The sequence below is a fragment of the Pelophylax lessonae genome, assembly GCF_965119305.1.
Source record: "Pelophylax lessonae genome assembly, chromosome: 4".
In the NCBI taxonomy this organism is placed as follows: Eukaryota; Metazoa; Chordata; class Amphibia; order Anura; family Ranidae; genus Pelophylax; species Pelophylax lessonae.
The window spans coordinates 591,117,026-591,261,204 of record NC_138771.1 but is presented as its reverse complement, the minus strand read 5'-3'; the positions used below and the strand labels follow the sequence as shown (position 1 = coordinate 591,261,204).

Here is a 144,179-nt window from a genome sequence, read left to right as displayed (position 1 = left end):
TTGTAAAAGCTAAGACACTGGAAAAGCAGGGAATAGTCTATAACAAGATGGTCCCTTCAGTTTGACTGCCTGGCTTGCTTCCTTATCATAGTGTGGAGATGTCATCAGTGGCCAGCTGTTTTCACTGTTAGTAAGGTAGGTGGGTCAGGCTTTGTAATTGACAGCCTAGGGAGCTGTCAATTACAGCCAATGCATTTGTGTCCCAGCAGAGGAGGCATCTCGTCCCCACCCTGGCATGCATGCCAGGAGCTGCTGTTCCCTGTTATAAATCTTCCCTACTCTATTCAAAACTAAAGAAAAAAAAGAAAAGAGGTTTGGCTATACATACATACACTGTAGGATGTCCCCTAATTTCTTTAAAAAGAAGTGATCATTTTGCAGTAACCAGCTTTTTATTTTACAGGTATTGTATTCAATGACATCTACGCTGCCTCAAAGTTTGCAATTGAAGGTTTCTGTGAAAGTCTCGCTGTTCAGCTTTTGAAGTTTAATATCTTGTAAGTAAAAATGCCTATATATTTTTTGTTTTGCTTGCGTCTATCTAGTAAGGTTACTTTGCGGTATAAGCAAGGAAGCTCAGACCTCTGCAGTGTATAAATGTGTTTTTACTATTAAAAAAAATGCTGTACATACAAAATGATTACAATATTAGGAAAACAATACAAGACTGACAGCCATAAAAAGCAAAATGCCTAGCAAATAAGCAGAAACAACAGTCTGTACACAGTGGAAATACGCTTAGCAGTAGCCAACGAAGACTCAATCTTCTAAGCAGTTGCTGGAGATCAGGCAAAAGCATCTTCAGGTATCTAATGGTTGGTACAGACCATCCCTGGTTGGTTCTAAGGCAAGATGGAGTCCTTGTTGGCTAGGGAGATCACGAACACACAGTAACCTGAGTTAAAGCGGAGTTCCAGCCTTTTCACTCACCTGTCCCACGGTCCAGCGATGCGGCCGCCCAAAGCCTCGATCCTCTTCCCTCTGGTCTCGGCGGCGCCGGCATCACTGGTGTGGGCACCCGGCTGTGACAGTTTGCGGCTTCACAGCCGGGTACGCACTGCGCATGGCCGGCAATCTTCTGGGACCTCTTACAAGTCCCAGAAGATTGCAGGGAGGGAGGGGGAGAGGAGAACTTCCGTTCAGGGCGCCGCGGCGCTCCGAGCGGAAGTGGGAGCAGGTACCTGTCAAAACTAGGTACCCGCTCCCCCCCCCAAAAAAATGACATGCCAAATGTGGCATGTCAGGGGGTTATTAGTACCTAAAACGGAAGTTCCACTTTTGGGTGGAACTCTGCTTTAAGTAACTTTTAAGCGTATTTCTATTGTTTACAGACCATAGTTTCTGCTTATTTGCTAGGCATTTTGCTTTTTATGGCTGTTAGTCTTGTATTGTAATCCTAATATTGTAATAGTTTTGTATGTACAGCATTTAGAGTAAAATCACATTTATTCACTGCAGAGGTCGGAGCTTCCTTGCTTATACCACAAAGTAACCTTCCTAGACAGTGGCGTACCAACAGGGGGTGCGGGGGGGTGCCCCGGGTGCCACGCACTGGGGGGGTGTCAGACCGGTACTGGCACCGCTCATCTCCTCATGTGAAGCTCATGTAAAAGCAGCTGCTCCCTCGGTCTGTGCTGCTTACCCACGCTGCTCGCGGGGGTGGGAAGAAGGTGAGCGCCCGAGGCCCGAGCAGCCTCCTTGTGTGTCTGGATATGAGGAGCTGTGAGGCAGCTGCCGAATGCCTGTTTCTCCTCCTCTTCCTTTTGCAGGCATTCAGCGGTTGCAAGAGGAATATGGAAAGATCAATTCCTCTATATGCAGCTTCCCCCATCGCTCCTCCTATTCAACTTCTTTTTTCTTTTGCTGGCCCCCCAGTGCTGTCCAGCCACCCCCAGTGCTCTTCAGCCCCCCCCATGCTCTCTGGCTCCCCCAGCGCTCTCCACCCCCCTGTGCTCTCTGGCTCCCACCCTCAGTAATCTCCAGCCCCCCCCAGTGCTCTCTGGCTCCCCAGCGATCCTTGGCTCCCTCAGTGCTCTCCGCCCCTCCCCCCAGTGCTCTCTGCCCCCCCTACTACGTTCTCTCCATCCCCCTAGTTTTCCCTGCCCCCCCCGTGCTCTCCAACCAACTACAATGCTTTACAGACCCCCCCCCAGTCCCCCCCTAATGCTCCCCAGGCCCCCCCGCCCTTCAGATCCTCCAGTGCTCCGTGCTTCCCATGTGCTCTCCGGCCCCCCTAGTGCTCTTCTATCATGTCTGCAGTCTCTGACCATCTTTTGTATCATGTCCGCAGTCTCTGACCATCTCTTGTATCATGTCCAATGTCTCTGACCATCTCTTGTATCACGTCCAACATCTCTGACCATCTCTTGTATCATGTCTGCAGGCTCTGACCATCTCTTGTATCATGTCTGCAGGCTCTGACCATCTCTTTTATCATGTCCTCAGTCTCTGACCATCTCTTGTATTATGTCCGCAGTCTCTGACCATCTCTTGTATCATGTCTGCAGTCTCTGAACCATCTCTTGTATCATGTCTGCAGTCTCTGACCATCTCTTGTATCATGTCCAATGTCTTTGACCATTTCTTGTATCATGTTTGCAGACTCTGTCCATCTTCTGTATCATGTCCGCAGTCTCTGACCATCTCCTGTAGCATGTCTCAAATCTCCTACTCAAACTTAAACACATTGCTAATAGTATTAGCTTTCTGTTTATGCTGAAGGTAGGACTGTGCAGGGGAGGCAGAGAGTGTAAAAGGAGGCACTGTGATTAGAGAGGGGGGGGGGGCAGACTGCAAGGGGCACTATGATGGGGGGCTTTGAAATTTGCACAATAAATATTCTTGAAAACATGTTGTTGTTTTTACATTTTAAAGTTTGGGAGGGGGTGCCAGATATAGGATCTGCCCGGGTGCCAAATGCTCTAGGTAAGCCACTTTTCCTAGATAGATGCAAGCAAAACATTTTTATGCATGAAAGATGGGGACAGCTGTATTTTCTTAGAAATCCCCTTAAGAGCTTTTTTTTTTTAATAGCCCATCTAATACATGTTGTATGTGTACAGCATTTCTATGATAGAGCCAGGCCCAGTCAACACAGATTTTGAGATAAAGCTGATGGAAGAAGTGTCCAAGTCTGACTTTCCTGGAACTGATGCTGAAACCATAAGATACTTTAAGGAGGTCTACCTACCTGCTGCTCATGAGATCTTTGCCACCTTGGGGCAGACGCCAGATGCTGTAGCAAAGGTTAGTAATTGCGTATGGATTTTGCTCATATGGTAAACTGACCATTAGACTGTTAAAGGCACCTTCAGTTTTTTTTCCAGATTTTAAACACCCAGAGGGCTATTATCCAAATTCAGAGTTTGGAGCACCCCTCCTTCTACCCCCACCACCTCCATGTTGATCACTAAATCTCATAGTGCCTAAGCTCTGGTTGGAACCTGTGCAATAGTGAATCTAGGTTTTGGGGCTCTCTGTCATCTAACAGTGATCAAGTGACAAAGCAGAGTTCCTCCTAAAAATGAATCCGCAATGTCCGCCGGGCACCTGCGATCGCTCCCCTTGGAGACAGAACGGCGGTCTGCTGATGTAAACACGGCAGACCGCTGTTCTGTCAGTAATGAACACAGGGATCCTATGTTCCTCTTATTTAGAAACACAGGTCTCTGTGTTCATCCAGCAAGCCCATCTCCCACATAGTTAGAAACCACCCCCTAGCAACACATTTAACCCTTTGATCACCCCTGGTGTTAACCCCTTCCCTGCCAGTGTCATTAGTACAGTAACAGTGCATATTTTTAGCACTTAGTAATAAACAAGCTGCGCTAAATGATATAAATGACTAATCATATAAATGACTAATCATAAACCACAAGGGTATGTTCTAGGGTACACTAGGACAACGTCAGCTGTGACGAAACGCGTCAGATCGCGGCGTGCTGACGTCACCCCACGTATCCAGAAAGGAAGGGCGGAATCGCCGACTGGCCGGCGGCTTGTTTATCTTTTATAGCGCGCATACTGTGCATTTCATGTAAGTGTATGTCTTTTAACAATAAACTGAATGTGATGTTTTACACTATGGAGCCTCTGTTTTATATTGCATGACGGTGGTTTATCAGTGTGGACCGTGTTAGTGGAGCAGACCTGGTATTTGGGTGACATCCACAGCTGTTATATCTGAATCTTGGCCATCCCCCTCTATCCTGCTGTGGGAATTTGATAGCCTCCTGTCGTGATTTTCGGGTGCATTTTTACCAAGTTCTGGTAAGCAGCATTGATGTTAGTGGAGGATTGAGCACCTGTGGTGGATCGCACATTTAATTGAATTTTCACTTTATGTCACATCCCTAAATGGGCTTTATGGACTCATATTAGAGACTTTATGCTTATTCACCACTTTTTGCACTTATATTCATTTAGTGCACTTTTGTTATTTTAGTTCACTCATTTATGGTTTTATTTGAGTATTGTAATATTTGATTGTCTTATTCATAATGCATTGCTCATTATTCAGATTTTTGATTGTATATAATTATTGCACAATTTATTTTGTGGTTTATGATTAGTCATTTATATGATTAGTCATTTATATAATTTAGCACAGCTTGTTTATTACTAATATTTTTTTGGTGTTGTCACACTGGAAGCTGCAGCTGTTAATTTTACACTAGCGCGGTTATCATTTTTTGATATTTTTAGCACTGATTACTGTAGTAATGTCACTGGTCCCCCCAAAAGTGTCAAAAATGTCAGTTAGGTGTCCGATCTGTCCGACTCTGCCCCCAGTGGCCACTCTGGCTCTTTCAAATGCCATGCATGTGGCAGTGCCATCTAATGTCTGGCTCATTCTGCTGTTAAAGCAGGCTTCACGCAGTCTACATTTATGGAGAGAGACAGTGGTACGTAATATGTTGGGGATGCTAGAAACCAATGTCATGGGGGATTTTTTGAAACATGCCCGCTAAAGGTAAGTTATCTCATTTAAATTAAACTAAAATGGCCTTGGGTCACCTCTGTGAGGGAAGTCTGTAAATAGCAGGCTTCCTTCAGCACAGCTGAAAGCTTAACTTGCTTAATATATTAAAAGGAGACTGGAGTTCCATCTGCTGGCTGGATAGAAATCTGCATAATATTAAAATATATTTATGTTTCAAACTGCACTGCAGTGCAGTTCAGGTGTCTTAACAGGCACCTTTGAAAACAATGTTTTTTTGCTAATTAGTGCTCTTCTGTGGTGTAAGTGCAATAAAACACATTATATTACATAGGTAGGAACAAAACCATAGCAATATAAACAAGGGTTTCCAAATGAAAGCGAACACAACTGTATGCTTGTCAGAGTATGGAGGAGAGAGCAATGTTGGATCAGGGACTAAAGAGAGTATATTCGGTTACTGTAGATTATGGGGTTGATTTACTAAAACTGGAGAGTGAAAAATCTGGTGCAGCTCTGTATGGTAACCAATCAGCTTCCAGTTTTTTTGTCAAAGCTTAATTTAACAAGCTGAAGTTAGAAGCTTATTGGCTACCATGCACAGCTGCACCAGATTTTGCATTCTCCAGTCTTTGTAAATCAAACCCTATATGTTGTATGTTTATTTGAATATGAGAGCTTTAAGGCTGTGCTTAAAGGTTCCAAGAGTTGGAGGATACTGAATTGCATGAAGGAAGAAATTCCAGAGAAGGGGAGAGGCTCATAAGAATTATATACTTTTTTTTATCACAGACTGTCATGTGCATGTCTACATTCCCACCAGACACTCCTAGTGTTGGCTTGGGCTATGTTAGTTATCAGAAGCAAAAATTAATTCCAATCAATATCTTGGTCCACTGAATTATGAAATCTACAGATAAAAATCATTGTCTGATCCTTCAAGTTTTTATATTTATGGGTACTTTTGCTTCCATGTATATTTATATACAGTGCCTTGAAAAAGTATTCATACCCCTGAAACTTTCCACATCTTATCATGTTACAACCAAAAACGTAAATGTATTTTATTGGGATTTTAAGTGACAGACCAACACAAAGTGGCACACAATTGTGAAGTGGAAGGAAAATGATAAATGGTTTTCAAAAAGTTTTACAAATAAATAACTGAAAAGTGCGGCGTGCATTTGTACTCAGCCGCCCTGAGTCAATACTTTGTGTAACCACCTTTCACTGCAATTACAGCTGCAAGTTTTTTTGGAGATGTCTCTACCAGCTTTTCACATCTAGAGAATGAAAATTTAGCCCATTCTTCTTTGCAAAATAGCTCAGGCTCTGTCAGATTGAATGGAGAGCGTCTGTGAACAGCAATTTGTAAGTCTTGCCACAGGTTCTCAATTAGATTTAGGTCTGGACTTTGACTGGGCCATTCTAACGCATAAATATGCTTTGATCTAAACTATTTCATTGTAGCTCTGGCTGTATGTTTAGGGTTGTTGACCTGCTGGAAGGTGAACCTCCACCCCAGTATCAAGTCTTTTTCAGACTCCAACAGGTTTTCTTCAAAGATTGCCCTGTATTTGGTTCCGTCCATCTTCCCATCAACTCTGACCAGCTTCCCTGTCCCTGCTGAAGAAAAGCATCCCTACAACATGATGCTGCCACCACCATGTTTCATGCTGGGTAGGGTGTGTTTAGGGTGATGTGCTGTGTTAGTTTTCCGCCACACATAGCGTTTTGCTTTTAGGCCAAAAAGTTCAAATTTTGTCTACTCTGACCAGAGCACCTTCTTCCACATGTTTGCTGTGTCCCCCACATGGCTTCTCGCAAACTGCAATCAGGACTTCTTATGGCTTTCTTTCAACAAGGGCTTTCTTCTTGCCACTCTTCCATAAAGGCCAGATTTGTGGAGTGCACAACTAATAGTTGTCCTGTGGACAGATTCTCTCACCTGAGCTGTGGATCTCTGCAGCTCCTCCAGAGTTACCATGGCTGCTTCTCTGATGAATGCTCTCCTTGCACGGCCTGTCAGTTTAGGTGGACGGCCATATCTTGGTAGGTTTGCAGTTGTGCCATACTCTTTCCACTTTCAGATGATAAATTGAACAGTGCTGATGACCAGTGATGACAGGTCCTTCTCGGCTTACTTTACAGAGACAGAGCTGTCAGATCCCTGCTCTCCTCCATGGGAAATCGGATGAAAACAGACCGCCTGTCCATTTTCATCCAATCCGATCCTCCAGATGGATGGAAAATAGGCTTTCAATCCGTCTGGATTTCACGGACCAGAACGGATCGGAGAGCAGCGAGTGTCATCGGGTGTCAGCGGAGATGTCACCGCTGACATCTGCCACTCCATAGAGGTACATAGACGGACCTGATCAGAAAGCCCGTGTGAAAGGGACCTAAGGGCTTCACAGAACAGCTGTATTTACACTGAGATTAAATTACACCAAGGTGGACTCTATTTACTAATTAGGTGACTTCTGAAGGCAATTGGATCCACTATATTATAGTTAGGGGTATGAAAGTAGAGGGGGGAAAATACAAATGCACACTTTTCAGATATTTATTTGTAAAAAATTTGGAAAACCATTTATCATTTTCCTTCCACTTCACAATTATGTGCTAGTTTAAATCCCCAAAAAATAAATTTGCAATTTTGGTTGTAACATGACAAAATGTTGATTAATGGAAAAAAGGTATGTCCTGTGATAATCTTGTGATATTCTTATTTATTTAGGTAGACACATTATATGTGTTCTATGGGTAGGTACGAGGGCGTGCAAATGTGGGTGGGTTTTGTATCCACATTTGCCTGTCCACTTGTTTTTTTTTTTTTTTACACCTTCCTCTGAGAGAAATACTAAGTTGTGTGATTAATGTCTTAAATGATGGTTTAACCGGTTGCCGACCGCCGCACGACTATATACTGCGGCGGTCAGCCCCGGCCAGGCAGAGTGACGTATCGGTACGTCACTCGCCTGTCACTGACTTGCGAGCCTATCGCGGGCGGGCGCGCGCCCGCCGAGGCGCGCGCCCGCCGCGGCTCGTTCACAGGCAAGTCAGTGCGTGTGACCGGCGGACTCGATGTCCGCCAGTCACACTGCGATCGCTCCTGTGAAGGGAGAAAGACAGAGCAGCTTGTGTAAACAAGCTGCCTGTCAGTTCTCCCTGTGTAAAAGTAAAGATCTGACCGTTCTACTATGTAGAACGGTTGATCTTTGCTTTTACACCAATAGGAATGTCCCTACACAGTAGAAAGCACGCCCCTAGGACACACTTAACCCCTCCCTGTCCAATAAAGTTAACCCCTTCCCTGCCAGTGTCATTTTTGCAGTAACAGTGCATATGTATAGCACTGATTACTGCAGTAATGTCACTGGTAACCCCAAAAGTGTCAAAAATGTCAGTCAAGGGTCCGATCTGTCCGCCGCAATGTCGCAGTACCGAAAAAAAATCGCAGATCGCCGCCATTACGCGTTAAAAAAAAAAACACCAAAAATGACAAAAATCTTTCTCTTTGTTAGTAAACTTTGATTTTTACTTTTTTTTTTGGGGAATTTCATATAAAAAAATGTGAAAAATATTGTTATTTTTGCAAAATTTACGCTCTTTTTTTGTTTATAGCGCGTGATCAAAAAATCGCACAGGTGATCAAATACCACCAAAAGAAAGCTCTGTTTGTGGGAAAAAAAGGACGTCAAATTTGTTTAGGTACAGCGTCGCACGACCGCGCAATTGTCCGTTAAAGTCACGCAGTAAAAAATCGCAAAAAAACCCCTGGTCCTTTAGCAGCCAAATCCTCTGGGGCTTAAGTGGTTAATAGCTTTTATTTGTTTATGGTCTGTTGAATATAAAAAGCCCTTCAGTGCAGGCAACCCCTACCTCTATGATTCAGCCCAGTCTGGGTGAAATGCGTCACTGAGGCATGGCCTTGGATGGGGACTGTGTTGAAGCCAGTGCTGCAGAATAAACGACATGGTTGATATAATCAGAGTGTGGCCTCAGTTTCCATGTATCTGTGATCAATTGAGCAGAGCGTGCTCTCTCTTGCGGTCGGCCCCTGGTGCTGACATTTGACCAGAGGCGTATGTATCAAGGGCTTGGAGCACCACTGCTTGTTTTTTTTCTACAAACTGTGACAGTCTAACTCATTTTGTATTTTATTCAGGCCACGGTGAAAGTGATAGGAATGACACGGCCAGTGTTCCGCCATCAGACTAATACTCTGTATACTCCGCTCACTGCCATGAAGTATGCTGACAACACCGGGAATTTGTCCGTCAGGTCCTACTACAACCTACTATTCAACTATGGCTCCTTCTTCCATTTCAGCCTGAACCTCCTGAAATGTATCACCTGCAACTGCTTCCGCAGGAGGGTTATGCCAGTCTGAAGCACAGGAGCACCAATGGTGAAGCTAGCTTGGACTTAAGGGGCAGTGTGTTATTTTTTGTCTTTTTAACATTTGCACACTTGTTTTGAGTGTGGGAGTTTCAGCACCAACATTTTTGGCTCAAGAGTTATTGGCACCAAAGCATGAATGTTTTTGTTGCCAATCTGTGGTTGGCACTAATTCTTACCCTGAATATAACATTTGTCATGACAGTTATCACACCCAAAATTCTAAAATGAAGTAGCCTACCCTGACTGTAAGCATTACTTTCAAAGCAAAACTATTACGTTCATGATGTTTTGGGCTAATCCTTCTATATTTAACATAGCCTAACTGCCAAGGTAACCATGACTTTTCTGGCCAAAATGTTACCTTTAAAGTGTAGACATTTGTCTTAGTGCCAGTCTTCAACCCAACCTCTAACCCTTACAATCAGTTATACTTTCATGATGACATTCTCATTGAGGAAGAAAATGTCTTACATAAAAGCAACCTATGCCATGATATATCACTGGTAAAAACATTTCCAGGATGATCAAAAGATCAGCATTAAAATGTCAGTGGTAGCATTTATTACATCGGTGTGATCTAATCTGAATGTGGCATTCCTACTATTCCACCTCCAAACCACCATGGTAGAGAGATGATGACTGAACACCATCCTTGTGCATGGGGAGGCTTTTAACAACTGACAATCTTAGCCGGTATCATAGGAAGCAGTAAATATTCCTGTTTGGGAATACAGTTTAAAGTAATAAAACTAGTGGGTTCTCAAACTGAAGAGAACCAATGCCACAGGACAAGTGAAATGCTAATTTGTTGTAAAAAATATGTAGAATTTTTGCATCAAATAACACAGCAGACTAGTGCAAACACAACAGGGAAATAATGAGCACTATACATGAGATACAAAAAGCAAGACCAATGATTACAAGGCTAGCTTTATATGAGATAAGGCTTCACAACTGATCTAAGAAAGGTATCAATGCTGAGAAAGGAGACAATATAAAAGGTAGGACAAGATGTGGAGAGAACAGAGCACTAAAATAAACTTTCTAAACAAAGGGCCACTTTACTGTCCTTCAAACGGTAGAGGGGAGGTTGACCAAACTATGGACAGTGGGAGAAGAAAGTGTTCTGGTGTCAGTGGAAGTAAACAATACCCCATCATTGGTATTAGGCATAGTAATAGTGCCCCATCATTTGTGTCAGTGGGAGGAATAGTGCCCCATCATTGGTGTCAGTGGGAGGAATAGTGCCCCATCATTGGCATTAGTGGGAGGAATAGTGCCCCATCATTGGCATTAGTGGGAGGAATAGTGCCCCATCATTGGCATTACTGGGAGGAATAGTAATCTATTGTTGGTGTCAGTAGGAGAAATAGTGCCCCATCATTAGTATCAGTGGGATAAATAGTGTCCCATCATTGGTGTCAGTGAGAGGACTAGTGCCCCATTGTCGTGGTTGGTAACAGGAACTATGCCCCACTGTTACAACAACACTGAAGAGCCGCTGCTCCAGGTCAGTCCACTGTGTCGACACCACACACACCTGCCAAAAGGGTGCTCACCAAGCTTGCAAGCTGTACAGTAGATAAACCAAAAAAATTCCGGGTGCCCGTACTCCGACAGAGCCACTTTATTTGTGTTTTAAAATTCCAACAGGCAGAATTACATAACAGTTGGGGAACATTCCCCCACTGCATGTGATTCTGCCTGTTGGAATTTTATAGCACGAATAAGGCAGATCTGTTGGAGTGCGGCCACCTGAGATTTTTCTTGTTTGTCTACTATGCCCCACTGTTGCTGACAGAGGGAGGAATAATGCCCCAAGGGCCGTATATAAGCAAGCAAAGGGCCACATCTGGCCCCTGGGCCACAGTTTGGAGGCCACTGCTTTAGAACATCTCACTGACTACTGGGAAATGTTCTGCTTGATGGATCAGTAAGAGAGAGGCAGGCAGATAAATAGAAAAGTGAGAGAGCAGGCAGGAGAGCCCTATCTGTAGTTGGCTGTAAACAAAGATGAATAAAATCAATGAGAAAATGGGAGAGAGAACATCTGGTGAGGTTGTGGGTGACCAAACGTGTGGTGTGCACAACCTAGGGTGACTACCTTTTGGAGATAACATCTGTCTTCGCACAGGCAGTCCCATTTGATGTTCTTGGGAGGCCCAAAGCCGGTAGTTCTCGTGAAACTTTGAATAGCCAAAATGGTGAGATGAGGATGTCAAAGAAGCCTGTGGAGGTGCAGAGGATCCTGAATGGTAGATAATCATTTTAAGGAGGACATGGATTTCTTGATAAAAGTTTATTATTATCTACCATGCAGCCTTCTCTAGTCCACCACAAGCTTTCTTTGATATTCCTCATCTCATCTTGCTGATAAACAGCAGACCAAGATGTTCAGGTGACTTCTAACTTTCAGGCATAAATATCTTGTGTCTAAGCCAGCCTTTCTCAACCTTTTCAACATGGAAGAACCTTTGAAATAACTTTCTGGTTTTAGGGAACACCTGCTAATAATTGCTATATCTACAACTTATGGTACTGCAGTGTGAGGGTCAGTGGAAAAAAATGCTTCTTACACTTGTGGTCAGGAGGATGATTTGTCCCCTTACATATACCATAGTTAAAAAGAGTACCGGTGTCAGAGGAAACTTATCTGAGCAGAAATTGGTCATTGCTCCAGGAACCCCTAGCAACCTCTGGAGGCGCCTTAGGGTTCCATGGAACCCTGGTTGAGAAACCCTGGTCTAAGCAGTTGGGCAGAGGGGAGATTAATAAATTGGAGATCTGCTGGGTGGAAGGGAAAATCTGTTGGTGGATGCTGAGTGCACTATAGGAAACTTATGGAGATAAATGCTACCAATAGATAAGTTGCAAAGCTGACGGGTAGGTTACACAAGCCTGCCCAAGGACAAGAACATGCGTGACACTTCTTGTTGCACTCAGGAGAACAGTATATTGCAGGGACAAGTGTAGTCATGCTATGACCATGTCGAGGCTACCCCATCCAATAGGACAAGGGTATACTCCTGGACCTGAGGAGCACTATACCCAATCAACTCACATATTTTGTATGTTATACACAGGCTTATTTGTTAAAGAAGTGGAGAGTAAGTTAACCATATCATCTGGATTTCAGTTAAAGCAGAACTAAACCTGATTAGAAAAACTGCGGGCAGGCAGCTGTTTATCGCAGAAGATATGCTATGTCTCTTCTGCAATAACGAACACTTTCTTGCCTGCTCGCTGTCTTCTCTTGAATTGACCCTGAGCTGAAAATGCATTAGCCTCGACTGAGCCTAAAACGAAGGAATCCCAAAATCCACTGGCAAAATCCTATTATTTTTTTCACTTTTAAAATAATAACTTTCATAGCATGCCTCATTAACTGGAATTATGGAGGGAACATTAACCTTGGAATGGAATGGAATGTATGTAAACTCTTGTAATCCCTTCTAAGCAGTCCCATCTATTTTGTAATTAGCAGTTCTGACATTGACAAGGGTTGTGGGCATGATGCCGACATTAAACTATGTTGCACATGCAGCCTATTTACCAATTTATACAAAGAGTAAGAGTGACACCTGGAGTATGTGAAGTAGTATAACATCCAACAACTGAAGGTATGTGCATGTGTTTATTAAAAGGTATCCCAAGCAGCTTGAGCATCCCTTTTAATATTGGTAAAGGATCATAAAATATTAATCACAGTTACATTTATATAAAAATTAAAAATTTAAACTTTTAGGCAGCCTACAAAAATGTCCAGTTAACCCCAATGAAAAATATAGCAGGGAAGCAGATGGTAAACCAGTTGTGTGCAGGAGGATCATTTCCCAATAATAATGTCTTGAGTAGAATGAGCTACACAATTAATTGTTTTTGGGGCAATTTACCCACAATCTATCTCAGTACAATGAATGACTAAATCAGCATTCCTAACCAGGGTTCCTCCAGAGGTTGCTAATGGTTCCTTGAGCTGTGGCTGATTTACCTACCCTCTGATGGTGATCTTGCAAAGCTAGTGACATGACACCTATGGTCTTTTTTCTGTCTTTAACGGTGCCATTGTGACCACAAATATAAGGGGGATCTTCTCCCACTGACCAGCAATATAAGGAGGCATAATTCCCACTGACCACCAATGTAAGGAGCATTCTTACCATTGACCACAGATGCAAAGAGCATTCCTCCTATAGACCATCCGTTTAAGGAGCATTCCTCCTATTGGTCATCAGTGTAAGGGGCATTCTCCCTACTGACCATCAGTGTAAGGGCCATTCTTCCTATTGACCATCAGTGTAAGGCAGTGGTGGGATTCAAAAATTTTAGTAACCAGTTCCGACTTTCCCAGCAGAATGACCAGCATGCCACCTTTTAATGCAGAATGACCAGCGTGCCCCCTTTCAATGCACAGTGACAAGTGTGCCCCCCCTTTCAATGCACAGTGACCAGCATGCCCCCCTTTCAATGCACAGTGACCAGCGTGCCCCCCTTTCAATGCAGAGAGACCAGTGTGCCCCCTTTCAATGCACAGTGACCACAGCATTGCCCCCAATGATTGCAGAGTGCCACAGCATTGCCCTCAATCATTGCAGAATGCTACAGCATTGCCACCAATCATTGCAGAGTGCCACAGCATTGCCCCCAATCATTGCAGAGTGCCCACAGCATTGCCCCCAATCATTGCAGAGTGCCTACAGCATTGCCCCCAATGATCATTGCAGAGTGCCACAGCATTGCCCCCAATGATCATTGCAGAGTGCCACAGCATTGCCCCCAATGATAATTGCAGAGTGCCCACAGCATTGCCCCCAATGATTGCAGAGTGCCCACAGCATTGCCCCCAATGATTACAGAGTGCCCACAGCATGCCCCCAATGATTGTAGAGTGCCCACAGCATTGCCCCAATAATTGCAGAGTGCCCACAGCATTGCCCCCAATAATTGCAGAGTGCTCACAGCATTGCCCCCAATAATTGCAGAGTGCCCACAGCATTGCCTCCGATAATTGCAGAGCGCCACAGCATTGCCCCAAATGATTGCAGTGCGCCACAGCATTGCCCCCAATGATTGCAACGCGCCACAACATTGCCCCCAATGATTGCAGATCGCCACAGCATTGTCCCCAATGATTGCAGAGCGCCACAGCATTGCCCCCAATGATTGCAGAGTGTCAGCGATCCCCCCGCGAGACCCATGCACTTACCTCACGGACGGTCACGCAGCTTCTCTTCAGTCCCCGGCTCCCCGCGTCTCCGAGTCCTCAGTCCTCCCACCTCCTCGTCCAATGGCACGGGGTTTGCCTTTCAGCCAATCAGAAAGCGGGAGGACCAGCTCCCTGATTGGCCAGGAGGAGGATCCGTGTGACAATAGCGAATTTTCATTCGCTATTGTCACAGAATGGGCGGGTCGGGGCGCACTGCTCTGCTCCCCGGCCGCCACGTCTGCGGCTGCGTGGTCCGAGCGCGGGACATTCAATTGTACTGCGCATCCTTAGACGCACAGGGGGAACAGCCGGTTCTGCGAACTTGCAGAAAGTTAGTAACCGGTTCTTTGGAACCGGTGCGAACCGGCTGAATCCCACCACTGGTGTAAGGGACATTTCTCCTATTGACCATCAGTGTAAGGGAAATTCTTCCTATTGACCATAAGTGTAAGGGGCATTCTTCCTTCTGACCATCAATGTAAGGGGCATTCTTCCTACTGACCATCAGTGTAAGGTGCATTCCTCCTAGTGACCATCAGTGTAAGGGTCATTCTTCCTGTTGACCATCAGTGTAGAGGCATTCTTCCTCATGACCATCAGTGTAAGGAGCAATCTTCCTATTGACCATCAGTGTAAGGGTCATTCTTCCTGTTGACCATCAGTGTAAGGGGCATTCTTCCTACTAACCAACAGTGTAAGGGGCATTCTTCCTACTGACCATCAGTGTAAGGGGCATTCCTCCTAGTGACTATCAGTGTAAGGGGCATTCTTTCTATTGACCATCAGTGTAAGGGGCTCTCTTCCTCTTGACCATCAGTGTAAGGAGCATTCTTCCTATTGACCATCAGTGTAAGGAGCATTATTCCTATTGACCATCAGTGTAAGGGGCATTCCTCCAATTGATCATCAGTGAAAGGGGCATTCTTCCTATTGAGCATCAGTGTAAAGGGCATTCTTCCTATTGACCATCAGTGTAAGGGGCATTTCTCCTAGTGACCATCAGTGTAAGGGGCATTCTTCCTATTGACCATCAGTGTAAGGGACATTCTTCCTCTTGACCATCAGTGTAAGGAGCATTCTTCCTATTGACCATCAGTTTAAGGAGCATTACTCCTATTGACCATCAGTGTTAGGGGCATTCCTCCAATTGACCATCAGTGAAAGGGGCATTCTTGCTATTGACCATCAGTGTAAGGGGCATTCTTCCTATTGACCATCAGTGTAAGGGTCATTCTTCCTGTTGATCATCAGTGTAGAGGCATTCTTCCTCTTGACCATCAGTGTAAGGAGCATTCTTCCTATTGACCATCGGTGTAGAGGTATTCTTCCATTTGACCATCAGTGTAAGGAGCATTCTTCCTTTTGACCATCGGTGTAAGGGGCATTCTTCCTATTGACCATAAGTGTAAGGGGCATTCTTCCTTCTGGCCATCAGTGTAAGGGACATTCTTCCTATTGACCATCACAGTGTAAAGGACATTCTTCCTATTGACCATCAGTGTAAGAGTCATTCTTCCTCTTGATCATCAGTGTAAGAAACATTCTTCCTATTGACCATCAGTGTAAGGGGCATTCCTCCTATTCACCATTAGTGTAAGGGGCATTCTTCCTATTGCCCATCAGTGTAAAGGACATTCTTCCTATTGGCCATCAGTGTAAGGGGCATTCCTCCTATTCACCATTAGTGTAAGGGGCATTCTTCCTATTGCCCATCAGTGTAAAGGACATTCTTCCTATTGGCCATCTGTGTAAGGGGCATTCCTCCTATTGACCATCAGTGTAAGGGTCATTCTTCCTGTTGACCATCAGTGTAGAGGCATTCTTCCTCTTGACCATCAGTGTACGAAGCATTCTTCCTATTGACCATTAATAAGGGGCATTCCTCCTATTCACCATCAGTGTAAGGGGCATTCTTCCTATTGCCCATCAATGTAAAGAACATTCTTCCTATTGACCATCAGTGTTAGGGGCATTCTTTCTATTGCCCATCAATGTAAAGAACATTCTTCCTATTGACCATCAGTGTTAGGTGCATTCCTACTGACCCCCTATGTAAGAGGCATAGTTCCCAATGAGCACCTGTGTAAGTGAATATTGCAACAAAACAGTGGGTTTATTTTTTTCATTTTGGACTAAGAGAGGGTTGTAGCCCCTTTCTGTTTTTCCATCTGTTGCCTACTGGGACGATTTTTCCTTCAATTTGTGTCCCTTTGTCAAAACAGGAAGTAAGAAAATCTCTGGTTGTCACACGAACTAGAGTCCCCATTGGAAGATTTCCCCTCTACTCCTGTTCTGGTGACTACCCAGAACTTGGGATTTTCTTTTACTTTTCGTGATAACAGTAAACAGGACAGAAAGGGTGAATCTTCCTAATGCCCCTTTCACATGCGCTGGATCTGTTTCTCTCAGCAGGGGATCTGTTTGCTGATCCCCTGCTAAGCTAAACTGAGCAGAGCAGATCGGGCAGATGACAGGTCTGTGTCTGCAATGCTTATGCAGAATGGACACAGACACAGCCCGCTCTGGTCTATGGGTAGCCGGATGTAAGGCCAGGTTTACACCTATGCAGTTTGCTATTGATCTGTTTCTGCAGTGCTTTTTGCGGTACAATTTGCGTATTTGCACATGCGTTTATGATGTTTTTTTTATGCATTTTGTGTTTTTTTATGCTTTTATTTTTAAAGGGGAGATGTTTTTGTTGTTAGGCAGATTAAAAAAACACAAAATGTGGAAAAAAATGCATCAAAAAATGCACTAAATGCATTTCCGCAGAGTGTTTATTGAAGTCTATTGAACCAAAAACACACCGTGCTGTGTTTAAAAAAGTCCCTGACCCTTTCCAAAAATGCAGCGGCTGACGTATAGGTGTGAACGTATCCCATAGGAAACCATAATAAATGGAATGTAGTGCATATATGCAAAACAATAAATGCACTAAAAAACACATAGGTGTGAACCAGGCCTAAACAGGCCGGCTGTTCATTTACACCCCACTGCCCTCCGATCTGATCTGGCCAGACAGAGGGGAACGGATCCCCTTCTCTTTGTTTTTTCCGGATCGGATATAGGCGGGTGTAAATGGACACAAGTCTGTTTACATCCGCTGCTCTATAGAGGAGAATGGAGGGTCCGCCTGAACAACAGACAGGTGGACCCGATCGGACCACTCATGTGAAAGGGGGCTAATGGGCAGAGACAGAGATAAAAACCTGTATGCGAATGCATGGCACACCTGTGCATCCTGTGCGGACAAACATGCTCCTTCACACAGATGTACATCAGTATGCCCAGATGAATGAGGGGTAAAGCAGAGCTGCACACAAAAAAAAAGAAGGTATCTGTGCCCTCAAGGAGTGCAGCTTACAATCTAAGGTTCCTATTGACCATCAGTGTAAGGGTCATTCTTCCTGTTGACCATCAGTGTAAGGGGCATTCTTCCTACTAACCAACAGTGTAAGGGGCATTCTTCCTACTGACCATCAGTGTAAGGGGCATTCCTCCTAGTGACTATCAGTGTAAGGGGCATTCTTTCTATTGACCATCAGTGTAAGGGAGAAAGGAGATTCCCCTGGGATTGGGACTTTTTAGGCACCAATAGATGAATGTTTGAACAAATAGTAAATATTAATAAATGTTTTTAATGAAAAAAATATATACTAAAAAATAGGAAACATTTGAACATGCAAATATATACATAAAAACAATTGCAAGCACAGGTGTATGTGCAATGTAACCAGAGAAACTCAACCAAAGGACCAGAAGATCCGACGCGTTTCGGGGTTCTTGAGACCCCTTCGTCAGGGATAACGCTAATGTCCTATCTGTAAGTGTTCAAAAAGACAAAATGTATAATGTTCTGACAGACCATATCTGTTTATACAGTACATGCACAACATATTTTGGCAGATAGTTTTTACTTACATGGTTGGTTTACACATGAGTTTTTGGCTTGCAGATTAAAAACAGGAAGAGAGCTGTGTTTTTAATCTGCAAGCCAAAAACTCATGTGTAAACCAACCATGTAAGTAAAAACTATCTGCCAAAATATGTTGTGCATGTACTGTATAAACAGATATGGTCTGTCAGAACATTATACATTTTGTCTTTTTGAACACTTACAGATAGGACATTAGCGTTATCCCTGACGAAGGGGTCTCAAGAACCCCGAAACGCGTTGGATCTTCTGGTCCTTTGGTTGAGTTTCTCTGGTTACATTGCACATACACCTGTGCTTGCAATTGTTTTTATGTATATATTTGCATGTTCAAATGTTTCCTCTTTTTTTGTATATATTTTTTTCATTAAAAACATTTATTAATATTTACTATTTGTTCAAACATTCATCTATTGGTGCCTAAAAAGTCCCAATCCCAGGGGAATCTCCTTTCTTTCCTACACTTATCGGGATGTTGCACACCCATTGAGGTTCTCAGCAGGAACACACCTTGTATCAGTGTAAGGGGCTCTCTTCCTCTTGACCATCAGTGTAAGGAGCATTCTTCCTATTGACCATCAGTGTAAGGAGCATTATTCCTATTGACCATCAGTGTAAGGGGCATTCCTCCAATTGATCATCAGTGAAAGGGGCATTCTTCCTATTGAGCATCAGTGTAAAGGGCATTCTTCCTACTGACCATCAGTGTAAGGGGGAATTTCTCCTAGTGACCATCAGTGAAAGGGGCATTCTTCCTCTTGACCATCAGTGTAAGGAGCATTCTTCCTATTGACCATCAGTGTAAGGAACATTCTTCCTCTTGACCATCAGTGTAAGGAGCATTCTTCCTATTGACCATCAGTGTAAGGAGCATTACTCCTATTGACCATCAGTGTAAGGGGCATTCCTCCAATTGACCATCAGTGAAAGTGGCATTCTTCCTATTAACCATCAGTGTAAGGGGAATTCCTCCTAGTGACCCTGATGGTTCCTCCAATTGACCTTCAGTGAAAGGGGCATTCTTCCTATTGACCATCAGTTTAAAGGGCATTCTTACTATTGACCATCAGTGTAAGGGGCATTCTTCCTATTGACCATCAGTTTAAAGGGCATTCTTACTATTGACCATCAGTGTAAAGGACATTCTTCCTATTGACCATCAGTGTAAGGGTCATTCTTCCTCTTGATCATCAGTGTAAGAAGCATTCTTCCTATTGACCATCAGTGTAAGGGGCATTCCTCCTATTCACTATTAGTGTAAGGGGCATTGTTCCTATTGGCCATCAGTGTAAGGGGCATTCCTCCTATTCACCATTAGTGTAAGAAGCATTCTTCCTATTGCCCATCAGTGTAAAGGACATTCTTCCTATTGGCCATCAGTGTAAGGGGCATTCATCCTATTCACCATTAGTGAAAAGGGCATTCTTCCTATTGCCCATAAGTGTAAAGGACATTCTTCCTATTGGCCATCTGTGTAAGGGGCATTCTTCCTATTGACCATCGGTGTAAGGAGCATTACTCCTATTGACCATCAGTGAAAGGGGCATTCTTCCTCTTGACCATCAGTGTAAGGAGCATTCTTCCTATTGACCATCAGTGTAAGGAGCATTACTCCTATTGACCATCAGTGTAAGGGGCATTCCTCCAATTGACCATCAGTGAAAGTGGCATTCTTCCTATTAACCATCAGTGTAAGGGGAGTTCCTCCTAGTGACCCTGATGGTTCCTCCAATTGACCTTCAGTGAAAGGGGCATTCTTCCTATTGACCATCAGTTTAAAGGGCATTCTTACTATTGACCATCAGTGTAAGGGGCATTCCTCCAATTGACCATCAGTGAAAGTGGCATTCTTCCTATTAACCATCAGTGTAAGGGGAATTCCTCCTAGTGACCCTGATGGTTCCTCCAATTGACCTTCAGTGAAAGGGGCATTCTTCCTATTGACCATCAGTTTAAAGGGCATTCTTACTATTGACCATCAATGTAAGGGGCATTCTTCCTATTGACCATCAGTTTAAAGGGCATTCTTACTATTGACCATCAGTGTAAAGGACATTCTTCCTATTGACCATCAGTGTAAGGGTCATTCTTCCTCTTGATCATCAGTGTAAGAAACATTCTTCCTATTGACCATCAGTGTAAGGGGCATTCCTCCTATTCACTATTAGTGTAAGGGGCATTCTTCCTATTGGCCATCAGTGTAAGGGGCATTCCTCCTATTCACCATTAGTGTAAGGGGCATTCTTCCTATTGCCCATCAGTGTAAAGGACATTCTTCCTATTGGCCATCAGTGTAATTCCTCCTATTCACCATTAGTGTAAGGGGCATTCTTCCTATTGCCCATCAGTGTAAAGGACATTCTTCCTATTGGCCATCTGTGTAAGGGGCATTCCTCCTATTGACCATCAGTGTAAGGGTCATTCTTCCTGTTGACCATCAGTGTAGAGGCATTCTTCCTCTTGACCATCAGTGTACGAAGCATTCTTCCTATTGACCATTAATAAGGGGCATTCCTCCTATTCACCATCAGTGTAAGGGGCATTCTTCCTATTGCCCATCAATGTAAAGAACATTCTTCCTATTGACCATCAGTGTTAGGGGCATTCTTTCTATTGTCCATCAATGTAAAGAACATTCTTCCTATTAACCATCAGTGTTAGGTGCATTCCCACTGACCCCCTATGTAAGAGGCATAGTTCCCAATGAGCACCTGTGTAAGTGAATATTGCAACAAAACAGTGAGTTTATTTTTTTCATTTTGGACTAAGAGAGGGTTGTAGCCCCTTTCTGTTTTTCCATCTGTTGCCTACTGGGACGATTTTTCCTTCAATTTGTGTCCCTTTGTCAAAACAGGAAGTAAGAAAATCTCTGGTTGTCACAAGAACTAGAGTCCCCATTGGAAGATTTCCCCTCTACTCCTGTTCTGGTGACTACCCAGAACTTGGGATTTTCTTTTACTTTTCGTGATAACAGTAAACAGGACAGAGAGGGTGAATCTTCCTAATGCCCCTTTCACATGCGCTGGATCTGTTTCTCTCAGCAGGGGATCTGTTTGCTGATCCCCTGCTGAGCTAAACTGAGCAGAGCAGATCGGGCAGATGACAGGTCTGTGTCTGCAATGCTTATGCAGAATGGACACAGACACAGCCCGCTCTGGTCTATGGGTAGCCGGATGTAAGGCCAGGTTTACACCTATGCAGTTTGCTATTGATCTGTTTCTGCAGTGCTTTTTGCGGTACATTTTGCGTATTTGCACATGCGTTTATGATGTTTTTTTTATGCATTTTGTGTTTTTTTTATGCTTTTATTTTTAAAGGGGAGATGTTTTTGTTGTTAGGCAGATTAAAAAAACACAAAATGTGGAAAAAAATGCATCAAAAAATGCACTAAATGCATTTCCGCAGAGTGTTTATTGAAGTCTATTGAACCAAAAACACACCGTGCTGTGTTTAAAAAAGTCCCTGACCCTTTCCAAAAATGCAGCGGCTGACGTATAGGTGTGAACGTATCCCATAGGAAACCATAATAAATGGAATGTAGTGCATATATGCAAAACAATAAATGCACTAAAAAACACATAGGTGTGAACCAGGCCTAAACAGGCCGGCTGTTCATTTACACCCCACTGCCCTCCGATCTGATCTGGCCAGACAGAGGGGAACGGATCCCCTTCTCTTTGTTTTTTTCCGGATCGGATATAGGCGGGTGTAAATGGACACAAGTCTGTTTACATCCGCTGCTCTATAGAGGAGAATGGAGGGTCCGCCTGAACAACAGACAGGTGGACCAGATCGGACCACTCATGTGAAAGGGGGCTAACGGGCAGAGACAGAGATAAAAACCTGTATGCGAATGCATGGCACACCTGTGCATCCTGTGCGGACAAACATGCTCCTTCACACAGATGTACATCAGTATGCCCAGATGAATGAGGGGTAAAGCAGAGCTGCACACAAAAAAAAAGAAGATATCTGTGCCCTCAAGGAGTGCAGCTTACAATCTAAGGTCCCTATCACACATACTAGAGCCAAACATTTTGTTTACCCAAGAACTCCAGTGTTGTAAGGCAGAAGTGCTAACCACTAAGCCGCTGTGCTGCCCCCTAGATGTTGTGTTGTGTACTGTAAAAATCCTGATTTCATTGATGCAGGAACGTATAGCCAGAGCTACACTTTCAGCACTGCAGTAGGAGAGCCGGGATGCTCATACACATAATGGGGTTAATTTACTAAAGGCAAATAGACTGTGCACTTTGCAAAGTGCAATTGCTTCAGAGCTTAGTAAATGAGCAGAAGCTCTGCTGACTTCTATCATCCAATCATGTACAAGCAAAAATGCTGTTTTGTTTATTTTCCTTGCCAGTGATTAGGTATTCTTTGCAAAGTGAAGCTTTACACCTTTTACTAAGCTCTGCAGAAACTGCAAAGTGCACAGTCGATTTGTCTTTAGTAAATCAACCCCCATGATTCACAGAAAACAGGCTTTCTGCGGATGAGCAAGGGACAGACTGTGTGTATGAGCAGCGCTGGAAGCATACTGCTGGCTGTACTTTCCGGCATCAATGAAACTAGGAATTTTACAGTACAAAGCAATAATGCAAAATCTAATTAGAGGTAAACTCAGCAGAAAAGAAAACCTTTTCTGGAGATCCCCTTTAAGATTTCTCTACCTGTCACTGTGAAAAAAACAAATTCAACCTATATAGTATTAAAGTTTAAAATTATTTTTGATTTTATTGTGCTGCTAGATTCTTATTTTTGCTTATTGATATGTATTTATTAAATATTAATAAACATTTGATGCCTGAATGTTCTCACTCTAACTGGTCTAATTTGTCTGGCTGGTGATTTGTGGTGGGTTTGCTGTCTGAGAGCAACCTGAATTTGAAGGATTGGACTGTGGTTCCAAGCTGAGCCTCTGTAGTGCAAGTTAGATACATTGTGTCGCTCCACCCATACGCGTTACGTCAGCAATTACTTCATTAAGGGTTTTCACACACAGGGCAAAAAATCATCCACTGACACTGCTTGCACAGACTATTTGTCACGACCTGAGCCATTCATTCCCCCCCCCCCCCAAGGTGTTTTACCTCTGGCAAGAATGTCAGGGCTCACCTGAATGATCCTTTCATGATATGCTAAATTCACCAGAATACATTTAACCACTCTACTACCGCTCACGGTAATACTACTGCGGCAGAGTGGCTCGTTCCCGTCCAGTCACGTAGTATTAACGTGACTGGACTCCTCCCCTTCTGGGCGGCGCTTGCGCGCCGCCGGAGGCTCGCTCCCGCTGTTTTCATTCACAGCGGGAGTCGGGCCAGGGGAGGAGCAGCGGCGATCGCCGCTGCTCTTACCCGATCGTCGGGGATCGAGTCTGGAGATCCGCCCGCTGTGTGTAAACACAGCGGGCGGATCTCCATAGTGACAGGGAGTGACAGATCGGACTGTTCAGCATAGCTGGACATCCGATCTGTCCATGAATCACATAGTCACCTCCCCCCCTACACGTCAGTAAGCACCAGGCATACATTAACCCCTCCCTCTCCAATAAAATTAACCCCTTCCCTGCCAGTGTCATTTTTACAGTAACAGTGCATATATATAGCACTGATTACTGCAGTAATGTCACTGGTACCCCCAAAAGTGTCAAAAATGTCAGTCAGGGGTCCGGTCTGTCCGCCGCAATGTCGCAGTCCCGCAAAAAAAATCGCAGATCGCCGCCATTACGCGTTAAAAAAAAAACACCAAAAATGACAGAAATCTTTCCCTTTGTTAGTAAACGCAATAACTTTTGCGCAAACCAATCAAAATACGCTTATTGCGATTTTTTTTTACCAAACATATGTAGCATAAAACAAATTGGCCAAAAACTTTTAAAAAAATTGGTTTTTACATCTTTTTTGGGGGGAATTTCATATAAAAAAATGTGAAAAATATTGTTATTTTTTCAAAATAAACGCTCTTTTTTTGTTTATAGCGCAAAAAGTAAAAATCGCACAGGTGATCAAATACCACCAAAAGAAAGCTCTGTTTGTGGGAGAAAAAGGACGTAAATTTCGTTTGGGTACGGCGTCGCACGACCGCGCAATTGTCAGTTGAAGTCGCACAGCGCCGAATCGCAAAAAGTGGCCTGGACGGAAGACAGCAAAATCCTCCGGTTGTAAAGTGGTTAAAGTGATTTATAAATGGACACATTATAAAACAATTCATTCACATTAAAATTGAAAAGAAAGGCAAAGTGTTTGTGTATAGATATAGAAAAACATTATAAATACCTTTTATGTTCCCTCTGTTCTCAGCTGCATAAGAGCTGGGGGAGGAGAAGCAGGAGCACACTGAGCTTCCCAGTGAATGGCTGTGGGGGCATGTCAGGACAAGTCTGATCATTGGAGGAGAGCAGACTGAGTTCCCAGCACAGCTTCTCTTCTGCTTAGTGTGGTCAGCTTTTGGGCTCCATGCACACTATAGATTTTTTAGCTGGATACAAAATTCTGATAATAGCTTTTTGTAGTAGCGTTTTAGGAGCATTAGCGTTTTTGCAGTTCCTTTAAAAAAAAAGCACAAAAAATGCTTTTAGTAGCGTTTAGGATTGGTTAGCAGCGTTTAGGAGCATTTCTGCTGGAAAAATGTTCTAAGAAACACTACAAAAAAAAAAAAAAATTCTCTTTCGTTCATTGACAGACACAGCTCCTGATTCTTCTTAACCATTGGGTTATACTGCCCCCTACAGGAGTAGGACACTAGGCAGGAAAATGCTTCACTACGCCTATGGGCAGTCCCAGGGGGTATACACCCACTCTCAGCTATAGGCACTTTTTTCTGCCTAGTCAGGAGTAAGGACCTAGTTCCTTGCTGGGATCTCTGGTCCTGGCGATTTTTTCTTTATAAATGGAATTTTTTCCTATTTTTGTTTTTTTGGTTCTGTAAGAATCTACAATCAATTGCTGGACTGGGCGATGGACTGGATAATCTAGATCCAGAGGGTCCCCCTGGTCTGACTCAGCTCCACGCTAGGTCAGCTGCGACATAGCCCCACTGGACGGGGGCTGGCCTGCGAGTTAAACGTCTCACGGGGGCACATACAACCTGGCCTTGGCCTGAGTCGCAGCGTTCCTCCTGGCCGACAGCCACCCACATTCCGATGGAGCGGTGGTCTGTCAGGAGCAGGGCCCACTCTGTTTCTAGTATGGTAAGTAGCTGTCCCCTCTCTACTCCTGGAGGGTTTTGAGGTGGACATGGGCCCCTCCCTGGGACTGTGGGACCCCCAGGTTCCCCTCCTTCCCCCCCCCAGCCCCTCTAAACTTTCGGTGGTCACTGTAGGTCTTTTGTTGGAGTTGCTGCTGACCGGGTTTTTCCTGGTGCGCAATAGGGGGAGGGAGGTTGAGCAGGGTTCCCTGCCACCCTGGGGGTTGGTGACTAGGGCAGGGATGTCCTCTGGGCTCCCTGTAGTGGCTGTTGGGCTGGGGGAGCGGATAGTTTAGCATCTGCGGGTTTGCGCCTCACGTGGCTGGATCCGGCCAAAAATTTAGACCGCGGCTTTGCGACCTACTGGTCAGAAACTATGTGAGGGTGGCTGAAGCCAATGCCTCCCGTTTGGGCATCTGCCTTCCCCTCCACTGCCCCTGGGTGGTCAGCTTTGCTGGGACTTGCCTCCAGGCAGCTGTGTGCCCACAAAAATTTAGACCGCACCCGACTCGGCCATCTCTGTTGGGGGGTGGTCCCAGTGAGTTTGTTTGAAGCCCCCACTCTTCCTTTGGGCATCTGCCAGACTGGGATCTGTGCACTTGTGGCTGGGCCTCCACGAAAATGTAGGCCATGGCTTGCGGCCTGCTGGGCCATACGGTCAGCTTGGCACGTCCCTTGGAAGGGGAGGTTAATTTTTTGATGACAGTCTTGCCACCATTATTGTAAGGGGCACCTGCCCCTTTTTAGCTCTGTGGGACCATCAGGGTACCCTGCCTGCGCGTCCGCATCACGGCGCGCGACCCCCTTTAAAGGGGGTTATTTCCTATTATGCGTGCCTATATGCAGGGGCTCTGAGGGCAACCCCTTGCCCCTTTTTGCGGGGTCCAGTAGGTGGTCCATTGGTGAGCCCTCGGTCAGCGTCCCTTTGCGGGATCGCAGTTGGCGGCCTCCCTCTGATTAATAAATATAAAGTGCAGCGCCTAATGAGAAATTCTATGTGCATACAGACATACTATGCAAGAACCATAGTAACATGGATTATAGAATCCAATAATGGACACAACCCAGGTGGATAAATAAATCAAAAAAATGATAAATGATACAGTTATGAATCATATGGTAGTCTCTGAGGAAAAAAGGGGGAAAGAAGTGATGACAGGAAGCCGCTCCCACTGAAGACTGATATCCACCACCGCAATGTGAGTGCCAGGGTACTCTTACCAGGTCGAAGGCAAAATAGACATGTATAACAGAGGTCAGCTTATGGTCATCAAACAGGCATCGGTGGCAGGGATCAGTAGCTCGGTCATCAGCCTCTAGAACCTCTCCAGAACCAGGGACCAGAATGCAGGTAAATGCGCTAATACCATATAAGCTCCCCTCACCAGTCACAGGGCAGCATGAACCTCGTGAGGAAAACAGAAGGCATCCGATCGTGTAATACGTTCAAATAATCAAATTTTATTAAAAGGTACTCACAAAGTGACTTGCATGAATACAGCATTGGAAATCCAATCACTTCCGGGAGTTAGTATTTACGGGAGTCGGATGATTGGCTGTTACATCAGATCCAGAAATAGTTTTGGCCGCCACAGACGTGAGTCACTCTGCTGAGTCTGCATCCACGCACCCTGAGTGCTCAGATAGTGAGGATAATTCCTCTGCTCCTCTAGTCGCGCATAAAAAGGCGATGGTGGATGCACTGTTTGTGGCAGTGTGTGAAATTTTAAAAATGAAGGTTGCGGCCGATGCTGCTTCGGAGGTGCTGGTCCCTTTCGGCACCCACAGACCGTCCAAAGCGGAAGAGTGTTCCCCTTTCCACTTACTTTGACAACATTGTTACAAAACTGTGGGGTTGTCCAAAACGCAGTGGCTCCTAAGCGTTTTTCCCTTGCGGTATTCTTAAAAGGATTAACTGCTCAAATGGTGGATAATCCCACCTGTAGCGGACTCGTCGGTTTCCAGGTTAATAAAGCTACCCTCATTCCGGCTGAGGAGCCCCCGGCCTTTACAGATCCAGCTGATAGGAGGGCAGAGGCTCTGGCCTGCCATATGCCCGTTGTGGCTGGTTCAGCACTTAGTATTTACTATTGCCCTGGTGTCGCAAACTCTGACCGAGTGGGCTAAACTTTTACGCCGGTACCTGGAGGGGAAACAGCTTCCCCCTGTCTTGCTGAGCTGGCGGATCAGTTGATCCAGGGGCTACAGTTTATCTGTGATACTTCTTTGGATGCGGCTCTTTTGATTTCTAGGCTGTCAGTATCAGCAGTGGTCCTTCGGCCTATTATCTGGCTGAAATGCTGGTATGTGGATCAGACTTCTAAGAAGGCCTTATCTGATCTCCCCCCTGTAGAGAATTGCCTTTTTGGAGCTTCCTTAGATGACATCGTTAGGGGGCTCACGGGGCGGAAGAGTAATCTTCTTCTGTCGGCTACAAAGGGCAAGGAGCCCCGTTGTAGACGTTGACCATTCTTCTCAGTTCATGAGAGGTTTTTTCATCCCTCAGGGTCTCAAGACAAGGGATCTTAGGAGACAGATGAGGCAGGGGAAGGCAGGGGGCGCTTTTTGCTAGCCTGTCGCCCAAAAACCACCTCCACCTGGGACACAAAGGACTCCAGGACTGCCGTCAGTGCATCAATGGATGGTTGGGACCCTGAGGGCCCCGCAGCCTCTGGGAGAGGTTTAGGTGGGGAAATGTGCTCCAAACACTCCATGAGTCAATACAGGGCACCCCACAAAAAAAGGTGTAAAAAACACTGATAAGGTTACCTCCACCGCTCCGGCAGCAACATGCGGTCACCAGTAACAGAGTACCTAATCGATCCTCAGCAGAGAGGGAGAGGACCCCACCAGATACACCACCCAGCAGAAACAGGCACCTGCAGCCACCAGGATAATCTTGCACTCCATGTGCGGTGATCAGGAAGTGAAAAGATCCAGGAGTAAGCACCAGGGGATAAGGAGGGGCTCCCATCACCAAAATCGTCGCCCACAGGGCTCCACTGTCATGGCCGCCGCTAGTTTCAATGGCCGCCGGACTACACATACATGGCTCCCAGTGACCCAGGAGGGATCCTTAGGCCTCAGAAAATGGGACAGTTAGGTAAGGGGGCCCCCTACAGGAGACACCACCAGGTACAGCCCCCCCCCCACAGCTGATCGCTCGGTTCCCGGCGGCGCACCCCCAATCGCCAGCACAGCGCCCTGCCCCCACCCCAAGCGGAGAACCAGGCCACCCCAGCATCAGTTAAAGAGGGGGGGTGGATGGGGGGTGATATGGCCCACAGGGACCGACCGATGAGGGGGGTGCCTAATGGGAAGGAGGGAAACCTAGGGGTCGAACAGTCCCATGGAGGGGCCCACGTGGACCCCAAAACCCTCCATGGGGAGAGGGGGGAAAGTCACTTACCATACCAGGAACCAGGCAGGCACCACACCAGAAAGAACCCCTCTCCATCAAAATGGGGGGGCTGTCGGCCAGGAGGAAAGCTGCGACTCTGGCCGAGACTCAGTCGTATGCGACTTGACAAGGCATTCAACTCCCAGGCCAGCTCCTGTCCAGTGTGGCTATGTCGCAGCTGACCTAGCCTGGAGCTGAGGTCTGTGAGTGCTTGCTGGCCAGACTGGGGGAGACCAATGGATCTAGACTATCCAGCCCATCGCCCAGTATAGCAGTTGACTGTAGATCTCACAGGAAAAAAATCAGGCGAAAAAATTCTATCTAAAAAGAAAAAATTGCCAGGACCAGAGATCCCAGCAAGGAAATAGGTCCTTATTCCTGACTAGGCAGAAAAAATCTGAGTACCGTATTTTCTGGCGTATAACACGACTGGGCGTATAAGATGACCCCCCTAATTTTCATCTACCGGTAATACTTATACTTAAGTTACCTTGGAGATATTATACTCGGCGTATAAGACGACCCCCCATTTTTGGGCGATTTTTTTGAGGTTCAAAAGTAGTCTTATACGCCAGAAAATACAGTACCTATAAACCAGAGAGGGGGTATACCTCCTGGGACTGGCCATAGGCGTAGCCAGACTTTTTTTCCACCTAGTGTCCTACTCCTGTAGGGGGCAGTATAACCCAATGGTTAAGAAGATCAGAAGCTGTGTCCATCAATGAACGAAAGAGAATTTTTTTTTTTTGTAGTGTTTCTTAGAACATTTTTCCAGCAGAAATGTTCCTAAACGCTGCTAAACAATCCTAGAGAGAAAAAACGTTTACGTTTCGGCAGCAGTAAGGATAACCTGTTGCTATAAGGATTGCACTGCCAACCAACTATATTCCGATATAGGCGAGGGATTAATAATATAACTTTCCCCTGCTTTTTTAGTCTTTTTAAGTACATGTCTCCCATTCTTTAGTAGTAGTTTTATTTATAGAGATTTGCTTAATGATAAGGCCGTGCATAGGCGCCTCTCTAATTAGGCAAATTAGGCGGTCGCCTAAGGCCTCGCACCTACAGGGGCCTCGCGGCCAGTGGCGGAGCAACAGCATTTAGAAGGGCGCAGTCAGGGAAATCTCCCAAGTAAAAGATTGCTTTAAATCCTCGGATATAAAAGTTTCAGCAGTGTGCTGCAGTCCCTTCACTGCGGCTGCCAGGTGTCTGTTGTGCGCTGACACTTACCCCGCCTTCTCTGCCTGGGGAATTGGGCGTTTAATCATGTAATCCTAAGATGTGGAGAAATTGGTGGGGGTGTACCTGCATCAGTAGGAAGTGACTGCCCAGTCAGCTCACTCTGCTATCATCGGTTGTTGCTCTGGGAGGAGAGCCCTGCCCTGGCCCGGGAACATAAAGGTAACCAGGCCCCGACTTTTTACTCTGCAGGCTGGTCATAGATTTGCGGTGTCTACTACGCAAAGGGGGTGAGGAGCCCCAGGGAAGTTGGAAGAGTCTTAGAATGGTTGGTGGAGGAGGAGGAGAAGAAGCAGGCCCTGGGTGGCTGGGGGAGGAGAGGGTGGCTGGAAGAGAAGGAGAGGGTCACTGGGTGGCTAGGGGAAAAGGAGATGGTCCCTGGGTGGCTGGGAGAAAAGGAGATGGCCCCTGGGTGGCTGTGGGAGAAGGAGATGGCCCCTGGGTGGCTGGGGGAGAAGGAGATGGCCCTTGGGTGGCTGAAGGAGAAGGAGAGGGCCCCTGGGTGGCTGAGGGAGAAAAGGAGGGCCCCTGGGTGGCTGGAGGAGAAGGATAGAGCCCCTGGGTGGCTGGGGGAGAGGGCCCCTGGGTGGCTGGGGGAGAGGGAGAGGGCCCCTGGGTGGTTGGGGGAGAAGATGAGGGCCCCTGGGTGGCTGGGGAAGGAGGAGAGGGCACCAGGGTGGCAGGGGGAGAAGGAGAGGGCCCCTGGGTGGCTGAGGAAGAAGGAAAGGGCCCCTGTGTGGCTGATGGAGAAGTTAAGAGCCCCTGGGTGGCTGAGGGAGAAGGAAAGGGCCCCTGGGTGGCTAAGGGAGAAGGAGAGGGTCCCTGGGTGGCTAGGGGAAAAGGAGAGGGTCCCTGAATGGCTAGGGTTGAAGGAGATGGCCCCTGGGTGGCTGAGGGTGAAGGAGAGGGCCCCTGGGTGGCTGAGGGAGAAGGAGAGGGCCCCTGGGTGGCTGGAGGAGAAGGATATAGCCCCTGGGGGGCTGGGGGATAGGGAGAGGGCCCCTGGGTGGCTGGGGAGAAGGTGAGCACCCCTGGGTGGCTGGGGGAGAAGGAGAGGGACCCTGGGTGGCTGGAGGAGGAGAAGGAGAGGGACCCTGGGTGACTGGAGGAGGAGAAGGAGAGGGACCCTGGGTGTCTGGAGAAGAAGAAGAGGGCCTGGGGTGGCTGGAGGAGAAGGAGAGGGCCCCTGGGTGGCTGGAGGAGAAGGAGAGGGCCCCGGGGTGGCTGGAGGAGAAGGAGAGGGCCTCTGGGTGGCTGGAGGAAAAGGAGAGGATCCCTGGGTGGCTGGGGAAGAAGGAGAGGGCCCCTGGGTGGCTGGAGGAGAAAGAGAGGGTCCCTGGGTGACTGGGGGAGGAGGAGAGGGCCCCCATGATGCCAGAGTCAGTTGCCAGGGAAGAAAGTGGAGCTGAGCCAGTCCTGCATATCTGACATCAAAGCCAAACATGGTGGAGCTGGAGCCTTTTGCCCTACACAATGACAGCACCCGAGGTGGAAGGTGAGGGGTACCGGGGCTGTGACATTATATAGCATATGGACTCTGTAAATTATTGGTAGATTTGGTTGGAGTTGTCCTTTAGATGTTTAACTCTGTGTTGTTTTCCCCCCCAGCTGTGAGGGACTGAGGAATGACGCCCACTATGCTGGGACTTATAGTGCCCTAGAATGTGGAGGACTGAGGAATCCTCAGTTCCTCACAGAGGACACTACAAGTTCCAGAATAGCAGGCTGCCATGCCTCTGTCCCCACAGAGGGCACTACAAGTCTTAGCATAGCAGGCGGTAGTTCCTCAGTCCCCTACAGAGAGCAGTACAAGTCCAAGCATAGCAGGCTTCCATTCCTCAGGGAGGAATGGCAGTGCACTATACTGGAATTTACAGTGCCCTCTGTGGGGACTCAGGTATGGCAGCCTTCTGCAGTGGGACTTGTCGTGCCCTAGACTGTTGCGGACTGAGGAAGGGAAGTGTAAGGGGGACTCTGGAAACTATGATGCAAGGGGGAGCTTTGGTGACCACAGAGTTCCCTTTTACACCAGAGTCCCCAGCTTTCCCCCTCAAATCAGGGTTCCCAGAACTCTCCTTACATCAGAGTCTCCAGCATTCCCCCTCAATCAGGGTTCCCAGAACTCCCCTTACTTCAGAGTCCCCAAAATTCCCCCTAAATCAGGGTTCCCAGAACTCCTCTTACATCAGAGTCTTCAGAGTTCCCTCTTACAGTGTAAGGGGGAAATTCTGGAGACTCTGATGTAAAGGGGGCTCTGTGAAATTTGATTTAAGAGGGGGACTCTAATGTAAATAGGAATTCTGTGGACTCTGATGTAAGGAGGAGATGCTGGGGGGGAATCTGATTTAAAGGAGAACTCTTATGTAAGGGGGGACACTGAACTCTGATGTAAGGAGGGACTCAGGAAATCATGACCTATAGGAAAATGCTGGGGACTGTGATGTAAGAGCAGATATATATATATATATATATATATACAGTATATACATACATACCCGATGTTTAATGATCTTTGATTAAAGAAGAATTGGTTAGAGAAAATTCTAGAAACTGTGAATTCATAGTACAAAGGTTAAGGCCCTTAATATATGCAATTTATACAGTTAATTTTTATCACTTGAATTATTTTTCCCATTATGGGTGTGAGTGGGGCCTCATGTCCAAGTTTTGCCTTAGGCCTCACAAAGCCTAGAGCCGCCTCTGAGGTGGCGTAAATGTGCTTTAAAGCGGGGTTCCACTCCTTTTTGTGTTCATTAAAAGTCATCAGCTACAAAAAGTGTAGCTGCTGACTTTTAATAAACACACACTCGCCTGTCCCACAATCCAGCGATATGGCCACCCGAAGCCTCGATCCTTTCATCTCTACTGTAGGCACCCGGCTGTGACAGCTTGTGGCTTCACAGCCGGGTGCGCACTGCGTATGCGCGAGTCGTGCAGTGCGTTGTGAATGGCTGGACAAACTTCTGGGACCTGTGATGTGTCCCAGAAGATTGCAGGGAGGGAGGGGGAGAGGAGAACTTCCGCTCAAGCCGCCTAGGCGGCCCGAGCTGAAGTGGGAGCAGGTACCTGTCAAAACTAGGTACCCGCTCCCTCCCCAAAAAATGATATGCCAAATGTGGCATGTCAGGGGGCTAGCAGTATTTAAAGTGGAAGTTCCACTTTTGGATGGAACTCCGCTTTAAGGGTATCCCAAATCACCCCTGGTATAGCTGAATCCTTATTATGTTGCATGAAGATTGAAATTGCTTTAGGTATGGCGTCATTAGTTGGGAGAAGATTAAACCAAAAGGGATTAACCTTCCATAATCTGTTCCCAGTTACACCCTGGATAGGAACTTGTACTCTAGGGAGTGAATGATCTGAGGGATTACGTATTCAACCAGAATTACTTGAGGCAAAGCTATTGGATTGTATAAACACAGATCTATACGCTAGAGACCCCTATATTAAAGTGACCAGATTTTAAAAATGAAATCCGGGGACATTTTTTTTTTTGGCAAATGGTAAACTATTTTATAAGCATATTTTCATCCATGAGATAAAAAAAAAAAAAAAAAAAAAGATACTTCTTAGAATTTTTTGGGATATGACTACAAATGTAAAGAAGATAAGATAGAGAAAAAACTTTATGAAGTATTAGAGGGGTATGGAGGTGGGTAGTATGTACAGGAGAAGGGTGTGGAGTGTATGCTGGCCAGTAGTATGTGCAGGAGAGTGGCGTGGCCTGTATGGAGGTAGGTAGTATGTGCAGGGAGAGGGGTGCAAAGTGTATGGTGGTGGGTGGTATGTGTAGGAGAGGAGTGCAGAGTGTATAGCTGTGGGTGGTACGTGTAGGAGTGGGGTGCAAAGTGTATGGCAGTGGGTGGTACATGTAGGAGAGAAGTGCGAAGTGAATGGCGGTGAGTGGTATGTGTTAGAGAGGGGTACGGAGTGTATGGCGGTGGGTGGCACGTGTAGCAGAGGGGTGCATAGTATATGGCAGTGGGTGGTACGTGTAGGAGAGAAGTGTGGAGTGAATGGCGGTTGGTGGTACCTGTAGGAAAGGTGTGCGGAGCGTATGGCGGAGTGTGGTACATGTAGGAGAGGAGTGCATAATGTATGGCGGTGGGTGGTACTCGTAGGAGAGGGGTGCAGAGTGTATGGCGGTGGGTGGTACGTGTAGGAGAGGAGTGCAGAGTGTATAGTGGTGGGTAGTACATGTAGGAGCGGGGTTCAGAGTGTATGGCAGTGGGTGGTACGTGTGGGAGAGAAGTGTGGAGTGAATGGCAGTGGGTGATACCTGTAAGACAGGTGTGCGAAATGTGTGGCGAGGTGTGGTACATATATGGAGAGGAGTGCATAGTTTATGGCTGTGGATGGTACGTGTAGGTGAGGGGTGCGGAGTGTATAGCAGTGAGTGGTACGTGTAAGAGAGGAGTGCGTAGTGTATGGCGGTGGGTGGTACGTGTAGGAGAGAAGTGTGGAGTAAATAGCCATGGGTGGTACATGTAGGAGAGGGGTATGGAGTGTATGGCGATGTGTGGTACGTGTAGGAGAGGGGTGCGGAGTGTATTGCGGTGGGTGATACATGTAAGAGAGGAGTGCATAGTGTATGGCGGTGAGTGGTACGTGTAGGAGAGGGTTGCAAAGTGTATTGCCATGAGTGGTAAGTGTAGGAGAGAAGTGCGGAGTGCATGGCAGTGGGTGATACATGTAGGAGAGCGGTGCGTAGTGTACTGCGGTGGGTGGTACATGTAGGAGAGGGGTGCGTAGTGTATGGCGGTGGGTGGTACATGTAGGAGAGGGGTGCGTAGTGTATGGCGGTGGGTGATAGGTGTAGGAGAGGGGTGTGGAGTGTATGGCGGTGGGTGGTACATATAGGAGAGGGGTGTGGAGTGTATGGCAGTGGGTAGTATGTGCAGAAGAAGGGTGCAGATGATATAAAAGTATATGATGTGAATGAGTCCTAATTCATTGCTCCAGCACTGCAGAGGCCACTTGGCAGTAGCATGCATGGAGCAATTGAGGTTAGCTGTACAGCACTGGGCTCCCACCCTGCTGCAGACACTGCTGTCACTGCCCCACCCCCATCACAAGCCCCTTCCTCAAGCCCCTGCACACAAGTCTCAACATCTTGCAAAACCCGCCAACTCACTCCACACACCCCACAGAACGAACTCCTGCAGGCATCCTTTCAGCTGGATCATTAGCAACTGGAAGCTCTGCCTCCACCTCCGTAGTCTTTCTGCAAGCAGCACTGGAGGACACTGAGTGGGAGGGCTGGTGAGTGCCGAGAGAGGCTGAGGGAGGAGACTTCAGGTCAGCGCCGTAGTCACATAGCAGCGCTGTATTCATATAGTGATGCCGTACATTTACTTAACAGCATTGGCGCAGCTGCAAAGGGAAATGGTCAGGGCTGGACTGGGGATAAAAACCAGCTCTGGAAATAATTTCATACTAGCCCTATAGCATTATTATACCAGTCCAAGAGCATACCGTCAATATTTTCTTGTTCATAAAAGGAAAAACCATACATTTTGAAGCACATTTGCAGAGTTTATTATACTCACCAGTGCCCATCAGCGCAGCCTCATCAGTGCAGCCTCATCAGTGCCCATGAATGCAGCCTCATCAGTGCGAAACAGCTCAGCCTCATCAGTGCCCATGAATGCAGCCTCCCCAGTGTCCATCAGTGCAGCTTCACCAGTTCCCACCAATGCAGCTTCACCAGTGCACATCAGTGCAGCCTCACCAGTGTCCCATCATCGCAGCCTCACCAGTGCCCGATCAATGCAGCCTGACCAGTGCCACATCAGGTCAGCCTCACCAGTGCAACATCAATGCAGTTTCACCAGTGCCAGATCAATGCAGCCTAACCAGTGCCAGATCAATACAGCCTCACCAGTGCCAGATCAATACAGCCTCACCAGTGCCAGATCAATACAGCCTCACTAGTGCCAGATCAATGCAGCCTCACCAGTGCCAGATCAATGCAGCCTCACCAGTGCCCCAACAATGCAGGTAGGTACTAGGTAAATGTATAGTGGGCCTTGTCTGCCTAACAGCAGGGCCATGATTTCTGTTGGTAGGGTGTCATGGTTTCCAGGTGTGTCTGCTGAAGGGGGAGTCTCCCCACTGGCTCTGTGAGAGGCTTCTCATACAGCAGTGGAGGAAACCCAATCAGGGATACATTCAGTCTTGTAACTACCCCAGAAGGCAGATTCTGCCGCAAGGGTATAAGTTTGAGGGAGAGCATGACTCATGGTCTTTGGCGGGAAGCAGAGTCCCAGGAGGGAGAGGACGGCTGTCTCTCCTCCTGTCAGAGGAGGCGGATGTCTCGGGTGCGGCCTGAGAATCCAGAGAGCGCTGAGTTGAGCTGAGGGGGATCCAGTGTGCCGAGAACCAGCGGAGAGCGAGAGGGGTCCAGTGCCAGGAAAGCCTACACAGGTCGTGAGTACTGAGGGTTGCCCCTGGGGGTCTGCCTAGAGTCTCCGGAGAAGGTTCTAGGATCCAAGTGTCAGCTAGCTGTAAAGGGGGTACCTAGTCAGAGTACCCTGAAGTAAAAGAGGGGGTACCTAGGTTGAGGACCCTGAAGTGGTAAAGGGGGTGCCTGCAGTTGGGCCCTGAAGAGTTAATACACTGTGTGAGTGCATCAGTTGAGAGTTGCAGCCATACAGGAATACACAGCAAGCTACCTCAAGCCAGGGCAAGGCTGGAGAGAGTAGTCAGTGACTTTGCAGTGCAAGCAATGTCAGATGTTCAAGGTTCTACAGTCCTGGATCTGCTAGACTTAAGTCGGGGTTCCAGCACAGCTTTCAGAGATACAGTGTGTTCAAAGCGTTAGTAAGCCTTGGCTAGCATTGGCTAGCGTCGGTTGGCATCAAGACAGTGCTAACGGGCATTTTTGCTACAAAAGTCCCAGAATTGTACATAGTTGAGCCAAAGGAGTATCCCACACATTCCCTTCTCCCATCCCATAAAACTACAATAAAACAACCAAACAAAGATGCCGGAGTTGTCATTGTGTCAGTTCTCACACCCAGGGCCGCAGCTCACATGGGCTGGAGAGGTAACCGGTAACAATGGCAGACCAACCTCAGGCCACAGGCCTGGAAACCTTGCTACACACACCACCGCATTTCAATACTGTTTCAGGGTACAAAATAGTGCCACTCGTTTCACTCCATTACCTAACCCCCTCACATTTCAGGATAGCAATTTATTTTCACCTGTCATAGCCATGGGCAGACCATATCAACTGTGCAAAAAGCATATGTCTCGAGTAAGAGGCAAAAATGGTAAGAGTTATCCATAGCAAAATGAAAAACCATAAAAGAGCATAAATAGCATGAGCAGTCGTGTGACCATCAAATTCAAATAGCTCAGTGGGAGGCCATATTCAGTAGATGTCCATAAGTAGGACATATAGGTAAGCCTAGTGTCACACAGATAGGCAGTCTGAGTAAGGGAACGGGTTGCATACACTGTGAAATGCCCCATATAGTACCAATGGAGATTCACGTGGCACATCTTGTAGGGGGTAAGATTCAACAAAACAATAAACTGAAAACATAATCCCCCAAAAAAAAGGGGAAGAACATAAACTTATCATCCTCGCAGGACAGATGTGAACAGGGGGCACCCCAACGTCTCAGGAGAACCCTGGGATTCGATGGAGCTTGCTGAGTTCACACAGAACAGTGGTAATAAACTGAGCACTGAAACATACTGTAAATCATTCACCGCCTTGAAGGAGAAACGACCATTAGTGCAGTCAATGAGTATGCTGCATACAACCCACGTCAAGTAGCTGCCGACTTCCTCAGAGTATGTTCTATTTGATCCTGACAATTCAAAGCCTCAGACGGATTATTGAAGAAGTTGGTTTCGTTGTGTGTTGCCACTCGGAGCCGGGCTGGATATAGCATAGGTAACATCAAATCTTCGTAAACGATTCTTAACCTCTGTAAACTTCGCCCGCCGGCGTTGTTATTCAGCAGAAAAATCAGGATAAGATGAAGCCTGGACATAGTCCATGACCATAGCTTCCCGTATGGTTCTGGCTTGATATAAGATAGCATCCCTATCCTTAAAGTTCAGCAGTTTAAACAGGAATGGTCTCTGTGGTTTGCCAGGGCGTGGGGGCCTAGCAGGTACTCTGTGGGCCCTCTCCACCACAAACATAGGAGAAAAGGAATCTCAAACCAAAAGTTTAGGTAAGTCAGCGTTCACTAAATGCAACCAAGTTTTTCCCCTCTGCTCTTTCAGGGACACCCACCGCTCTCACGTTATTCCTCCTGAGCCAGTTTTCCCTATCTTCCATGCATTGCTGGGCACTGGTCAGGCTGCATAGATGGGAACTGGTCAGGCTGCATAGATGGGCACTGGTGAGGCTGCATTGCTGGGCACTGGTGAGACTACATTGCTGGGCACTGGTCAGGTTGCATTGCTAGGCACTGGTGAGACTGCATTGCTGGGCACTGGTCAGGCTGCACTGCAGAGCACTGATGAACCTGAATTGCTGGGCACTGGTCAGGCTGTATTGTTGGGCCCTGGCGAGGCTGCATTTCCTGGGCACTGGTAAGGCTGCATTCCTGGGCACTGGTCAGACTGCATTCTTGGGCACTGGTCAGACTGCATTGCTAGGTACTGGAGAAGCTGTATTACTGTGCACTGGTCAGGCTGCATTGATAGGTACTGGAGAAGCTGTATTACTGTGCACTGGTCAGGCTGCATTGCTAGGCACTCTTAAGACTGCATTGCTGGACACTGGTGAGATTGCATTGCTGGGTACTGGAGAAGCTGTATTGCTGGGCACTGGTCAGGCTGCATTACTGGGCACTGGTCAGACTGCATTGGTGGGTACTGGTGAGACTGCATTGATAGGTACTGGAGTAGCTGTATTGCTGGGTACTTGTCAGGCTGCTTTGCTAGGTACTGGTCAGACTGCATTGCTGGGCAGTGGTGAGATTGCATTGCTGGGCACTGGTCAGGCAGCATTGCTGTGCACTGGTGAGGCTGCATTGCTGGGCACTTGTCAGAATGTAATGCTGGGCACTGGTAAGACTGCATAGATGGTCACTGGTCAGGTTACATAGATGGGCACTGGTCAGGCTGCATTGAATAGGCACTGGTGAGGCTGCATTGCTGGGCATTGGTGAGGCTGCATTGGATGGGCACTGGTCAGGCTGCATTCTAGGGTACTGGTATGGCTGCAAACATGGACACTTGTCAGGCTGCATTGGATGGGCACTGGTCAGGCTGCATTGCTGGGCACTGGCCAGCCTGCATTGCTGAGCACTGGTGAGGCTGCGTAGATGGGCACTGGTGAGGCTGCATAGATGGACACTGTCAGGCTGCATTGCTGAGCACTGATCAGGCTGCATTCAATGGGCACTGGTCAGGCTGCATAGAAGAGCACTGGTAAGGCTGCATTGGATAGGCACTGGTCAGGCTGCATTTGATGGGCACTGGTCAAGCTGCTTTGCTAGGCACTGGTTCGGCTACATTGCTGGGCACTGCTCAGGCTGAATTAGATGGGCACTGCTCTGGCTGCATTGCTAGGCACTGGTGAGGCTGCATTGCTGGGCACTGGTCAGGCTGCATTGCTGGGCACTGGTAATGCTGCAATGGATGGGCGCTGGTGAGGCTGTAGTGTTGGCCACTGCTGAGGCTGCATTGCTGGGCACTGGTAAGGCTGCATTGCTGGGCACTGTCAGGCTGCATTGCTGAGCACTGGTCAGGCTGCATAGATAAGCACTGGTCAGGCTGCATAGATGGGCACTGGTTAGGCTGCATTGGATGGGCACTGGTCAGGCTACATTCCTAGGCACTGGCCTGGCTGCATACACAGGCACTGGTCAGGTTGCATTGCTCGGCACTGGTGAGGCTGCATTGCTGGGCACTGGTCCAGCTGCATAGATGGGAACAGCTGAGCCTTGCATTCTTTATGTGTATTCTTTAACGCACTCCTGAACGCCGCACTCTGATTTTTTCTCTTCTTATCCTCATAACAATTGTTAGTCATATCTCAAAAAATTCTAAGTATCTTTTTTTTTTTTTTTTTCATCTCATGGAAGAAATGTGAGATATAATGTATATATCATACAATCATTCAATAAACACATACCACATACACTGCATATTTAAATTTGAGGAAAATATGCTTATAAAATAATTTACCATTTGCCAATAAAAAAAATTTAAGAAATATGTCCCCGGATTTCATTTTAAAAATCTTGTCACCTTAAGGTAGGTATAACAGGTTTGTTATTTTTATAGAAAAAAAAAAAAAACAAGACTTTACAATAATTTTAACTCATCTTTTAGGGCGTTTCATCACTCGTACACTAGATGTCACTGTGAGCATTGATAATGACAGTCTGTCTGGCTGTTGAGCTTTTACCAAAACGGCCTCTTTCGCATGGGCCTAGCTGCAGACTGCCAATTCAGGCTGCATTCACATGTTAGCGTAGCGGACTGCAGGAAGAATCACCGCGATTCTGCCCGTGATCCGGAAATCATTGCAAATCGCGGGACGCCTGTGCGTTGCCGTTGATTTGCAATGGCACCCCAAACGCTGTGCGATGTTGCCGCGATTTCCGCCTGCCGAATAGCGATAACATCACGCAAACAAAATCGCGGGTCGCATGACGCCCAAAAAAGGTACAAGAGCTTCTTTGGGGCGTCATGCGACCCCTCAATTTTGTTTGCGCGATGTTACCATGATTCGGCAGGCGGAAATCGCTGCAACATCGCACAGCGTTTGGGGTGCCATTGCAAATCAACGGCAACGCACAGGCGTTCCGCGATTTGCAATGATTTCCAGATCGCGGGCAGAACTGCGGTATTTTTGCCCGCGGTCCGCTACGCTAACATGTGAACGTAGCCTCACTGTGGATCACATTGTAAGCAGTAGCCAGCCAGCGACCAGCAGGCATTTGGGAGAGGATATCCGCCACAAGCACGCCTGTCCGAAGAGGCATTCCCTGACACTGCTCTGTAACCGCATCCAATTGGACATGGTGCCGTCTTGTTCGCAGTGCAGCCCCATTCATCTATATGAGGCACAGTGGCAGTTGGTATCTATCAGACTTCTGCAGATGATGTCACTTTACTTGGTTTACCCATCTTTTAGACCATTCTATCTATTACACATACCGACAGCATCACCTTCCACTTGCAAAATGCTATACATTTTTGTTGCCCCTATATTTGTGGGGGGCGTCTACTGGCCAGTGCCTGACAGTGCCCATGTAAAGGGGGCTAAGGGGGTAGAGAGTATTCGCTCACAAAATTGGTGAATTTTCACTTCATTTAATCAGTAACGTGAAAAATTCCTGATCACTTTTGTAGCGCTTACCCCTAAAGGACCCGCAGCTGTAGGGGTCCTCTGATTTCTGGATGACGACAACCGCACCCTCTGACACACCAAGACTAAATAAGGAAGATGGATTTCAGGAATACTCCTAACGAGATAACTCAACAGTAGTAGAAATAAACAATGACACTAAGGCCCCTTTCACACTAGTGCGACTTGTCCCGCGATTTTGGACCACAAAATCGCATGACAATTCGTTTTCCATTATTTTCAATGAGCCTTATTCATATCAGTGCGTTTTGAAGTTGCACCGACTTCAAAGTAGTGCCTGCACTACTTTGGCACAATTTTAATGCGTTTTGAGGTATATAGCCCTGAGCCATTGCTCAAAATCGCGTCAAAATTGCTGCAAAGTCACGTCAAAATCGTGCCGCAAAATTGCGGTAAAATCGCGTCGCATTAGTGTGAAAGGAGCCTTAGGGGTTGATTTACTAAAGGAAAATTGGTTGCGCACTCTGCAAGTGCAATTGCTCCAGAGCTTAGTAAATAAGGGAGTGTTTTTTCTGCTGACTTCCATCATCCAATCATGTGCAAGCAAAAATGCTGTTTATTTTAATTTTCCTGGCATGTTATTGGCTATTCTTCGCAAAGTGAAGCTTTTATCTAATTTACTGAGATCTGGATCAAATCCATCCTCCTTATTTAGTCTTGTTGTGTCAGAGGATGCGGCATTGTCGGAAAGGTTGCTGTCATCCAGAAATCAGAGGACCCCTACATCTGCGGGTCCTTTAGGGGTAAGCGCTACAGAAGTGTTCAGGAATTTTTCACGTGACTGTTTAAATGAAGCGAATATTCACCAATTTTATGAGTGAAAATTCTCTACACCCTTAGCTCCTTTTACATAGGCACTGTCAGGCACCGGCCACTGGACAGCCCCCACAAAAAAAAAACACCTGAACCCTGAATCTAGGGAAATCCTAGCTAAAGGGACAATACTGGAATCAACAGGCCATTAAAGCGGTGTTCCGGCCTCCCCCTCCAAAATGTAAAAGTCAGCAGCTACACATACTGTACACATACTGTAGCTGCTGACTTTTAATATTAGGACACTTACCTGTCCTGGAGTCCAGTGATGTCAGTCGGCTGTCGGGTGCTGCCGTCGCCATTGCTGGTCAGGGAACCCGGCAGTGAAGCCTTGCGGCTTCAAGGGCGGGTCCCTACTGCACATGCGCGAAGCGTGCAGCGCATTTGGATTGGCTCGGCGGCGGGGGAAGGAGGAGGGGGCCAAACTTCCAAGGGTCAGCGCCGTGGCGCCGTCTCCCGGAAATTGGGAAGGGTACCTGTCAAAAACAGGTACCCGTTCCCCCCTCCCCCCTGAAAGGTGCCAAATGTGGCACCAGAGGGGGGGGGCGGAGTAAATGAGCGGAAGTTCCACTTTTTAAAGTCTCACCAAAACCCTCCCACTGGCCAGTGTAGTTTATTTGTTGGGGCCCAAAGTTCCTGTGTTGGAGTGCTCAGGTTTAAAAGGGATCCCACACTACAGGGTGTAAGTACTGATACTGTTCATCTTTACCAAAAACTACCTATGCAGTTAAAAACAAACTGTGCAGCAGATGGCGGCGAGAGGGGGGGGGACGCCCCCTCCCGCTCCTTGTAATGACAGCCGAGCGGCTTCTCAGCCACATCGGTTGTCATTACAAGACAGCCGACTGTCGGCTATGGATGCCGGTACCGGGGTGATACCCCTAGCTGCAGGCATCACTCTGGTACAAGTACTTTCCCGAAATATCGGCAATATTGGTCACCTTGGTGGCCGATTCCGGCCCATATCGGCCGATACCAATATGCATTGACCAAAATATCGGTATCGGCAACGAAAAACTGATATCGGTCGATCACTAGTCTACATCTTTGGTCAAAGCTGCACAGTTTGTTTTTATCTACAGACCACACTTACTGTATCTGCATTGGTTGTTTTTTGGTAAAGGTGAACTATGCCTTAAGGCAGTGGTCCTCAACTCCGGTCCTCGGGGCCCACTAACAGGCCAGATTTTAAGTATTACCTTGGGGAGATTCAGACTAGAATACTGCAATCACTGAGCAGCAAATGAGATCACCTGTGATGTAATTTAGTTATCTTGGAAACCTGGCCTGTTAGTGGGCCCCGAGGACAGGAGTTGAGGACCACTGCCTTAAGGCATTGGTGCTCAACCTGTGGCCCCCCAGCTGTTGCGGAACTACAAGTTCCATAAGGCATTGCAAGGCTGACAGTTGCAGGCATGATTTGCAAAGGCATGATGGGATGTGTTGTAGTTCCACAATAGCTGGAGGGACACAGGTTGAGCATATATGCCTTTTTGTTTTCATTTTGGATAGTTAGATTCCATTTACACCATTGCATTTTCTCATGCTTTTCGCAGAATTGAAGGACATTTTTTTTTAACAGGGGTTCCTATGGAACACGTTCACATCAATGCATTTTTATGTCTCTGTGTTTTTTGAAAGGGTCATGGACTTTTTCAATAGACTTTTCAAAGTGAACATTGTATTAGCCTTTAGTAAATCAGACCCATAATGCTCATGCATCTTGGTGGGGGCGCAGTCTGGCATGCTTGCCTGGGCTCTAAATGTTGTGTTGAACTGCAGTGGTGTGCATGCCATACTTTCTTCAGTGCAGTGTGATACAGTCCACCTCCGCACTCCATGGTGCTAGAATTCCAGGCTTTACCTACATAGCCTCCAAATTGCTCCCTCCCTCTTCCTAACACCTATGCCGACTAACCTGTGTAAGAAAGATGTACACTCACCGGCCACTGTATTAGGTACACCTTGCTAGTACCATTCCACCACATCCCAAAGGTGCTGTATCGGAATGAGATCTGGTGAGTGTGGAGGCCATTGGAGTACAGTGATATCATTGTCATGTTCAAGAAATCAGTGGTGAGATGATTTGAGCTTTGTGACATGGTGCATTATCCTGCTGGAAGGAGCCACCAGAAGATGGGTACACTGTAGTCATAAAGGGGTGGACATGGTCAGCAACAATACTCAGGTAGGCCACGGCGTTTAAAGCGTTAGTATCCCGCTTTTTACACTTTTACCTACAGGTAAGCCTATAATAAGGCTTACCTGTGGGTACAATTAATATCTCCTAAACCGGCACGGTTTAGGAGATATTTGCAGTGCATGCAGCCGCTCACGTGAGCAGCGCATGCGCTCTGAAGGTCCGGGGGGACCTTCAGTTTTGCTTGCCGGGAGCTTGCCGGAAAATCACTCCCGCGAACCCGGAAGAGACGCCGAGGGATCATGGCAGCGCCCACAGCGATGTCCGGGGGTCCGTGTCGGGGCTTCGTTCTAAGGTAAGTAATACATAATGAGCTAGTATGCAATGCATACTAGCTCATTATGCCTTTGTCTTGCAGGTTTTTTTTTTTTTTTTGTGTTTTTGGGTTTACAACCGCTTTAACCGGTTGCCGACCGCCGCACGACTATATACTGCGGCGGTCAGCCCCGGCCAGGCAGAGTGACGTATCGGTACGTCACTCGCCTGTCACTGACTTGCGAGCCTATCGCGGGCGGGCGCGCGCCCGCCGAGGCGCGCGCCCGCCGCGGCTCGTTCACAGGCAAGTCAGTGCGTGTGACCGGCGGACTCGATGTCCGCCAGTCACACTGCGATCGCTCCTGTGAAGGGAGAAAGACAGAGCAGCTTGTGTAAACAAGCTGCCTGTCAGTTCTCCCTGTGTAAAAGTAAAGATCTGACCGTTCTACTATGTAGAACGGTTGATCTTTGCTTTTACACCAATAGGAATGTCCCTACACAGTAGAAAGCACGCCCCTAGGACACACTTAGCCCCTCCCTTCCCAATAAAGTTAACCCCTTCCCTGCCAGTGTCATTTTTGCAGTAACAGTGCATATGTATAGCACTGATTACTGCAGTAATGTCACTGGTAACCCCAAAAGTGTCAAAAATGTCAGTCAAGGGTCCAATCTGTCCGCCGCAATGTCGCAGTACCGAAAAAAAAATCGCAGATCGCCGCCATTACGCGTTAAAAAAAAAAACACCAAAAATGACAAAAATCTTTCTCTTTGTTAGTAAACGCGATAACTTTTGCGCAAACCAATCAAAATACGCTTTTTGCGATTTTTTTTACCAAACATAGGTAGCATAAAACAAATTGGCCGAAAAATGTTAAAAAATTTTGATTTTTACTTTTTTTTTTGGGGAATTTCATATAAAAAAATGTGAAAAATATTGTTATTTTTGCAAAATTTACGCTCTTTTTTTTGTTTATAGCGCGTGATCAAAAAATCGCACAGGTGATCAAATACCACCAAAAGAAAGCTCTGTTTGTGGGAAAAAAAGGACGTCAAATTCGTTTAGGTACAGTGTCGCACGACCGCGCAATTGTCCGTTAAAGTCACGCAGTAAAAAATCGCAAAAAAAACCCTGGTCCTTTAGCAGCCAAATCCTCCGGGGCTTAAGTGGTTAAACCATGCTCAATTGGTGCTTGAACTTGACCTTCAGCAAGTCGTTCTATTAACCACTTAAGCCCCGTAAGATTTTACCCCCTTCCTGACCAGGGCCTATTTTGCGATTCGGCACTGCGTGACTTTAACGGGCAATTGCCCGGTCGTGCGACGCTGTACCTAAATGAATTTGACGTCCTTTTTTCCCCACAAACAGAGCTTTCTTTTGGTGGTATTTGATCACCTGTGCGATTTTTACTTTTTGCGCTGTAAACAAAAAAACAGCGTCAATTTTGCAAAATATATGTTTGGTAAAAAAACCGCAAAAAGCGTATTTTGATTGGTTTGCGCAAAAGTTATTGCGTTTACTAACAAAGGGAAAGATTTTTGTCATTTTTGTTGTTTTTTTGTAACGCATAATGGTGGCAATCTGCAATTTTTTTTGCAGGACTGCGACATTGCGGCAGACAGATCAGACCCTTGACTGACATTTTTAAAACTTTTGGGGTTACCAGTGACATTTCTACAGTAATCAGTGCTATACATATGCACTGTTACTGTAAAATTACACTGGCAGTGAAGGGGTTAACTTTTTTTGAGAGGGAGGGGTTATGTGTGTCCCTAGGGGCGTGATTCTAACTGTTATTGGCTGTGGCTTGAGGTGTAGGAACAGTGATCAACGGTCCTACATAGTAGAACCATATGATCACCATCCCTACACAGGGGTGAATGACAGGCGGCTTGTTTACATCAGCCGCCTGCCTTTCTCCAGCTCTAACGGACGATCGCGAGTGCCCGGCGGACATCGGGTCCGCCGGGCACACGCGCGGGGGGGGGGGGGGTCCGTGACCGTGCGGGAGCGTGCCTAGACCCTCACAGGCTAGCGACGTAGCCCTACGTCGCTTTGCCTGTGAGGGGCTGAACGCCGACGTAAATAGTCGTGCGGCGGTCGGCAAGTGGTTAACGCCTAGATGCCTAAATGCATTGAGTTGCTGCCATGTGATTGGATGATTAGCGATTTGTGTTACCAAGTAATTAAATAGGTGTACCTAGCAAAGTGGCCAGTGAGTGTATATGCTTACCTATTTTCTGGCAGCTCCAGTCTGGTCAGCCCAACAGCATTTGCAGGGGAGAGGAGAGAGTTTTCGACAAACACAAGAATGCCTGGGTGCGTGACATCACCCATAGGCTTCAATGGCCCATCCATTGTTGGAACCCCTCTTCTCCGCTGCAGGTGTCGCTCACTGACACAGGGGAGACAGACCACATGATTGGCCCAGAGAAGCCTGAAAATAGGTAAGTATTTCCATCCTAGCCCTTTCACACTGATCAGTTTTTCAGTTAAAGGAAACAGATGAAAAATGCATCCCTTTAAATCCTATGGCACTCTTCACACCGGTCAGTTGCCTTCCAGTTGCGTTTTTAGGCTGCTTTCCCACTGCTCTGTTGCAAAAAGTGGTAACAACACATATGCCGCTTTTGGTTGCCTGACATTAATGATGGGCTCTATGTTGGAGTCGAATGTAAGTTTGACTCAAACATCAGCTGTTCATGTGTTCACTGAACACACAAACAAATGGGGCACTCTGCGGAAAGTTCGCCCACCGATGAGCACCCCATAATGCAATGCACTGTTGCAGTGCATTGATTGCTGATGATTGGCTAAAGCATGCACCTGACCTGTATGCTTTGGCCAATCACAGCACAATGTTCTGTCAGAGCCATGATTGGCAGGGTGCCTTTAGCCAATCATGGCTCAGGGACTAAGTCCACACCCCACACTATATAAGGCTGCTTACACGGCAGTCATGTATAGTGTGTGACAATAGAGATTAGGCCGGTAGTTAGTGGATAGTGTGTTGGGTGAGTTTAGTGCAGTCAGTGTAGTGAACAGGCATACCCCACTTTTAAAATGTATGGATATGTTGTAGTCCTGGGTCCCTTCTTGGTGCTCCCCAAGTTTTGTGTCCGTCACTTATAATTCGTGAGCAGTGCCATGCCAAGCTGTCCAATATTTTCCATAGATGCCAATGTTAAAGACGGGGAGCATTGCCATGCCAAGCTGTCTGATATTTCCCATAGATGCCAATGAGCACTGAAAGCTGAAAATTGGTCTAGGCAGGAAGAGGGTGAAAGTGCCTTGCCTTAGTGGTTAAGGGTAACCCTATGACAGAATTAAAAAAAAAAATGGCATGGGGTCCCCCCCAAAATCTATACTAAGCCCTTTGGGTCTTGTATAGATTTTAAGGAGAACTCCACGCCAAAATGTAAAAAAAAAAAGGCGTGGATTTCCCCCCCCCCCAAAATCCATACCAGATCTTTAGCCAAGCATGCAGCCTGGCAGGCCAGGATGGAGGAGGGGTAATGAGGGAGCGCCCCCCCCTCATAATCCATACCAGGGAAGGGTGCTTTTAGGTGCCCCCCATGTTGATGGGCACAAGGGCCTCTTCCCGACAACCCTGGGCTTTGGTTGTCGGGTCTGCGGGTGGGGGGCTTATCAGAATCTGGAAGCCCCCTTTAACAAAGGGGGCCCCCAGATCCCGCCCCCCCATGTGAATGGGTGTCGGATACATCGTAACCCTACCCATTCACCAAAAAAGTGTAAAAAGTAAAAACCACACAATAAAGTTTTTGACAAGTCCTTTATTAAAAAAAAAAAAAATAGTGTCCCTTGATGTGAATGCCCGCCGACCCGAAAAATAGAAAAAATTTCAAAAACTCTTCTCTTCTTCGGAGGCGTCCTGCTGAATGCCGTTCTTCAGCTTTGACGGCTCTTATATAGGCAAGGGGCGGGGCCACCCGATTACATCACCCGGTGGCACTACCCCCTTCTGACATCACATGACATGGGCGAAGAGTCTGGTATGGACTGGATGGAGGGGGGTTTGCATTCATGCATGTCCCCCAGGGCAGTACTGGGTTCCCCATACACTATTTATGGCAATTACTTGCATAGAAGCCTTTAAAATGAGGACTTTTGATTTTTCATATTCGTGTCCCATAGACTTTAATAGAGTTTGCATGTTTGCTAGAACTTTTTCCCTGTCCCAGATGTTCTGGTGCAAACCGAACAGCAGGGCCGGACTGGCCTAGCGGGATACCGGGATATTTCCCGGTGGGCCGCCGGCCCTGGGGCCACTTTAATAGGGCCGCCCACAGCGCCGCTTTAAGTATTGCTGGTACACCGGCCGCTGCATTGATTGGGGCTGCTCGCCGCTGATGATGGCCGCTGTGCAGTCTGCACTGCCCCACCCCCGGCCCCCGCTGTGCTCCAGAATGATGGTCCGTGACCGTCCATCTCTTTCTACGTCAGCCGCTGTGAGCGGCATGACGTCACGGGGCGGCTGCGCCTGTGCCCTGCGCGGCGGACGGCGGTGCTGGTGCATCAAGTTACTGAGGCGAGCTGACTGGCTGTCACGGCGCCGACGATCCCTCCCCCTCCCAGTCTCCCACACAGACGACGAGACTTCACGGCCATCAGCATCAGCATGTGATCGCAGGTGAGGGGTGAGCCTGAGGTCACAGAGTCATGAGAGTGAGTGTCTGAGTGAGCAGTGCGGTTTCATCCATGCTATGGCTGAGTGTCCCATTTTCGAGGGCTTTTTTTTTCTTGGTAAAGGTAAGGAGCCTGAACTCTGCCTCCATTGTGGGTGTGTGTGTGATCTCTGCTCTGGATATCCACTGTGGTGCGCCAGACATCTGTACCATGCCCGCGCAGCACCAGACATCTGCACCATGCCCGCACAGCGCCAGACATCTGTACCATGCCCGCACAGCGCCAGACATCTGTATCATGCCCGCACAGAGCCAGACATCTGTACCATGCCCGCACAGAGCCAGACATCTGTACCATGCCCGCACAGAGCCAGACATCTGTACCATGCCCGCACAGAGCCAGACATCTGTACCATGCCCGCACAGAGCCAGACATCTGTACCATGCCCGCACAGAGCCAGACATCTCCTGTACCATGCCTGCACAGAGCCAGACATCTCCTGTACCATGCCCGCACAGCGCCTGACGTCTGTACCATGCCCGCACAGTGCCTGACGTCTGTACCATGCCCGCACAGCGCCTGACGTCTGTACCATGCCCGCACAGCGCCTGACGTCTGTACCATGCCCGCCAAGAGCCTGACGTCTGTACCATGCCCGCACAGCGCCTGACGTCTGTACCATGCCCGCACAGCCCCTGACGTCTGTACCATGCCCGCACAGCGCCTGACGTCTGTACCATGCCCGCACAGCGCCTGACGTCTGTACCATGCCCGCACAGCGCCTGACGTCTGTACCATGCCCGCACAGCCCCTGACGTCTGTACCATGCCCGCACAGCCCCTGACGTCTGTACCATGCCCGCACAGCCCCTGACGTCTGTACCATGCCCGCACAGCCGCTGACGTCTACCATGCCCGCTCAGCGCCTGACGTCTGTACCATGCCCGCACAGCGCCTGGCGTCTGTACCATGCCCGCACAGCTCCTGACGTCTGTACCATGCCCGCACAGCGCCAGACATCTGTACCATGCCCGCACAGCGCCAGACATCTGTATCATGCCCGCACAGAGCCAGACATCTGTACCATGCCCGCACAGAGCCAGACATCTGTACCATGCCCGCACAGAGCCAGACATCTGTACCATGCCCGCACAGAGCCAGACATCTGTACCATGCCCGCACAGAGCCAGACATCTCCTGTACCATGCCTGCACAGAGCCAGACATCTCCTGTACCATGCCTGCACAGCGCCTGATGTCTGTACCATGCCCGCACAGTGCCTGACGTCTGTACCATGCCCGCACAGCGCCTGACGTCTGTACCATGCCCGCACAGCGCCTGACGTCTGTACCATGCCCGCCAAGAGCCTGACGTCTGTACCATGCCCGCACAGCGCCTGACGTCTGTACCATGCCCGCACAGCCCCTGACGTCTGTACCATGCCCGCACAGCGCCTGACGTCTGTACCATGCCCGCACAGCGCCTGACGTCTGTACCATGCCCGCACAGCGCCTGACGTCTGTACCATGCCCGCACAGCCCCTGACGTCTGTACCATGCCCGCACAGCCCCTGACGTCTGTACCATGCCCGCACAGCCCCTGACGTCTGTACCATGCCCGCACAGCCGCTGACGTCTACCATGCCCGCTCAGCGCCTGACGTCTGTACCATGCCCGCACAGCGCCTGGCGTCTGTACCATGCCCGCACAGCTCCTGACGTCTGTACCATGCCCGCACAGCTCCTGATGTCTGTACCATGCCCGCACAGCGCCTGACATCTGTACCATGCCCACACAGGGCCTGATGTCTGTACCATACCCGCACAGCGCCTGACGTCTGTACCATGCCCGCACAGCCCCTGACGTCTGTACCATGCCCGCACAGCCAATGACATCTCCTGTACCATGCCCGCAGCCCCCGACATCTCCTGTACCATGCCCGCAGCACCTGTACCTCCTTTATCGTGTCCGCACTTTTACCGCTTTTAATCGGAATTTGCTCATATATATATGAAGCACTACATGCTTTCATATCTTTCTAATCTATATATAATACACTCTTCAAATGTGCTTTAAAATGCATGATTTTCCCTTTTATGAACAAGAAAATAAGGGCGTTATGCTGTTGGGTCGGTATAATAATGCTATGGGGCTGGTATGACATTTTTTCCAGGGCTGAATTTTATTTCCAGTCCGGCCCTGCCGAACAGGAGGGTGTTTGGCCCATCCCTACCTGACATCAGCCTGCATCTGTAAAAAGAAAGGACGTCACTCAAACAATGCCCCAAAAATGCAACCGGAGGTGCATGTTTGCCATGTTTTTGATGCGTTTTCTATTCCATTCAATGGGGAGGTGTGTTTTTGGTGCAGTTTTTTTACTTCACCAAAAATGCAGCATGCAGGACTTTAAAAAATGCAACTGACCTGCAACTGATTGGTGTGAAGCGTTTCACAGGATGTAAAGGTCATGCAGTTTTCTTCCACATTTTGTAAGACAAAAAGGAAAGGAAAGCTGATCAATGTGAAAGAGCCCAAAGTCCCGCATGCTACATTTTTGGGTGCACTTTTAATAACCTCACCAAAAACACAACTCCCCATCAAAATGAATAGAAAACTTTGTAGGCCATGGTTGCATTTTTGGGGCTTTTCTTGAGTTACTTGGCCATGTTTCACAGGTACATGCTGGGAGCCAGGCAACCAGACAATGCCTTGGAAACGCATCGAAAACGCATATACAGAGCAGTGTGTAAGCAGCCTAACTTACAGTCAGCATAGGTGGTAGGAGCGAGGAGGGAACATTTATAAGACTAGTTAGTTAAAGCCTGAAATTCTACTTAAAGCGGAGTTCCACCCAAATGTGGAACTTCCGCTCATTTGCTTCTTCCCCCCCCCTCCGGTGCCACATTTGGCACCTTTCAGGGGGGAGGGGGGGAAGGGTACCTGTTTTTGACAGGTACCCTTCCCCACTTCCAGGAAACGGCGCCGCGGTGAAGTTAGGTCACCTCCTCCTACCACCCGCCGCCGAGCCAATCCGAATGCGCAGAGCGTTTTGTGTATGCGCAGTAGGGACCCGCCCGCGAAGCCGCAAGGCTTTACTGCTGGGTTCCCTTACTGGCAATGGCGGCGGCAGCAGCACCCGAAGGAAACATCAGCTGGGGTGCCGATATCGCTGGACTCCAGGACAGGTAAGTGTCCTAATATTAAAAGTCAGCAGCTATGTGTAGCTGCTGACTTTTAATTTTTGGAGAGGGAGGCGGAACTTCGCTTTAAGCCTTGGTTCCAACTATGAATCTCATATGAATCACACAGGAACTGCAATGCATCTCTATCCAATTCATGCGCGATTCAGTGTGGTGCAATTTGAGCCCATTCGAATAAAACTGCACCACATCTGCACCAAAGTAATGCTGATTGCATGCGGCAATTTTGGGAATGCACTGCAACCGGATCGCATGGTCATTTTGTACCATACAATTCGGTGCAGTCCAATGCACTGTGTTTGCGACTTGCATTTGGGATGTCATTAAGATTGCACTGACACTCGCTGCAGAGTGCCAGGGTGGTGCGATTGAATGTGGAACAGGAAATGTGCACAGATCGCAGGTTTCCCACTCTGCATTGTAGTGTGAATCAAGGCTTACCCTAGGTCAGTGATGGTGAACCTTGGCACCCCAGATGTTTTGGAACCACATTTCCCATGATTCTCATCTACACTGCAGAGTGCATGAGCATCATGGGAAATATAGTTCCAAAACATCTGGGGTGACAAGGTTTGCAATCACTGCGCCTAGGTTTACATCTAATTATTTGAACATGCGTTTTTTGTTTCTCTGTAACAAACTGTGTATAGCTGGTTATTAAGGAGCAGGAGGGAAAGCTGAAGAGTCATCAGCTGTCAGTGGGCTTCCCCGCTGACAGCTGAATGTAAAGACAAGAATTGCTGGCAATAAAAAAAAAAAAAAACGAGAAAAAAAAAAAAAACAGGTGGGGGTCCCCCCCCAATCCCTACCACACCAATTCTTTATAAAAAAATGGCATGGGATCTCCCCCAAAATCCATACCAGACTCTTATCTAAGCATGCAACCCGGCAGGTCAGGAAAACGGAGGGGATGATCGAGCGCCCCTGCCCTGAACCATACCATGCCCTTAAAACAGGAAGGGGGGGGGGTGCTTTGGTGCCCCACAGCACCTTGTCCCCATGTTGATAGGGACAAGGGCCTCTTCCCCACAACCCTGGCCGCTGGTTGGGGGGGGGGGGGTGCGGGCGGAGGGCTTATTTGAATCTGGAAGCCCCTTTAACAAGTGGGTGCCCAGATCTCAGCCCCCCCATGTGAATAGTACATACTACCCGGTCCACTCCCACCGAAGGCTCCCGCCGTCTGCCAGTTCTTAAATAATGAAGGAGCGGGGCCACCCGCTAATGTCCCCAGGTGGCCCCACCCCTTTGACATCATCGGCCGGGTGCATGCATCGGCAGAAAATGCATAGATGTGAACGTGTTCTATAGGAAACCATGATAAATGGACAGTAGTGCGTTTCTGAAAACTGCAAAATGCTTAAAAAAAAAAAAAAAAACGCATAGATGTGAACCCAGTGTCAACTGTGTGCCATGCGTTATAAGGATGCATGGGAGGACGCGGTCATGTGGTGTGTGCTATGCAATATAACAATGCATGGGAGGATGCGTTCTCAAGGCGAGTGCCATGCGTTGTAACAATGCATGGGAGGATGTGGTCAGGCGACGTGTGCAATGCGATATAAGGATGCATGGGAGGATGCGGTCATGTGGCATGTGCAGTATAATGATGCATGGGAGGACGCAGTCATGCTGCGTGTGCCAAGCAATATAAGGATGCCCGGGAGGACGCATCATGAGGCGTGTGCCATGCGATATAACAATGCATGGGAGGCTGTGGTCATGCGACATGTGCAATACGACATAACGATGCATGAGAGGACGCGATCTCGTGGCAAGTGCAATTCGATGTAACGATGCATGGGAGGATGTGGTCACGCGATGTGTGCAATGCGATATTACGATGCATTAGAGGAGGTAGTCTTGTGGCGAGTGCCATGCGTTGTAATGATTCATGGGAGGATGTGGTCACGCGGCATGTGTCATGCGATATAATGATGCATGGGAGGGCGCGGTCTCGTGGCGAGTGCCATGCGTTGTTAGGATGCATGGGAGGACGTGGTCACGCGGCGTGTCATGCGATATAACGATGCATGGGAGGGCACGGTCTCGTGGCGAGTGCCATGCGTTGTTAGGATGCATGGGAGGACGTGGTCACGCGGCGTGTGTCATGCGATATAACGATGCATGGGAGGGCGCGGTCTCGTGGCGAGTGCCATGCGTTGTTAGGATGCATGGGAGGACGTGGTCACGCGGCGTGTCATGCGATATAACGATGCATGGGAGGGCGCGGTCTCGTGGCGAGTGCCATGCGTTGTTAGGATGCATGGGAGGACGTGGTCACGTGGCGTGTGTCATGCAATATAACGATGCATGGGTGGATGCGGCATGTGTAATGCGTTGTAACGATGCATGGAAGGATGCTGTCACGCGACGTGTGCAATGCGATATAACGATGCATGGGAGGACTCAGTCTCGTGTTGAGTGCCATGCATTGTAACGATGCATGGAAGGACGTGGTCACGCGGCGTGTGCCATGCGATATATATCGATGCATGGGAGGGCGCGGTCACGCACCGTGTGCAATGCATTGTAACGATGCAATGGAGGACCTGGCGTGTGTCATGCGATATAACGATGCATTAGAGGACCTGGTGTGTGCCATGTGATATAACGATGCATGGGAAGACGCGGTCAGGTGACGTGTGCCATGCAATATAACGATACATTGGAGGACGCGGCATGTGCTATGCGATATAACGATGCATGGGAGGACGCGGCATGTGCCATGCCATATAACGGTGCATTGGAGGACGCAGTGTGTGCCATGTGATATGATACATTGGAGGACGCGGTGTGTGCCATGTGATATATTGGTGCATGAGAGCGGCGCGGTGACGCAGAGTGTGCCATGCGTTGGTGCAGCTTATAGGACAGGCATAGAGATGGGGGCTGTAATTGGAGAGTGAAGCCGGGGATGAGGATGACAGGCATAGAGATGGGGGCTGTAAGGTGCAGCCTGTGCCGGGGATGAGGATGACAGCCATAGAGATGGGGGCTGTAAGGTGCAGCCTGTGATTGGAGAGTGGAGCCGGGGATGAGGATGACAGGCATAGAGATGGGGGATGTAGGATGCAGCCTGTGATTGGAGAGTGAAGCCAGGGATGAGGATGACAGGCACAGAGATGGGGGCTGTAATTGGAGAGTGAAGCCGGGGATGAGGATGACAGGCATAGAGATGGGAGCTGTAAGGTGCAGCCTGTGATTGGAGAGTGAAGCCGGGGATGAGGATGAGAGCCATAGAGATGGGGGCTGTAAGGTGCAGCCTGTGATTGGAGTGAAGCCGGGGATGAGGATGACAGGCATAGAGATGGGGGCTGTGATTGGAGAGTGAAGCCGGGGATAAGGATGACAGCCATAGAGATGCAGCCTGTGATTGGAGTGAAGCCGGGGATGAGGATGACAGGCATAGAGATGGGGCTGTGATTGGAGAGTGAAGCCGGGGATAAGGATGACAGCCATAGAGATGCAGCCTGTGATTGGAGTGAAGCCGGGGATGAGGATGACAGCCATAGAGATGGGGGCTGTGATTGGAGAGTGAAGCTGGGGATGAGGATGACAGGCATAGAGATGGGGGCTGTGATTGGAGAGTGAAGCCGGGGATGAGGATGACAGGCATAGAGATGGGGGCTGTAAGGTGCAGCCTGTGCCGGGGATGAGGATGACAGGCATAGAGATGGGGGCTGTGATTGGAGAGTGAAGCCGGGGATGAGGATGACAGGCATAGAGATGGGGGCTGTAGAGTGAAGCCGGGGATGAGGATGACAGGCATGGAGATGGGGGCTGAAATTGGAGAATGAAGCCGGGGATGAGGATGACAGGCATAGAGATGGGGGCTGTAGGGTGAAGCCGGGGATGAGGATGACAGGCATAGAGATGGGGGCAGTAGAGTGAAGCTGGGGATGAGGATGACAGGCATAGAGATGGGGGCTGTGATTGGAGAGTGAAGCCGGGGATGAGGATGACAGCCATAGAGATGGGGGCTGTAGGGTGAAGCCGGGGATGAGGATGACAGGCATAGAGATGGGGGCTGTAGGGTGAAGCCGGGGATGAGGATGACAGGCATAGAGATGGGGGCTGTAGGGTGAAGCCGGGGATGAGGATGACAGGCATAGAGATGGGGGCAGTAGAGTGAAGCTGGGGATGAGGATGACAGCCATAGAGATGGGGGCTGTGATTGTAGAGTGAAGCCGGGGATGAGGATGACAGGCATAGAGATGGGGGCTGTAGGGTGAAGCCGGGGATGAGGATGACAGCCATAGAGATGGGGGCTGTAGAGTGAAGCCGGGGATGAGGATGACAGGCATAGAGATGGGGGCTGTAGAGTGAAGCCGGGGATGAGGATGACAGCCATAGAGATGGGGGCTGTAGGGTGAAGCCGGGGATGAGGATGACAGGCATAGAGATGGGGGCTGTAAGGTGCAGTCTGTGCAGGGGATGAGGATGACAGCCATAGAGATGGGGGCTGTGATTGGAGAGTGAAGCTGAGGATGAGGATGACAGGCACAGAGATGGGGGCAGTAGAGTGAAGCCGGGGATGAGTATGACAGGCATAGAGATGGGGGCTGTAGGGTGAAGCCGGGGGTGAGGATGACAGACATAGAGATGGGGGCTGTAGAGTGAAGCCGGGGATGAGGATGACAGCCATAGAGATGGGGGCTGTAGGGTGAAGCCGGGGATGAGGATGACAGGCATAGAGATGGGGGCTGTAAGGTGCAGTCTGTGCAGGGGATGAGGATGACAGCCATAGAGATGGGGGCTGTGATTGGAGAGTGAAGCTGGGGATGAGGATGACAGGCACAGAGATGGGGGCAGTAGAGTGAAGCCGGGGATGAGTATGACAGGCATAGAGATGGGGGCTGTAGGGTGAAGCCGGGGGTGAGGATGACAGACATAGAGATGGGGGCTGTAGAGTGAAGCCGGGGATGAGGATGACAGCCATAGAGATGGGGGCTGTAGGGTGAAGCCGGGGATGAGGATGACAGGCATGGAGATGGGGGCTGAAATTGGAGAATGAAGCCGGGGATGAGGATGACAGGCATAGAGATGGGGGCTGTAGGGTGAAGCCGGGGATGAGGATGACAGGCATAGAGATGGGGGCAGTAGAGTGAAGCTGGGGATGAGGATGACAGGCATAGAGATGGGGGCTGTGATTGGAGAGTGAAGCCGGGGATGAGGATGACAGCCATAGAGATGGGGGCTGTAGGGTGAAGCCGGGGATGAGGATGACAGGCATAGAGATGGGGGCTGTAGGGTGAAGCCGGGGATGAGGATGACAGGCATAGAGATGGGGGCTGTAGGGTGAAGCCGGGGATGAGGATGACAGGCATAGAGATGGGGGCAGTAGAGTGAAGCTGGGGATGAGGATGACAGCCATAGAGATGGGGGCTGTGATTGTAGAGTGAAGCCGGGGATGAGGATGACAGGCATAGAGATGGGGGCTGTAGGGTGAAGCCGGGGATGAGGATGACAGCCATAGAGATGGGGGCTGTAGAGTGAAGCCGGGGATGAGGATGACAGGCATAGAGATGGGGGCTGTAGAGTGAAGCCGGGGATGAGGATGACAGCCATAGAGATGGGGGCTGTAGGGTGAAGCCGGGGATGAGGATGACAGGCATAGAGATGGGGGCTGTAGAGTGAAGCCGGGGATGAGGATGACAGCCATAGAGATGGGGGCTGTAGGGTGAAGCCGGGGATGAGGATGACAGGCATAGAGATGGGGGCTGTAAGGTGCAGTCTGTGCAGGGGATGAGGATGACAGCCATAGAGATGGGGGCTGTGATTGGAGAGTGAAGCTGAGGATGAGGATGACAGGCACAGAGATGGGGGCAGTAGAGTGAAGCCGGGGATGAGGATGACAGCCATAGAGATGGGGGCTGTGATTGTAGAGTGAAGCCGGGGATGAGGATGACAGGCATAGAGATGGGGGCTGTAGGGTGAAGCCGGGGATGAGGATGACAGCCATAGAGATGGGGGCTGTAGAGTGAAGCCGGGGATGAGGATGACAGGCATAGAGATGGGGGCTGTAGAGTGAAGCCGGGGATGAGGATGACAGCCATAGAGATGGGGGCTGTAGGGTGAAGCCGGGGATGAGGATGACAGGCATAGAGATGGGGGCTGTAGAGTGAAGCCGGGGATGAGGATGACAGCCATAGAGATGGGGGCTGTAGGGTGAAGCCGGGGATGAGGATGACAGGCATAGAGATGGGGGCTGTAAGGTGCAGTCTGTGCAGGGGATGAGGATGACAGCCATAGAGATGGGGGCTGTGATTGGAGAGTGAAGCTGGGGATGAGGATGACAGGCACAGAGATGGGGGCAGTAGAGTGAAGCCGGGGATGAGTATGACAGGCATAGAGATGGGGGCTGTAGGGTGAAGCCGGGGGTGAGGATGACAGACATAGAGATGGGGGATGTAGAGTGAAGCCGGGGATGAGGATGACAGTCCCCGGAGGAGGATCGGTCACACACCGCCTCCCCCCTCCTCCCCCCGGCCCTCCTCTGGCGGGCGGACCCGGAACAGTCAGTCGGACGGTGATCAGCGGACGGATCGGTCCCGGTACTCGGCGCCGCCATCATGCAGGGGAGTCTGGCGGAGGAGCTGGAGGTGGGTGTGTGCCCGGGATGGGGGAGGGGATGGAGCCCATCGGGTGTTGGTGAACCACAAGGCCCGGCCAGCCCTGGCAGCTCAGGGTGATCGGGGCATGCTGGGAGTTGTACTTCTGCAACATCTGCAGAGTTTGTGCCAAGTCTTGCGACATTCTGCATTTTGTTGCGTCCTGAGGACTGCGTCAGCGTGCGCCCGTCCATGCATGTGTAGTGAGGAGCCCTCTGACACTGCAGGGCATGGGGGGCTTTGTAACCCGGCGCACTGCAACCCCTGTCCCGACCCTGGGCAGCGTGTGACGGGGCGCCACTCAGAATAAGGGGGGCTCGGGACGTCACCATCTGTCCGTTATACAAGCATTGCGCATTTTCTGATTACCGAGGAGGAGAAGGGGGTGCAGATGCCGGCTTCTATAGGGGCAATATGGAGCAGGGGGGGGGTGCAGGCTTCTATAGGGGAAACTATGGAGCAGGAGGGGTTTTGGCTTCTATTGGGGGCTATGGAGCAGGAGGAGTGCAGGCGTCTATAGGGGGCTATGAAGCAGGACGGGTTCCCGGCTTCTTTAGGGGGCTATGAAGAAGGAGGGGTTCCGGCTTCTATAGGGGGCTATGAAGAAGGAGGGGTTCCGGCTTCTATAGGGGGCTATGAAGAAGGAGGGGTGCAGGCTTCTATAGGGGGACTATGGAGCAGGAGGGGTGCAGGCTTCTATAGGGGGACTATGGAGCAGGAGGGGTGCAGGCTTCTATAGGGGGACTATGGAGCAGGAGGGGTACAGGCTTCTATAGGGGGGGCTTTGTATTAGGAGGGGTGCCAGGTTCTATAGGGGAACTATGAAGCAGGAGGGGTGCCAGCTTCTATAGGGGGGCTTTGGAGCAGGAGGAATGCAGGTTTCTATAGGAGAACTATAGAGCAGGAGGGTTCCGGCTTTTATAGGGGGGCTATGGAGCAGTTGCGGTACAGGCTTCTATAGGGGGGCCATGAAGCAGGAGTGGTGCAGGCTTCTATAGAGGGATTATGGAACAGGAGGCGTACAGGCTTCTATTGGGTGCCTACTGAGTATAGTAAGTACTTAGGTACTGGTCATATATTGGGTGTCTATGTAGCAGGGAGCGTGCGCCTACACAGCAGGAGGGGTGCTTAGGTGCCAACTTGTATAGGGTGACTACTGAACAAGGAGGAGGAGGGGTGCTTTGTTGCCAGCTTGTATGGGGTGCTTACAGGACAGGGAGGGTGCTTAGTTGCTGGATTGTATAGGGTGACCGTTGAGTAAGAAGGGCACTTTGGTGCCAAATTGTATAGGATGACTACAGAGTAAGAGGGGCACTCAGGTGTCAGATTGCATTGGGTGACTACAGAAAAAGGAGGGTACTTAGTTTCCGGCTTGTATAGGGTAACTACAGAGCAGGAAGGGTGCTTAGATGCCAGCTTGTATTGGGTGGCTACAGAGCAGGAAGGGTACTTAGTTACTGGCTTGTATCATGTGGCTACAGAGCAGGAAGGGTACTTAGTTGCTGGCTTGTATTGGGTGACTACAGAGCAGGAAGGGTACAGTTACTGGCTTGTATCAGGTGACTACAGAGCAGGAAGGGTACTTAGTTGCTGGCTTGTATCGGGTGCATACAGAACAAGGAGGGTGCTTAGTTTTTGGCTTGCATAGAGTGACTACAGAGCAGGAAAGGGACGAAGGTGAAAGTATGGAAGCCACAAGGGCAAAGGGAAGTGAAAGTTTGCAACGCTCACCGTCTCACCAAAAATGTGGTGAAGGTGTATATCTGAATATACTATAGCTGCAAGGAATCCGCAGTATAGAACAGACTGATAGAAGTGGGTAATAAAGACGCCATAGCAGTTTAGCTTGTAAAAAGTATATGAAGCTTTATTAGTTACAAAAATGTATCCCAGCGATGGGTTGACAATATTGTTGGCCCTTGAACTCAATCTGGATAACAGCGTCCTATTGGTTAATGACATGCCATATGAGCCTCTAGGAGCTGGGGGCAAAACATAGAGGACAAATGTAGTTATACAGGCGTATCTCATAAAATTAGAATATCATCAAAACGTTTGTTGACATTCTGTAACTGGCTGTTATTGACAGCCGGTCACGTGGTAAAAAGCCAATTTCATTGGCTCTTTACCTAGATCGGGGATGGGCTCTGTCAGAGGGACGAGCCTTGTCCCCGATCGTCGCGGGGGCGCGCATTGCAGAGAGAACGAGCGACTCATGCTGGAGCCGCTCATGTGATCAGATGTGATTGACACAGCCGATCACGTGGTAAACAGACAATTTTCATTGGCTGTTTACCTTGATCGGGGATGGGCTATGTCCGCGGGACGAGCCTCATCCCGGAACCCCCGGGGGTGCGCAGTAGCGGCGAGACCGGGCCACCGTCATATATAACGTTGGCCCGGATCGACAAAAGCTTCCTGCCGGCGTCATTTTACAATGACGCGGTATGGAAGTGGTTAATGATCGTAATATCACTGTGCTTGGTTGGCCAGCAAACTCCTCTGACCCAAACCCCATACTGTGGGGTATTGTCAAGAGGAAGATGAGAGATACCAGACCCAGCAATGCAGACAAGCTGAAGGCCGCTATCAAAGTAACCTGGGCTTCCATAACATCTTAGCAGTGCCACAGGCTGATCGCCTCCATGCCACGCTACATTGATGCAGGTATTCATGCAAAAGAAGCCCTGACCATGCATTGAGTGCATACTATACTGTACATGGACATACTTTTCAGTAAGCCAACATTTCTGTATTAAAAATCCTTTTTTTTTTATTGGTCTTATGTAATATTCTAATTTTCACTTTTTGAATTGAATTACTGAAATAAAATAACTTTCTGATGATATTCTAATTTTATGAGCTGTATATCTAGGCAGTCAACTATAGCACTTAGACCAATAAGTCCACCCCAGATAGAACATTGATATATAAGGTGTATATAGCAGATATTCTGATATATTAGCAGAAGGGGTGAAGATGGAAGCAGAGAAGTCAGTGTTCGTGTCATTTGCAGAGAGAAGATATATAAAGTTATAAAATGCAAAGCGTCTGTAAGCAAATCCAAGAAAGGCAAAACGAAATGTTATAACAGTGTGATATACGTATATACCCAAGGAGCATTTTGTTTTGCCTTTCCTGGATTTGCCTATAGACGCACCCACTAGTGGCAGTATATGTGACTCAATTGGGGTGGAGGTCCTTTAAAAAAAAACAGACTTTACAATAGGGCTGGGCGATATGGCTGAAAACTGTATCACGATATCAGTGTTTCATATCGGTCGATATCGATATATATTGATATTTTTTATTACCCATTTAAAATAAGGACCCTAGGGTGAGAATGCAGGGCGGCGGGCATGGTGCAGGAGAATGCAGGGTACTGGCATGGTGCAGGAGAATGCAGGGTACTGGCATGGTGCAGGAGAATGCAGGGTGACTGGCATGGTGCAGGAGAATGCAGGGTGACTGGCATGGTGCAGGAGAATTCAGGGTGACTGGCATGGTGCAGGAGAATGCAGGGTGACTGGCATGGTGCAGGAGAATGCAGGGTGACTGGCATGGTGCAGGAGAATGCAGGGTGACTGGCATGGTGCAGGAGAATGCAGGGTGGCAGGCATGGTGCAGGAGAATGCAGGGTGACTGGCATGGTGCAGGAGAATGCAGGGTGGCAGGCATGGTGCAGGAGAATGCAGGGTGACTGGCAAGGTGCAGGAGAATGCAGGGTGACTGGCATGGTGCAGGAGAATGCAGGGTGACTGGCATGGTGCAGGAGAATGCAGGGTGACTGGCATGGTGCAGGAGAATGCAGGGTGACTGGCATGGTGCAGGAGAATGCAGGGTGACTGGCATGGTGCAGGAGAATGCAGGGTGGCAGGCATGGTGCAGGAGAATGCAGGGTGACTGGCATGGTGCAGGAGAATGCAGGGTGACTGGCATGGTGCAGGAGAATGCAGGGTGACTGGCATAGTGCAGGAGAATGCAGGGTACTGGCATGGTGCAGGAGAATGCAGGGTACTGGCATGGTACAAGAGGATCCGGGGTTGTGGGCATACTACGGGAGATGCAGTGCTGTGGGCATGGTACAGGTAGACCATGCCCGCAGCACTGCATCCCTTGTAGTGTGCCCGCAGCCCTGCATAACGGCAGGTAGTGAAGCTGTTTCACTTACCTGTTCCAGAGGCGCCTTCGTTTTAAAAATGGCGCCGCCCGGCGCCGATACGTCATTGCGCACCCGCCGCCACCGCTCGTGTAATTTCGGCTATTCTCGGCCTCTCCCGAGCGGCGGCGGCGCGTTTTTAAAAGTTTAAACCCGTCGGAGCGGACTTTTCGATTTATCGTTCAAGTTTTCTTATTGCTATCGAGCACGGGACTATCGCGATACCTATCGGTATCGTTTTATCGCCCAGCCCTACTTTACAATCACTTTAATGCAGAGTTCCACCCAAAAGTGGAACTTCTCCTTATATGCTTCCTCCCTCCCCCCCTCCAGTGCCACATTTGGCACCTTTCAGAGGGGGGGGGGGGGGGACAGGTCCCTGTTTTTGGCAGGTACGCTTCCCCACTTCTGGGAGACAACACTGCGACGCCGCGCTCCCTTGGAGGTCCAGCCCGTCTCCTCCTTCCCCCTCCCAAGGGCCAATTAGAAAGTGCAGCGCGATTCACGCATACGAAGTAGGGAACGAAAGGCTCCACTGCCGGTTTCCCTCACCTTGAATGGCAGCGGCAGCACCCGAGAGCCGATCCGAAAATTGGCTTCGGATGCCAACATCGCGGGAACTCTGGACAAGTAAGTCCTAAAAGTCAGCTGCTGCAGTATTTGTAGCTGCTGACTTTTAATATTTTCGTGGGGGGCGGAACTCCTCTTTAACCGATTCTGGACCGGAAGGATTTGCCACCTTTAATGACCAGGCCGTTTTTTTGCGATTTGGCACAGCGTTACTTTAATGGAAAATTGTGCGGTCGTGCGACACTGTACCCAAATAAAATCTATGTCCTTTTTTCCCCCACAAATAAAGATTTCTTTTGGTGGTATTTGATCACCTGTGCGATTTTTTTTTTTTTTTGCGTTTTAAATAAAAATAGAGGAACAATTCTGGAAAAAAAAAACAATATTTTTCACATTCTGCTAAATAACATTCCCAAAAAAAAAAAAAAAAAAAAGTATAAATCACATTTTTCCAACCTTTTACGCCAATTTGTATTCCGCTACATATTTTTGGTTAAAAAAAATCGCAATAAGTGTATTTTGACAAAAGTTATCACGTCTACAAACGAGGGGAAAGATTTATGTCATTTCTATTTTATTTTATTTTTTTTTTACTAGTAATGGCGGTGATCTGCGATTTTTAGTGGGACTGCGACATTGTGGCGGACAGATCGGACCCCAAACGTACATTTTTGACACTTTTGGGGGGACCAGTGACATTACTACTGTAATCAGTGCTAAAACTATGCACTGTTACTATACTAATGACACTGGCAGGGAAGGGGTTAACCTACTGGGCAATGAAAGGGTTAAATGTTAGCTCAGGGGAGTGTTTATTACCTGTGGGGGGAGGAGCTTGTGAAATAACCATGGAGACATGTGATCCTATTTAGAAGGATCACAGGCACTCTGTGATCATTCCAGGGAGAAGGACGGTAGGCTGTGTTTACAACAGCAAACCGTCTTTCTCTCTCAGCGGGGAACGATCGTGGGTGGCCGGCAGCAATCGGTGCCGTCAGCAACTTGCCTCGGCATCCCCGCTGCCTAGTGGGGACGGGAGCACACCGCCGGTAGCGCACGCTCGCCCCCCAGCACCACGCGCGCAACCGACATAGTACTATGTCGGTTCGCGCAGCTGAGCCAGCCTACCGCAGTTAAACTGTGGCGGGCGGCAAGTAGTTAAAGTGCACGGTATATTTGCCTTTAGTAAATCAACCTCTTTCTGTTACACTTTTTTGAGCGTATACTTGCCACACAATCAACAAGAGTATTATATACTGACACTTAGTGCCGGGTCACACTTGTGCGATGCGGGAAGGCTGCGAATTTGCAGCCTGTTCCCGCATCGCAAACGCACATCTGGCAGTTCACACTGCCATATGCGATACGCTGGGGGTGTCAATGAAATGTTAACGACACCCCCAGTTTGATCGCATATCGCAGTGCGATCTTACAGTTCGCACAGAATTGGATCGCACAAGTGTGAACCAGTGTGCGATCCGATCCTGATGCGGCTGAAAAAATGTGCGACTTTTGTGCGGATGCAGTGCGAATTTAGCCATACAAAGTGTATGGCTGTATTCGCACTGCACATCCGATCGCATGTAATGAAGGAGCAGTGCGCTCCGATATTATATGCGATCGCCGCACACGCGGAAGTGTGAACCGGCACTTAGGGCTCTTTCACACGGGCGTTCCGTATGTCCGTATATCACCCCATCCGTTTGCGGGTGATATATGGACATAATGCATGTCAATGGGATTGCGGATGTCAGCGGATGACCATCCGTTGACATCCGATTTGTGTCCTTTCAGTTCTGTTCGGTTTTTTGGAATGGAACAGAACCCTATTTTTTCTTCCGTTTAAAAAACGGAAAGGACGCAAAATCGGATGTCAGCGGTGTCATCCGCTGACATCCGCAATCCCATAGACATACATTATGTCCATATATCATCCGCAAACGGATGGGATGATATACGGACATACGGACCGGATGACACAATTGATTTACTAAAGGCAAATAGACTGTGCACTTTGCAAAACTTAGTAAATGAGCAGAAGCTCTGCTGACTTCCATCATCCAATCATATGCAAGCAAAAATGCTGTTTTTTTTTGTTTTTCCTTGCATGTGATTGGGTATTCTTTGCAAGGTGAAGCTTCACCTCATTTACTAAGCTTTGCAGCAACTGCACTTTGCAAAGTGCACAGTCTATTTGCCTTTAGTAAATCAACCCCTGCATCTTCACCATTGCTCTTATCTGTGATATCTAACCATGTACACATCTGCTATCAGCGATCCACATTTCCTGGCCACGTCATTTCTACTTCCTCATCTGTCAGTCATAGATGGCACTTGTCAGTTTCGGAGAAAGAAGTTCGTTTCTGGTGTGATTCTTTATCATGATAGTTTTGCTATCATGACTCAGAAGTTCTGGGGAAGGAAACGTCAGAATCTCTTGCGACACCATTTGTCTCTAATGTGGAGGAGCAGCCTTTTTTTTCTTACCCAAATGTTAGTTCCCCTTGTTACGTCTGAAAATAAATATTCTATATACCTAACCAACTATTTTTATTCCTTCTGGGTTTTTATTGTCATCTGTGTCCCATTCAAGAGATTTCCCACCCGCACCTGTCCTGTAGATACAGCAAATAGTGAGGAGATCTAAGTTTTCTTTCATTCACACTGGCAGCTGAGGGTTAGTAACGGGTCAGTAAGGTTGTGACGGGCTAGTGCAGGGTGCAAGGGGTTAAAGCTTAACCACTTCAGCTCCGGAAGATTTACCCCCCATTTGACCAGGCCATTTTTTTACTTTAACTTACAATTGCGCGATCATGTGACACTGTACGCAAATAAAAAGAATAGAAAAAAAAAAAAAAGAGCTTTCTTCTGGTGGTATTTGATCATGTCTGCTTTTTTTTTTTTTTTTTGCGCTAAAAACAAAAAAGGAAGAAAATTAAAAAAAAAAAAAAAACATTATTTTTTACTTTCTGCTATAAAACATAAAAAAATCAAATGTCTTCATCAATCTAGGCCAATATGTATTCTGCTACATAGTTTTGGTAAAAAAAAATCCCAATAAGTGTATCTTGATTGGTTTGCGCAAAAGTTATCGTGTCTACAATCTATGGGATATATTTATGGAATTGTTATTAATTTCTTTTTTACTAGTAATGGCGGCGATCAGTGACTTATAGCAGGACCACAATATTGCAGCGGACATTCAGACACTAACTGACATTTTTTTGAGGACCAGTGGTAAAAAAAAAAAATATGCACTGTGACTGTACTAAAGACATTGGCTGGGAAGGGATTAACATCAGGGGCATTTAAAGGGTTAACTGTCTGCCTAGCCAGTGTTTTTGTACAGTGTAGGAGGTGCTTTTTACTAGGGGAAGACATGGATCCATGCTTTGCAGAGACACAGGATCCATGCCTTCCCTCCTGACAGAACGGCAATCTGCCTTGTTTACCCAGGCAGACTGCCAATCCTTTTTCTGTGCTGGAGGGTGCCGGCAATACATTGAGTCTGCAGTACTAGTAATGGCGGTGATCAGCGACTTATAGCAGAACTGCAATATTGTGGTGGATAAATTGGACACTAACTTGACACTTTTATGGGGACCAGTGACACCAATACAGAGATCAGTGCTAAAAATATGCACTGTCACTGTACTAAAGACACTGGCTGGGAAGGGATTAACATCAGGGGCAATCAAAGAGTTAACTGTCTGCTTAGCTTGTGTTTTGGTATGGTGTAAAAGGTTTTTTTACTAGGGGAAGACATGGATCCATGCCTTGCAGAGACACAGGATCCATGCCTTCCCTACTGACAGAACGGCATCTGCCTTGTTTACATAGGCGGACTGCCATTCTGCCTCTCTGCAGGATGATCGGCGGTTGATGGCGGACATCGAGTCCAAAGTACCCGCCAATTGGCTCCCGCTGTGCATAATGACACCCGCCGGTGACGAGCATTTACGTCCCCTACCCAAAAGTGCAGGATCAAATATATATTGTAGGAGTAAAACTGCTATAGGGCGGTCGGCAGGAGGTTAAAGCTGTCAAATGCTTTCTGAAGACTGATCTGTACGCGGAATGCTCTTTAGAGATCATACCTAGTTTGAACAAGCCCTAAAAATTAAATTACAATACATCTAAGTGCTCTACAACGGATGGTAACAAATGCAAACACGGATACATGTAAACTCGGCCTTGATACCTTGGTGCTGAACTCCAGGTATGTTGTTTTGGAATAGTTATATGGCCAAATATGGACCAGTGTAAGTATAGGAGGTGTGACAATTTAATTCATGGAATGTCCGCTGTGTAGCACTATGGTGGTGAGTCACACAGCCATTCGCACTCCAGGGTGTTCTGACATCTTCTAACTTGCCCTTGCCTGGGTCGCAGACTAGTTGACTTAGTCTTTACAGAGAAGTAGAAGAAATAACACGTATGTGCGTAGCGCTGTTGGAAAATGAGTAGGATGAATCTGGAGCAGCGGATTAACATCAAATTTTGTGTATAATTTGGCAAAAGTTTGAGTGAAACTTTAGCTCTGCTACAAAAGGCTTATGGTGAACATTCCTTGAAGAAATCAATTGTGTTTGAATGGCATAGACGGTTTAACCCTTTTGTTGCCAGGTCCGTACGTCGTGGGGGTATGACACACAATCCGGTGGCTATTGTATGTGAAACTGACAGGTGGACTCCTGCCTGTCAGGTAAAAGGATTGCTCTCACACCCCCCCCTGGCACCGGCGCACTCCCGCACACTTGCCCCCCTCCATGCTTACGAGACTCCAGTTGTCCATCTGCGGGTCCGGGAGCGAGATGGTGGGTCCCAGTGTTTTTTGGGGAAACAGAAGAGCATGCACACGTTCACTCGCCTTCTCTTCTTGGACCCTGGACCCTGGTCTTGGACCCTCTTTTAGACCCTGCATGTCTCATTAAAGAGAACATGTCACTAAAACCATCACATTGTCCCCTATGTGATAAAAAAAAAAAAAAAAAAAATTAAGTTACACCCAAGCACATAAAATCCCTCCCAAAGAAATTTTGAGGCCCCCCCAACTCCACATATACGCAGATACAAATGTAAACACCTGCGTAGGGGGCACCTACGCGTGAAAACGTCAATTGCGATACACGTTACATATCACCATGCACGCCAGAGTGAGAGTAATAATTTTAGCACAAACCCCCCTCTGTAACACTCAACTGATACCTATAGGGGGCTTTTGAAGGGTCGCCTATAGAAAATATAGGGTACTGAAGTTTTTTGCTATTTCACGGGTGCACACAAATTTAAGGTTTGGCATGTTGGGTATCTATTTTCTCGGTGCAACCTCGTCTTTTATATTTTACCAAAAATGTGGGTAATTTATTACATTTGTTTGCCCTAAAATTCACTTTAGTGTGTTTTTTCACTGAAACGTTGCATTTCCTAGACCTTTGCGGTAATATCCTGTGACATAAAAAATTGTAACTACCACTATTTTATTCACTAGGGTATCTGCTTTCAGAAAATATATAATGTTTGGGGGTTTTACATCATCTTTAGGGCTAAACTTATTTTTTAAACGTGTGAAAAAAACCGCAAAAAAAAGCTCTGGCAGCGAAAAGATGAAGGAGTTGCGGTAAGATGTCCACCATGAGGCAAGAAGTGGGCAGCCAAAAATGCAAAGGACGGATGCAAATGTGGACAGAGTGCAAACCTTCGTACGCTCATGCTGATGTTTTTGTTTTTTTTATCACAAGGGCTGTACAGGACATCGGGAATGTGTCCTGGATAACAGGCACATTTCCTCAATAGTTGAGTCGGGGTCCTTTTAAGGTGGACAGTTTTAGAGACAATGCTGAGTACTCCCAGTACTCTCTGGTTTGATAAGTCCTTATTAGGGGTCTGAAATTTCGACGTGTGAAGAGTTTTAGGGTGGGAAGAACCTCCAAACCCTGATTTTCAAATATGGTATAGCACTTTTTTATATGCAGTGCGATAAATCAAATCGGAATGGCACAATTCAATAAACTTAAAGATTTAACAGTCTTCATATAGTGCTTCAATGTCTATTTAAACCACGTAGTGTTCTTGTATCCTTCACACCCTTGTGAATACTCCGCCAGCTGTGCTCTCACCTTATCTCCATGACATGTATGGTCATAGAGCAGCCTTTTTCAACCGGGGTGCCTTGAGGTTTCTTTAGGGGTGCCTTGACAAAATGCCTAAAAATTGCCCCAAAATTGTATACAAGCCAGTAGGTGGATGAAGCCTGCCTTTTAGTAACACAAAGCCACAGATTTTCATTGTGCACCATTACAACCTTCTAGCTGCAGATGTCCTAACAACCAATGACCCTCCCCTGCCCCTCTCTGGGTGAGTGATGGAGAAACACTGAGGGAGAAGAGAAACATTGGAATACTAGTCAGTACCAGTGTGTAAGTGTATTGGATTTGGAAGAATAAATCACCTCTAACATTGGCTATTCCTACATGGGTGGATGTTGATGTGATATTTAAAAGTAAACTATTAGAATCGTTTTTTACTTTTGAGAATGGGGTCCATAGTTTAGGGTGCCTCGAGATTGTTCATAAAATTAGAGGGTGCCTTGGCTAAAAAAATGTTGAGAATCACTGTCATAGAGAGCTTGCGTTCCCCTTTGTGGGCTGGTGTTATTTCCATAATATGCCCAGTGGTCCTCCTTGGTGGAAGATTCCTTCTATGGCCCCTGGTTATGACCCAGCTTCTTCTTACACAACCATAGAGCATAGAGAATAGTCAATAAAAATTTTAGAAGGATAAAGCGCAATTTTTGTATCTTCGTATCTGGATATATGCTGTGAAGTAGAGGAGAGAGCTTTAAAGGGATAACTTAAAGGCAATTCCTAACATCTCCCCACGAGAAGAGATTATGGGAAAAGGGGATGTAACGAGACCCTTGCTTGCTTGTTTCCGCTCTCCCGACACTCCTCTGCTACTAGTGAGTCAGCTTGCAGATCGCAACGTCTGATGGTTCGCTCACCCAAGTCTCCGGGATCCGAACTACAGCTATGTGCCGTTCGGAATCCATTAGAACAAACACCAGGCAGGCTGTATGTAAGTTCAAACAGGAAGGCCTTTATTGGAAGTACACAACACACTTTTTACAGAATTTGAAAAATCCCGCCCCCAACAACTGCTTTCCTATTGGTCAATTGTAAAGTACATGGTGTCCTCCTTCAGGTCCTCCTTAGCCATGCAAATGAGGACTTGAAAATGTGTCAGCAGGGATTGGTCCCAGGGGGCAATTAATGTACACAATAGCCAGACACAGAACAATGGAGCCGTCTGGAGCCTAAGACAGAGCAGAAGACCCCCCCACTGTGTAACCGATTTCAAGGAGGAAAACCTCCGCATTCCAAGGTCCATGACAGGGGATTTTTAAGTGCCTCAGAAAAATAACATAATACAGTATATAAAAAGACCACAAACGTTATTCATACAAAATGTAAAAAAATACTATCACATATCTTTTTTTTTTTTCTCAGGCATGGCCTGCCAGATATGTCATAGTGTTTTTTTTCTCGTTTATATTCATGATTGGCTTTGTAAATGTGATATATCTATATGCTTATGTATTATGTGAATTTAATGCACTGCCTGTATTGTTTATTAGCTATTAGACTTACCGCTGAAAAGTGCATCCTGAAGAAGCCCCCCTTTTGGGCGAAACACGTTGATCCATATCCAATATACCATGCATTGGTGGCACAGAATGGTTATATTACATGTTTACAGTGTTGCTATTATATGTCCTCTTGGAATCCTATTTTGTATCAATAAAATTTGCAGTCTTTTTAAATACTGTATTATGTGTTACTTTTCTGAGGCACTTCCTTGTTTTGCTGGAACTGTGGACTAAACAGTTTTGTTTGACTTTGTGCTGAAGGAAGCTACTTATGTTACCTGTTCTGGAGGAACTGTTTGCTTTTACAAACGGCTGCTGGTAAACTTTGGCCCCGTATGATAGGGGATAGTTTACTAAAAGTTCATGGTACAATGGTAAACAACATTGTTACCTGGAAATTTTAAAAAAGTTAAGAGAATCGGTTCAGAGTAAAAGACAGAAAATCTGGCCTAAAAAGTGGATTCTCCACCATGACAATGCTTCTGCACAAACATTTTTATTTTTTTACAGCCCATTCCGGGAGTAATCTCTTGTCCACTACGCTATAGCGGAAAGATGGCTACAGCGCGGTCCCCCAGTTCTGGGAGGGCGTCCATGGACATGCTCCCAGAACCCTGCCTCCCGTGCACCCTCTGGGGCACATATCGGGCACAATCTGTGACTGCTGTGTCCTTTGGACACAGCTGATCACAGATCAAGGCAAAGAGCCAATCACAGCAGCCATTTACCATGTGGTCAGCTGTGTCCAATCACAGCTGATCACATATGAACAGACTTGCTGGTTATCAGCATTCCTTTCCTCACTCACTGTATTTGTGTGAGGAAAGGAGAGCCGATAACCAGCAAGGCTGTCAGCACATTGTTTGCACTGATTATTAATGCAGCTCCATCAGTGCAGCTTCTCAGGGACCATCAGTGCAGCCTCATCATTGCCCATCAGTGCAGCCTCATCATTGCCCATCAATGCAGCCTCATCATTGCCCATCAGTGCAGCCTCATCAGTGCAGCTTATCAGTGAACATCAGTGCAGCCTCATCAGTGCCTATCAGTGCAGCCTCATCATTGCAGCTTATCAGTGGACATCAGTGCAGCCTCATCATTGCCCATCAGTGCAGCCTCATCATTGCCCATCAGTGCAGCTTATCAGTGGACATCAGTGCAGCCTCATCATTGCCCATCAATGCAGCCTCATCATTGCCCATCAGTGCAGCTTATCAGTGGACATCAGTGCAGCCTCATCAGTGCCCATCAGTGCAGCCTCATCAGTGCAGCTTATCAGTGGACATCAGTGCAGCCTCATCAGTGCAGCTTATCAGTGCCCATCAGCGCAGCCTCATCAGTGCAGCTTATCAGTGGACATCAGTGCCCATCAGTGCAGCCTCATCAGTGCAGCTTATCAGTGGACATCAGTGCTTCCTCATCATTGCCCATCTGTGCAGCCTTATCAGTGCACCTGAGTGAAGGAGAAAAATTACTTTGCAAAATGTTATAACAGAAACAAAGAAAATTGTTTTACTTTTTCAAAGTTTTTGATCTTTTTTCATTTGTTTAGCAAAAAATAAAGAACACAGTGGTGAGCTCTATCTAAAAGTGATAAAAATGTCATATGGGTACAGTGTTGCATGACTGCGCAATTGTCATTCAAAGTGTGACAGCGCTGAAAGCTGAAAATTGCCCTTGGCAGGAAGGGGGTAAAAATGCGCAGTATTGAAGTGGTTAAATTATCATACTTATGCCATACTTGTGGGATCCCTGTGGAAGTGGAGAATCACTTTAATAGGCACCACTACTACAGTGATCCTCGCTGTCTTTCAGGTCACCCGTCGATATGTTGCTTTCTGATTGGCAGTTTAATCCTGGACAGACTGCGGCACCGCTGTTACCATGCTGCCCTATTCAATTGATGGCACTGCCCGCCAAAAGTATTGGAGGATTTTATTTTTGGAGCAATGCGGCTGTGGCATGTATACAACACCATCCGGGTTTTCTTTGCAGCCAAAAAGGGAGTGGTAAAATGGCATCTCAACTGCCTATTTTTATTACCCCCCCAACCACAAGTTTAAAGAATTCCGCCAAAGATTGTGCATTGCGATTGTCTTTGGTGCAGAGCGTACAGCACTGTGATGGGCCTCTGATTGGTGCACGGCGCTCACATTGCAATGATTGCATACACGGTGATTTCCCCTTTCGCAGTGTCCTTGTCTGAATGTAAACAAGTCTTCTCTGGCACAGAGCAAAGTTCTAAAGAAAGCCAGACCACAGCCAAGCCAAACACTGACTGTTGACAGATCCCTTTCCTCGCAGTGCAATTAATTAACCGTTTCATGTCATCATTCTGCCATTATATTGTTCAGACGATAAATCTGACGTTTTTGTTTGCACTTCTTTTTAACCACTAAAGCTGGCCATACAATATACAATTTCCTTTAGATTTAACTATGTAGTGCAAGGGCCTTCCTGACTGCATACAAATTAATTGTGTTAACGTTTGACCTCATATTATATGGTTTTGGTAAATCTAAAGGAAAATTGTAAAACATATGGCCAGCCTTAACTACCAGGGCCGTTTTTTCAGGTTTTGCACACGTTATAATGCACATTTTAGTGCCGTTCACATATATGCGATAACAGACATTGCATGTGATTCGGAGCGCACTGTTCTGCAAATCACATGCGATGTCTGTGTGATGCAAATTGGCTGAATTCACATCACATTCGGACACAACTCGCACAGGACTCTTTTTTGGGTCCACACCAGAATCGGATCGCATGGGTGTTCACACCTATGCGATTCGATTCATGTCCGAATTGACAGTTCGCACTGCGATATGCGAACTGATCTGGGGGTGTCGTTAACTTTGTATTGACACCCCCAGCGATTGGCATATGGCAGTGTGAACTGCCTGCGAGGCGAGTGTAATGTGAGAACCCGCTGTGGATTCGCAGGGTTCCCTCATTGCATATGTGTGAACCAGCACTTAAAGAGGAAGTAAACCCTCCTCTGCAACTTGTACCTATAGGTATGCCTATGATAAGACTTACCTATAGGTACTGTAAATATCTCCAAAACATGTACCGTTTAGGAGATATTTACCTTACATGCAGCCAGTGACATCACTGGTGCATGCGCTCTGAAGAAACTGCCGCTCGTGCATGCGCGAGAGTGATGTCATCGCGTCAATCAGATGGCCGGATGCCGCAAACCCAGAAGAAGGGCGAAAGAACATGTCACCCATGAGAGAGGTGAGCGGTCGGGGCTTCGTTCTAAGGTAAATATTTCATAATGAGCTAGCATGCGATGCATACTAGCTCATTATGTGTTTATCTTTCAGGTGTTCGTTTTTTTTTTTTTTTTTAATTCTGAGGTTTACAACCTCTATAACAGGGGTAGTGAATTAAAATTCAAGGAGGTCCGGTCACTAAAATTTTCTTCTGGCCGAGGTCCGAATCTCAAGCATGTGCCATGAAAGATTGTACGCTTCTACTTTCCTTTTTTTTGGCACAGCCACGCTCTATGATGCTTTTATTACTGTTTTCTCCACACGCTCTGGTAATACTCTGTAACTGTCCCCAATAGTGTTCCCCCTTACATCAGGTGCCCCTACCAGAGTGATTCATTACATTGGGTCCCCCCATAAAACAGTTGCCACTGTCAGGGTACCCCCTTATATGAGATGTCCCCATCAGAGTGCCCCCCTTACATCAGGTTTCTTCATCATAAGGCCCCCTTACATTAGGTGCCATCATCAGAGTGCCCCCTTACATCATTTGTACCCATCGAATAAGGTTAGAGTGCTCCTTTACATCAGGTGTCCTCTTAAGAGTGCCCCCTTACATCAGGTGGGGCCATCACAGTGCCACCTTAGATCCGGTATTCAGATCAGTGTGCCCCCTTACTTCAGGTGTCCTCATCAGAGTGCCCCCCTTAACATGTGCCCATCAGTGCAATCCCACTTACATAATATGTGCCCATCAGCATGCCCCATTTTTTATGTTAAGGGGCACTCTGATGGGTACATTTTATGTTAAAGAGGTTGTAAACCTCAGAAAAAAAAAACCTGGAAGACAAAGGCATAATGAGCTAGTATGCATCGCATACTAGCTCATTATGAAATACTTACCTTAGAACGAAGCCCCTGCAGCGCCGCTCGCTCACTGGTAACATGGCTGACATGTTCAGCTGTCTTACTTCCGAGTTCGCGTCATCTGGCCACCTGATTGGCCAGAGCAGTGAGGACGTCACTCCTGTGCATGCGCCCGGGAGCCGCCAATCATGGCACAGGGCACACGGGTTCATTCAGAGCGCATGTGCTGATAACGTCAAACGGTGCAAGTTTAGTAGTATCTACAGTACCTATAGGTAAGCTTTATTATAGGCTTACCTTTAGATACAAACACTACTTGGGGGTTTACAACCACTTTAAGGGGCATGCTGATGGACACATTTTGCTGTGCCCATCAGTGTGCCCCTTAACATAAAATAGGGGGCAGCAAACAATGACTGCACTTAAGATTGAGATAGGAGAAAAAAAGCACTATAGCAAGCTGACAATTAGTTAGCATTTTGATCCCTTTCAATGTCTCCTGCAACCATCACACACAGCAGACATAGCAGGCACCAGATGTAGGGTTTACACAGGTTCAGACATTGATCTCCCATCAATCAGCAGCAGTGATCACTTCTTACTACCTCCTTCACAGTGATCACTGCAACATCTCTCCCCACTCAGTGATCATAGTTTTCTAATGCTGTAAAAATAGTGACCTATTTATACACTCCACCTTGTTCTGCTGTAGTCCATTCTTCCTCCTACTCCGTCCTCGCCACACATCACCTCTCTATCTTCACACATTTCCCCTGCCTTACACAGACAGGAGGACGAGAGGCACAGTAGCTCTGAATAGAAGACGGAAGCTGCAAACTGGTGATTGGTTGCTTGGACTGCCCTTTATCTTAGCAACCAATCACTGGCTTGTTTAGCTTCCGCCCTCCCTCCAGAACTGTCCCTGCCTCCCGCAGTTGGGTCTGTGAAGATGAAAGCGAAAGCGTGACAGCTGAGAGAAGAACAGGCATCTAAATGGCGAGACCGCTGCGGGCCGGTTGAGAGAGTGATTGGGGCCGGACCTGGCCCGCGGTCCGCCATTTAGTGATGCCTGCTCTATAACTATGTATTGCGAGGGCCTTCCTGACTGCATACAAATTGTAAGTGTCTAGGTCTGACCTCATATGGTTTTGGTAAATCTAAAGGAAAATTGTAAAACATATGGCCAGCCTTAACTACCAGGGCCGTTTTTTCAGGTTTTGCACACGTTATAATGCACATTTTAGGCCTGAAGATTGGTGAACCCCCTCCCCCCAAACATTACATATTTTCTGAAAGCAAACGCCCTGGAAAATAAAATAACGGTTGCAGTTTTTTGGCATATGATACTAGCGCGCGTCTATCAAATTTTTAAAAGATACATTAAAGTTCATTTTAGTGCACGCAAACACTATGGGATGAATTTACTAAAGGTAAATAGACTGTGCACTTTGCAAGTGTAGTTGTTCCATAGCTTAGTAAATGAGGAGAAGCTCTGCTGACTTCTGTGGGGAAGGGAAATGAGGAGAAGCTCTGCTGACTTCTGAGGGGAAGGGAAATGAGGGGAAGCTCTGCTGACTTCTGAGTGGAAGGGAAATGAGAATCTCTGCTGACTTCTGAGGGGAAGCGAAATGAGAAGAAGCTCTGCTGACTTCTGAGTGGAAGGGAAATGAGGAGAAGCTCTGCTGACTTCTGAGGGGAAGGGAAATGAGGGGAAGCTCTGCTGACTTCTGAGTGGAAGGGAAATGAGAATCTCTGCTGACTTCTGAGGGGAAGCGAAATGAGAAGAAGCTCTGCTGACTTCTGAGTGGAAGGGACATGAGGAGAAGCTCTGCTGACTTCTGAGTGGAAGGGAAATGAGAATCTCTGCTGACTTCTGAGGGGAAGCGAAATGAGAAGAAGCTCTGCTGACTTCTGAGGGGAAGAGAAATGAGGGGAAGCTCTGCTGACTTCTGAGGGGAAGAGAAATGAGGGGAAGCTCTGCTGACTTCTGAGGGGAAGGGAAATGAGGAGAAGCTCTGCTGACTTCTGAGTGGAAGAGAAATGAGGGGAAGCTCTGCTGACTTCTAAAGGGGAAGGGAAATGAGGGGAAGCTCTGCTGACTTCTGAGGGGAAGGGAAATGAGGGAAAGCTCTGCTGACTTCTGAGGGAAAGGGAAATGAGGGAAAGCTCTGCTGTTTTTCTTCATTGCGTGCGATTGGGTATTCTTTATAAAGTGAAGCTTTACCTCATTTACTAAGCTCTGGGGCAACTGTACTTGCAAGGTGTGCAGTCTATTTGCCTTTAGTAAATCAAGCCCAAGATATTACCATTTTTTTTGTAAAATATAAAAGATGGGGTTGTGGCAAATAAATAGATATCTAACATGTAAAACTTAAAAAATTGTGTGCACCTATGAAACACCAACAAACTTCGATACCCAGAATTGTCCATAGGTGATGTTTTAAAAGCCTTTATTGGTTATCAGTTTAGAGTTAAAGTATAACTGAAGGCAAAACATGTTTGTGGTTTTACAGAGTGAGGAAGGGAAATGTCAAATTTTGGGTTGTCCCCAGAAAAATAATAAAGGGGAAATTTTCCAATGGGGACATTAGTTCTGATTACAATCAGGAATTCCCTCTCTTTTGAGGAATTTCCTTTCATTTCCTGTTTTGGCGATGGGACAGGAAGTGAGGGTAAATCTCCCCAATGTGACATAGATGGCAAAAAAAATTAAAAATTCTACTTTAACCGTTAACGATAGCCCCAGAATTATTGCTTTAACTCTGAAGTTCCTAGAGATATCTTTAATGTGTGGCACAATTGGTATTTTTGTATGTAGGTACACCATGCGTTTATATTCTTATGTGCGTGTATGTGGTGGCAGGGGATTTTAAGAAATGTTTTGTGTTGGTTTTTTTTTTTAAATTTATTATATGTTACTTTATTTTTTAACCACCTCAGGCCTGCGTTATAGCCGAAAGACGTCTACAGCGTGGCTCTCTTGTTCTCGGAGGGCATCCATGGACGTCCTCTAAGATCCACGCCCCCCGCGCATCCCCAAGGCATGCATCTGGTATGCTCAGATGATTGCTGTCTCCTTTGGAGACAGCTGATCACAGATTGCGGTAAAGGTCCAATCACAGCGGCTCTTTACCATGTGATCAGCTGAGTCCAATCACAGTTGATCACATGTAAATAAACTTGCCAGTTATCGGCATTCCTATCCTCACTAACTGTCACTGTGTGAGGAAAAGAGAGACGCCAACCGGCAAGTGTGACAGGGGACATTTACACTGATAATCAAGGCACTGGTCATCAGTGCAGCCTCATCAGTGCAAATCAGTGCTGCCTATCAGTGCTGTCAGTGCCCATCTGTGCTTATCAGTGCTGCCAATCGGTGCAGCCTCATCAGTGCCCATCAGTGCTGATTATTAGTGCCGCCTATCAGTGCCCATCACTGCTGCTTATTGGTGCCGACTATCAGTGCTGCATATCAATGCAACCTCATCAGTGCCCATCAGTGCAGCCTCATTAGTGGCCATCAGTGCAGCCTCATTAGTGACCATCAGTGCAGCCTCATTAGTGACCTTCAGTGCAGCTTCATCAGTGCACATCAGTGCCTCCTCATCAGTGCCCATCAGTGCCTCCCCATTAGTGCCCATCAGTGCAGTCTCATCAGCCCACATCAGTGCAGCCTCATCAGCGCACATCCCCGAAGGAGAAAAATGTCTTATGTCAGGGCTCGACAAACCCCGGGCGCCAGGTCGCATTTGCAACTAGAATTAGCGACCTGGCGCCTGGGGTGCCCTGCAGGAGGTGTCCTGTCCCTTTTGCGCCCCCACCTCCTCCTCGAGTGCACGGACTTCGGCGCCGTCCAAAAATTGAGACCCCGGCTTTTCGGCCTTCTTCTGTGAGATGAGAGGCTGGGGGAACTGGCGCCCTCTTGTGGTGGCCGGGAGTAATGCATGTTCTCAATGCCTTCCCATCTCCTTCCAAAGAGGAGAGGGAAGTTTTTTAAGGCTTCAGCTCTCTGTCCAGTTACCTTTGCTCAAAGGTAAGTGGACAGGGAGTGTGGTTATTATTATTAATTTATTTTTTAAATGTAAAAAAAAGAAATAATAATAATTTTTTCTTTTTTTTTAATTATTAACAAGAAATAAAAAAAAAAATTCTTTTTTTTTTCCAATTCTTATTATTAAAAAAAAATTATATATATATATATATATATATATATATATATATATATATATATATATATCTTTTTTTTTTCTCATCGCCATGCCACAGCCGAAGGCCCCTTTCACACGGGCTGTCTGATCAGGTCCGCCTGTCAGTTTTTCAGGCAGACCTGATCGGACCCTTCATTCTCCTCTATGGAGCAGTAATCTGCCGCCATCTGATCCTGTCTGCCAAAAACAGACGGATGGTGGTTCTATTTTCTATCCATCCTGTGGATCGGATCAGATGGCATCGGATGGAAAGAGACAGACAGTCTGTTTCCATCCAATTGCGCTATAGAGTAGAGTGGGGTTCTAGTCGTATTTATGTGTAAATTTAGTATCCGTTTTATTAAATAAAGCTTGGTTGTTAGTTTAAAAAAAAAAAAACTGGCTCCTAACTCTTTTAGATGGCTCCTAGATTTCAGGCAAATTTGTCAAGCCCTGTCTTATGTGCAAACTTTTATAACAGAAACAAAGAAAAAGTTTTTTTTTTTTTTTTTTTCAGAAATAATTTTTTGATTTGTTTAGCAAAAAATAAAAAAAAACAGTGCTGATTAAATACCACCAAAAGAAAGCTCTATCTGCCTCAATAAAATGTTAATTTCAGATAGGTACAGTGTTGCACGGCTGCGCAACTTTGTCATTTAAAGTTTTTGGGAATGCTCAAAATTAAACAGTTTCTGGGATAAAGCAGAATCTACATTTACGACCCTGAGTGGGATTTCCCTTAAAGCGGTTGTAAACTCATCTAAAAAAAAAAAAAAAAAAAAACCCTGCAGGAGAAAGGCATAATGAGCTAGTATGCATACTTACCTTAAAACGAAGCCCCGACATGGTCACCCGATCACCGCTGAGGGAGCTGTCATGTTCCCTCGGCGTCTCTTCCTGGTTCGGCGACTTCGGCGCTGTGAGTGGCCGGAGCTGCGATGACGTCACTCCCACGCATGCGTGCGGGAGTTACTTTCCGGCAAGGATCCAGCAAAGAGCTCTGAAGGTCCGCCGGATCTTCAGAGCGAATGCGCCGCAGGACGAATATCTCCTAAACCTTGCAGGTTTAGGAGATATTAATTATACCTACCGGAAAGCCTTATTACAGGCTTACCTGTAGGTAAAATGTAAAAAGTGAAGTATACTACCGCTTTAATAAGAATCCAGTGGCGAATCTGTTAAACGATACCCCAATATCCAACAAGATATTTAACCACATCCCCCCTGGCCTATAGCAGAATGATGGCCGGGGGGGGGCCCTGGTTCCATTATCCTGACTGGCGCACAGCATGGCGATCGGTAGTGTGGTGTGTTGCTATGACATAGGCTGTTTACCATGTGATGAGCTGTGTCCACTCACAGTGTAACCAGGAAGTGCCAGTTATCGGCTTTCATCTATTCGCGCTGACAGGGCACAAGTAGAGGAGAGCCGATTAGTGGCTCTCCTGACTGGGGGGGGGGGGGGGGTATATGCTGATAATCAGTGCATTGATTATCAGTGTAGACCCATCAGCTGTGCCAACCTGGGATGCCAATACGTGCCTATCAAAGATGCCATCAGTGCCCATCAGTAATGCCTTTCAGTGCCTCCTCGTCAGTGCCATCTATAGGTGTACCATTATTGCCCATTATTACCGCCTATCAGTGCCCATCATTACTGCCTATCAATGCCCATCATTGCTGTTTATCAGTGCTAACTATCACCATTATTACTGCCTATCAGTGCCCATCATTGCCACCTATCAGTGCTACCTATCACCATCATTACTGCCTATCAGTGCCCATCATTACTGCCTATCAGTGCCCATCATTACTGCCTATCAGTGCCCATCATTGCCCCCTATCAGTGCTACCTATCAGTGGCCATCGGTACCACTTATCAGTGCTTATCAGTGCTGCATAATAGTGCCTCCTCATCAGCGGTGCCCGTCAGTGCAGCCTCATCAGTGAAGGAGAAAACATACTTTTTTACAAAAATTTATAACAGAAACTAAGAAAAACTTTTTTTTTCTTAAATTTTCATTTTTTTTTATTTGTTTAGCAAAAAATAAGAAGGGGTTCTTTCCCCTTGGCAGGGTATGGAAATGATCGGGTGGATCGCTTTTGACAGGTGACTGAGAATCAACATCTCTCCTCCTCCCCACCTGTTTTTACCCTCCAAAACATCATATCACAGCCCCCTGACAGGCCCTCCTGCATAGCTATTCACTGGGAAGATCAGTGTTCTGCTGTTTCTTCTCTCCCACCAGCTCGTATGCAGCTGAGAACAGAGGAAATGTGATCACTTATAAAAAAGGGAAAAAAAGGTATTTATAGTGTTTTTTTTTTAAATATTTATATACAAATGTTTTGCCTTTCATTTCTATTTTAAATTGAATGAGTTGTTTTACAAGATGAGGGTTTCACTTTAGCTTACATTCCTATCCAACATTGATTATATGTGTCCACACTAAATCCTCCTCTTCTCTGAACTGTGGGGTGGAATTATTGTGACCTCTATTCAGACTTTCATTAGCTGTCAGATGATCCTGGCGAGCGCCGAGCATTGCCGTCTCCAGGTCTGCCTCCCGACAACAAAGTCCTTGAGTGACCTGTCATGGCACAATGTCAATGTGTTCAGGTAGGTGTTTTGGTATCCTTGTAAGTCAGCTTGTATATCAGGCTTCTTGTGGGATGTTTTTATATAAACATATGGCAGAACTCCATCACTCTTCACCCCAAACAAACCTCTCTATGGAAACACCTAGCTGAACTGCTCTGTAAAGAGAACCTAAACTAAGGACATTTTGAGACTGCTTTTTAAAAAGGAATGCTGCCTGCCAGTCCTGCTGCTCCTGCAGCTGCAATCCATCCACACTGAATAATCCATGAGGAAGTGGCCTACAGGACCACACAAGCTCCTGAGGAAGTGGCCTACAGGACCACACAAGCTCCTGAGGAAGTGGCCTACAGGACCACACAAGCTCCTGAGAAAGTGGCCTACAGGACCACACAAGCTCCTGAAGAAGTGGCCTACAGGACCACACAAGCTCCTGAGGAAGTGGCCTACAGGACCACACAAGCTCCTGAGAAAGTGGCCTACAGGACCACACAAGCTCCTGAGAAAGTGGCCTACAGGACCACACAAGCTCCTGAGGAAGTGGCCTACAGGACCACACAAGCTCCTGAGAAAGTGGCCTACAGGACCACACAAGCTCCTGAGAAAGTGGCCTACAGGACCACACAAGCTCCTGAGGAAGTGGCCTACAGGACCACACAAGTTCCTGAAGAAGTGGCCTACAGGACCACACAAGCTCCTGAGGAAGTGGCCTACAGGACCACACAAGCTCCTGAGGAAGTGGCCTACAGGACCACACAAGCTCCTGAGGAAGTGGCCTACAGGACCACACAAGCTCCTGAGGAAGTGGCCTACAGGACCACACAAGCTCCTGAGGAAGTGGCCCACAGGACCACACAAGCTCCTGAGGAAGTGGCCTACAGGACCACACAATCAGTGTTGTAGGGGAACTAACCTGTTGCTGCCCATGTAACACATACTGTATGAAACGTGCAGGTTCCGGTATGTCAACTCTTGCTTGACTCAGGATACTTTGGAATATTTGGGGGATGTACTTCTAAGGGGTACACAGTACGTGTCTTCTACATGAAGGGACTAGCACTGTTCAGGTATTCAGTGAGAAGCAACCACATGGACCTATTAGAATATAATGGCTCCTACCTGGGACCTTCTTCTGGAATGGAACAAGGTGACGGGTCAGTGTGAAGTTTGTTTCCAGTTTATTTGGATAGTTTGTTTTAGATTCCAGTATAACCACCAGTAGGGTAGTCCTTACCAGTGAGCACTCATTCTGTTTGTTCCTACAGCTGGAGAAGAGCGTCCGGAGACTGAGAGAGAAGTTCTACGGGCAAATCCCAATAGAGACAGCGGTCCACCTCATGAGGAAGTTCACCAACAATCACGATCAAGTGTGTCAGTACATCATCCTGTGCAAGGACGACCTTAATGGTAAGTACCGCAACTGACACTCTCATCCTTATATTGTATTTCTATCTGGGGTAGGTTCTGCTATTCAATATTACATGGTTACCTGACACCCACCGCTCTCCTCCGTCACCTCACACCCACCGCTCTCCTCCGTCACCTCACACCCACCGCTCTCCTCCGTCACCTGACACGCACCACTCTCCTCCATCACCTGACACCCACCGCTCTTCTCCGTCAACTGTCACGCACCGCTCTCCTCCGTCACCTGTCACACACCACTCTTCTCCATCACCTGACACGCACCGCTCTCCTCCGTCACCTGACACCCACCGCTCTCCTACGTCACCTCACACCCACCGCTCTCCTACGTCACCTCACACCCACCGCTCTCCTCTGTCACCTGACACGCACCACTCTCCTCCATCACCTGACACCCACCACTCTCCGTCACCTGACACCCACAGCTCTCCTCTGTCACCTCACACCCACCGCTCTCCTCCGTCACCTGACACCCACCACTTCCCTCCGTCACCTGACACGCACCACTCTCCTCCGTCACCTGACACCCACCACTCTCCTCCGTCACCTGACACCCACCGATCTCCTCCGTCACCTGACACGCACCACTCTCCTCCTTCACCTGACACCCACCACTCTCCTCCGTCACCTGACACCCACCGCTCTCCTCCGTCACCTGACACGCACCACTCTCCTCCGTCACCTGACACCCACCACTCTCCTCCGTCACCTGACACCCACCGCTCTCCTCCGTCACCTGACCCGCACCACTCTCCTCCATCACCTGATACGCCGCGCTCTCCTCCATCACCTGACACGCACTGCTCTCCTCTGTCACCATACACGCACCGCTCTCCTCCTTCACCTGACCCGCACCGCTCTCCTCCGTCACCTGACACCCACTGCTCTCCTCCGTCACCTGACATGCACCGCTTTCCTCCGTCACCTGACACGCACCACTCTCCTCCATCACCTGTCACCCACCACTCTCCACCGTCACCTGACACCCACTGCTCTCCTCCATCACCTGACCCGCACCGCTCTCCTCCGTCACCTGACACCCACTGCTCTCCTCCGTCACCTGACCCGCACCGCTCTCCTCCGTCACCTGACACCCACTGCTCTCCTCCGTCACCTGACATGCACCGCTCTCCTCCGTCACCTGACACGCACCACTCTCCTCCATCACCTGTCACCCACCACTCTCCTCCGTCACCTGACACCCACTGCTCTCCTCCATCACCTGACCCGCACCGCTCTCCTCCATCACCTGATACGCCGCGCTCTCCTCCGTCACCTGACAACCACCGCTCTCCTCCTTTTTCTGACACCCCCGCTCCCCTCCCTCACCTGACACTCATCGCTCTCCTCCTTTTCCTGACACCCACCGTTATCCTCGGTCACCTGACCCGCACCGCTCTCCTCCATTACCTGATACGCAACGCTCTCCTCCATTACCTGACACCCACGATCTCTTCCATCACTTGACCCACACCGCTCTCCTCCTTTTCCTGACACCCACCGCTCTCCTCCCTCACCTGACATTCACCGCTCTCCTCCTTTTCCTGACACCCACCGCTCTCCTCGGTCACCTGACACACAACGCTCTCCTCGGTCACCTGACCTGCACTGCTCTCCTCCGTCACCTGATACACAGCGCTCTCCTCCATCACCTGACACTCACCGCTCTCCTCCGTCACCTGACAACCACCGCTCTCCTCCTTTTCCTGACACCCACCGCTGTCCTCCCTCACCTGACACTCACCGCTCTCCTCCTTTTCCTGACACCCACCGTTATCCTCCGTCACCTGACTCTCCTCCATCACCTCACACCCACCACTTTCCTCCGTCACCTGACACGCACCACTCTCCTCCGTCACCTGACACCCACCACTCTCCTCCGTCACCTGACACTCACCGCTCTCCTCCGTCACCTGACACCCACCGCTCTCCTCCGTCACCTGACACCCACCACTCTCCTCCGTCACCTGACACCCACCGCTCTCCTCCGTCACCTGACCCGCATCACTCTCCTCCATCACCTGATACGCCGCGCTCTCCTCCATCACCTGACACGCACTGCTCTTATCCGTCACCTGACACGCACTGCTCTCCTCCGTCACCATACACGCACCGCTCTCCTCCTTCACCTGACACCCACTGCTCTCCTCCGTCACCTGACATGCACCGCTCTCCTCCGTCACCTGACACGCACCACTCTCCTCCATCACCTGTCACCCACCACTCTCCGTCACCTGACACCCACTGCTCTCCTCCATCACCTGACCCGCACCACTCTCCTCCATCACCTGACCCGCACCGCTCTCCTCCATCACCTGATACGCCGCGCTCTCCTCCGTCACCTGACAACCACCGCTCTCCTCCTTTTTCTGACACCCCCGCTCCCCTCCCTCACCTGACACTCACCGCTCTCCTCCTTTTCCTGACACCCACCATTATCCTCGGTCACCTGACAACCACTGCTCTCCTCGTTCACCTGACAACCACCGCTCTCCTCCATTACCTGATACGCAACGCTCTCCTCCATCACCTGACACCCACCGATCTCTTCCATCACCTGACACCCACCGCTCTCCTCCTTTTCCTGACACCCACCGCTCTCCTCGGTCACCTGACACACAACACTCTCCTCTGTCACCTGACCTGCACTGCTCTCCTCCGTCACCTGATACACAGAGCTCTCCTCCTCACCTGACACTCACCGCTCTCTTCCATCACCTGACCCGCACCGCTCTCCTCCGTCACCTGACAACCATCGCTCTCCTCCTTTTCCTGACACCCACCGCTCTCCTCCCTCACCTGACACTCACCGCTCTCCTCCTTTTCCTGACACCCACCATTATCCTCTGTCACCTGACTCTCCTCCATCACCTCACACCCACCGCTCTCCCGTCACCTGACATCCACCGCTCTCCTCCATCACCTGACACGCACTATAGATAACTTAGTTTTATTTCTATTACTCCACCTTTCCTACATAATACCTGTTTGCTTTAATTGTACATTTGTATGTTAAAATCCCAGATATTGATCCAGATGACAGAAGCAGTTTGAAAAAGGACAAAGTTGCAATGGTAAGCTGTTTATTTCCTTATTCAATGATAGCAATGTTCAGAAACCTGTAGAATTAAAGGATAACTAAACCCAAGAACAAATAATTAATATTATGCAGCTTACCAGTCTTTAGTTGTGGTGGTTGCATTAGTTTTAATTTTTCAGACTAAGAATATTTCCAGCAAATACAGAAAATACCTGTTCATTTTCAGAAATGCGGTGTCCTTATTATGGGCTGAACTGGAAGCATAAAACAGTGTTATCTTTCTTGTCTAATGGGCAACTAAAAAACTATTGCTTGCAGTGGGGCTAGGGCCACACTGCAAGGATTAATTGCTTGTGTAGGTCTAGGGGAGCAGTATAAGGAGATTTATTTACCTGATGATACTCCACTCCTCCTCACCACTAGATTGGTACCGACAGTGTCTGCACCCTCACACTTCATCAGTCTAGGTTCCTGACATCATTAGGACCACAGCAAGGTCCATAGCCCTGCACTGGCTGGGAGGATTATAAAGAACAGTCTATCGCCAGATCACAGGGGAGCGGAGGATCACTTAAGTAGAGCTGTTTCTCCTCTCCCCAAGACTCTACAAGGTATTAACCCTTGCAGTGCAGGTGCAGCCCACTACAAGGTTTAATTTCAGAATCCAAATACTTTATTAATCCCCAAAGGAAATAATTGCATTTTAGTTGGGCTTTAAAGTGGTTTTGAACTTCAGATATTAGATATGAACAAAGCATATCACTCTATAATGTGTACTTGTCTCATTTAAGAGCACTAAGTGTAATTTCTGTCTGTTGCTTCTTTCCTCTGCTATCAGCATGAGTCATTCCTGACAAGTTTTCCTGAGACCAAGAGTAAAATGGTAACGGGAGGGAGCTCCAGCAGATTGCCAGCTTTAGCTCTGTTCCTGAAAACTGTGTGAAGGTGGGGGGGGGGGGGGGTTTCTCTTCCCTCCAATTAGTTCTCAAGGCTCTCTTCACTGAGCTCGGCAGAGTGTATTTTCAGCTCTTCTCCCCATTTTTTCAGAACTCTCACACAAGCTTTATAATTCAACACTTAGAATGGATGTAGAGGAGACTGCAGATAAACAAATACAATGTTTGTAGGAGGATTTGTTTAATCTGTGTATATCACCTGAGGCCAGTCACCTCACTGGGTATATGGAAGGGTTTACAACCACTTTACCTACCTCCTGCCTGCCGTATAGACAAATGACGGCGGGCGGGATGCTGTCTCTCATATGACGTCGCCCAGAGCTGATGATGCGACTTTTTACCTATGTGATCGGCTGTCTCCAATCACAGCTGATTACATGTAAACAAGTAAATGCCAGTTATCGGCTCTCCTCGCCTCACACTGATAGCATATGAAGCGAGGAGAGCCAATCAGCGCCATCTCCTCACAGGGAGACCTGTACAGATAACCAGGGCACTGATTATCAATGCAGTTCCAACAGTGCCCAGCAGTGATGCCAGTCTTTGCCTATCAGTCATGCCAATCTGTGCCCATCAGTGATGCCAGTCAGTGCTGCCTTTCAGTGCCCAGCAGTGCCTGCTCATCAGTGCCAGCGATCAGTGTTGCCCATCAGTGCCACCTATCAGTGCCCATCAGTGCTGCATATCAATGCCCATCAGTGCAGCCTATCAGTGCCACCTATCAGTGTTGCATATGAGTGCCCATCAGTGCTGCATATTAATGCCTCCTCATCAGTGCAGCCTATCAGTGCCCATCAGTGCAGTCTCATCAGTGCAGATCAGTGAAGGAGAAAAATTACTTATTTACAACATTTTCTGACAAAAAAAGTTTATTTTTTTCACATTTTTCAGTCTATTTTTTGTTTTTTTAGGAAAAAGAAAAAACCCGGAGTTGATTAAATGCAACCAAAATAAATCTCTATTTATGTTTAAAAAAATCACCAGCCCTTGGGGTGTCAGGCTTTGAGTGGCTTTCTTCTATTTGAGCTGTCATTTACTGCAAACATGTATTTCAAAGCTCCGTGTCTTCACTCACGTTTCCTAAAATGCCAGCACAGGAAGTGAGGGAGAACTTTGACCTTACATGAGATTATTGCATCTGTTAAACAGCGCTCAACATGGGTCAAGGTCATACTGTAGCACTGGCCAGGGGCCCAGACTTGTTGAGACCGATAATCATTAATAATGTTCCTGGATTCAAAATAAAAAAATAAGATGATTTGGACCATATAAAAATTGAATAAAGAGAAAAACTCTGTCTATGAAATTCGTGCACAGTCCCCTCAAAAATGTAAGAACTGGGTAAATATAACCAGGTATGGTGGGAAAATATAAAGGGGGGGATGGAGGGGGAGAAGGGAAGGGGAAGGGGGAGGGAAAAAGGATCCTGGATATGGGGATTTGCCTAAACATAAACAGCAAAATGGGTTAAAGGGAATTGTTCCATATTTTTTCAAAGTACAAAAATGTTTTTATAAAAAGAACAAAGTCATAAAGGTATAACAATACATGCATGGAATGCGTCACATGACCTCAAAATTGACCATATGATCTAGCTGTGGATCTACGCGTTTCGCTCACAATCGTTGAGCTTCTTCAGGATCCAATTATACATGCATACAGAAAAAAAACCTTTATAATGAAACAGCATCCTTAGCATAAAATCATTTGACCAGTGTCATAGATAAGTGATGGGGTCTTGAAATTTATACTTAGATCGGCAAACCAAATATTATTTCAAGATAACCATATGTTAGGGGCCAAGCCAAGAATGTAATATAAAGAAGAAGAGATGAAAGGGGGTTAGACCAAAATAGGAACCTTCAATCCAATGTATATCAAACAGACTTATCCAAAAAATAGGAATATCAAGCTGTGGAGGCCGCAATAATACCATATAGTGACCTGGCAGATATCCCAATGGAGCATATCACACCGCAAATGATTTGGACCACTGCAAAAAGCAAGGTCCATAAAGACATGGATGAGCATGTTTGGAGTGGAGCAACTTGACTGGCCTGCACAGAGTCCTGACCTCACCCTGATAGAACACCTTTGGGATGAATTAGAGCAGAGACTTTGAGCCGGGCCTTCTCTCCAACATCAGTGCCTGACCACACAAATGTGAAGAATGGGCAAACATTCCCATAAACACACTCCTAAACCTTGTAGACAGCCTTCCCAGAAGAGTTGAAGCTGTTATAGCTGCAAATGGTGGGCCAACTCAATATTGAACCCCACAGACTAAGAGTGGGGCGCCATTAACCACTTCAGCTCCGGAAGGATTTACCCCTTCCTCACCAGAGCACTTTTTGCAATTTGGCACTGCGCTGCTTTAACTGGTATTTGCACGGTCATGCAATGCTGTACCCAAACTAAATTTGCGTCCTTATTTTCCTGCAAATAGAACTTTCTTTTGGTGGTATTTGATCACCACTGGGTTTTTTATATTTTCAATTTTAAACAAAAAATGCCTGAAAATTAAAAAAAAAAAATATATATTTTCTACTTTTTGTTATAAAAAAAAATCCAATAAACTAAATTTTGTCATACATTTAGGCCAAAATGTATAAAGCCATGTGTCTGGGGTAAAAAAAAAAAACATTCAAAAAGAGTATATTTATTGGTTTGCGCAAAAGTTATATCTTCTACAAACTATGGTACATTTACTTGAATTTAGGCAGCTTTTAGTTTATGACTGCCTATCTCATTTCTTGAGGTGCTAAAATGTAAAAAAAAAAAAAAATAATAATAATAATTTGACACAAATTATATATTTCTCACACATGGCATGGGTATATGTGGAATTACACCTCAAAATACATTCTGCTGCTTCTCGTGAGTATGGGTATACCACATGTGTGAGACTTTTTGGGAGCCTAGCCATATACAGGGCCCCGAAAACCAATCACCGCCTTCAAAATTTCAAAGGGCGTAAATTGCTCATTTCACTTCCTCACTACCTATCACAGTTTTGGAGGCCATGAAATGTCAAGATAGCAAAAAACCTCCCAAATGACACCATTTTGGAAAGTAGACACCCCAAGCTATTTGCTGAGAGGCATGTTGAGTCCATGGAATTTTTATATTTTGCCACAAGTTTAGTTTTTTTTTTTTTTACACAAAGTTGTCACTTACATGATATATTGTTCACATATGCCATGGGTATATGTGGAATTACACCCCAAAATACATTCTGCTGCTTCTCCTGAGTATGGGGATACCCCTTGTGTGAGATTTTTTGGCAGCCTAGCCATGTACAAGCCCCCCGAAAACTGGAAAATAAATATATCTCTTGTTCATTGACGGACACAGCTCCTAATATTCTTTACCATTGGGTTATATTGCGCCCTACAGGAGTAGGACACTAGGCAGAAAAAAATGTCTGGCTATACCTTTGGGCAGTCCCAGGGGGTATATTCCCTCTCTCTGCTATAGGTACTCAGTTTTTTTCTGCCTAGTCAGGAGTAAGGACCTAGTTCCTTGCTGGGATCTCTGGTCCTAGCAAAATTTTTTCTTTTAGATAGATTTTTTTCTTCTCCTGGTTTTTCCCGTGAGATCTACAATAAACTGCCGGACTGGGCGACGGGCTTGATGATCTAGATCCAGTGGTCACCCGAGTTGGGCCAGCGAGAGCGTGCAGACCTCAGCTCCGCGCTAGGTAGGCCGCGACATAGCCCCACCGGATAGGGGCTGGCCTGCGAGTTAAATGCCTCACGAGGTCGCATATGACCGGGTCTCGACCCGAGTTGCAGCGTTCCTTCTGCCCAACAGCCCCCCCATTTCGATGGTGATGGGCTGGCAAAAAAGCGCCCCCCTTCCTTCCCCTGCCTCATCTGTCCCCTTAGATCCTGAATCTAATTTGGCCGCCGCAGACATGGGTCACCCTGCATGGGTCTGTGACCATGAAACCTCAGATAGTGAGGGGGATTCCTCCACTTCTGCAACCGCGCATGAAAAGGCTCTGGGGGACGCACTGATTATATCTGTGCGTGAGACCTTTAAAGATGGAGGATACAGCTGCGACGGAGGTGCAGGTCCCCTTTGGCACTCACAAGCCATCCAGAGCAGCAAAGGTGTAACCTTTCCCCTCCTATTTTGACAGAATTGTCAGTACAGAGTGGGGACGAACAAAGCATCCGTGTGGGGTCCCTAAGCACTTTGCAAGGCAATACCCCTATAAGGAGTCCCTTCTTAAAAAGTGGACTGTTTCACCGGGGGTGGACCCTCCAGTTTCCAGTTTAAACAAGGTAACCATGATTCGGGTCAAAGAGTCCCTGGCCTTTAAGGACCTGGCTGACAGCAAGGGGGAGGCTGTGGCCCGCAATATGTACACCCTGGCTGGTTTGGCACTGCGGTCAATATTCACCATTGCCCTGATGTCACAGACTGACCGAGTAGGCTAAGCTTTTATGCCGTGACCTGGAGGGAGAACAGCTTCTCCCCTGCCTTTGCTTAGCTGGCGGGCCAGCTGGTCCAGGGGCTACAGTTTATCTGTGATGCCTCTTTGGATGCGGCTCCCCTAGTGGCTCGGCTCTCTATTTCGACAGTGGTCCTTCGGCTCAAATGCTGGTCTGCGGACCAGACTTCAAAAAGGCCATGACTGATCTTCCTGTTTAAGGAGATCGCCTGTTTGGTGCTACCCTGGATGACATCAATAAGGGTCTTACAGGGGGGAAGAGTACCCTTCTTCCACAGGCTACTATGGGCAAGGACCTTCATTGTAGATGTGCGCCCTCCTTCTCGGCTCATAAGAACTTTTTTTTGTCCCTCGGGGTCGACTGACAAGGGATCGAAGCCCTTCAGGGCCTCCTCTGGAAGATTCAAGTGAACTTGGTCTGGCAAGTCAAGAGCGGGTTTCTCCAGACCCGAGGACAAGGCTTCTTCAGCTTGAAGGTGCGCCCTCACCCGTATCTGGGGTGGGGGGACGTCTCTACTGGTTCCCCTACCCGTGGACTCCCCTGGAACAAGAACAGGTGGGTCCACTAAGTTATACGGTCCGGCTACAAGATTGAGTTTCCTTCCAACGTGCGACTGTACACGGTCAGCTTACAGGCTCTCTTTGGGGTGGTGCAAGACCTTTTACTTCAAGGGTTGATTGTCCCGGTTCCGACTTTGGAACATTTTCAGGGGTTTTACTCAAACCTGTTTACAGTCCCCAGAAAGGAAGGCAAGGTGCGCCCAATCCTGGACCTCAAGGAGCTGAACTGCTTGTGCAGGTTTGGACCCTGGATGACATTATTAAGGGTCTCACAGGGGGGAAGAGTACCTTTTGCCCACAGGCTAGTAAGGGCAAGGACGTGGGCCATCCTTCTCAGCTTATAAGAAGTTTTTTTGTAACTCAGGGGTGACTGACAAGGAATCAAAGCCTTACAGGGCCTCCTCTGGTGGATCCAAGTGAACTTGGTCTGGCAATTCGAGAGAGGGCTTCTCCAGACCTGCGGACAAGGCTCCTTCAGCATGAAGGTGCGCCCTCACCCGTATCAGTTGTGGGGGGGACTTCTTCGCTGGTTCCCGGACGACCTCCTTCTGTGAGCGGAGTCTCCTACTGCTCTGGTGGAAAACCTGGAGATCACCATATGAACTCTGAGGGAGTTTGGCTGGATTCTGAATTTTCAGAAGTCTGCTGTCAGGGTTACCTGATCCGAGGCCGAGGTGCTGAGAGGGCTCCCCTTGCGGCTCATTGCGGCACACCCCTGGAGATGGTACAGAGAGTGTGGCACCCCAAGTGGCACGGGTAACCAGCTGCAGGCAGGTAGGTAGAACCAGAAGCAATGCAAGGGTGAACTGGAACAGGCTGTAACCACAGCAGGGTAGGAGTCTTCAAGGGCTCTGGAGCAGACGGGCTACCTTGTGCCAAGGAATAGTCTCTGGTAGCGGAGACAGGAACTGGCCGAGGTCTGGGACTGGAGCAGACAGCGCGAACCGTGGTACAAGCTGAGGTCATGCACAGGAGACAACCAGAATAGCCGAGGTCTTGAAGCAAGCCGGGGTCATACACGGTAGGTAACAGAAGCACGGTCAGTAGAAGAAGCCAAGGGTCAAACCAGGAGCAGGAGATCAAACGGAATCAGGAACAAGCCAAGGTCACAACAGGAAGTCCAAACAGGAAACAGGAAGCACAGGAAGCTGAGAGATAATCCAGCAATGAGTCTGATCCTATGGCCACCTTTTATAGGCCAGCAGAGGGCAGTGTCAATTGAGGCAGGAGCGATTATTGCTATTACTGGCAGCGACCATTGCTATTACTGGCAATGTTGCCAGTTCTCCTACAGCCATTTCCCTGACATCTGCTCTGGTTCCATCCACAAAGCTGGACAATCTGGGTCTGACTCTAGACTCAGCCTTAGCCAGAGTGCTCCTTCCTGTGGACAAACTCCGGAAACTGCAGGCTACAATTCGTCTCCTGCTGTCCAGCAGATGGTCATACCTCCAGGCTTGCATGCGAGTGCTGGGCCTGATGGTGTCTACCTTTGTGGCGGTTCTGTTTGCACAGTTCCATAAAAGGTCCCTGCAAAGGGAGATTCTGGGCAAATGGGACAAGAATCCAAAGTCTCTGGACAATCAGACCCGGCCGACCTGGGGAACGAATATAGAGTCCCTGATGTGGTGGCTTCGTTCTTTCGGCTGGGCAAATCCTTCCTCCACTTGTATTGGACAGTGGTCACAACGGATGCCAGCCTGTCCGGTTGGGGTGGCGTCCTCGGCAAATATTCTGCTCAGGGAATCTGGACACTGGAAGTGTCCAGACTACTGATCTGAGTGATCAGACTGTGCCTGGAACATCTTGCCTGGATCGTCTTCAGGGATGTCCAGATTGTTTTTCATCAGACAATGCCATGGCTGTGGCTTATGTCAGTCACCAGGGGGGCACAAGAAGTGTCCTGGTGGCTCTGGAGGTAGCCGGCTTTCTAAGGAGAGCAGAACGGTTCGTTCCAGCCCTATCAGGAGCCCTGGAAAACTGTCAGGCGGATTACCTCAGTCAGCAGGTGTTGGATCAAGGGGAGTGGTCCCTTCATCCGGAGGTGTTTCATCAGTTGTGTCTCCAGTGGGGCATCCCCGAGTTGGATCTGTTGGCTTCTTGGCTCAACAGAAAGGTGCAGAGAAAGGGAAGGTGTCATTATATATAAAAAGGTACCTACATCCTATTGATTCGGAAGTGGAGACAGTTGAGGCATATATGGACTTTAATGGTACTGTACAAAGGCTTGACAAGACAAAATCTTTTAAAAAATTACAAATGTTGTTCAAAAGACATAAAAATGTATCAATATCTAAAACAGAGACACAGATACCTGTGCCATTTACTATTGCTCTATGACTGTGGTTCTCAACTCCTGTCCTCAGGACCCACTAACAAGCCAGGTTTGCAAAATAACTAAATTACATCACAGGTGATCTCATTTGCTGCTCAGTGATTGCATCTCCCCAAGGTAATACTTAAAATCTGTCCTGTTAGTGGGTCCCGAGGGCCGGAGTTGAGAACCAATGCTCTATAAAAACAAATCACAGATGGGATGACCTCAGAAGTGTCATGACTGTCAATTGTAGCAGATACCATCTGGATTATGTGCTCTGTACTCAACATGTTTCACAGGAGAATAACCGCTTCTTCAGGAGCTTTAGTACATCATCAAGTAGAGCAGGAATCAATATACAATACTGAAAAACAGTGATCAAAAATGAGTTTCATATTTAGAAAAGCTATAAACAACATTACATATATAGATATAGCATGTGAAGTTGTTCCATATGCTCTCTTACCCCAGGTGAAGTCACACCCAAGAGCCCAGGGCAGATAGTCTCACCCGGCGAATGCGGGAGTCCTCACCCTCAAAAGAGGGAAACCAAAAAACAACACCATTTTATATATATATATATATATATATATATATATATATATATATATATATATATTAAAACAATCAGATGAATGTAACCTAATGAACGCATCGTTATGGTATATGCTGTACAACTCAACCAGTTCTTCAGTAGTTAACAGAAAGGGCAAAGGGTACTCTGAGAGCTGGTATAACGCAAACGATTTATCTCGTGAACCATTCTTAGGCTCTATGCTAATCTTCCCATGATCTAGGATAAACAAACAGGGAGAAATACCATATGACAGTCTTATAAAATGACCTCCAGTCTGTGAAAACATGTCAAGACTGGTGGATCTTCTCTCACCTGTCTTGATGATTTGCTGCAGATGCTTTTCCCTATATGCTTAACTGACACAGGCTTTCTTATACACAATTGTAGGAAAGTCCCGTGACGCTGCACATATTAAACCCTGGTGTATTAGATCCATCCTTTAATGTTTTCTTATTTTACATCTACCAAAAAGGTGGGCCAAATTTCTTTAATTTTCAACACTGGAAATCCCTTTGATATAATGGATTGATCCTGACATGACAGTGTGTGTTTTGCACAGGCTGGAGGTCATTTTATAAGACTGTCATATGGTATGTCTCCCTGTTTGTTTATTCTAGATCATGGAAAGATTAGCAGAGAGCCTAAGAATGGTACTGTACAGGAGATAAATAGTTTGCCTTTATATCTTTTTTAACTAATCTACAAGGAGCATAATACCAGCTCTCAAAGAGTACCCTTTGCCCTTTCTGTTAACTATTGGAGAACCGGTTGAGTTGTACAGCATATACCATTACGGTGTGTTCATTAGGTTACATTCATCTGATTGTGTGTGTATATATATATATAAAATGGTGTTTTTTTTTAGCAAAATACTATAAATATGTACTCTATTAACAGATAAGGAACCATGTGTTTGTTTCCCTCTTTTGAGGGTGGAGACTCCCGCATTCGCCGGGTTAGACTATATGCCCTGGGCTCTTGGGTGTGACTTCACCTGGGGTAAGAGAGCATATGGAATGACTTAACTTGCTATATCAATATACCCTGTTTCCCCGAAAATAAGCCCTACCCTGAAAATAAGACCTAGCGTTAATTGTGGGGATGGCTGCAGTATAAGCCCTACCCCGAAAATAAGCCCTAGTTAAAGTTGTTGTAAAAACATGTAACCTGTTTTGTAAAAAGATTATATAATGGGCAGTGTGTCTCCTTTTGTAACTTTATTGTGGAAAATACTTTATTTACAGTGCCGCTGGGTGCTCACATGACCCGAGGTAGATCTTCTCCTCTCCTCCCGGGTGACGTCAGCAGCCACTCACTCTCCAGTGCTCAAAGCAGGAAAGAAGAGCTCCGGGGGGTCAATTGAGCACCCAACGATGCTGTAAATAAGTTATTTTCCACTGTAAAGTTACAAAAAGAGACACTGCACATTCTATAATCTTTTTACAAAACGGATTAGATAATTTTATAACTCCTTTAATCAAGGTTTATTTTTGGGATTACAGAATGTCCTAATGCTGACTCCTGAGCTGACAGGGGGAGAGAACACAGGGGACACTTTTAAAGAACATATTTGTTTTATTCTAGGTTTTTTAGAACAAGGAGAGGGGTAAATGATATAGTACAAGCACTGTGCTATCATGCCTTAAAGAATCAGGATTTTTTTTGTTAGGGTTAAAACCACTTTAAGATCATCATGACTGTTTTTGAATAAATGCAAATTATTGTACATACCGTAAATACATAGGATATCCCCTAAAAATAAGCCCATGTGTGTGTTTTTGTAGCCAAAATTAATATAAGACCTGGTCTTATTTTTGGGCAAACACGGTATGTAATGTTTATAGCTTTTCTAAATATGGAACTCATTTTTTAAACTGTTTTTCAGTATTGTATATTGATTCCTTCTCCACTTGATAATGTACTAAAGCTCCTGAAGAAGCAGTTATTCTCCCATGAAACATGTTGAGCACAGAGCACACATAATCCAGATGGTATCTGCTACAATTGACAGTCAGGACACTTCTGAGGTGATCCCATCTGTGATTTGTTCTCATAGAGCAATGGTAAATGACACAGGTATCTGTGTCTGTGTTTTAGATATTGATACATTTTTATGTCTTTTGAATAAAATTTGTAATTTTTTTAAATAGTTTTGTCTTGTCAAGCTATTGTAAGGTACCATTAAAGTCCATATATGCCTCAAATTTCTCCACTCCAGAAAGGGTGACAGGTTTGTGGCTCCGGAGGGCACCACAGATGCGCTGGTGGCCCCGTGGGGTCGGTATCATCTGATTTACGCTTTCCCTCCTCTCAAACTTCTCTAAAGACTTCTACGCAGGATCGAGGCAGTAGAGATTCCGGTCATCTTAGTGGCCCCGGACTGGCATCACCGGACTTGGTACGCTGATCTGGTGAGGCTGGTCGCCAATGTTCCTTGGAAGCTTACTCTCAGGGAGGTTCTGCTGTCCCAAGGACCAATCTTCCATCCTGCTTTACAGTCGTAAGTCGGTTTTTCCAACGCTGTTAAAAGCTAGGAAACCTACTTCTAGGAAGATCTACCGTCATACGTGGAAAACGTGCATTGCGTGGGGTTCATCCTCACTTTTGTTCAGTGGCTCGGATCTTGACCTTCTTTCAACGGGGGGGTTGAGCAGAAACTAGCCTCGAGTCATATTAAGGGTCAGGGGTCGGCCTTGGCGGTCTTATTTCAACAGCCCTTGGCCACATACTTCCTGGTGTGTACTTTTCTTCAGGGAGTTAGGCACTTGACACCTCCAGTGTAGTCTCTGTTGCCGCCTTGGAACCTCGATTTGGTGCTCTCAGTCCTCCAGAAGCCTCTTTTTGAGAATCTTTCCGGAGATTCCCCTGCTTACGCTGTCCCAGAAGGGAGCCTTTTTGGTGGCTTCACCTCTGTGTGCAGGGTGTCGGAATTTGTGGAGTTATCCTGTCGTTCACCTTACTGGTGGTTCACAGTGATTAGGTGGTTCTTTGCCCATGTCCATAGTTCCTTCCTCAGGTTGTTTTGGATTTTCATTTGAATGAAGACATTGTGTTGCCTTCCCTGTATCCCAGGCCATCATATAGAAGGAAATTGCTTTGCATGCCTTGGATGTGTACCTGGCAGCTACAGAGTATTTTAGCATGTCAGACGCACTATTTGTGCTCACAGATGGGCCTCAGAAAGGGTTGTTCGTTTCCTCTGTGACCATTTCCACATGGATCAGACAGACGGTGGCTCAGGTCTATTCCATCCAGGGTCAGGTTCCTCCTTTCCCTGTCAGGGAGCATTCTACTCGGGCGCTCAGTGCCTCCTGGGCTTTCCGTCATCAGGCGTTTCTGACGCAGGTTTGCAAGGCGGCCTCCTGGTTGTCGGTGCACACTTTCACAAAGTTTAACAAAGTTCTATAGAGTGAATGTTGGCATCTGCGGATGCTTCCTTTGGCCGCAAGTTTTTTGCAGGCTGCTGTGTAGAGGATCTGGTCCTCTTTGAGGGTGTATTGTTTTTTTTAGGTTAGGTTTAGGTAAACTCCTGTTTACCTGGTTGGCTATAGTTAGACTTGGGAATTTCTTTTTAGCTGTTCCCACCCCTCATGTTTAACACTGATTTGGGACATCCCAGTGGTTAAGAAGATCAGAAGCTGTGTCCGCTAATGAACGAAAAAGAAAATGGGATTTTTTGACTTACCATAAAATCCATTTCTCTGATGTTTATTAACGGACACAGCACCCACCCCTCTGGGGAGTTGTAATTCTTCTGACACTGCTTGTAACAAAACTGAGTACCTATAGCAGAGAGAGGGAGAATACCCCCTTGGATTGCCCATAGGTGTAGCCAGACTTTTTTTCTGCCTAGTTTCCTACTCCTGTAGGGGGCAGTATAGCCCAACGGTTAAGAAGATCAGGAGCTGTGTCTGTCAATGAACATCATAGAAATAGATTTTACGGTAAGTCAAAAATCCCATTTTTTGCTTGCACATGATTGGATGATGAGAGTCAGCAGAGCTTCTGCTCATTTACTAAGCTCTGGAGCAACTGCACTTTGTAAAGTGCACAGTCTATTTGCAATTAGTAAATCAATCCCATAGAGTTTGCAGCAATGTGCAGTTTACAGCATTCATTTTTTCCACACATCAAGGCTTTTAAAGAATTACCTATTGAGATTGTTTAGGTATCGTAGTTTAGCAGCATTCCACAGGTGCATGCAGTTTTGAAGCATGACATGATTGGTATCTATTTACTCGGCAAAACATCAGATTTTATATTTTACCAAACAAAGGGGTACTACAGTATATACACAATCCTATACCCAAAGTTAAACCAGAGGAAGCAACCCCCCCCCCCCCTTTAAATGTATTAAACTGTATTTTTTTCAAAAATACCATGTGACATAAAAATACACAACACCCACCATTTTATTCTCTAGGGCAGGCATGTCCAACCTGCGGCCCGGGGGCCGCATGCGGCCCAGAACCGCAGACAATGCGGCCCACTGCCCCCTGACAATTTTTTTTTTTGCTGGGGAGGAAGGAAGTTGAGTCGGGGGCACAGCCACAGCAGCTTCCAACTAACTGTAGGCAGAGGCTGCCTCAGAGGGGATCATCCACTAGTTGTGTTAAATTAGTGCTGGTGGGGGGGCGCAGCAACGCGGGAAGGGCGCGGCGGCGTTTTATTACTTATATACCTTAACTAAAGTATATATTTTATATGCGGCCCAAGAAAATTTCTTTACACTCAATGTGGCCCAAAGAAGCCAAAAGGTTGGACACCCATGCTCTAGGGCATCTGCTTACAAAATATATAATGTTTGGGGGTCCTAAGTAGCATTATAGCAAAAAAAAAATCTGATTTTTACATGTAGGAGAGGAGTGTCAGAATTGGCCCAGACTGGAAGCAATTAAATAGTGTTTTCAGTTTGTGGTGCTCAGATACTGTTTAGTTCCCGGTTTAAGCCCTCATCTCTGTTTGTAACCTCTACCGTGACCCTCTAGAGACGGTGACATGTTACTTTCAAGAATGGCAAGAATGTCTCTAATATGCTGGCTGCTTTGTTGCTGCTAATCTCCTGCAGCCTCTTTAGCCACTTCCTGTACTCACTCCAGCTGCACATCATCGCATCAGACCAGCATTGTGATGGTGACAACAGCAGACCACGCCTTTGCAATGTTTGTCCACACAGCCACTAATAGTCTCCTCCAGGGGTGCATTACCTTGGAAATGTTTTGGCACGGGGAACAGTTTCCATATAAAGCATATTTATTTTGTTGGCTGTCTCTCTTAATATTAAAACAACATGTCTGTTTTCCAGAATGTAATCAATAAACTGAAGAAGGACAAAGACACGCCAAAGGTAATTGTGCAATTGGGTAGTATTCGAGAAATGGATTGTTTTTGTGGGTTAACCACTTCCCTGGCCTGACATGCAAGGATCGTGTTCAGCTGAGTGTGGGATTTTTCTAATATTGTACCATAGGAAAGAACTACTTTAAGAGAACCTGTCATGAGAGATATACATAGTATGTCATTGTTGACCTCCTTCTGAAAATGCTAGCTGCTTAGCTGTCATGCTGATCATCCGATTTAACCAGTTGACCTCCGAAAGGTTTACCCCACTTCATTACCAGGTCATTTTTTGCGATACGGCACTGCGTTACTTCAACTAACAATTGCACGGTCTTGCGACGTTGTACCAAAATAAAATTTATTTCCTTTTTTTCCCCTGCAAATAGAGCTTACATTTGGTGGTATTTAATCACCTCTGCCTTTTTTATTTTTTGCACTATAAACAAAAAAAGACCCACAATTTTGAAAAAAAAAAAAAAAGATATATTTTTTTTTTCTTCTATAAAAAAATAGACAATAAAAAAAAAAAAACTTAAAAAATTTCAAAATTCTTCATCAATTTAGCCCAATATATATTCTGCTACATATTTTTGGTAAAAAATCACAGTAATCGTATATTAATGGTTTGCGCAAAAGTTATAGCATCTACAAACTATGGGACATTTTTTTTACTAGTAATGGCGGCAATCAGCGACTTATAGCAGGACTGCGGTGGACACTCTGACACTAACTGAAACTTTTTGGGGACCAGTGACACTAATACGTTGATCAGTGTTAATAATTTGCTTGTCACTGTATTAATGACACTGACTGGGAAGGGGTTAACATCAGGGGTGATAAAAGGGTTAACTGTGTGCCTAGCCAGTGTTTTTGTGTACTGTGGGTGAGGTGCTTTTACTAGGTAGAGACATGAATCCATGCTTTGCAGAGACACAGGATCCATGCCTTCCCTACTGACAGAACAGCGATCTGCCTTGTTTACATAGGCAGATCGCCGTTCTGCCTGTGTACAGAACGGTTGACGGGTGCCAGCGGACATTGAGTCCACGGTACCTGACGATCAGTTCCCACTGTCTATAATCACAGTGGGAGCTGGATCACGTTTATAGTATAGTTGATCCAGCGCAGAAGTGCCATCCTGTAGCAGTAAAACTGCTATGGGGCAGACCTTAAGCAGTTAAAGGGTACCTGTGAGGATAAAAAGTACTAACTCCAGCTAAGTGATAGTAAGTCAGCACTATAAGGCACCACACATTGTTTTGGATGGCTTGAGTTAGAACCCCTGTTATGTTTTTATTGCTGTATCACCAGGACACAAAAGGGAATAAGCAAATCTCATTAACAAAGACACATACAGCAAAAGAAGGCATTTAAATATTTTCTTTTACTTACTTATTTTACTTATACGGCCTCATTCTCACAGGCATACGGAATAGTACGCATATACGAAGAGCAGTCTTTATTCGCCCGAAATGCACAGGTGTTCCTTTTGGGTGTGCTGTCAGCCCATTGAAATGAATGACAGGCCTCCATGCACATCCCAGAGTGCACATTCCTACAGGGATCACAACGCAGACAAATTGCATTCTGATTCATGAATTGGACCCGCACAGATGTTCGGGTCCATACCAGTCTGTGCAGCCTGCTGCCTGTCATTTATGGCAACAGGCTGCCTGCTTGCCCCTGCGTGGAGCACTTGTGCATTTCATGCAGCTGATTGGTACATCAGTGTGAATGAGGCCTAAAATATGCACTTTTTTATGTACAGTAGAGGCTTACTTTGAATTGTCCATCTTTCTGGTGTGTACTACAATGTAGGGATAGACTGATTATCGGCAAAGCCGATATATCGGGGGCCGATATGCACTTTCCCAGATATATCGGTATCGGCCCCGGAACTGGCCGATATTCCTGATATTTTTGTGACGTTCTTTTGCCTTGGACAGCCTTGTCTGGAGTCGGGACTAATCTCGCAGGAGTGTATCACAGCCATACACCCACCCACAGCAGCCCGGTGCCAGCCAGCCACCCACATCCAGCCAGCCAGCCAGCCACAGGCACTGTACCAGCGAGCCACCCACAGGCCCTGTACCTGCCAGCCACAGGCACTGTACCAGCCAGCCAGCCACCCACAGGCCCTGTACCAGCCAGCCACCCACAGCCCCTGTGCCAGCCAGCCACCCACCACAGGGTGCCAGACAGACAGCCACCCACAGGCCCTGTACCAGCCAGCCACAGGCACTGTACCAGCCAGCCGCCCACAGGCCCTGTACCAGCCAGCCACCCACAACAGGGTGCCAGCCAGCCACCCACCCAACACAGGGTGCCAGCAAGCCAGCCATTAAGCATTAAACAAAAATGAACATGTTCAGTACCAGATTTGTGTCAAAAATTGTCTTTATTTTTCAAAACTCTAAATGTACAAAATATTGGCCCATATCGGCCGATACGTTGTAACCAAAATATCGGTATCGGCCCTGAAAAAAACATATCAGTCTAACCCTACAATAATGTGACAGCTTCACTCTATCACTGGCTACAGGTAATGACAGATGACATACAGTATTTCTCACATGGCAGAAGTCTTAAAGTGGAACTTCACTCTCTATCACAATCGACTATGTTTCATCCTTATGCTGCTAGCATTAGGAAATTGATAGGAAAGCATATCAGATTTACTTGTTTTAAACTTTTTTTGGATGTTTCTTTAGTTACTTCCTGGTTTCATGCCTAGGCAAATTATGTCATACATCCCAGGAGTCTTCAGGAGGGGAGAAGCAGCCTTCACAGCTAAGCACACTCTCCTGTCTGCATGCCTGAGCTAAGGGCAAAAGAATTCCAGGAAGTAAATGCTACATTAATTATCTGCCCTTACTAAAGTTGTCCAAAGCCAGAAATGCTAGGGTGTAATTTTCAAAGTGTTTTTTTTTTTTTCAGAAAAATTATTCCTCGAGACATAGATGGATGGGGGAGTTTGCTTTAAATATTTAAAATGAATTAAATAGGGTTTTTTGGTTTGTGGTGTTCAGATACAGTTTAGTTTCGCTTTAAATACAAGGGCTAAAATATTGTGATAGCGGTTAAGGACACCGAATGCTGGTATTTTCTATTTTGTAATATATCACTATTAAGCCTTTATTGGCTGCATTTTGGCCTTTGTTTGAGCTTCTACTATACAAAAGATTAATATCTCTGGCGGGCCCTACATCCCTACAGCGCCAGAAGACACTCAACACCTGAAAATCTGTCCTTGCTTATCTCTTGTTTGTGCGGCTGGTGTTTGTCCAAAGTCATATAACGGTTTATTAAGAAGATCAATTGTCTCTTTTTTCTGGCAGGACCTGAGTACAGACAAGGACATACAGGTACGGTTTATAAGTTTACAAAAAACAGATATGACTAAAAGGGCATCTCCACCAAATATGATATATAAGTGATACACTCTGAGCCCGGCCTCTTAGGATTGGGTCTTTTCATTCAAAGCAAAGATAAGTTATTAGATAAGTGAAAAAAATAAAAATAAAAATATTTTCTAAAAATAAAATCGAATTGACCCTTTACAGTTTGCATTAAAGGGACAGCATGAATCACTTCTGACAAGTTTTCCTGACACCAAGAGAAAAAAGGTGACAGGGGAGGGAGCTCCAGCACAGCCTGTGATTGACAGCCTCAGCTCTGTTCCTATATGCAAAGGGGGCGTGTCCCTTCCCTCCAATTAGCTCTCAGAGCTCTCCTCACTGGGCTCTACAGAGTGTGACTTCAGCTCCCTGCTCCCTTTTTTTCTGAACTCAGACAAGCTTTAAATATTCTGCACTTTAAACAGATGTAAAGAAGAGAAGACAGCAAGTAAACAGGTACAGCTTATGTAGGAGGATAGTCACTTCACTGGGTATATGTAAGGGTTTACAACCATTTTAAACCTTCATGATCTCACCCATTCCTAGTGATTTGATTAGGTAAAGCACAGCGCTAGCCATAATCTTTTTTTTGTCCTTAGTTTTGGACAGGATTGAGAGTAGTTAAAATATTCATACATTTTTTTTTAATGCTGTTTTTCAGGTAATTCAGATTTTCATTCACTTCCAGTGTAGTCAATGAGACAGGATGTAAGCAAAATCTCCCCAATGGAGACCCAGACAGCTCTAAAAATAGAGGTTCCTTTACCAAAACCCCAAAAAAAGGTTTTGGCTGGAGTTTTTTAATGCTGTTTCAGTCTTGCAAATGAAGTAATTCTTTCTTTAAAGTGATTGTAAAGTGTAATTAAAAAAAAAAAATTGAACAAACATGTTATACTTACCTGCTCTGTGAAATAGTTCTCCTCTTTTTGGGTCCCACTTCGGTGCTCCTGGCCCCTCCCTCCTGTTGAGTGCCCCCACAGCAAGCAGCTTGCTATGGTGGCACCTGAGTCCATTCAGACACTGAGCGATGACCCAGCCCCGCCCCCTCTCTCTCCTGATTGGCTGACTGATATTGTGTGACAGCAGCGGGAGCCAATCGCGTCACGCTGCTGCCTCAGCCAATGAGGAGGGGAGTCCAGGGCAGCTGAGACAACATCGCTGGATAGAGATGGGCTCAGGTAAGTATTAGGGGGACTGCTGCACACAGAAGGTTTTTTCATCTTAATGCATAGAATGCATTAGGATAAAATAAACCTTCTGCCTTAACAATCACTTCAAGGATGAAATGAAAGTTTGCATATTGTTATTTAGTAGAAGGTAAAGTTTAGCTATAAGATGACATATAGGGGTTGATTGCGAAGCTGTGCAATCTGGAAATGCAGTTCCTCCAGAGCTTAGTAAAATGGGGGAAAGCTCTGCTTACTTCAGTCATCCAATCATGTGCAAGAAACATTTTTTTTTTTTTTTTTAAATATTGTGATTGGATATTCTTTGCAAATTAAAGCGTTACCACATTTACAAGTTCTGGAGCAACTGAATTTCAGAGTGCACAGGCCATTTGCCTTTAATAAATCAATGCCATAATGTATGATCCAGTGTGTCAGTAGCAATAGCACAGCGGTTTTTGCTTTTCTGAGTCCCCCCCCCCCCCCTTAACATAGGTGTATTACCTGTTGATCTTGCCAGTAGATCTTTTTTTTTTTTTTCACTTCCTTTACCATTGTAACAACGCTTTTGGTTCCACAGTGATCAGTTCATCAGTATGCACAGGGTAGCAGTCTTAATGCAGAACTAAAGGCACACATACTTACCTGTGAATATACAATAATTGCACTAAGTGTCACGGGTAAAACCAAAAACATACTGTACTTCAGTGAGCTGCACTCACCAAATATCCACATAAAGATATAAATACATTTCTGTTTCGTTCATTGACAGACACAGCTCCTATCATTCTTGACCATTGGGTTATACTGCCGCCTATAGGAGTAGGACACTAGGCAGAAAAAAACTACTCCCTCTTGCTGCTATAGTCACTCAGTTTTTTTTTTTTCTGCCTAGTCAGGAGTAAGGACCTGGTTCCTTGCTGGGATCTTTAGTCCTGGAAACATTTTTTAGATGGAAATTTTTTTTCCTCCTGGATTTTCCTGTGAGATCTACTATCAACTGTTGGACTGGGCAACAGGCTAGATAATCTAGATCCAGTGGTCACCCCAGTCTGGCCAGCTAGCGCGTGCAGACCTCAGCTCTGCGCTAGGTCAGCCACGACATAGCCCCACTGGACAGGGGCTGGCCCTTCGAGTTAAACGTCTCACAAGGTGGCATATGACCTGGCCTCGCCCTGAGTTGCAGCGTTCCTCCTGGCCGACAGCCCCCCCCATTTCGATGGAGATAACGATCTGTCTGGAGCGGTGCCCACCTGGTTCCTGGTATGGTGAGTAACTGTCCTCCCTCTATCCCTGGAGGGTTTTTGGGTAGATGTGGGCCCCTCCTTGTGATGGTCGGACCCCTGGGTTCCCCTCCTTCCTGCTGGCACTCCCCCCCCTTGTCAAATCCCTCATCCTGTCCCCCCCCCCTAATGGTGATGGGGGCCAGAGAGGTGTGCCGCCAGCGGCCGGAAGATTGGTTGTGCGGGTTGGGGGGGGGGTTGTACCTGGTGAGGGCACCTGCCAGGGCCCCCCATCCTGTCTGGATCTGTCCTGAGGCCTTGTCCTCCCCATTTTTGGTCCCTGTATGTCTCGTGGTGCCCGCCATTTAGTTGTAGCCTGTGTATTTTTATACACTGCGGCCATGTTTGTGTAGTCTGGCGGCCATTTTCTTGTGGTTTACCTATTGCAAATAGCGGCGGCCATGTCAGTGAAGCCCTGTGGGCGACGATTTTGGCGGTGGGAGCCCCTCCTTATCCCCTGGTGCTGACTCCTGGATCATTTAGCTTCCTGATTGCGGCACATGTAGTACAGAGTTTCCAGGTGCCTGTGTTGGCGGGTAGTGAGTCTGGTGGGGTCCTTTCCCTCTCTGCTGAGGATTGCTCTGTGCCTTGTGCTTGGCGACCAGGTGGTGCTGCCAGCATGGTGGGGGTTGTCTCTTAGTGTGTTACACTTTTTTGGGGGGGTTTCCCTGGTGACTCATGGAGTTCTTGGAGCACGTTTCCCCACCTGACCCCTCTCTCTGAGTCTGCGGGGCCCTCTGGGTCCCAACCATCCATCAATGCACTGACGGCGGTCCTGGAGTCCCTTGTGTCCCGGGTGGAAATGGTTTGGGGCGACATGCTAGCAAAAATTGCCACCCGCCTTCCCCTGCCTCCTTAGATCCTGAATCTGCTTGCAGCCTTATCTGTTCTGCCACAAAGAAGCTCTGGAGTTTGTGCAGTGATTTTCCAGCCTGATGCTTTACTTTTGGACTCACTAGCTCCACCTGCTGCCACCTGCAAACAATGTACTATTTAACCAGCTGTGATCAATGTAAAATTTACTCAGCTTTCAAAAAGCAGCACTTCCTGTTCCTCAATGCCCGTTTGTTTGGAATATCTTCCTGGTCCTGGGTGTGCTGCTTGCTCTTTGATAGACTTTCGTGTATGAACTTTTGCCTGTATGCTTGACCCCTCTTTAGCCTGCCGAATCTGTACTTCACCGCCAGCTTGTATATGACTTCTGCCTGCCTGACCATTCTTTAGATTACGTTTGGATACCGCTTTGCCCAAACTGTTGCCGGCCTGATTCCTGACTACATTTTCGCCTGAATCCTCAGCACTCAAACTCAACTTCGGACTTTACCTAACAGGTACCTAACATAACAAACGGGCCATAATGTCAGTGGACCCTGCTGAGATTGTTAAGGCGCTTATGCATCAGGGACAATTGATTTGAGCTCATGAACAACATATTTCTTCTCTGGACGCTAAACTAGATGAACTTTGTGCTATGCTAAAATCCTGTTTGCCTGGCTCCTCTGTATCTGTCCAGACTCCTGCTTCAATCCAACCCACCTCTTCTGTGCCCCTCAAACTTCCCTTACCTGAAAAGTTTGGTGGTGACACCGAGGACTGCAGAGGTTTTTTAAATGTTTGTCATTTGCACTTCCGCAACAACCCTGGGGCTTTCAGTACTTCTTCTGCCAAAGTGATATTTGTAATTTCATTGTTAAAAGGGAAAGCCCTGGCATGGGTCTCTCCTTACCTGCAACGCAATGATCCTGTTGCAAGTTGCTGATAGATTTCTGGCTTCTCTTCAGACTGTATTTGACAAGTTGCAGCCCGTGTGCTCACTTTTGGACATACAACAAGGTAACAGGACTGTGGCAAAGTATGCTATTGAGTTCCGTACCCTGGCGGCTGAGACCAAATGGGACTCAGGGGCATTACGTGCAGCTTTCTGTAAAGGTCTTACAGATCGCATTAAGGATGAATTGGTCTATAAGGACTCCCCAGAAGATCTTGAAAAATTCATAGAGTTGTGTATTCGTCTGGATCTCCGGTATCATGAAAGGTGCCAGGAGAGACTCAGAACTAGTAAGCTTCCAAGACCAGTATATCGCTTGGCCCCTAACTTCCAAGCACCACCTCAGCCTGAACCTGAAATTTCTGTTGAATCCAAGTCTCCTGTGGAACCCATGGAAGTCAGCGATCTCCACCTCTCAGAATCTGAGAGACAGAGGAGGCGTGCATTGGGCTTATGCTTATACTGTGGACTTAAAGGACATTGCTTATCTGGTTGTCTAGCCCGTCCAGTAAAAGGCAGGGTCTAACCAGTGTCGGAGGAGCTGGGTTAGACCTTACAAGTACTTCCTCCAAAACCAAGATTACTGTACCCGCAACTTTCCACTTAGAAAAAAGATAACACTATACTAGTGTATCTCCCCGCGCCTCGGAAAAGGTTTTGATTAAATATAAGATAAAAATATGTGTGTATTAATGAGATATAGATATAAAAATATATATTGTGTGGCAGCAGCTGTAGATTTAAAATGGATGATAGAAAAATAGCCTAGGCTATATACAGCGCTTGCCGCAGAAAAACAATTAAATTAATGTATGTGAACAATGTTGAAAACTTATCTTTACAGTATAAGTGAAAATACGAAACAATTAAACACATGAAAATTAATAAAAAGTTCCAAGAAATTGATAAATAGATAAATAAGTCTTTTCCGGGGGTGATCAATATATGTGAATAAAATAAATGTAAAATTCAATAAATAAAGTCTTTTCAAGTGGTGATCAGGTGCAAAGGGCTTCGTGCTCAATAAATAAATGTTTGTGACTTTCGTGACGTGGAATCCAATTTTCCTGTGGCTTGTGGTAGAAATAAATGACTTACCAGAATTGTTGGGTCCTATGTGCTGTATAGCACTAGGACCTACAGCGCTTGGAGGCCATTCAGGCCGGATTGGGGATCCCCTTTGTGGATGACCCAGGTGGGATACAGGTTAGGTTCCTCCTAAGCGCTGAACGGCCTCCAAGGCTTATTTCTACCACAAGCCACAGGAAAAGAGGAATCCACGTCACAAAAGTCACAAACTTTTATTTATTGAGCACGAAGCACTTTGCACCTGGGATAGGCATAAGGCTATCCTTCATACAAGATAGGGACAGGGACTATTCATAGGATTCAGATATATTGGGCAGACTAGATGGGCCAAATGGTTCTTATCTGCCGACACATTCTATGTTTCTATGATCACCACTCGAAAAGACTTTATTTATTGAATTTTACATTTATTTTATTCACATATATTGATCACCACCGGAAAAGACTTATTTATTTATGTATCAATTTCTTGGAACTTTTTATTAACTTTCCACTTAGCCTCTAAACTTGTCTCCTGTGAGGCTTTTGTAGATTCGGGAGCCGCTGGTATATTCTTGGATTACAATCTTGCTAAAGAAAATAACATCCCATTTGTTTCAAAGTCTAGACCCCTGAGTATTACCACCCTGAATGGACAGCCGTTGGGAGATGGCCTTGTCAAGTCTGAGACCACCACTATTACCCTTCAGGTAGGCGCACTCCATAAAGAGTAAATCATTCTGTCTCTTATTGATTCCCCACTTCTGCCTGTTATCCTTGGCTACCCTTGGTTACAACGACACAACCCTTCCTTTGATTGGGTAAAGGGGAAAATTAACCTCTTGGGGGTCTTCCTGTTATTTGAACTGTTTATCTCGACCCACAAGACTTTCTGGTTGTCTGTTAGCTTCCGTGGCCATCCCTCCTACCTTGCCTCATGAATACCATGAATTTGCATATGTGTTTTGCAAGAAAAAGGCGGAGGTTTTACCTCCACATCGTTCTTTTGACTGTGCGATTAATCTGATCCCTGGAGCACCTCTTCCCAAAGGTAGGACCTATCCCCTGTCTCTGCCTGAACAAAAGTCCATGGAGGAATATGTAAAGGACAACTTGGAAAGAGGTTTTATTCGACCCTCTTCTCCAGTAGGGGCAGGTTTCTTCTTTGCCGAAAAGAAGTATGGGAGTCTCCGACCATGCATAGACTATCGAGGGTTTAATCAGATCACTGTAAAGGACTCCTACCCGTTGCCTCTTATTCTAGAGTTATTTGATATTACTCTAGAATAAGAGCCGTTCTCTTCACCAAACTTGACATCAGAGGGGCTTATAATCTGGTTCGAATTAGAGAGGGAGACGAGTGAAAGACAGCTTTCAACACCCGCAATGGACACTATGAGTATCTGGTTATGCCATTTGGACTCTTTAACGCTCCTGCTGTCTTCCAACGTTTCATGAATGACATTCTTTATGACTTCAGTAACCGTTTTGTGATAATCTATCTGGATGATATCTTAATTCTTGAGCACCGCTCACATGTAAGGCAAGTATTACAGCGGCTGAGAGAAAACCACCTTTATGCAAAGCTTAAGAAATGCAGTTTCCATCAAAACCAGATATCTTTTCTTGGATACATCATAAATAGTATCAGTTTCCAAATGGACCCACAGAAACTCTCTGCTGTCTTGCAATGGCCCCAACCGATCACCTTGAACGGACTCCAAAGCTTTCTGGGGTTTGCAAATTACTACAGGCGTTTCATCAAGGGTTTTGCCTCCATAGCTGCCCCCCTTACTGCTATGACTAGGAAAGGCACCAATTGCAAACTGTGGCCCTCTGAAGCAGAATCAGCTTTCCAGCTTTTAAAGGGTATGTTCAGCAAGGCTTCAATTCTTCAGCATCTAAACCCTGATCTCCAATACATTGTTGAGGTGGATGCCTCTGAGGTAGGAGCAGGTGCCGTGCTGTCCCAGAGACAACCTAAGACCAGTAAAATTCATCCAGTGGTGTTTTTTTCTAAAAAAAATTTCTCCAGCGGAGATGAATTATGATGTTGGGAATCGAGAACTACTTGCTATAAAACTTGCATTAACCGAATGGCGACATCTTCTGGAAGGGGCTCTAAAGCCTTTTTGTATCCTGACCGACCATAAAAACCTGCTGTATCTTCAGACTGCTAAACGTTTGAATTCACGTCAAGCTCGATGGGCTCTGTTCTTTTCCCATTTTAATTTTGTCCTTTTCTATGTCCCTGGTCATAAGAACAGGAAGGCCGATGCTCTTTCCAGACAGTTTGTTACTTCTGAAGAAGATCAACCTACCGAACAATATATTATTCCACCTCACAAGATTGTCGCACAGATCTCTGCAGCTCTTTCCCAACAGTTACAGGAAACCCAGAATTGTGTTCCTCAAGGGCTGAAGGTACCACAAGGTCACCTGTTTGTAGCCCCCAGCCTCAGGAGAGCTGTACTCCTCTGGGCACATGATGGAGTGTTATCTGGTCATCCAGGTATCACAATCACTCTTAAGACCTTGCAGCGTCATGTTTGGTGGCCTCATATGAAAAGAGATGTTACAGACTACGTGGCTGCCTGTCCAACCTGTGCTGCTAATAAAGTACCTCGCACATTGCCTGCTGGGCTATTACAACCGCTTCCTGCACCTCGCCAGCCTTGGACCCATTAAACTATGGACTTCATTACAGAATTACCCAAATCTGATGGCATGATTGCTATATGGGCTATAGTGGATCGCTTTTCAAAGATGTCTCATTTTGTACCACTCTCTGGATTACCTACAGCGGAAGCTCTATCTACCCTCTTCCTTTCTCATGTTGTGAAACATCATGGTATACCTACCAATATCGTCTCAGACCGCGGATCTCAGTTCATTTCCCGATTCTGGAGAGCGTTTTGTAAGAAACTGGGAGTAACGCTCTCACTCTCTACCTCACATCACCCGCAAACAGATGGTCAAACCGAACGCATGAACCAGACCCTTGAAAGCTATCTTCGGCATTACATCAACTCGCTACACTCCAATTGGTCTAAATATTTGCCCTTGGCTGAATTCGCCATTAACTCTCGTTGGCACAGTGCCCTGCATACCACACCATTCTATGCAGCATTGGGCTATCATCCTCAGACCTTTCCACTACTTCAGCCTTCATCTGGTGTACCAGCAGCAGATCATCGGGTGAAGAATATCTTGCTACACTGGAAAAAGATTTTCTTATTGCTACGGAAGTCAGCAGGTAGATATGAACGTTTCTCCAACAGACGACAACGCCATATACCTCCATATGCGGTGGGGGACAGAGTTTGGCTGTCTACCAAATACATAAGACTGAAGCAACCTTCTACCAAATTGGGCCCTCGATTCATTGGTCCTTTTAGGGTCTACTATCGGTTGAAATTGCCCTCCTCACTCTGGATACACCCTGTGTTCCATGTTTCTCTCCTTAAAAGGGCAATCTTCAATCGTTACTCCAGAACTAAAAAACTACCTCCTCCTGTTCTTGTTGATGGACAACATGAGTTTGAAGTCTCTAAGATTCTGTATTCTAGAAGGCAGGGCCGTGGCCTACAATAGCTGGTTTATTGGAAAGGATACCCCATCACAGACCGTTCCTGGGTTCCAGCTAAAGATTTGCATGCCCCTGCTCTCATCCGAGACTTTCATGCCTCTTTGTTTGCTAAGCCTTGCTAGGCCCCCGGAGGGGTCCATTGGAGAGGGGGTCCTGTCATATGTACCTGGGTGTCCTTGAACTGGGAGCTTCCCTGACCATAGCTTGCAGCCTTACCTGTTGTGCCACAAAGAAGCTCTGGAGTTTGTGCAGTGATTTTCCAGCCTGATGCTTTACTTTTGGACTCCACCTGCTGCCAGCTGCAAACAATGTACTCTTTAACCAGCTGTGATCAATGTACAATTTACTCAGCTTTCAAAAAGCAGCACTTCCTGTTCCTCAATGCCCGTTTGTTTGGAATATCTTCCTGTTCCTGGGTGTGCTGCTTGCTCTTTGATAGACTTTCGTGTATGAACTTTTGCCTGTATTCTTGACCCCTCTTCAGCCTGCCAAATCTGTACTTCACCGCCAGCTTGTGTATGACTTCCACCTGCCTGACCATTCTTTGGATTACGTTTGGATACCGCTTTGCCCGATCTGTTGCCGGCCTGATCCCTGACTACGTTTTTGCCTGAATCCTCAGCACTCAAACTCCACTTTGGACTTTACCTAACAGGTATCTAACAGGACGTGGCTGAAGCTGCGACGGAGGCGCAGGTACCCTTTGGCATTCCCAAGTCACCCAGAGCGGCAAAGGTGTTTACTTTCCCTGCCTATTTTGACAGAATTGTCGCTAAAGAGTGGGGACGACCAAAGCATCCCCGTGGGGTTCCTAAGTGCTTTACTAGGCGTCACCCCTATGAGGAGTCTCTTCTTAAGAAGTGGACTGTGCCACCCGTGGTGGACCCTTCGGTTTCCAAATTAAACAAGGCAACCATGATTCTGGTGGAAGAGTCCCCGGCCTTTAAGGATCCGGCCTACCGGAAGTTGGAGGCTATGGTCCGCGTTATGTACACATTAGGGGATTCGGCAATGAGGCCGGTATTTACCATTGCCCTAGTGTCACAAACTCTGACCGAGTGGGCTAAGCTCCTGTGTTGTGACCTGGAGGGTGAACAACTTCCTCCTGCCTTTGCTGAGCTGGCGGACCAGCTGGGCCAGGGGTTGCAGTTTATCTGTGATGCCTCCTTGGATGTGGCTCCCCTGATCGCTCGCCTCTCTGTTTTGGCGGTGGTCCTTCGTGGTGTCTTTTGGGTTAAATTCTGGTCTGCAGACCAGACTTCTAAAGAAGCCTTGACTGATCTTCCCTTTCAAGGAGACCGTCTGTTTGGAGCTACCCTGGATGTCATCATTAAAGGTCTCACAGGGGGGAAGAATACCTTTCTTCCACAGGCTACTAAGGGTAAGGAACCTCCTCGTACACGTGGACCTTCCTTCTCGGCTCATAAGAAGTTTTTTCGTCCCTCAGGGTCGACTGACAAGGGCTCAAAGCCCTTCAGGGCCTCCTCTGGCGGCTCCAAACGAACCTGGTCTGGCAAGCCAAGAGCAGGCTCCTCCAGACCCACAGACTAGGCTCCTTCAGCATGAAGGTGCACCCTCACCTGTATCAGGGATGGGGGGACGTCTTCGCTGGTTTCCGGAACCTATGGACTTCCCTGGTGCAAGACAAGTGGATCCATATAGTTATTCGGTCCGGTTACAAGATCGAGCTTCACTATTGTCCCCCAGCAAGGTTTTTTCCTTCCACCCTGTGCCTGCATGCAGACTGGTTACAGGGTCTGTTTGGGGTGGTACAAGATCTGTTCCTTCAAGGGGTAATTGTCCCAGTCCCAACTTTGGAACGTTTTCAGGGTTTTTATTCAATCACTTTCACAGTCCCCAGGAAGGAAGGCAAAGTGCGTCCAATCCTGGACATCAAGGTGCTAAACTGCTTTGTGCAGGTACAGAAGTTCAGAATGGAGTCCATTTAAACAGTGGTGGCATCCCTGCTTCAGGGAGATTTTCTTGCCTCTATCAACATCAAGGATGCTTACCTTCACATTCCAATATATGCCAGTCACCACCAGCGTTTTCTTCACTTTGCTATGGGAGAGGAGCATTATCAGTTTGTGGCGGTACCTTTTGGTCTCCCCTCCACTCCTCGGGTTTTCACAAAAGGGTTGGCTCCAATGCTAGCTTTGCTACGCCAATGGGGGATCACGGTACTGGACTACTTTGACGATCTCCTTCTGCGAGCGGAGTCTCCATCTGCTCTGGTGGAGAACCTGGAGATCACAATACGAACTCTGCGGGAGTTTGGCTGTATCCTGAATTTTCAGAAGTCTGCTCTGGTTCCATCCACAAAGCTGGACTATTTGGGCCTGACACTGACTCAGCCGTAGCCAGAGTGCTCCTTCCTATGGGCAAACTCCAGAAATTGCAGACTGTAATTCGCCTTCTGCTGTCCAACAAATGGTCTTCCCTCGGGACTTGCATGCGGGTGCTGGGCCTAATAGTATCTACCTTTGTCGCAGTTTCGTTTGCGCAGTTCCATACGAGGTCCCTGCAAAGGGAGATTCTGACCAAATGGGACAAGACTCTGCAGTCTCTGGACAATCAGATCTGGCTGAGTTGGGTAACAAAGGAGTCCCTGATATGGTGGCTTCGCTCTCCTGCGCTTCGGCTGGTAAAATCCTTCTACGCAGGATCAAGGCAAAAGGGATTGGTACGCCGATCTGGTGCGGCTGGTCGCTGACGTTCCGTGGAAGCTTCCTCTCAGGGAGGATCTGCTGTCATAAGGACCGATCTTACAGACTTTCATTTTAATGAAGACATTGTGTTGACTTCCCTGTGTCCCAGGCCTAAACACCCGAAGGAAATTGCCTTGCATGCCTTGGATGTGGTCCGGGCAATTAGGATGTACCTGGCAGCTGCGGAGTCTTTCAGGAAGTCTGACTCTATTTATGCTCACGGATGGACCTCACAAAGGGTTGTCCACTTCCTCTGCGACCATTTCCAGATGGATCAGACAGACGGTGGTTCAGGCCTATTCCATCAAGGATCAGGTTCCTCCTTTCCCTGTCAAGACGCACTCTACTAGGGTGCTTAGTGCCTCCTGGGCCTTCCGTCATCAAGCGTCAGTGACACAGGTTTGCAAGGCGGCCACCTGGTCGACGGTGCACACTTTTACAAAGTGCAGATGCTCCCTTTGGCCGCAAGGTTTTGCAGGCTGCTGTTTAAGAGGACCTGAACCTCACTGAGTGTGTATTGTTTTCTTCAGGTGGGCTCCAGTTGGTTTGATCGAGCCCCTGTTGCCTGGTTGCCTAATATTTAGCCTTGGGAATTTTTTGCTGTTTCCCACCCCTCATGTTTAACACTGCTTTGGGATGTCCCTATGGTCAAAAATGACAGGAGCTGTGTCCATCAATGAACGAAAGAGAAAATTGGATTTTTGACTAACCATAAAATCCATTTCTCTGGTGTTCATTGATGGACACAGCACCCACTCCTCTGTGGAGTTGTATTTTCTCTGATACTGCTTGTAACAAAACTGAGTACCTATAGCAGAGAGAATGAGTATACCCCTTGGGGCTGCCCATAGGCGTGGCAAGACTTTTTTTCTGCCTAGAGTCCTACTCCTGTACAGGGCAGTATAACCCACTGGTTAAGATTATCAGGAGCTGTGTCCGTCAATGAACATAAGAGAAATGGATTTTACGGTAAGTCAGAAATCCCATTTTTTTTTCCTACTTGAAAAACACTGACCATGACCATGACCCTAACCCTGACTCTGCGCCACGGTAAATAGTGCTGCAATCACAGCAAATCACAATGTGTGACGCTGTCGCCCAAAAGAACCTCATGTTCCTTTTTGAGCAAAAAGCATCACAAGGTGTGACTTATCGCGTGACAATCGCGGCGCAAGACGTAATGGCGAATCTGCCCGCGATCAGGTGTGAATGGAGCCTTAGCGTTTTTAGTCTTTTTTTTTTATTTTTTATGCGCAAACATTTTGGTTTACAATCTCCTCTACATTGTATAATTTTATCCCTTCAAGAAGATTGACAGAGGCAGGCTGTACAATTGCTGATTACCACAATGGCCAATCACAGGCTATCACAGTGATCATGCGATTGAGAGCCAGGCCTCCCTGCTCCTAATTTTTAGTACACGACCTGAAGCTGCCAGTGACAGCTCAATCTTCACGCTGAGAAGGCATTACACAGCGTGCTCCCAGCCCAAACACAATTGCGCACATATGTGGCCCAATGGAAGAAGGCGCCATATGCAGAATGCGTGTACAGTCGTCGGCAAAGGGTAAAAACTGAACTTCTGCTTGCTTATTTACAAACCTCTTGTGGTCACCTTGTCATAATGGTCATGGTGGTTACATAATTGGGAAACAACCTGATTGGTTCCCAGTCATTACTGACCAGAGCTGTCAGGAACCACATACAGTAATCTGACAGCTAGGAATGTACACCTGTGTCAAACCAGGAATGTTAATCTACAGCTTACGGATGCCTGCTTATTAACCCCTTCATGGACTCAGGAAATGTATGCCTTTTTACAGTTCACAGCTGAAGTTAACCTATACTCTGCCCATGCAAAGCAACAGGATTACTTTAATGCTCATCTCCTCTCCAGCATATACTCATCGTCCCTGTATTCTCCTACTGCTCTATGTGAAGGAAATACTTGGAACTTCTGAGTATAGTGGTCATATGACTCACTTATGTTCCCCCTCATGACAGCTCTGGATCTTGGCTGTTGGCCACTCAGGCATCAGCGCTATCGCATTAGGCAGGGCTGGTCCAGCTTACTGATGAAGAGCAACTGAGAGTTTACATAGGAATTTTTCCCTCACTCTAAATGGAGTTGGGAGCAGTGGGGGAATCAAAATAAAGTAAGCATAAGATGCTTGGAGGAAGCTTTGCCCCACATAGGTAAAGGACCTCACTGTAAAGTAGAGCTGCACGATTAATTGTTGAAAAATCGCGATCTCAATTCAACCCCCCCCTCACAATCTTAATCCAGCATTTCCACGATTCATGTAACAGGTGCAGAGACGTTCTCTACTCAGAATTGTAAAAAAAAAAAAAAAAAGGCAGCTGACAAAGTTTATCCCATTGCTCAGCACTGAGATAAAAATAAACATTGTATCATTTGGTTCTTTTAGATCAAAGGGATGAACTTTGTCTGTAAATGAGGGCCTTTTAACCACTTAAAGACCAGGCCTTTTTCTAATACTTGTTGCTCACAAGTTAAAATCAGTATTTTTTGCTAGAAAATGACTTAGAACCCCCAAACATTATACATATTTTTTTTTAGCAGAGACCCTAGAGAATAAAATGGCAAGTGTTGCAAAATTTTATGTCAAATGTATAAGTGTATGTATACACTTCAATGAATTTTAAAAAAAACTAAACAGTAAAGTTAGCCCAATTTTTTTGTATGATGTGAAAAATGATGTTACGTCGAGAATCGTGATCATTATTCTAAGTAAAAAAATGGTGATTCTCATTTTATCCAGAATTGTACAGCTCTAATGTAAAGAAATTTTATACTGAGAAGGTAATGGAGCCTGCCAATGTGGACCCTTTTTAAATGATTAAAAATGCTAGTTGTATTGTCTCTGACTTTAATATTTTAAGTCACTGACCTGGAAAAATCATGCAGATTACAAAAGCAAAGGGTGAAATCCTATTCTGTATTAAAGCCAGTCAACTAGAATATTTAGGAGGGGATAATAGTAAAGGCAGCCTCAACATTTCCATCAGTTGCCTAAAAAAAAAATCTGTATGTTTCCTGCAATAGAACTATTACACTAACCTCGTTAGTGACGCACATTTACTACCTTCCCTCCATTCCAACACTGCAGCCTCATTCAGACTCTTCAGCATTTGACACTTCTCGCAGTGTCGGATTCCTATGTCCCCTACTGGCGCTGTGTTTGATGGAATCTCAATAGCACTTGTCGAGGTTCAGTCAAGGTTGCAACGTTTGCTATCCCTGTTCCTACGCCATTCGATCAAACGTTTTAATAATTGTTTTTTTAAAAGGGATTTAGAGTGTATGTTATGTCGAAAACCAACAAATGCATTACATCTAAATACATGTAGATTTCCTGTGTTTATCCCATTAAAGATCCTGCAAGTACAGAGTAATATCTGTTGATCTGCCTGAAATGCACTCAAATCCTAATGCTAGACACAGGCCGAAAATCGTCTGAAAACTGTCAGTTTGGCAGTTACCAGCCAACTTTCGGCTCTTGTGTACAAATCCTCGTACGACAGTAGCTGGTCCTATGACAACTTCTGTCAAACGAGCACGCTGGAAAACAAAAGCCAATCGACATCCAATCAGCGCTTGCAGCCAATGGCTGCAAGAGCTTACCAGGGCAGTCCCCTGTCAGAACACAATAGTACATTGGGGGAGATCGCTGTACTAACATCGCATAGTTAGTACAGTAACCTCCTCCATTGTTTTATTTTTTCGTTTAGTCTGCTTGGTTGAACAAAGGAAAAATTCCTGTTTGTACAAGGTTTAGGTCCTTCTGTAGGCTGACAACACATAATTTTTGTGCACTTGAGTGGTGTCAGCCCTCCCATTGTCTTTTGCTAAACTACTCAACCACTTTCTACAATATAAAGGCTATTTATTCTGTAGTCTATTGTAAGAACTAGAAGGGCTCAATAGGCTCCTTGAGATAATCCAGAAAATGTGCACAGGAGACAGATCAGAATTTCTGACAGGATCAACATATATATATATTTTTTTATTATTACTTAATAAACAGATATTAAACAGATATAACAATATCAGGCCAATAGTATATTTTACAGTGCAGAAGGGAGCAAAGAAGCACACTTTAAGAGCCAAACACTGCTGAATAGTTGCTGATTCCTACTGTAAACTCAGAAGGCAGTACTTGTCAACACTTCGTTGATTTCTGTAGGCATCTTAAAGCGGCGTTCCACCCAAAAGTGGAAGCTCCCCTTATCTGTTTCCTCCCCTTCTCTGGTGCCACTTTTGGCACCCTTGGGGGGGCGGGGAGGAAGGGGGAGCGGGTACCTGGTTTTGAAAGATACCTGTCTCCCCACTTCTGTCAGACCTTGCCGCATCGAGGTACATCAGAAGTGCTGCCTCCTTCCTTGCCTCCGGGCCATTCAGAAAGCGCAGTGCGCTTTGTGCATGCGCAGTAGGGAATTGGCTGTGAAGCCACAAGGCTTCACTGCCAGTTTCCCCTACAGGCTATGGTGGCGGCAGCACCCGAGAGCCAACACCTCAGCTGGGGTGCTGACATCGCTGGATTCCAGGACAGTGTCCTAAAATTTAAAGTCAGCAGCTACAGTATGTGTAGCTGCTGACTTTTATTTTTTCCGTGGGGGGGCTGGAGCACCTCTTTAAAGTGGAACTAAACCTTCCTATCCTTTTCGGCAAAGCAAGCTGCCATCTGAGCCTCTGTTTGATCTTCTTAGTGAACAAGCACGTAGCAGTCCTGTGAAACGCGTCTACTGTCCTACCCTGCTGTACCTTGTACCACTTATGTGAATAAAGGAACTTTTCTTCATTGGATTCCGTGGTGCTGTGCGACCATTTTCTTCGTTCACATTTGATCTTTAACTGCCATGATGCTGCACATGTGATCAGTTATGACACCAATCATTTGATGGATTGATAGTATGGTTGAGAGCACAAACAAATGTGACAGTTAGGGTCCATGTACACTGCAACTTGTAAACGGCCGTTTAGGAGCAGTTGGGCGTTTTTTTCAGAAGCCCCTGAACCCTCCTCTATGTTATCTTACCTGTCTATGTACACATGGTCGTTTACAGTCATTTGCAGGCAGTTGAGTTCAGGGACGTTTTTTGGAAAGCAATTACTTGCGTTCAACGTGTGTTTCCCAGCATTTCAAACACAAAAACGCGACCGAACGCGATGACCCGCGTTTAGCGCTTGTGTTTTTCCATTTTAAAGGGGAATGATTTTTTTTACCTCCTAGGAACGGTTTTAAACGCAAACGCCCGAAAACGCGGGTGCAAACGCGACACAAAACGTCCTTAAAATTCCAGCATTTCAAGGGACTTTTTTAGCGTCCCGTGTACATGGAGCCTTAAGCTGGCCATACACAAATAGAATTTTGGCTGTTTGCAGTGTGAATGACTATTCTTTGCTCAGTAGCAACTTGCCCACTAGAATAATATCATTTCCATGATCGAAAGTAATCAGTCAGTAACAATAACAACATATATAATTCTGGTTCACCTATATTGCAAGGACAAGCGCAATACAAGATAGAGGATTTTTTTCGTTTTCGAATATAACATACACATATACTGTACGCTTTGGTTGAAACGAAAAACATTTTCACTTCGGATCCATCCACATTAGCTGGGTCTACTGTCAAAATCGATGGTAAAGTTGAGTCCACTAATGACACGAATGTCAAACAATCTTTCCAAAAACGACCAGTTTTGGCCGAAATTCTATACGTGTATGGCAAGCTAAGCATTCTAGAAATGTAACTGTTTTTTAAAACCATCAAATTCATTGGTTTAGTTATGTTCTAAGCAGCCAAGGAACACCTACGTTGTGACTGGTGGTCAACAGAATGTCAATGTGTAGTGAAACTCATATTTACAAACTAGGCAATGCTGGGAACAACTAAACTTGAAAATGCTCAGAATAAAGATAGTACAGTAAGGAACAATGAAACGCTGTAAGCACTAACAGAACCATGTATTAATCTGTATCATTATTTGCACTGTTACAGTAGTGGGAGTATTCCTGACCTTGGAGAGCATTGGAATGTGAAGTTTACTGGAAATGTGGATAGGAGAAATGATCCTTGTTTTTTTTTTTTCTCCTCAGAACCTGGCTGAAAGGTTGAAGCATCTTCCTCTGACAGAGAAGAACTTAAAAATGTTCAACAATGCTACTGAAAACCTCATCCCCTCTCATCCCCGTCAGTTCTCCTGCGGAGAATGTGACAAGATGTGGTGGCGAAGGGTTCCACAGAGGAAAGAGGTAGGTGGCCAGAAGAAAGGTGAAGAAGTGGTGGGGTATTCTATTGCACTGGTAGATTTGGACCTAATGTACGTGAAAGAAAAAGGTTAAACTGATGAGAATGCCTTTGTAATTTGTTTTTCAATTGTTAAGGTTTCAGTGTATTTTGCTCCCTGTCCAGTAACAGTGAAGATCTATGTCCTTTGTATATTGCTGTGGCAGCTGTAATCTTGTGTATCTTGAGGCTGTGACACCCATCCACTGCTAGAAGTGCTGCCACTCTTACTAAAATGTGGCTTTTTGTTTTTTTGTCTCCTGAACCAATGGAAATCCTGCAGCTCCTACAGCTGCCATTATGTTATAAAGTGTGCCTTACACCCAAAGTGAACCTGTGGCCAGGCTATGAACAATAACGTTTTTACATATTCTTCACAAGCAGTAAATGAGCATTAAAACAATTCCCCACTGACCTCCATAGGTGCGGGCACTGTGGAGCAATTAATCCTCAAAGATTACAGTGAAGACTCTGAAGTCCTGTTGCAATGTGTTTTCCTGGACCTCCCCATGTCAGCCTACCATGGGTCAGCTCGGCCCTCTCTGACCCCTCCAGGACCACCTTTTTCTTAGCCTATAAAGGGCGGCTGTCTGCCTTGAGGAAGTGTTCTTTTTCCATCCTCACTCCAGACGCCTTTTTAAAAAAAAAAAGATATTCGGATCGGGTTTAGCCTCTTCCGTATCAGAAGACCCCCCTGTATGGGCTGTAAATTTCCAGAGGTGGTGGGTGTCCTTGGTGCTAGGACTAGCTGCAATGCAGTTTAATCACTTCAGCTCCGGAAGGTTTTACCCCCTTAATGACCAGGCTATTTTTTGCGATTCAGCACTGCGTTACTTTAACAATTGCGCGGTCATGCGGGGCTGTATCCAAATACAATTGATGTCCTTTTTTTCCCACACATAGAGCTTTCTTTTTTGGTGGTATTTGATCACCTCTGTGGTTTTTAGATTTTGCACTATAAACAAACGACAATTTTGAAAAAAAAACACAATATTTTTTACTTTCTGCAATAAAACATTGCCAATAAAAAAAAAAATGAAAATATTGTGCCAACCACTGGAAGCTGTCCTATAAGGTATTCTCCAGATGGTATCTTACTCCCTACAGACTTGCTATGTTCTACCTCTCTCATTCTCCACTTTGGTGGCGAGACTGCGGGCAAGTTGGGAATCTCCTACATGTTCTATGGTCTTGTAAAAGTCTTACGAGTTTCTGCAATCAGATATTTAAACTAATCTCCTCTGTTACAGGCATCCTGACACCACCCAGTCCGGCACTAGCTTTATTAAACCTAGAATTAGGGGAGTTTCCCCCACAATTACGCACTATAGTGGCACATATACTATTAGCGTCTAGATTAAATATCACTAGATAGTGGAAATCAACGGTTACCTCAACTGTCTCAGAGGTTATACTTTATGTCAATCTCACATATGAATATGAAAAACGACTAGCTATATGATTGGGCAAAATTGCCTCGTTCCAACAAACATGGAAGGCATGGCTACCTTGGGTAAATAGATACTGTAACTGTACTGTTAAGAGGCAAACCACAGGTAACTGTACCGATTATATTCTCTTTCTTCAATGTTGGATGCTATGTTCAATATTTCTTGTATGACGATGCATATGAGTATGTAACTCCAATCATACCTACCATGTTGTTCTTTGTTTATTACTTTTGAAAAACTCAATAAAAATTATGTTAAAAAAAAAAAAAATTAAAACAGATTTTCTTTATCAGTTTAGACCAATTTGTATTCTGCTACATATTTTTGGTAAAAAAAATCCCAAAAAGCGTATTTTAATTGGTTTGCGCAAAAGTTATCACGTTTACAAACTACGGGATAGATTTTTGGACTTTTTATTTATTTTTTTTCGTTTTTATTAGTAATGGCGGCGATCAGCGATTTTTAGCGGGACTGCGACATTGCAGCGGACAGATCGAGCACCTAACTGACATTTTTGACACTTTTTGGGGACCAGTGACATTATTACAGTAATCAGTGCTAAATAATATGCACTGTTCCTATATACTGTAAATGACACTGGCAGGAAAGGGGCTAATACTGGGGGGGATCAAAGGATTAAATGTATGCCTAATTGTGCTTACTAACTGTGGGGGAGGGAAGGGCTCTGTGACAGGCACCCAGAGATCGGTGTTTCAGCTTAGGTGTAGAAGTCCGGGATTTGAAATCCCTACTCTAGTCCCTCTCAGGGCTTCTGGGATGAATCATATTGATTTAATTTATCAACGCTGGCACAGAACAACGTTTGGATCCATCCCGGAAGCGCTGCACAGAGAAGAGGGAGAAGAGCGGGGGATTTCAAACTGAAACTCGCAAGAAACTGACAAGTTCCCTTTAAATCTTTAGTCATTCAGAGTTTAGCAAAATGTTGCTGGAGTTCTATTACTGTGCTCTCTTTTGCTGTTCAGGTGTCCAGATGTCACATTTGCCGAAGGAAATACGACCCAGTGCCTTATGATAAGATGTGGGGGATCGCGGAGTTCCATTGCCGGACCTGCAACCGGATGTTCAAGTAAAGCAAGCCTGAGCTTTATTTTTCTATTTCATTATTGTCTTCTCGCTGATTTCTTTTTTTCTTTTCTTTATGAACTTCACATTTTATTGTTCATTCTCTTTATTTATCTCTTCTTTGCAACAACTCAAATTCCACAGTAGGGAGAAATTATAATGTGTTGCCTATAGCAGCCTGTGTTTCAATTGCCGAGCAGGATAGAGGACTGTGATGACTTGGGGGTTTTTGCTTAGTGAGTCCAACTCCAGGGATGCCATTCAAAGGCTTGTTGGTTAACTTTTATTAATAAAATGAAAAGAGTTCCTACAGAAAATCAATTTCCCACACTGGGGTTTCCACCATCAATATGACAATAAATGACATTCAGCCTCGTGTCTCTCTCTAGCAGTACCCCTGCTCAGGCCCGTTGCCTTGGTCCTCCAGACCATTAAGCACAGCACCTCAGTGCTCCTGTACAGATTCTGTACCTTGGCTCTTTTACAGATTTTTGCTGCTCTGTCACCAACTGAACCTGCTCTGTGCAGACATACACGCTCTGGCTCCTGTGCCTCTTTGACTCCTGAGGAAGGACTGTGGTCCTCCTGACCCCTATGCAGAGACCTCCTGTCTCTTGGATAGAACCTTGAACTGTTGTCAGGTCTTGGATCAGTGTTTCTCATCCTTTTTTTGATCGAGGCACCCTTTAAAATAATGCCCAATCTTGGGGCACCCCATTCTAAAATTTAAAAAACAAAACTACCGTAATTGTTTTACATAATGTAGCAACGTTTACACATGTAGGACACCCAACGTTCAAGATGATTTATTCTTTCAAAGCAAATACACCTTTGCACACTGGTACCGACTAGTGTTTCAGTGTTTCTCTTCTCGCTCAGTTTCCCTTCTTCGTTCAGCTAATGTGACCCAGTGCTGACAGAGAGGGAGAGGGCAGTGCAGTGCAGGCGCCCAGCGTTCTCCTTATCAACCAATTAAGTCATTGGTTGTAAGGATGTTGAGGGCTAGAAGGTTGTAATGGTGGACAATGAAAACATGTGGCTTTATGTAATTACAGTAAAACATAGAAACATAGAATGTGTCGGCAGATAAGAACCATTTGGCCCATCTAGTCTGCCCAATATATCTGAATCCTATGAATAGTCCCTGGCCCTATTTTATATGAAGGATAGCCTTATGCCTATCCCATGCATGCTTAAACTCCTTTACTGTATTTGCAGCTACCACTTCTGCAGGAAGGTTATTCCATGCATAAAAGGCAGGCTTGATCCACCCGCTGGCTAATATTACATTTTTGAGGAATTGTAGGCATTTTGCCAAGGCACCCCTGAAGAAACCTGAAGGCACCCCAGAGTGCCTGGGCACCCTGGTTGAAAAAGGCTGTCCTAGATGATAAGGGCTGTGAACACCTACACACTTAGCCTGCTGGTTTCTGGCAAGCCTAGTACACTGGGTTGGAGACTGCCTAAATGGGAAAATACGTCACCACTTTGACATTAAATACCGGGGTTATGGCTGCAGCTAGATGCCATAACCCCGGTATATTATTTTCAATCAGGCGCCAGTCTATCTGATAAAAGTGGTCAACTCTAAACACTTTTAGAAGCGTCAGGAGGAATTGTTCCCTCATCGCTTTCCAATGGGTTCCGGGCTTACCTAAACGATCAATAGCTCTGGGAACCAATCCGGTGTTGGCGACTGGTCGCAGAGATGAGCTCATCTCTATGGCCTAGGAGGACTTCCTTCACTTTAAAAATGATACCCTTATCGCTTTCTTGGTGCTTCAAAGCATCTCCAAAGCCTCCATAGAAGTCTATCACAACGCACGCTAACAGCACCTGCAGCATTTAAAGGGAATTCATCAGAGTCGGCTTTGCATTGTTTTTGAGGTATTGCAGGTATGAGATATCCCAGGATGCACTGGGAAACCTACAAACGAACCAGAAAGACATCATCCGTAGTCTCTTCAGGTTCATGTATATATATTCTGGGAGTGTCTGGTGCAGACATCAAATCTAGTGTGCAGCATGGAGCAGCAGGAAGTTAAGTGGGGTCTGGATCAGAGTGGAGCAACTAGCAGACGACACACGTGGTACCCAACGTGGGAATGATGTAGCAGAAGGTGAGCGGGGACCAGAGAGATAGGGCTGAGCAGCGGAGGATTAGCAGAGCTGGGGGGGGGGGGGGGGGCAGAGCAGGAGAAACTGGCAGATGTCACACGTGGTGAGCAGCTTGGAGCAATATAGCAGGAGGTGAACCGGGACTGGGAAGAGAGGAGGCTCAGCAAACCAGAGGATCAGCAGAGCTTGCAGTTACTACTGAGTGAGGGATCAGCTGAGCTGGAGGTTTACAACTGAGCAGGGAATCAGAAGAGTTGGGGGTTACTAATGTTGGGGTATCTGAAGAGCTGGCAGTTTCTACTGAGTGGGAGATCAAAAGAGCTGGAAGTTACTACTGAGACTGGGTCCGTTTGGAACATATGCCACACATACAGTCACCATTTGCTCATATGACCCACTGTTGTAATCTGTGATCCTCAATTTTAATTTTTTCATGTTTCATAGAGAACAATGGTACCAATGAGCTGGGGATTTGATGATCAGTGCTACGCATTATAGTAATTAAAGCATAAAATGTTAGAGCAGTGTGGATGCCTAATATCATTTCTTTCTTTTCTCCTTAAAGTACTGTATATACATAGCCACAACTTGATTGAATATGGAAGGATTAAAGTGGTTGTAAAGGCAGAAGGTTTTTGTATCTTAATGCATTCTGTGCATTAAGATAAAAAGCCTTCTGTGTGTAGCAGCCCCCCTCAGACCTTCTAATATTTATCTGAGGTCCATCTAGATCTAGTGATGTTGCAGGAGTTGAATCTCCCCAGTGGACAAACAAGTTTTGCCTTTACATACTCTTTTTAAAGTTTTTTTGTCTTGTTCTTTCAGGGGATTTGCCCAGATGGGCTGTGCTTGCCCCTGTTACATGTGTACTACACCCGTCCTGCCCATTCGCATACTTCCTCCAAGCCGGAACAAAGGCCCACGAACCCGGAGCCCTCACAGCTGCTTTGCCGAAGACTGTTACAATCGCAGAGGTAAGCAGAATTTGCGATCAAATAATTTTAGAGGACTGTTAAAGCTGACCTGTATTTGAGTTATGGTAGGCAAATAATCGGTTCACTTTTTAGCAAGGAGAGTAAGCTTCATCTTTCCAGCATACCCCCACTGTCTAGTCCACCAATGAAGTCACACCTTGTACTATTGACTATAGGGTACCCTGAGACATTTCCCCTAGCCCTACAGCCAGATCAGCTCAATATTTATACCTGAAATGCTTTGTGCTGAATAGAGCAGCACAATCGTTGTGCATAATGCTTCCCATGGAACATGAGGGGAAAAAAAGCCTTGTGGGTCTGGAATAATCTGAAGGGGTATTGACCATAAAGAAGACCTATAATTGATGTAGATTAAATATTTTACTTATTTTGTTTCCCCACAGAGCCTCACATTCCAGGCATGCTATGTGTCCATCCTAGAAGCAGAGCTAAAAACAAGGAATCCAAAGTGCTTTATGCCAGCAACCTACATGTGAGCACAGGATCCACAGTGGCCACCTGCTTGAGCCAGGGCAGCCTGTCCCTGTGTGATCTGGATGAGCTCATCCTGGATGACATCAAAGAGGATAGTGGGGAGAGTGAGGATGACAGTTAAAGACCAACAGTGGATAAACTGGAGTCCATTTGGACTGTTAATATCCACTAGGTAATTTCTTAAGTGAAAGGTTGGCAATTTAGCCGTGTTTATGTGAAATTTGTTGACCATCAAAGGGTCATTCCAGTAAAGGCTGTTGATTTTTGCATAGGTTAATGGGTCAGGACACCCACCAGCTTGTTAAAAGTCCCTGAAATTTGATGGGGAGCACATTCCCCTCCAAGATCCCTTCCATCCTAGGTCTAAAGGCTGGATTCTTTACATATTACATGGGGAATCCAACAGGAGGCCAGCCAGACTATGGCTTGGCATTAAGCCGAGGGGTTTGTTACAGCCAGAGGGAGTGGAGGAAACCACCACTAGGTCCAAAAGACTTACAACCAATCAGAAGGTGATTGAGCCTATCATGGTCCTTTCAAAACTTTAGGCTGAATGGGCTCTTGAACCTTGAATTTTGCATTGTTTGTTGGGGGAAACCACAGTTAAAGATCAGCAGAAGCTGAGCCTTACATTTCCAAGAGAAATCGGTGCCTTATCTTTGTGTCTTCTTTAAGCGTACACACTGTGCTGTGTTATATTTTTTTACTGTTGCTCCTATCTAAATCATATCACTTCACCTGTCATTTATCGCATTATGCTCCGCAATTTTGATTTTTGTAAGAGTACTAATGGTTGACATATCTGTTTACATCATCTAACATTTGGTATTCTGATACAATGTTGCTTCAGTCTTAAAATTTTTTTGCAGTAAGAAATTCTTTGTTATCTCTGGAAACCACTTTTTGTTAAGAAAAATAAAAAGTTATGTTTTGGAACAAATTTTGTGCACTGAGCTTTTATTCTGATCAAAAGAAAGGACTTTACTGTTAATGGTCACCAGCAAATATAAAGAGCGTGAATCTACCTAGTGGGGTCACAAAGAGGAGTGAAAACCTTACATGGGTCTAATTCCTCACTCTGTCCAAAAATAAATTATTAAACTTTTAGTCTAGGTTTACATCTATGCGGTTGCGGTTGATGCATTTTTCAGGTATGTTTTGCGTTCCGCCAGCCGCAAATTTACTGCAGCAAGGTGGCTCGGCTGCGCGAACCTGCCTGAACACCGCCCCCGAGATGTTCTGATTCGGTTCAGAACCAATTGCAGTATGTCCTGTGCCTGTGTAATATAAATAATAATGCAATCTTTTCTCCTGGAGCCCTTTTCGGTTCCAACGTGAGAAGAGAGAGCATCAACTGTGAGTACATAAGCACTACACTGACACCAGTACTCATAGGCACATATTTAACCCCCTGATCACCCCCCCCCCCCCCCCCCCCCAGTTAACTTTCACTCCCTGTCACAGTGTACACTGTATACAGTATACAGATAAATGTACTGATCACTGTATTAGTGTCACTTGTGACTTCAGTTAGTGTGAGAGACAGTGGTAGTTACAGGGAGTCCCAGAGAGGTTTAGGGTACCCCTCATATATCCCCAGTTAACCCCTTCATTACCCTGTCGCAGTGTCACTATTATAGTGTAAGATCTTTTCTGATCACTGTGTTAGTGTCACAGGTGAAATCAGTTAGCGTTAACGTTAGTTAGCATCAATCCAGGACAGCGTCAGATTGCCCGCCGCATATTTAGTAATACACTTTAACCCTTTGATTGCCAGAAACGATAGCCCCCCTACTGCCCAGACTACATGGGGAGCAATGGCAAGATTATTTGGGACTTGGTTTCCCCCCTATTCGAAAAGGGGTACCATTTATATGTGGACAAATATTAGTCACCTTTTTGATTTTGGAATTGGCACATGTGGCACCGTGCGACGGATTCGTCAGGGCTTCCCCCAATGGCTTGTAGATTCCCAACTTAGACGGGGGGACAGAGCCTGCTTAAAGAATAATAAAATTGCTTGCAGTGAAGAGGAAGGACACATGGAATGTTTTCGTTCTGTTTTCCATTCGATACGACAGTCCAAATTGCAACAGCGACTGATATTGTTGAGAAGCCCCTCTGTGTCCATGAATACATCCTTAACATGGGAGGGGTGGACTTCAACAACCAGATGATGGCACCATACTTAATTGCCTGTAAGGCCGGATGCTGGTACAAAAAAGTGTCTGAATACTTATTCTAATTGGCTCTGCTGAACGCTTATGTGCTATGCAAGGCATCAGGAAAAAGTGGATCCTTCCCTAAAATTCCAGGAAGAGATCACAGCCCTTCTGTATCCAGAAGGTGTTGTGGCCCAAATTCACAATCGAGATGTGGTGAGCCGGCTGCATTAGAGGCATTTTCCGATGTCCTCCCTGGCACTCATTACCCAAAGAGCACCCCAAAGAAGATGTCATGTCCGTAGAAAAAGCAGATATAGGCAGCATGACACCCTATTATTTTTGTCCTACCTATCCTTGCCAACCTGGTCTCTGCATCGGGGACTGTTTCTGTCGCAACCACACACAAGTAGAGTATTAGTATAGGGCACAGTCTAGGGCACACTTTTTCACACAGGGTCTCGAAAGCTGTAGGCTATCGCATTTTGAGAGACCCTAGCCTGGAACCTTTTTATTTTTACAGTTACAAAAAAAGTGTACAAAAAATAAATAAAAAAATAAAAAAGCCAAAAATAGTTGTCGATTTATTGAATTAATTTTCTGTTCTTACTCTAATGTTCTACTCTTTCTACTTTTACTGTACTATATAATATACTGTAATGTTTTATTGTTACTGTGTTTTATTGTTAACCATTGTTTGCTTTGCAGGTACGCCCAATAGCTGCTACACTCATTTGTTTATTCTGACAGCAACATCGTTTTCTCTCACCCAGGGCCGCCATCAGGGGGGTACAGGCAGTACAGGTGTAAGGGGCCTGAGCTTCCAGAGGGGCCCGGGGCCCGCTTCCCTTGCATAATTTGAAAATGTCAGCAGTACAGCACTGATTCATTTCGCTGACAGCACAACCGATCAACACCCGACCCCCCCCCCCCCCCCCGCACTCGCACGGGAGAGACTGAGAGAGAGAGACAGCGTGATACATGTCACCAGCTTTCCCCAGTCCAGCTCGCCTACAAGTTACAACACTGCTCCGAGTCCCCACAAGTAAAACCTGGCCACTTGCTCTGCTCCATTCAGTTCCCTGCTGAGGCGGAGCCTGCTTCTGTAAAGATCTGATTGGGCAGCACTCGGGCAGGGGGTGTAGTCAGTTGCTCAATGGGGGAAGTGGCCCCAGCCTTGCAGGTGCATGAAGTAGGATCGAGATAGCAGTGTGGAGGGTAAGTCACTGACCGAGTTATGTGTGTGCAGCAACGTGCTGCTGCTGTGCTGCCTGTACTTTTGATTGGACTCCTCTGATGACAAGCTGGCATGATAGAGTTGCATTGTGAAAATGGCTGGGGTTGATTCTGGGTGGAGAAAAGATCCCCACCCAGAATCATCCCCAGCCATTTTCACAATGAAACTCCATCATCCTCATCCAGGCCAGATTCTTCCTTCCCTCTGCACAATGTATTCCAATTCCTGCCCAGAATCATCTATCCCTCAGCCACCTCTGTACCCCCACTCTGCCCACAGCCACCTCTGTACCCCACCCTGCCCACAGCCACCTCTGTACCCCCACTCTGCCCAAAGCCACCTCTGTACCCCAACTCTGCCCACAGCCACCTCTGTACCCCACCCTGCCCACAGCCACCTCTGTACCCCCACCCTGCCCACAGCCACCTCTGTACCCCACCCTGCCCACAGCCACCTGTACCCCCACTCTGCCCACAGCCACCTCTGTACCCCCACTATGCCCACAGCCACCTCTGTACCCCCACTCTGCCCACAGCCACCTCTGTACCCCCACTCTGCCCACAGCCACCTCTGTACCCCACCCTGCCCACAGCCACCTGTACCCCCACTCTGCCCACAGCCACCTCTGTACCCCCACTCTGCCCACAGCCACCTCTGTACCCCACCCTGCCCACAGCCACCTCTGTACCCCCACCCTGCCCACAGGCACCTCTGTACCCCCACTCTGCCCACAGGCACCTCTGTACCCCACCCTGCCCACAGCCATGTCTGTATCCCCACCCTGCCCACAGCCACCTCTGTACCCCCACTCTGCCCACAGCCACCTCTGTATCCCCACCCTGCCCACAGCCACCTCTGTACCCCCACTCTGACCACAGCCACCTCTGTATTCCCCTTTTGTAGTTCTCAAATCTTTTAAACAAATTCACCCCCCTCCTTCTCATCCTCACAGCGATGCTGCACCATTCTGTTATGTGTGCGCGCTCTTTTTCCCACACACACTCTGCAGTCTCCGCCTATCAGATCTGTAGCATACAGCCAGAACACTTCACTCTGTTCTGTGCTATGCTATGCTATAGAAGTCTGAGAGGCAGGAGGGGGGCAGGGGAGCACGGAGAGCAGCTCTGACTCACTCCCTGTCAGGACGAGCTACACTCAGACCCCCACAGCTGTGCTTCTCCCCTGTCTGTGTCCGCTTGTGTTGTTGTTAACCTGCCTGGAAGAGAAAACGGGAGGACGGAACAGCTGTATTTGTGACTGCTAAACCAAAATAGCTATTTGAGGGCAGCACGGGTTCCAGGAGCAGCTGCTTTGTGCCCCCCCCCCCCCAACAATACCAGGGCCCTGGGCAGATGCCCCTTTTGACCTGCGTTAAAGACGGCCCTGACAATGCCACTCCATCATCCTCATCCCCACCCAGGCCAGATTCATCCATCCCTCTGCCCAATGTATCCTCATCTCCACCCGGAATTATTCATCCCTCTCCAGGATTCTGGGCAAGAATAGGGGATACATTGTGGAAAGGGATGCATAATTCTGTGCAGGAATCTGCTATGTCCTTTTTTTTCTTTCAGCCCATGGGCTGAAGGAAAAAGAAGAACATTGCATGTATGCCCATCTGCTTTTACAAGCAGTGGGAGGAGACCCCCCCCCCCCCCCCTGATGCCTTCCACGGTTTTCTCTGGCTCTCTTGTACCACTGGGTAACCTGAGACTGCAGCCGCTTGTTCCGTCAGGCTGACCATAGAGCTGATTGGAGACCAGAATGGGTCCAATCATCTCTATGACCTAAGATACCGGAAGATACGAGCATTTTATGACTTTGGTTTCGCCAGATATAAACAGCACCATTGGGAAACCATCTTATCACACCAATCTTGGTGTGGTCAGATGCTTTAAGGGCAAGGGAAGGGGAGAGTCTAATAGACCCCATTTTTTTTAAAAAAGAGTACCTGTCACTACTTATTGCTGTCATAAGGGATATTTAAATTCCCTGTGATAACAATAAAAATGATAAAAAAGAAAAAAAATGAAAGGTAAGGTGTCAAAATAAAACAAAAGGAAAATAAATAATAATAAAAAAAAAAATTCAAGCACCCCTGCCCCCCCCCCCCCACATTTGCACGCAAAGGCGAATGCAAGCATCAGTCTGGTGTCATATGTAAACAGCAATTGCAGTATGCATGTGAGGTATCGCTGCGAACATCAGATCGAGGGCAGTAATTCTTGCAGTAGACCTCCTCTGTAAATCTAAAGTGGTAAGCTGTAAAGGCTTTTAAAAATGTACATAGTTTGTTGCCGCTGCACGGGCATGCGCAATTTTAAAGCATGTTATGTTTGGTATCTATGTACTCGGCATGAAATCATCTTTTATATTTTAACAAACAGTTGGGCAATATATAGTATATTTGTGCATTAAATTAAAAAAAGTGTTTTTTTCCCCCAAAAAATTGCATTTGGAAAATCTCTGCGCAAATACCTTGGGACAAAAAAAATTGCAACACCCACCATTTTATTCTGTAGGGCCTCTGTTTTAAAAAAATATATAATGTTTGGGGGTTAAAAGTAATTTTCTAGTAAAAAAAATAATAATTTTCATGTAAACAAAAAGGCTTGGTCGTCAAGTGGTTAGAAGAGTGGGTGATGAGTGGCATAAGCTTCTAATATTGGACATAAAATGCCAGGACCATTCAAACCCCCCCAAATGACCCCTATTTTTTTAAGTAGACACACTAAGCTATTTGCTGAGAGGCATGTTGAGTCCATGAAATATTTTATATTTTGCCACAAGTTTTGGGAAAATTACATTATTTATTTATTTTTTGTTAACACAAAGTTGTCACTAAATTATTGCTCACACATAGTACAATGATTTTAAACCTGCGCTTAGGAATTATTATAAAGTATAATTGATAAAATGCAGCTGCTGCCCACTAAGTGAAAAACTTAGAACCATAAGTGATTGACCAGAAAAGCAGTGCTCGCAGGGTAAATAATAAATCAAATCAGTACATTTTTAAATTATAAAGTCCATATGTGCAAAAATTGCTGAAGTGTATAGTTAATAGTGATCCAATAAGATGCAAAGAACTAGATATCACATAGATGACAAAATATCACAGTGTATCCTAAGGTGCATATATAAAAAAGATAAAAATCAATCAGAACAATTCATAATAATAATGCTGTACATATAAATAAAGTGCTTTGTGCTTGGTGCAAATGGATATAAATTAATCCAATAAAGTGCAACAATATATCAAAAAATCATATATCAGGTGAATAGGTATATATTTAATTAAAGTCCCAAAAAAATTATTTGCTAGACGTGTTGCTAAAGGTGCTGTATATCTTTAAAGTGCCAGTTTCCAAAGTGCAATGGTGCTCCCCGCAGTGACGGTGCTCAAAATCACCCCTAAGGGATGAGTACAGGGATACCACATGTGTGAGACTTTTTGGGAGCCTAGCTGTGTACGGGACCCTGAAAACCAATCACCGCCTTTAGGTTTTCTAAGGGCTTAAATTGCCTACTTCACTTTCGTTCAATCTTCTTGACCATTGGGTTATGCTGTCCCCTACAGGAGTAGGACACTAGGCAGGAAAAAGCTTTTCCACGCCTATGGGGCAGTCCCAGGGGGTATACTCCCACTTCCTCCTATAGGCATTTTGTTTTTCTGCCTAGTCAGGGGTAAGGACCTAGTTCCTTGCTGGGAACTCTGGTCCTAGCATTTTTGTCTTTTTTAAACAGATTTCTCCTCTTTTGTTATTTTCTGTTCCTGTGAGAACTTCAATCAACTGCTGGACTGGGCAATGGACTGGATATTCTAGATCCTTATGGTCTCTCCAGTCCAGCCAGTGAGCGCGATCCGACCTTAGCTTTGCGCTAGATCGGCCGACACATAGCCCTACTGGACGGCGGCTGGTCGGCGAGTTAAACGTCTCTCGAGGACGCATAGACCTGGTCATAACCTGAATCGCAGCGTACCTCTGGCCTGTTAGCACCCCTATTCTGATGGTGCAGTGGTCTGTCTGGAGTGGTGCCCACCTGGTTTCCATGGTGCAGTAAATAGTATCACCCCTTCCACTGGTGGTCTTTTGGGGTGGACAAGGGCCCCTCCCAGGGACAGTCAGGTTCCCGGGTTTCCTTCCTTCCCACATAGCATTCCTCCTCAGTTATAGAGGTCCCCCTGTGGACCACCCCTCATTAACCCACACCTAGCTCCCCCTCCCAGGGGTGGCCATACCTGTTATGGCTGTTATGTCTGTTTGGGGATGTTGAGCAGGCGACGGGGGGGGGGGGGGGGGATACTCCGTTGGCTGCTAAAAAACCTGTTTTTTTTAGGGGGGGATGGTCCTGGTGGGGGCTCCTGACAGGGCCCCCCCCTTACTGCTCTTTTGTTTCTGGGGGTCTTTTGGGAGTCCCGGGAGCCACTTGTAACCACAATTTTGTCATGGATGGCTGTTGTAGGTATCAGCGGCCATGTTTGTTTAGTCTGGCGGCCATTTTCTTGTAGTTTCCCATTGATATAAAGCGGCGGCCATGTTTTTGAAGCCTATGGAGCGGTGATTCGGTGGTGGGCCTCTAGTGTTACTTCCATAATTTCCTCCTTCTCTCTGATTGCCGCACAGTGTGCAGTCTGGAGTTCTACTCTATCCTGAGTCGGTGGTGGTGAGTCAGTCCCTTTGGGTGCAAAGCGGCTCCCTCTTTCTGCTATAGCAGCAAACTTGATGCACTGGGACTTGTGGTGCCGCTTGTGCAGCAATGGTGGGTTTGTTAGCAGTGATTTTTCTTTTTTTGCTACTGGTCCCCAGGTTATTCCATGGAGTCCCTGGAGCAATTCTCACCACCTGACCCCCTTAAAGAGGATGGGGGGCCCTCTGGGTCCCAGTCTGCTTTGTTTGCTATGATGGCGGTCCTTGACACTAGTGTCCCAAGATAGATACGGTCCTGCAAAACAGGACGGGCAAAAAGTGTCCCCCGCCTTCACCAGCATCCTCTGTCTCCTCAGATTCTAAGGTTGATCAGGCTGCCGCGGACCCGAGTCTCCCTTCTGGGTCTGCGTCCATGCACCCTGAATACTCTGATAGTGAGGATGTTTCATGAAAAGGCGCTAGTGGATGCACTGGTTGATCGGTGTGGGAAACTTTCAAACTGGAGGACGCAGGTACTTCTTCTCTTCGCCGTGTGCGAGGAGCATTATCAATTTGTGGCGCTAACCTTTGGTCTCGCCTCCTCGGGTGTTCACAAAAGTGTTGGGATTGTTGCAACAGCAGGGATTGTGGTGCTGGGGTACCTGGACGATCTTCTTCTACGAGCAAAGTCTTTGACTGCTCTACAGGGCAACCTGGAAATTACTGTGCAGACTCTGCAGGAGTTCGGGTGGACCTTGAATTTTCAGAAGTCTGCTCTAATTCTGTCCACTAAATTCGACTATCTGGGTCGGACTCTTGACTCGGCCTCAGCCAGGGTGTTTCTCCCGTTGGATAAGTTCCAGAAGCTACAGGATGCCATTCAACTTCTGTTGTCCAGCAGTCGGTCGTCTCTCTGGATATTTGCATGCGGGTGCTGGGCCTGATGGTGTCTACCTTCATGGCAGTTCTGTTTGCACAGTTCCACGCGAGACCTCTGCAAAAGGAGATTCTTGCCCAGTGGGACAAGAATCCACAGTCTCTGGACAATCTGATCCTGTTGAGCCGGGGTATGAGAGTGTCCCTGATTTGGTGGCTTCGCTCTCCAGCTCTTTGACAGGGAAAATCCTTCCTTCCCCTGTACTGGACTGTGATCACCATGGATGCCAGGCTGTAAGGGTGGAAAGGTGTTTTGGGCACTAGTGGCTCAGGAAGTAGCCAGCATTCTAAGGTGGGGGGAATGTTTAGTTCCAGACCTCTCGGCTGTGCATATTCTAGGGGTGGAAAATTGGCAGGCAGATTTCCTCAGTTGACAGGCCCTGGAGAATGGTCACTTCATCCGGAGGTGTTAAATCACCTGTGTTGCCGGTGGGGAACTCCCGAGGTGGATCTGTTGGCCTTTCGTACCAACAGGAAGGTGTAGAGATTCATGGCAAAGTGTCGGGATTCTCTAGCCGATGCCGCAGACGCACTGGTGGCTCCTTGGAGGCAGTACCGTCATATATACACCTTCCCCCTCTCAAACGTCTGCTGAGACTTCTGCGAAGAATCAAGGCAAAAGGAATTCTGGTGGCCCCAGACTGGCCTCGACGGTCTTGGTACACTGACCTGGTATGGCTGGTCGTCAATGTCTCTTGGGCCAATCTTCCATCCTGCTTTCCAGTTGCTGGCTTTAACAGCTTGGCTGTTGAAAGCCAGGTGCTGAAGAATAGGGGGTTGTCTGATTTGGTGATTCCCACGCTGTTAAAAGCTAGGAAATCTACCTCTAGGAAGATTTACCATTGCGTCTGGAAGTCATATATTGCGTGCTGTGAGTCTCTGGGGGTTTCTCCCCATTCCTTTTCGGTGGCTTGAATTTTAGCATTCCTTCAAAGAGGTGTGGAACAGCGCCTGGCTGGCCAGCGCCTCAAGGGCCAAGTTTCTGCCTTGGCGATTTTCTTTCAACGCCTTTTGGCTACACATTCCATGGTTCGCACCTTTGTTCGGTGGGTTCGCCACTTGATTCCACCTGTGCAGTCTCCGTTGCCTCAATGGGACCTCAATTTAGTAATGTCGGTTCTTCAGAAATCGCCTTTCGAAAATATTTGCCTTCTTGGTGGCGATTACATCTGCACGCAGGTTGTCCAAGCTGGCAGTTTTGTCTTGTTTTTCACTTTATTTGGTGGTTCACAGAGATAAACTGGTGCTTCGCCCTTGTCAGTTGTTCCTTCCCAAGGTTGTCTCTGGTTTCCATCTGAATGAAGACATTGAAGACATTGTGTTGCCTTCCCTGTTTCCTAAGCCAAAGCATCCTAAGGAAATTGCCTTGCATTCTCTGGATGTGGTTCTGGAGATCAGGGTGTACCTGGCGGCAACAGAGCAATTTAGGAAATCAGACTCACTTTTTGTCCTTACGGATGGACCTCGCAAGGGGTTGGCCGCGTCTGCTGCGGCCATTTCCAGATGGATCAGACAGAGGGTAGTGCAGACTTATTCAATAAAGGGTCATGTTCCTCCTATCCTTGTTAAGGCGCATTCTACGCGGGCGCTTAGTGCCTCCCGGGCCTTATGCAATCAGGCGTCAGTGATGCAGGTTTGCAAGGTGGCCACCTGGTCGTATGTGCACCCTTTTGCAAAATTTTACAAAGTAGATGTGTTGGCATCTGCGGATGCTGCTTTTGGCCACAAAGTTTTGCAGGCTGCTGTTTGAGAGGACTTGGTTCTCTTTGAGGGTCTCATGTCTTCGGGTGAGCTCCAGTTGTTCCTGGTTGAGCTCCATGTTACCTAGTTGGCTAAGTTTAGCCTTTGGGAATTTTTTTCTGCTGTGTTATTCCCACCCCTCATGTTTGACACTGCTTTGGGAATTGGGACGTCCCAATGGTCAAGAAGATTCTGGAGCGTCCGTCAATAACAGAAGAGAAAATTGGATTTTTGTCTTACCGTAAAATCCTTTTCTCTGATGTTGATTGACGGACACAGCATCGGCCCTCTATTGAGTTGGGTTATTTTTCTTCTGACACTGCTTGCAACAAAACTGAATGCCTATAGCAGGAAGTGGGAGTATATCCTCTGGGACTTCCCCATAGGCGTGGCAAAGCTTTTTCTGCCTAGTGTCCTACTCCTGTAGGGGGCAGCATAAACCAGTGGTCAAGAAGATTCAGGAGCTGTGCCCATCAATGAACATCAGAGAAAACATCAGAGAAAAGGATTCTGCGGTATGACATCCAATTTTTACTTCCTCACTACCTATCACAGTTTCGGAAGCCCTGAAATGTCAAGATAGCACAACCCCCCCCCCCCCCCCAAATAACCCCATTTTGGAAAGTAGACACCCCAAGATTTTTGCTGAGAGGCATGTTGAGTCCATGGAATATTTTATATTTTGCCACAAGTTTCGGGGAAATTACAAACATATTTTTTTTTTTACCACAAAGTTGCCAATTAAATTATATATTTCTCAAACATGCAATGGCTATATGTGAAATGACACTCCAAAATACATACTACTGCTTCTCCTGAGTACGGGGATACCACATGTGTGAGACTTTTTGGCAGTCTAGCCACATACAGGACCCCGAAAACCAATCACTGACTTCAGGCTTTCTAAGGGCGTAAATTGTTAATTTCACTTCTCACTACCTATCACAGTTTCAATTTTCAAAACTATGTGACAAAAAGCGAGATCTGCAAAATGCATGGCCTAAATGTATGACAAAAATTGAGTTTATTGGATATTTTTTTTTTTTAAGAAAAGTAGAAAATGTCATTTTTTTTCTAAAAATTTTCAGTCTTTTTTCATTTATATCGCAAAAAATAAAAACCGCAGAGGTAATCAAAGACCTTCAAAAGAAAGCTCTATTTGTGGGGAAAAAAGAACATAAATTTTGTTTGGGTACAGCATTGCATGACTGCGCAATTTCCAGTTAAACTCACGCAGTGCCATATTGCAAAAAATGGCCTGGTCATTTAGGGGTAAAACCTTCCGGTCCAGAAGGGGTTAAACCCATTTTGGATGCATTTTTCATGCGTTTTGTGTGGGTTTTTTTTATGGTCCTTTAAAAACACTGTATGTAGCTGGTTAGTAAGGAGCAGGCTGGGAAGCCAGCTGCCACGTCGTTAACAACCGATGAGTCATCAGCTGTCAGCAAGGTTCCCCACTGACAGCTGAATGTAAAAAAAATGATTTGCCGGCTAAAAAAATTGGAGAAAAAAAAACAGCATGGGGTCTCTCCCCAAATGCATACCAGGCCCTTATCCGAGCATGCAGCCCGGAAGGTCAGAAAAGGGAGGGGAGGAGCGAGCGCCCCTCCCCTCCTGAACCATACCAGGCTGCATGCCCTTAACGTGTGGGGGTGGGGGCCTCCTGCCACAAAGCACCTTGTCACCATGTTGATGGAGACAGGGGCCACAACCCTGGCCAGTGGTTTTGGGGGTCTGCGGACAGGGGGCTTATCAGCTTATCTCTACCCATTCACCAAAAAAAGGCAGTGTAGTGTTGCAAAAAACAAGAGACGGTTTTTCACAAGTTCTTTATTAAAAATTAAGAATGCAATCTACTTTCACATTTAAATGGCAACAAAAAGCTATTAAATACCTTGGTATCCAAATACCTACCTCCTTGACTTCCCTGGCAGATCTCAATTCCATGGTAAATCCCCGCCTAGCTCGGACGATTCATATGTGTCTGAAAGCATATGATAAACTGAATATTTCTTGGTTTGGCCGTATGAATTTTGTCAAAATGGACATTCTGCCTAAACTTCTCTACACCTTTCAGGCGCTCCCCCCTCTGAGTTTTTTTGCAGGCGGTCCATAGGGCTATTTGTAACTTTATCTGGCAACATAAGAGACCTCGAATTGTCTCTACCATTTTAGTACTACCTAAGTTCAGAGGAGGTGTTGCTCTTCCTAATCTCTTGTTATACTTTTATGCAGCGACGCTACTCCAGATAGTTGATTGGTATCATGGTCAATCCACTAAATTGTAGACATTATTAGAAAATTACCTGATATCTCTAGATCTCACAGTGGACAGACCCGACACAAAGACCCCCTAATGACCTATTGCCCCTAGCGAAATCCGCTACGCTACTGATTTGGGATGGTTACCTTACCAAAGGTCAAGTGTCCTCAAGACTTAGACCCTTGACTCCACTATTTGAAATCGCATCTTCCTCTCTGACTTTTACTAACCTTAAACTCCTTTCCTGGTGAAAGTCTGATGCTCCTTTGTTGAGCCATACGCTCCATAATGGAAAACAAATGCCTTTATCCCCAATGCTTTCTGCCTGTCGTAATCCTTCTGGAGCTTGGCTTGAACATACTCAATTGGCACACTTCTTAGACAGAATACCAAATGTTGACAAATTGACTAGACCAAAAACAGCCTTTGAGTCGTTACTGTCCCAGTCTAGCAGACTGGAGCACTCGCCATTTCAGATCTATCAGATTCTGGTACAGATATCCTACCCAGATCCACCACCATTGCTCTCAAAATGGGAATGGGAATTGAATGTATCCCCTGATGCTATGGAATGGGGCAAAATACTGACGCTTTCCTTTAAATTGTCTATCTCCTCCCATGCCCAAGAACGGAATTACTGAATCGTGTCTAGGTGGTATCGCTCATACCATCACCGGACACATGCTGGAGATGTTTACAGGCCCCTGGCACCATGTCACACATCTAGGGCACATGCCCGCGCATTATCCCTTTTTGGGATAAAATTCTCCACCTATATGACAAACTGGTGGGGGACAAATTCCCAAACGAACCTAGCATAACCATACTATCTATGTTGCCAGGCTCCTTTAACCACTTCCCGAAAACTGACGTACCTGTACTTCGGCTAGAAAAAGTGGTTGTACCGGGGTGATGCCTGTAGCTGCAGGCATCAACCCAGTACCGTTTTTTAGAGCCAGTGGTCAGCTTTCTGTTAATAACAACCGATGCAACACTTTTTTTGAGGCTAGCTTTAAAAGATGGTCATTAGTAATAGAACTGCAAGTTCTGAAATCCCTCAAATATCTCTGGAAACTGTAATCTGCATATTTTATAAAACAGATGTCAATGCCATTTCAAGGATAGGAGGGGGCATTTATTTAGAATTTTCATTATAGCAACAGAGTCACTTTAAGAGCAGATAAAAGGGGACTGTTATAGTGCAGCTGGTAAATTCCAAAACCAAGGACAATTGTCAGAGAAAAACATAAAAAATAAATAAGACATCCCCTGAAAATAAGCCCTAATGTGTTTTTTGTTCCCGGTCTTATTTTCAGGGAAACGCAGTACTGATGCTGTATATTGATGCAGACTTGTAAAGTTACTCAACGGTCCCACTTTATTTTTAGTAAAAGTATTTACATATTGTAGGTCTTTGAGGGCAGTATAACCAAACACAAGGTATGTACTAGCACAATAACTGCATGGTAATGCTGCATTACATAGGTTGGGCTGACATCAACTTTATTTGTTGAAGCAGGGGTCTTCAAACTGTCCGAACAAAGGGTCGGTTTACTGTCCTTCAGACATTTGGGGAGCCAGATTGTAGTCTGTTGGGGTAGAAAAAGCCCAGGTCCAGCATCAGTGAGAGCCAAAAATGCCTCAGGTACGGTGTTCAGTTGCATAGTGCCAGTGGGAGGAGGAATAGTGCCCCTTCGTTGATATCCTTGGGGGGAATAGTGCCCCATTGTTGGTGTCATTTGGGGAAATTGTGCCCCAACATTGGTGTCAGTGGGAGGAATAGTGCCCCATCCTTGGTGTCAGTAGATGGAATAGTGCCCCATCCTTGGTGTCAGTGGATGGAATAGTGCCCCATTGTTGGCATTGGTGGGAGGAATAGTGCCCCATCATTGGTGTCAGGTGATGGAGTAGTGCCCCATCCTTGGTGTCAAAGGATAGAATAGTGCCCTATGCTTGTCAGTGGATGGAATAGTGCCCTATTGTTGGTGTCAGTGGGAGGAATTGTGCTCCATCTTTGGTGTCAGTGGGAGGAATAGTTCTCCATCATTGGTGTCAGTGGATGGAATAGTGCCCTATCCTTGGTGTCAGTGGATTGAATAGTGCCCCATCATTGGTGTCAGTGGGAGGAATAGTTCCCCATCGTTGATATTAGTGGGAGGAATAGTGCCCTATCATTGATGTCAGTTGGGGGAACTATGCCCCACTGTTGGTGTGAATTTTAGGAATAGTGCCTCAAATTAGTAGGAGAAATGGTTCCCAAGAGCCAGATAAAGGCTAGCAAAGAGCAACATCTGGCCCTTGGGCCACAGTTTGGAGACCACTGCTTTAAAGGATGATATCCCTGAAGCTAGCAACTTTAAAACCAATGGAAGCACACTTATTGCTATCCTGACACATTCCCTTTAAGACAACATGTAATCAATATACTTAAATACATTCATTACAAGTAAAAAAAAAAAATTAACAAACTCTAACAGAGCACAT

At 46.6% G+C, this 144,179-nt stretch overlaps 2 protein-coding genes across 2 annotated transcripts in view; both read left to right on the top strand.

Moving 5' to 3' along the window:
• RDH8 (retinol dehydrogenase 8) overlaps window positions 1-9,700 on the top strand; it is a gene marked incomplete at its 5' end in the record, with an annotated part of 55,951 nt that extends 46,251 nt beyond the window's left edge. The window contains 3 exon segments of the mRNA XM_082254903.1: window positions 404-497; window positions 3,063-3,246; window positions 9,111-9,700. Of these exon segments, the coding sequence (XP_082111029.1) occupies window positions 404-497; window positions 3,063-3,246; window positions 9,111-9,335 (503 nt within the window). The 3' untranslated portion in view covers window positions 9,336-9,700.
• A 49,563-nt stretch (window positions 9,701-59,263) lies between these two features.
• On the top strand, window positions 59,264-129,844 carry SHFL (shiftless antiviral inhibitor of ribosomal frameshifting). The gene is made up of 9 exons (XM_082255484.1): window positions 59,264-59,376; window positions 83,899-84,040; window positions 87,083-87,132; window positions 101,274-101,315; window positions 104,647-104,673; window positions 122,413-122,568; window positions 125,040-125,143; window positions 128,083-128,231; window positions 128,636-129,844. The coding sequence occupies exons 1-9, from the start codon at window positions 59,347-59,349 to the stop codon at window positions 128,845-128,847; spliced, it is 912 nt and encodes a 303-aa protein (XP_082111610.1). The 5' UTR covers window positions 59,264-59,346; the 3' UTR covers window positions 128,848-129,844.
• Window positions 129,845-144,179: the final 14,335 nt, after the last annotated feature.

Bases quoted from the DNA above. Each gene is read 5' to 3' on its own strand.
- SHFL (XM_082255484.1), top strand. From the start codon at position 59,347: ATGCAGGGGAGTCTGGCGGAGGAGCTGGAG. The intron at 59,377-83,898 runs GTGGGTGTGTGC...TTGTTCCTACAG, and splicing joins GTCTGGCGGAGGAGCTGGAG to CTGGAGAAGAGCGTCCGGAG. The intron at 101,316-104,646 runs GTAATTGTGCAA...TTTTTCTGGCAG, and splicing joins AGGACAAAGACACGCCAAAG to GACCTGAGTACAGACAAGGA.